Source organism: Pyrus communis, chromosome 4 (genome assembly GCF_041283825.1).
Source record: "Pyrus communis isolate YQ-2024b chromosome 4, ASM4128382v1, whole genome shotgun sequence".
Classification (NCBI taxonomy): domain Eukaryota; kingdom Viridiplantae; phylum Streptophyta; class Magnoliopsida; order Rosales; family Rosaceae; genus Pyrus; species Pyrus communis.
In genome coordinates, this window is record NC_142568.1 from 22,917,225 (window position 1) to 23,054,311 (window position 137,087).

Sequence of the window (137,087 nt, forward strand, 5' to 3'; positions counted from 1 at the left end):
AATTTCGAGTGTAAAATTAAATAATGTTTGATTTATTGGGATTATTTTTTGTGGTAAAAGAATGAGAAATTTTATGGTTCCCATGCATATTGGTTTATGAAAAATAGAAAATTTTCAGCATGTCAAGAGTACGATATGGTGCAACAAGTGTCATAATATAATTTTTTGAAAATTTTATTTTTTAAATTTCCAATCAATTATATAATTATATTAATATACTTTGTGTACCAAATCATATTTCCGACTAACTAAAAATCTCTCTCAAAAAAAAAAATTCGAATTCTTACACATTTGGGTAAAAAAGAGGGCATCTTCTAAGGGAAAAAAAAAATTATATTCTCCAAAAGCTAAACTCTAATTCTAGAAGATCATGTTGTTTTAAAACACAATATCAACACCCACAAAAATTGACTATTTTATATATTCACTGTGACATCCCACATCGTCCAGGGGAGTGATCCTTATGCCACTCCCCTGGGCGATGTGGGATGTTACAATACACCCCCCTTAGGGGCCCGACGTCCTCGTCGGCACACTATGGCTAGAGTTAGGTTCTGATACCAAATTATCACATCCCGGCCCGAGCTCCCACCATATTTCAGGCTTAACTCCACCGTAGCACGATATTATCCGCTTTGCGCCCCGACCACGCCCTCACGATTTTGTTTCTGAGAACTCACACGAGAAGCTCCCAGTGGGTCATCCATCATCGAAGTGCTCTCGCGCGCTACTCGCTTAACTTCAAAGTTCCCATAGAACCCGAAGCCAGTGAGCTCCCAAAAAGCCTCGTGCTAGGTAGGGATGAGAATATATATATATAAAGATCACTTCCCTGAATGATGTGGGATGTCACATTCGCAGACACCTTCTTTCCCTTTCAAATACGTAGGACCATATTTTTAGTCAAATTCACTAACAGGTATACCATACACACGAATTTTAACATACAAATATAGGTATTACCAATCACTTTACTCTTCTAATCATTACCATCAACCTCTTCTTTATTTACTATATTAAGGAGAAAATGAAGAGTTTAAAACTATTATAATAATTTAGAAGAATTTCAAACTTAAAATACATGTGTAGAAACTTAATATTATATCCACTAGGATATTAGACCACATTAAAATAAAAAAAAACTCATAATTAATTAGAGACAACATGGACGAATGCTACAATAAAACGGTGTTCTTATTAAAAATCATGTGTAAAATTGTTTAGCTTATTAAGAAATTTTTTATAACTATTACAGTTTTTGTGTTTGTTTTCATATTTTTTTTTACAATTTTCAAGAGAATGAAATTCAAAAAGAAAAACCTTAAAACTACTTTTTTATGACACACCCCGACCTAGATCAGAGCATGCTGGCCGTCACGTGGAAGTGACGTAGCCATGTGCACAGTGCGGAAGCTAATAAAATAGTAATGTAAATAGTACGAATAATAAAAAAACTAGCATACAAAAGGTAATAGAAACAAGTGCTAGCGTAAGTGTGACACAAGTTCAGAGCATAACGCCAAAAGCAGTCCAAATGAAAATGATGCGACAATAGTACACCCGAAGGTGGCCCTACGCTGGTGATCATCTGTCAGAAAAGCCGGGAAAGTCCTCTGGGAAACCACCAAACCTGCTAGTCAACTAGAACCTGGAGGGGCGCAAAACAAAAGCGTGAGTGGGCAAAAACAAAGCTTTTCGAAAACTATTTAATAAATACGTTCTAACCCCTCGCCGTAAAACCTGTATACTTCCCAGAAAATAGATACACATATATATATATACCAATCATGCTCAAGAGTATGCCATGCCAGAACCTCAAAATGAAATGCAAGTGCCCAGGTATAAATCATATCAATAACATATAAACTGGCAGCCGGAGTCACCTAACGTGACCTGTACGGCTGCATCTAGAGCTCAAATCTCAATCTCACTAACTGGACCTGCACACGAGTCGGAACCACCTATAGTGGTCTGTACGACAAGCCTGGGTGTAACATATAAACGCTCTAGTGCTACGATCACGTGAAGGCTGAGCGAGTAATCGCGAGTTACCTACGAGTCGGAACCACCTATAGTGGTATGTACGACAAGACTGTGCACCTAACTTGGATCCAAGCTGAGCGTGTGGTGCGGGAGGTGAACATCACGTGAAGGACTGTGCCCTACTCTGGGCAGGAGCACTAACACCGAGGGTGCAGGTTATGAGCTCTCTATGTTCATCTCAATCACTACTGAATGTAAACATGAATAACAATTACCTGGCACTTACCTGAGCGTCCGCAGCACCACATATGCATATATATATATATATATATATAAACGATTAACAATGCAACTAACGATGCATAACCAACGATAATATAATGCATGGCATAAGGCAAATACAATTCAAAACAATTTCTGAGAAAATATAAGTATATAGGTATATACGGAAAACCAAAAGCCCACTCACTGGTATGTGGAATGGTCGTAGCCCTCCCTGCCTCGAGTGACCACGCTCGTCCTCGGGATAAGTATCACCTATATGCGAAACCACTACAAAAACGTTAATTTTAAAGCACATAACCAACCTTTTGAAATAACTTCTCATACAATGCTCAAATGGGGTGTATAAATACACCAACGTGATCTACTCAACCTCAGGAACATCCCCATATTTTTAAAATAATTTTTCACCGCCGCACGCGCCCTCACGCGCCGGCCACGCGCAGGCATGTGCCTGGCACGCTGACGTCGTCAACTGACGCCGTAGGGAATATTCCGTCAGATTTAACAGATTCTGTCAATGGCGTCAGGATTGACGGAATATTCTGTCGTCTTCTCCAGCGCCGTCGCCGGCGCCGGAAAACGGGGAATTTTTCAAACTTTGATATCTTCTTCGTTTTTCACCCAAATTTCACAAAATTGGTACCAAAATGAAGCTTAGAACTAGAGGAACACAATCATACTACTTTCAAGGGCTAAAATTCATGAAATCTCACCTGTAAAATCAACCAAACTCCGACTAACTTCAAAACTAGTGATCCCGACGTCCAAAACCTTCAAACGAACCACCCCGAGCCTCCTAGGGACCTCACCAAGCTACCTACAAGCTTGAAATTTCCTAAAACGTGAGAAATCACGTGTGCATGAACAGTACCCGAAATCGGGGCATCGTGGATTCGACTTGAAAACGAAGGTCTTCTTACCTGAAAAAGGTATGGTTGGACTCCTACAAGCCTCACGAGCTCGAAAATGTGCTTGGATTCCACGATCTGTGAAGGTTTGATGGGTGTATAGGTGTGTCCGTACGTTTCAAAGGTAATGGGAAGGGAATGGGGACTCGGGACAGTGTGCAGGAAATAGGAGGAAAGGTTGTGGTGTGTGGGAAAATGTGTGTGGCCTACAACATGCCAACCAAACTAAAAAACAACCAACAAACGTAAAGAAATCGAACTAGGGACAATTTTGTCTTTTCACACGTACATTGTAGTATTTCTGGGACGGGCTGTCACATTTAAGTTTTCAAAATTCAGCTTGATTTTGAAGAAAACTGAAAAACAATTACTGAGTAAGTTTTAGTTTAAATAATTTATGAAATTTAGATGATTATCAAACAAATTCTTAATTAGTTTTTTTTTTTTTAAGTTTTACGTAATTTTATGCGTACAATCAAGCTAAGATAAATAGTAAGAAGACTCATTTAAAATAAAATTATTCAAGAACTTTCTGCCACCTCACACCTCACAGTTTAACTTTAATTTTTATTCCATGATCATAATTATGAAGAAAGAAAAATAATTATTATAACATAAAAAATTCTATTTTAAGAAAATTTCCTTAATTTCTCTTTTGCAGCAATGATGCTAATTCTGTCATTTTCCTTCTTCTAGTTATTGACACGTAAAACATGTCTCACAGTTCACAATTAAACCGCCCGCAGATTTGCTAGACTATTAACAGCCGTTAGATTCATTAATTTTAAGTTACAAAAATGGACGTATGCATGGGTAGGGGCAGTATTGTACCCATGGCTGGGGTCCACGTGAAATCTATATTAACCAAAAAACAAAAATGTCGAAATTGCATGATAGGTTTTGAGCCATGTTCCAAAATTTGGACATGTGTGATGTTTGCGGGTTAGGGCACATAAGTGGGGATCCTATGTTCTTGATCATTATCGAAATCTTAACAAGTGGATGATATTCTTTTTCATTTGTAAATTAGAGGTTTTAAGTTCGAATCTTGTAGATGATGAATTTAATATTAAATTAGGTTGCTTATTATGTGACTTAACCAAACTCTTTTTTCATCTTAGTGTAAAATATACCGTCTATTAAAAAAATATATCTTGAGAGTTAGCAGCCAAACCAAAGACGGTGTAATTAATGTAAACAATATTGTGCCTAAACCATTTGTGGAAGATGAAACTCAAATTGTTTCAGCCCGAAATATTTTAGATTAAGTGTAATATTGAATTCAGATGGCCTGTATAAATTTGAATCCAAAATCGTTTTATACAAAACTAGGATGGATTTTATGCCCAAAAATGATATCAAAACATTTATCAAAGTCTTTTTTTTTTCTTTTTTGGTTAAAAAACGGGGCTAAAAGCACTCCTAAATAAATCTACTCAATAATAAATTTAGACCAAGATATCTCAAGTCGATCATTACGAATAAACTAAGTGAGCAAGAAAGGAGGAGTATCAAAATAAAAATGACCTAAATCTAAATCAAGACTATATGTCGCTAAGTTGTCTGTTACACAATTCTTTTCTCTATAGACATTTATCAAAGTCTTGCAAATAGGCTTTATAGTGTGCCATAAAAAGTGCTTATTTCAACTGCCGAAGGTTGGTTAAGTTGGTAAGGATTGTTCTCTTTGCTAGATCAAGACTTAGGTTCGAGTCCTGCAGCCGGCACTCCGTCTTGGTGGACAATCTGTAAAAACAAGAAAAGGGACTACAACCCTCAGTAAGTCCTCAAAAGATTTGTGGTAGTGCCCTAGCTCTGGTATATAGTAGCCTCCCCTCCCTCTAAACTTTTAGCAAACAAAGAAAGTGCTTATTTCATGAAAATTGTCATGATCATTAAATTTTAATGTGAAGTATGTCACACACAAGTGTTTCTCTAGTAAGCATAATTCATGTGCATTCGAAAAAGAATACGAAAGTTATTTTCTGACTTCGAAGATTATGAGTACCCTTAAGGTTGATGCTTTAATTATATATATTTACAAATCCCACAATGTCGAAAACCACATTAATAGAGGCAGAAGACGATGAAACGAAAAAAGAAAAAAAAAAAGAAAAAGGAGGACGGCATGTCAAGTATTTTTGGAAGGAGGGGTTTTGGGAAATTGGGTTGGTAAGTTCCCTACAAAAAAAAAAGCAATCTTTTTCTTTAGGTATTTGATTTCGAATGCATATTGTTAAAACTATGGTAGTAACCATTGGCGGAAATACATCAACACGGTGGACTGTAGTCCACGGAGTTTGGGGAAAGAGACCAATATAGGACTGTAGCTCATGGAGTTTGGGGAAACAGACCAATATAGGACTGTAGCTCATAGAGTCTGGGGAAAGAGACCAATATAAGTAAGAATATGTTAAGGATAAGTAAATTGCACAAAAGTCCAATTCTTTCATAAGAATAATTAAATGGTTGACAGGTTTAAAATGTCATGAAATAACCCGTCCGACCTCCACAATTGTGTATCTCTCCTTGCACAAAATAGTTGCACTATGAATGGTAATGTGGTTTTTTAGATGCAATTTTGCATGATTTAATAGGAACAACGAATTAAGTTGTTTATATGATTAAGTTGGTATATATGATTTTATTTAAATTTAAATTTTCTTGATGACTATACTTACTCAGTAGAAAAAATTGATTATCTAAACTATTAATGAAACTCTTTTTGTTAACTAAAAGATGGTGAAAATACATTTTTGTCTTCTATCACAACAAAAAAAGTTAAGGACAGTAATGTAATTTCATAAAATAAAATTTTGTTATTTTCTTTTAAACATCACCTACATGTGATTTTACCATCTATAATTAAAAAAAAAGAAGAAGCAAACATCTCTCCCTCCCTCCTCATCCCACGTTCCTTCTCACTCTCTTCCTCCCTCCTTCAATTTTAAAAACAAAAGTGAGAAATTTCACACACTTTATGTGTGCCCGTATACGTTTTAAGGTAAGACCACCCACTAAAAAAATTATTGTTCCACCTTGCTAGTAAGACACTAGTTTATTTTTCTTTTGAGAAGTATTTCCACTTCCTCTTTAGTCGGCTTGGGTGATGTACCGAAAGTCTCTTTTTTTTAGTCATTATTTCTCTCAAACAATTTAGAATTGGAAAATATTTCCTTTTAAATTTGGAAAATCACCTAATATGCCAATTTGTCATTGTTTTGGTTGAAAGTGGAAATTTTTATCAATTCAGAAAATCACCAAATCTGTTGAACATAAAAAGAGTTTTTTACCACAGTGGTGGAAATGTGTTGTGCCCTTACATGACGGCGTAGGTTCGAACCCCGTCGATGGCTAATCTAACATTTAACTTACTAATGCTATCATTTCACTCAACAAAAAAAAAAAAAAAAGTTTAGATTGACACTATACGAGGGTTAAAGTAATATTTCTTACTATTTTATTACTTTCTATTATTTCATGTTTATTCAATTTATATATCCAATGGTAGTTGAAGAAAGAAAAACACTAACTTTACAATGACCATGATTGTAGAAGACTCGAGGATGAATGTAAATGTACACAAGTCAATCGTAACCATGGATCTACATTGTTGGAGCGAGGTGTTCTTCATGATAGTGCTATTAATCATAACTATTTTCGGTCGTTCATTTACAAAGAATGATCCGTTTTTTAGAGAAAGTGCTACTAATTAACCATAACTATAAGTCATTTTTATTGCGATGGATAAATACGACCGAAGATGGAGCACATGCGAGTGCTCTCCTTCCAAGCAAGTACACTTTTGGAGTGCTGGAACTTGCTTCATCATTTATAACAGAAATTGAAGTAGGTTTGGATCGTTCATGCAATTTTCTTTGTTGTTGTTCTAAAGTTCTAGTTTTGAGCAATTTTTCAATTATTATTATTTTTAGCTTTTTGTGTTTGTTATGAAGCCAGTCTATATCATGTTGGTATTACTAGAAAAGCGCTTTGCAAGATGTAAAATGACTATTCTAAAAAGGAAATTAGTCTAGTTTTTCAAACACATCTGTATTTATATTTATATTTTTGAGAGAGTGCTATTATGCTCATCCATTGTCTTATTTTTTTACTCACTTTATATGGATTTATTATGATTATTTTAGTTATAAGGTGGATGAAAAAATAGAGCAGGTGAGCGAGCATAACAATACTCTTTCGAAAAAAAATGAAAGGATGCAGACAAGCCTATTCTTTTTTTTGGAGAAAGACAAGCCGATTCTCCGTGTTGGTTAAAATGTATGAAAAGTCGAACAAACGTAGTCATATTTTCTTGGCCCAAATTAAGAGTTGGACAAATACGGATCCAGAAATCAGCAACTCCATCAATCAACTGGAGAACTTGCATGCTAAATCTCCAAGAAAAAAATAGTGAACTTGTATTTTTTAAAATTAAGATAATAAATTAGAAACGCCTTGGCATAATTTGGGTAATTTGAGGAAACCAATATTATTCAACACAGATATGGGTTCAACTTAGCAAAGAACTTGTAGTTTTAAGTAGTTAAAATCATTCTTCACCATCGCTTGTATAAGGACTCGAGTTCATGAGGTTTGAGGGGCAAAAGATGGTAGATAAGAAACGTTACAATGTACGTGATTTGCTTGAAAAGGCCTTGTAGTTTTAAGTAGTTGAAAGCATTCTTCACTATCGCTTGAATAAGGACTCTAGTTCCTAAGGTTTGAGGGTAAAGAAGGGTACGTAGATAAGAAATATGTAGCCGCTAAAGTTACAACGTCCGTGGTTTCCTTGAAAAAAGATATATACGTAATTTTCTGTGAAATTTGTATGAATAATTGTATATATTTTTGGTTTACATGTAATTAAACACTCAAATTAATGGCATAGTTTCAAAATCCAAGTGTTTATTGGTCATTAAAGCACTTTTTATGAAGTATTTTTCTATGAAACACTCGCGTAATAAATATCTCCACACGTTTTCAAGAAAAACATTTGAAACATAAAATGTGATTTTCGAAAGAAGCACTTTTAACTTTTCTTGCCCAACATTATTACAAACGTTTTTACTAATCTAAAAACACTTCTAATAATCTTAAAAAACTTAGAGTCGAAAAAAAAAAAAAAAACCCGCTTTCAGAAATAAGAATCAGTGAATCACGAGAGTTGCTTGCTTGCCATCTACTTATAGCATCAAACCACGTGATTGGGGAATATGCGTTGCGTAGTCTTGCTAAAACGCGTTATTGAGTTGAAAAAGTAAGGAACATTATTTACAAGCCACCATAGCTCCAACTAACCCAAAACTTCTAAAATAATGGCTCATCAACCACAGAAACCCCCTAATATTAGGAGCAAACCACATCTTCTATATATATACACACAAATTAACACCCAAAAAACAAATCTCTGAAAAGAGCTGAAATTCTTTGATTGATCAATGAAAACGAGTAGCAGTTCCAGTACCGTTGTTATTCATGCCCTGAACAACTTGACCGTCACCAGATTTGTGGAAGACACGACGACGTTTGAGAAATGCAGTAAGGAGTGTTTCGGAAAACTTGACGTGGACGGCAAGGGAGGGCTATCGAGGGAGAAGCTACGTGCAGGGTTTGGCAAACTTTTGCCGGGCATCGGGTACGTGTCGCAGCCGAAAGACGAAATCAACGTCCTGCATGATGCAATATTTGAGAGATTTGATGCGGATAAAAATGGTGTGATCGATGGTCAAGAGTTTCAGACTCTGTTGGCGGAGACGATGCTCGCGGTGGCGCGAGGGATTGGGGGTTCGCCGGTTCTGGTGGCGCTTGAACATGGCAGCCTCCTCATGAGGGCTGCTGAACATGAAAAGGCAAGAGTATGCAAATAGCTGGGATCAAATAATTTTCTTGATCTTTGTATTTTATGGTATTTTTGTATACATATAGCTACAAAGACAGTAAATGAATGATGAACCTGAAAATTTTGGAATACTTGTTTAATTTTCAGGTGTTATATATGGAGCATTTTGCTTTTTTACTTTGCGTTGTATGGATTTGTTAAGACTTTGCTTTTGTTTATATATTACTTTGTGTATATTCATGGTACAAAAATTGCCATCTTGTCCGCAATTTACAAGGTAAAATATATAACATTTTTTTAAGCGGATAAATTCACAAGTTGCATTGTGTAAGATGTAGGGAGATTGCAATATCTATCCGTAATGAGAAATAGAGAGATACAATATTGCACCCGTGATACAGAAGTTCTTTTCCTCTGGGGGAGACTAGTTTTGGCAAAACAATCTAGTTTACAGAATACTCATTTTTATTCGTTGTTTTTCACTACGAAATAGTCACAATATTTAGCAGAACTATAAGCTTTGTTTTAGGTCATTGTTTATAGAAGTATATACAAGGGGGCATATGGCACATGGATTATCTTAATTTCTCCTTTTCGTCTTTAGGTGTGGGCATCGTGCTACATAAACCGTCCACCTAAGACACATAAAAAGGATTTCTGCATTTAGGTTCATCAAATTGAACCTGTTATTGTCTTGGACGGACATGTGACGTAACATGATTTCTCACATCCAGAACTTTCTAGTTTCTCCTCGTTTCGATGATCAACTGGATTTAGTTAACTAAAATGTTATAGCTATACCAGATCTTGGAAAACAGGGGCCAAATCCATGCAACCCAAAAAGAAGAAGAAGAATGATCGTTGGATGGGAGATCGGGATTATGCTGGGAATGTGCCAAACAGCATGCAACCCAAGAGAGACTCATTGCCTTTAAAATCTGCTTCAGACACTGCAGCACCCTACTAGGTCAGGCGCCACACTAAACGCTAGGGCAGAGAAACTTGTTTCGTCCTCATTGGCCAAATATTAACATGCTCATCGGCATTCAAAACGATTAGTTGTTGAAATCATGACAAAATATGAAAATATCATGCTGATGTGTAATATACTCTCAACCCTTTTGTTTTATAATTCAAGATGTTGCTGTCCACAACTACTTGCCATGTTTCGTTGGTGTATCGCCATCTTGATCAATTTTGAAAAATAAACACAAATGAAATTAGTTATAAATTTTTCATCATGATTAAATCAAAGAGACGTCATGATGTGAATTGTCCGTTTAATATCTAAACTGTGTTTTATATACGTCTAATTATCCGTTTAATGTCTCCTTAGTTCTACTTTGTATTAGAAGTTTGTAGCTGATTCTATTTTTGTACATTTCCGCTCAATTCTTTTTGTTTATTATACAAAAAGTTGCAGTCTGCAATCTACTTGTCATGTTTTGATGGCATGTGTTCATCGTTATCAATTTTGAAAAAGATATAAACAGATAAAATTAGTTACAAACTTTTCATCATAAATATTAAACATAATTCAAGAGACACTATGATGTGAATAAAAAGGCATTAAACTACGGTTTATATGCAACTAATTATTTGTGCATATTCAGTGTTATCTAATTCAATTTTGAATTATAAGCTTGTAACTGGTTCTATTTACTTGTATTTCCGCTCAACTCTTTTGTTTTATAATAATACGAGAAGTTGCAGTCTACAGCTCACTTGCCATGTTTGGTTGTGTGTCGTCATCTTGGTATCAAATATGATGCATTTCCACTTGATAAGTGAAACTGAAGCTACCATACAAAAGTAGTTGGGGGACTCTCTCCTTTTCCCAAGGCCCCATCTTCTAAAATCTCCTTTCGAGATGGCAAAGAATTGAAAAACAACATTATTATATGTATAGGAAAAACAGAAAGACTACTTACCCTTGAAAGTAAAACTAAAATAAAACCAAAGTCACCTGCAACTGTGACCCAGCTGAAACCCTAGTGCAACACAGCTCATTCCCATGCCCATGAGAGAGAGAGAGAGAGAGAGAGGGAGAGAGTTTAAAAATCCATCAAAGGCGCAAATTAAGGATATAACATGAATGTAAGGCTTGGCTACCGGTGCTGATGATTGTGATGATGGGAACCTTGTGACTTTCATCATTCAAGATTCAAAGCCACAAGCACATTCTAAGCCAAAAGCCAAAACTCAAAAGCTAAAAGCCAAAAGCTCTTATTAAATACTCGACTAGCACGTAGCAAAGCCTCAAAATCCCAAGCTCCCCATCGGCACCAAACCAAAGACTAAGCCTTTTAAGCCTTCAAAGCCTCAAATCCAAACTACCCATCATCAACAAGCCAAGGACAAAGCCCTTAAGCCTCCCAACTCTCTCTCTCTCTCTCTCTTCCACAAAACCTCAAATATAAAACTTCCAATCAATACAAAACCAAAAGAATATATAATCAAACCTCCAAACACTCCATTCACACACCTCTCTCTCTCTCTCTCTCTCTCTCTCTCTCTCTCATCACATTAAAACTTCCCACAGAATTCTCCAAGTGCTTATGCTTGAGCAACAAGCACTGAAAATTGGAACACCATGATCCCAGCATGTTTCAGCCAGCCCAACACACCCACAAGCACCTCTCAAGTGCCCCAAAACCTCATAACCTGCATATACCAAACTCACCTTTGCAACTCTCCTATATATCTCACTCTCACCTGGTCCAAAACCCTCTTCTCTCACTCCCTCACCATCCATGCCTCTGACTCTTTCTCCCTCACTATCTCCCTCAACCCGTCAACCTTCTCGTTCTTTCGAACCAGACCCGGTTCCAAATCCATCTCTCTAACCCACAGCCACCACAAAAGAATCAAGCTTTACTGGGACTTCACCCGGGCTGACTTCACTCACAACTCCGCCGAGCCCGAGTCTTGCTTCTACATCGCCATTTCTTGCAATGCAAGGCTTGAATTTTTTCTGGGGGATCTTTCAGACGAGTTGACTGGGCGATCAGGGTTACTTCTGACTCACAAGCTCAGACAACCGGCTTTGCTGTCAAGGCGGGAACATGTGTTCGGGCGGAGGAATTACATATCCCGAGCTCAGTTCTTGGGGTCCAAACACGAAATCGGAATAGAGTGCAGTGAGGGAACACTTAGAGTAAAAGTAGATGGAGTAACAAGCCTGGTTGTCAAAAGGTTGGCTTGGAAATTCAGAGGCAATGAGAAGATTTTGATTGGCGGAGTAGAATTTGAATTTTATTGGGATGTCTTCAATTGGGTTAATAATCATGGTGGCAGTAATGGGAACGGTCATGGTGTATTTGTATTTCAAGTTGGCGATGGTGGAGTGTGGCCGGAAATGGTAGGTCCTGAGAAGAAGTTGATGAGGAAGAGCTTGTCAACGTCGGCTGCTTCAGCATCAATGTCATCGGTGTCTCCATCGCCATCATGCTCGAGCGTGCTGCAATGGGCAGATGAAAGTAGTGATGGGGGTAGGAGTTCATGTTCATCATCAACTAGGTCGTGTGGTAGTAATGGGGGATTTTCTCTGTTGTTGTATGCTTGGAAGAGGGATTGACACTTTTATCTATTAATTCCAATATGAGGACATGTTTGAAATTGGAAATAAGTCCTTAATATTGTACATTTATTGTGTTTTTCCTTTGCGAAATGACATCCGCACTCTTGTTCTCCTTCTGCACGCTTATATTTATTTTTGTCTCTTGAATCTCCTTTGATTCATTCAATTCACATGCCTGAAATAAACAAAGGTGTTCACGAGTATAAAATCAAAGGATGCGTTGAAATGAATTTCCTTTCCTTTTGTATATGTACGTATGCATTTTTTTTATCTGATACAAGCGATATTTTACTCTGAATAATCTAAATTGCGGGGAGGATAATTTGGACTGGAGTGGCTACACCCACATCCAGCATATTGCCTTCTTTATTTTACAAATTTTGTAAGTCTTTTTTAATGCCTTTAACAGAAAGGTCGGGACTTTCTGCACAAGAACATGAGGAGCTTACTGTCCCTACACAGTTCATGCCTAATGGCTATATTCTATATCATCATTGCAAACGTACACTTCTACCCCTTTGTAATAATCACAAGCACTAAAAAATATTGACATCTCATTTTTCTGCATAGAGAACAAATAGATTGGCAAAATGTAGCAACTTTTCTTGGTAAATATTGTGATCTAATTCATTTACTCTGCAGCTGTCTAAAGTAGTTACGGGCACAAAGTTGGGGGGAAATGTCCGCCATGTTGTTTTCACGGCACATTGTTTGGCCCGATGCTAACCAGCAGAAGGCGTCGGAAATGGAATAAAATAGCAACCAAATCACATGTCATCCAGTATATATTAGCATTAGAAAGGTCTATACAAAACTAGACAGAATTTCGGTTGATGTAAATAATACGCAACTGTAAACTTCTGCTTCTACAAAAGTCCACATACAGAACAAGATAGGGGCCGTTCGAGTGCATAAATAGGTACTATGTTTACATGGATCCCCCTACGTCATTCCATTGGGGGACAAGTCAAAGAAATACCAAAAACAATATGTACCAAGTAAAAGTAAGGTCTAATACTATCAAAAGACTAAGAATCTAATCATACTATTAAGTTTCGCCGAGATATAGGGCTTCAAACAATGTTGGTGTCTGCCAATTCAGAACTACAGAATCGAATGTCGACAACTGAAAGTTCAACAGTATCCGTGAACATAATGTTAGTCATTCCGTCTTGATCCTGATTAGCAACTCCTATTCATCTTAATTTAAACCTCGTTGGGAGTTCGAAGACTTACCGTGTTCAGTCATTGGATCTTCCATAGGTAGGCGTGAACAGCTGGCCAATTGCCTCAATTGCAGAGACATTCCAACTTTCAGCGTGCCTTACAATCTGTTAAACCAAAAGTGGAAATCACAAATTAATGACTGGCAAAACTACCACATGTTAAGGATCAATAATCCAGCATACGAAAGCGCTTTTTGTTCTCACTTTAAACTTATCGTCTAAGTCATAGACCGTACTTCCATCGATGCAAATGAGAGGCCTCCATGGAAGTTTTAGGTATGTCCTGCAGACCGATAAAAATAGTTAGGTTGAACCCACAGCTAGGAGTTACAAAGAATACAGCAGGATCAACACAATCAAAGAGAATCATTTCAGGAAACGGGGTGGTAACGTGGAACCGTGAGGACCAACTCTAATATTTCCCTTTCTACTTTTTTACACGCTATCAAAAGGCACAAAGAGCAAAATATGTTGAATGAAAGGCCAAGATATTTTCTATGCCTATATGCCCAATACATACTAATACGGTCAGAACTTATCACAGAAAATCGGTGTGAAAAATCGACAAGATCGTTTTAAGCACCTGAGCTTCCATGTTGCTAGCACAAAATTTGCTTCAGCATCGATACCCTGTACATGGTCATGTTTATAGTATCTAATCAGCTTGGTTTTTTAGCGTTTGCTTCAAATAAAGCAGTGTTACACAGCACATTATAGGTCAGCTAACATAGTTCGTGTGGTGGTGATATATCTTGAACTATAGTACTGAATCCAACTATGATACACTGCAAAATGATTACCTGCTCGATCTTTTCTAATCCAATTGACGGAGAGTCAAAGAAAGGAACAAGCAATTTCAAGTTGCGAGAATACAAGTCCTTACCTAAACAGCCAAAGACCATGAAAATTAGCGGAGTGAGAGACAAGCGGGGAAAATTTGAGCATGCGATCGAATTCAAAGTGTAAGATAAGCAGACATCTTTTTACATGTCTGCGTATTGCAGTATATCTAAAGTACAAGTGAAACAAAATGAATCGCCAGGATTTTCTTACCTCGAAATTTAATAGTTGGATCTTCAAAGACACAATCTTCAGTATAAATTGCAGAAGTGAAAATCCCTATTACCAAACACAAAGTAGAAGAGTGAAAACAATAACAACAATAACGACAACAACAAAGCTTGTCTCACTAAGTGGGGTTTGCTGTATGAATCCTAGAACGCTGTAGCGCTCGGTTAACAATCATTCATATCTACACCTAGACATACACAGGAAGGTCTCATTCAAACAGTGCAGTAGGCACCTGTTACAAAATACGCATTCTCGAAATCAGATTTGAGAATCGTTACAACATCATCAATGCCGGAAACTGAAAACTCTTCGCTTTCTTTGTCACTCACTCCATTCAATCTGCAACATGTTAACAATATTTAAAAACAGAAATCCAAAGAGCTGGCTTCACCAACAAATTTTTTCGGACAAATGATAGTGACCAATATTTAGGGTTGATAACTTCATATAGTATGCTCAAAACCACTAGTATACACAACACGTTATGGTAATCTAAAATTGTTAAAAAGGAACCACCTTTGACAAGTAGATGTAGAATTAGGGATAATTTAAAACATCATAGAATTAATCCAAATCATCAACTCTACACACAAAATCGAAAGCTCGAAAATTCGGAAAATATCATAAGATTGAATCTGAGAAGAGTAAAATGGGAAGAATACCTGGATGCTTTGTTGGAGAAGGAGAAGAGCCTGAGCAGCTCAGTGACTCCGCTCACAGCAATTTTCAAAACCTGCGGGGTTTCTCTCTTGTTGCTGTTGTTGTTTCTGTTGTTATCCGGTGCGGCGGAGGAGCACCGGATGCCGCGGATTCCCTGGAAAATGGACGGTCATAAATGGATCAGAAAGCAACCAACGGTCAGGAATTGAAGTCTCTGTGTGCTACCTTCGACTGCAGGAGCGGAGGAAGCCGTGGAGTTGCAGTTGTAGTGCAACCGTAACACACTACTCCCGCCATTGTTTTGGCGGGTTCAGATTTCACCAAGTCGGTTAATACAGTTGGGGAACTGCAAAGGTCGGGTCGGGTTATATTTGGGTTGGAGGAAATTGGACCGGTTAATGGCTGGTTGGGTTTTTAAGCTCCAATGTTTGCACAACACGTGTACATAAGACAACTGGCAGAGGAATGAGGATCCTTTCAGGATTCTCTTTGTGAGGATCTTGAAGATCCTCAAATCGTGTCCATTCATCGTATATCGTGTAACCAGAAATCATTTTAAATACTTTTATTTAAAATTAAACATGAACAGTAACTGACAAAAACTACGATGAACGGACATAAGGTTCCGCATCCTCACGTTCATCCTAGGCAACTAGTTTACGAAACTAACATGCGCTTCTCTTACTGCCTGCCATGGTGGACTGCAAAAAATGGAACACATACGCTTCTGCAATTTGGTAGTGATGCGGAGATAAAAGGAAGTTTTCAAGCAACGCAGCTTGTGCCTGCCGGAATACCCAGATTCTGTCTTATAAGAGTTAGGTATTAGTGTTGCCAAAGCGCCTCAGTATAGATCCTGCACTGTTCAGGACGAGGAATGACGAGCGGAGGGTTTATGACCGGCACAGGTAGCCCCCCGTACAGTTTCCTTGCTCAAACTGCATATGCAACTCTGCGAGAAGAAATTCTGCAATATATTATGCAGCGCTACAAACGCCAGCCTAAAAGACCGGGTCTGCTGCTCGATTCTGATGCTATTTTCAAGCCTGCTGATACTGCCGTCCGCATGGGTAAAATGCCTACTAGTGATGCAGGGCCATGTCTGTTAGGGGCATTTCAGCAGGTAAATCATCGCTTCTTGTTCGATGTTAAAAGTTTGACAATGTTGTATGTAGCAAATGAATGCTAATATAACCGAAAAGTTCATGTGATCCAAGGCTTGTACTTATTTACAGAAATCGTGCGATTGAAAATATATTTCATGCTTAACAAGTTTACATTCATCGCATGATTCGCAAATGAGACTGACCTTTCTATACTTGATAAGTTGATATAGAACATTGTAAAACATGTGTAATGAACAAAGCTAGCTCATGTCAAACTCGCCGGCTGACACCACATTTTGATTTGAGGAGGTTTTTTTTTCCTGTGCTAACGAACGAATGGCAGGCAGGCAATGTGTCAGACAAGACTCAGCTCATCAGTAGTATTAACAGCTTTTGTGTATTCCTCAGAAGCTTGGGCTGCAAGCTTCTTTCTCAATCCCACCAACTCTTCCCCGGCATCACATATATATGCAGAGGCTTGCCTGCCAGACAAAGTTGCTCCTTCCATGCTGTCGATATAGTCCTGTAAAAGGTACAGCCAATTAGAATTTGCATTTTCTTTCATCATTCTTCTACAGAAAAATCACTTTGCGCAAACCTACCTGTTTTGTGTATGAGCCAGCGAGGAAAAAATTCTTCACAGGTGTCTTCTGATCAGGTCTAAACGGATCTTTGCCAGGTCCCTCCCGATAAAGAGATTGCCCAATTTTGACAACTGATGACCAAGTGACTTCTAAACCTTGGGATGATGGGAATAAAGCCAAAACCTTGAATTGAAAATTTTGAGGTTCAGATTGATGTTTCCATTGACCGAAAATAAAAAAATAAAAAATAAAAAATAAATAATGTTTTCATTCGTTTCTTCTAACTGCAGTTTAACTTGCTTAACGTATGCAAAGTGTTCTTTATAAGCTAATTACCTGTTTCTTCACTCTTGCTATAATTTCTTCGTTTGGTAAAGGCATGTAAGGATCACCTGGTGTCAAAACGCATCTGCAAGATGAAGAAGCACCAGCGTTAAGTTCAAAATTATAAAAGTGCAAATAGGAAATGCAGTGACTTGATACCTAATCGGAATGTGTGTGTGTGTGTGTGTGTGTGTGTGTGTGTGTGGTGTGTTTTGATCCACTAGGATGGAAATTTCAAGCAATTAAAAAATCACCACATCTACTTGGTTCGGTTTGAACGTTTCAAATTCTACAGGAGGCCAAATAAAGAGGGTTTTAAAATCTAATGTATCTCTATTTGTAAAACCGAAAGATAAGAATAATAATGGGTATGTTTTCCTTACTGGAGGAGTGAACCTTGTCCCTCAATGTAGTAATCTTCTGGAGAAGTAAGCGCTAGGTCGGCAAAGCAAGAGAAATCTGCATCAGGAGTATATAGGAGATTATCTAATCCCAAAGCTTGCTTCAATTGCCTATCAAACAAAAATATCCCTGTCCATTAGCCTTGAAGAAGCAAATTTTTTTTTTTTTTTAAGATTCTGACAAGGTCCTTAACACAAAAGAGTTTTTCTTTTCACATCTAAGTACTTCAGTGTGTAAGGGAGAATCACCTTGACCGTTCTAGATCTTGTAACTCTGTGACCCAACCGTCGTATCTAAGTTGCACAGTAACAACAGGGACTCCAACTAGCTCATAAACATTATTGAAAAAATCCCATTCCCTCCACTGAGAAGGAAGCAGTCTCTTGATTCCAGGCACATCACACGCTGTTAACATACAAATATGAAAGAAAAACTTTTTCAACTGAAATTGGAAATAGTTTTTCGGAATAGGAAGGAACAAAGAAGCAAGAGTAAACCACAAACCTGCAACATAAGCATCGGCTGTCACAATTTTCTTGTTAGTAGCCTACAACCATAAAAAGAACACACTAGTTATTTACACTTAAAGAAGCACAAGTTCCACTACACACATCTAAGGTTAACACAATTAAAGGTTCCAGTTGTCAAAGAAATCAATCTTTATTAAATTTCATTCGTATTAAAAGAAGCAATATGATAAGTAAGTTACCCTAGACATTGAAAATCCGGTAACATATGTTTCGCCATCAGAAGATTTATCATATAGTATTTCTCTACACCCCCACCTGAGATGAAACCTGTAACAGCAGAAAATGACATTCCAACTGATAAGAGATCAACTGATATAGGAGAAACAGAAAAACAAACAACTGTTATCTCTTCGTTTCAATGTAAAGCTCTTCTAGCTTTCACAAAGATATACCTGCCCCCCTTGGCAATGATATAATCTCTGATGGGGCCACTTAAGTAAACATCTGGTGAACCCTTGAGCATGCGTAGAAGGGAAGCCTCGGTCTTAGTGGCAAACAATGTGAATATAGTGAGCATACAACGAGCGCTAATATTATCACAGTCAATAAACCCAAGTGCATATGCAACAGGATCCCACATCCGCTGGATACTCATTCGCGTGCCACCTTTGGACAAGAACCAATCAGAGAAGCTTATCTGCAAAAGCCAAGTTCAATTTTTAAAATACAAAAATTGTGTGAGAAAATAATAACTTGTAATAGACTTCCAAACATTTCCAGTTTCAACTGAAAACACAATGTGAATGGAGACCAAAATAAAAGATAAAAATAGCTTTCATTCTTACACTATCCAAATTCCGTACATCCTGCAATGCTCCATCTGGATTAACAAGAGCCTTTACAACCGGACTTAAGGCAAGAGCCACTGCATTTCTTGCTTTATCGTAAGTCTGAACAGTTATAAGGGAAATTCATTAACGGAAATCTAACTCAGCAAGAAGCTTCATTACAATTTGGTTCACTAGGATTAATAAACTCAATGATAACATGGAAAAAGTGTCTTTTTTTTTTTCTTTTACTGTTTTTCCTGACACAAGGTGCACAATGCTATATTCTCTATACTGGTTTCCAAAATAATGAGACGTGACAATGAAGATGATTTGCAGTAAAGTCAGTCATAGTGGCGATGGCAAAACGTGCCTTAATCTGATTTGTAGACAAAAATGCAAGAATCCCATGTATTGGTGCTCCAATTGGGAACCGAAAATCAAGTTCTGCGATGAAAATCAAGTAACAGATTATGTACATTGGATATAAGTGATTCAGGAATGAACTGTGAAATACAAGATCAGGCACCAAGACATACCACCAATGTTACCCCCTTTGTTTACAAAAGTGTGAGTATGATCCTTGACAAGAAGATTTTCATCTGCACCCACCTGTTTAAGTGGTGGTCCAAGAAAACTTATTAGCAATTATACATAATATTGCTCAAGTGTAACAGAAGTTCAACCAAGCAATAGTTGTTCACCTTTTTCATTAATCGGAAAAGATTACTGTAGCAACCAAAGAAAACATGGAGTCCCATTTCAATGTGGTTTCCTTTTTTATCAACAAAAGAGCCCACTTTTCCGCCAATGAAAGGCCTCGATTCATAAATATCCACCTGCAGAATTTACAAACAACAAATGTTAACAAGTTTCCCAGGAAAAGACAATCAGTCATCAAACAACCTTACAGAAAATTATGAAGTTAGCTTACTGAGAAGTTCAGTCAAAGTGTCCCAACTTTAAAAATTCAATTCATACATTGAAGCAATGTAGCTCTAAACTGAAGGAAACATACAATTCGGACAAAGTAAACAAACCTCATGGCCTTGATCCAAAAGCTCAACGGCGGTTGACATGCCCGCGAGTCCAGCTCCGATAATGGCCACCTTCAGCTTCGGACCGCGGTAGAACTCCGGTTCAGGTGGAAACAACCCTTTTGGAGCTGGAAGATTAAGCATTCATCTCAGTATACATTAAATAGTAGCTCAAACAGTAAATAATCCTTCACTTAATCACTAAACACCATATTCTGTCTAACTTTTCGTGGTAATGTTAAGTATTAACCTCAAATTGCAGCACAAAAATTAGTTCTTAAAATAAATTAATGGAATTTGGAACTTGAAAAGTTTGAACTTTGATCAAAAGCCAATAACTTTATCATGAATTCAATTGAATTAACAATCATCCCATCACAATAATTCTCCAACGGAAAGAAAACCCAGAAATTAAAATCAACTAAAAAGCTTTAAAACCATTGAAAACTGACAAATTGGAGCTTAAGAAAAACGAGAACTTTACCGTTTACCCTCATGTCAGAAACATTGGTGTCCAAAGAAGAGCGAACCCAGAAGGAGGACGACCTCTTTGTCCTGGCAGGAGTCACCAGACAGCGACCAGTTACTGGAGCTGCCGGTAAAAGAGCCCAAGAAGCCATGGATTCAAGCTTCTAAAAACCCACAACTTCAATTGAGCTCTCCTCTCTCTCCTCTCTCTCTCTCTCTCCCCTCTCTCTAAGCAGAGTACTGGTCTGTGTAAAGAAAGAGAGATTGAAAGAAATCAAACTAGCTAGCTCTGAAGCATATGAGAGAGAGAGAGAGAGATGGTATCAGGAGTGGAGGAGATGCTGAGGGTGAGAATTTGTCACGTAACTGAGTTTGGCGAACCCAACTTTCATGTGCAAATTCTGCTAAGTGGTAATGTAGAATTTCAAAAATAATATCAATTTCCACTCTCGCAATATCATGTGGGACCCACCATATGAGTTGTAGAACGAGAATAACTTATAAGACACGGGTAAACCATTACATTGATATTCTGTATCAATAATACAAAACTTGTTAGTTACTCTTCACTGTCCTTATGGATATTCATATCAATATAAAACGTGTTAGTTACTCTCCACTGTTCTTGTATCGTACATATTGTTATCTTTCAAAGCACTCTATTCTTTAAAAAAAAAAAAAAAAAAAACGCGCTATTAATTTTGTAATAATAAAAACAATTTTGTTTGTATTACAGAATAATATATACATATTTTTTCAACGAAATAAAATATGTATTTGGAGGTGGTATTTTGTGGTGGGTTTGAAGTTTATTGTATTGTCTGTTTAAATTTGGTGAGGCATCAGAAATTAAGCGAGCAAAAGTAACGTTAGAAGTGCGCTGCTTTCTGTGTAACCTAAATGCGCCACTAAGGCTTTTAGATAATATTGAAAGTGAAAGAATGTATCATGATTTATGAGTCAGCGTTTGACATAACAGACGTAAGTCGGGTTAATTAGCTTGAGTAAATTATTCATGTCTTTGTACAAGAGTTTAATTAATTTTCACGTAAAATAGAGTAGTAAGATTACTCAAATACATTATAAAATGTGATACTTTTTTAGAGACATCATTAAACTGCAATGTTGAAATGGTATACTTTAGATTATATTGAAAGAAAATAAGATATATTGGATAAGGGATTGAGATCCAATTTGGATCTCTGTGCCCCGTGCCCGCAAATCAAAAGGTCTAGATAACTCAATTTTAATCATACGACTTCTATTAGTCTACTAACTCAATTCACAAAAATTTAAAAACTTGAACAGCATGGATCTCTTTCTCTCTCTAAACGACCCAAATCTCTTGATTCGCGGACTCTAAACACATAAATGCAAAGTGAATCTAAAACGATGAATAAGAGTTGAGATAACACAGATGAATTGGTCAGCATAGTCAGTGTGCCCTTGCAGGTAGGCCATTATTGACAGTTTTTTCTGAGCAAGTATTTTTCTGTGCATCTATAATCTAAAAGCTACAACAAGAACGTAGCTTCTCGGTTTGGACAATGCAATTCCATCACTGAATTGTTTGGTTTTGCAAAAGTGTAGTTGCAAAGTTCATAGCTAAAAGGATCAAGGGAGCACTGAGTGATTATTTGCACCTTCACTTCATCTACAACAACCCCTGCAATATCCAATAAATAAAAAAACACAAAATATGTTAGCTAGTTGTTCGTCTTAATATACGAAAAAATAAAATTGCTTGGCGGTGGAACTCTTTTTTCAACTCTGTCGTAGTGTCACGTAAAGTTTTGTGAAAACAACATGAAGTTCATGTGAATAAGTTAAGAAAACAGTAGGGTTTTGTAGCATCGGGGCCAAAAAAAAGGGCTAGTAAACTAGTAGTGAGAGAGAAAATGAAGAGCACTCTATAACAAATGTATTTACTTGGGCATGCAACAAGGATATCTTACGAATTGTGCTTCTTGTCATCTTAGCCGTCAACAAGGTTGGGAGAGGGGAAACCGAACCTAGGATTTCAGTTACAGGAACAATGATCTTAATCACTTGAGTTACAAATCTCTTGCACATATTTAAATAATTTACGTTTAAGCTAATACAATGTATCCATTCACCAGATTAGGAACTAGATTGCATAGAGGATCTTTCCATTAAGATGAGCAAGAAGTTAATTACCTTACTAATTACTAGTATAAATTATCTTTCAGTCACAAGGAACAAATTAAAATTTGGTATTAAACGGTCCAATTTTTTTTAATGCAAGGATGATAATGGATTAGGCGAGTCGAACTACACACAAGACTTAGCCGTCAAACTACAATAGTAGCTTTACACTCTAAATCCGCACAAAGCGGTTAGAAAGAACCAAGACCCTAAGAATAGCCATCAACTACGAAGTGGGCTACTTCCTTCCTACACAGAGCGATTAGAAAAAGCTAACTTCCAATAGAACGACCCCCCTTCCCCTATCTTTGAAATTTATTAAATAATTAAGCACGAAGAGAAAGCCAATGTGATTATTAACAACTCCTTTCCCTTTACATTGTTTTATTACAATTTTCCAGTATTATTGTTGTGTCTGTCTGTCTCCCTAACGGCTGCAGCAACAACGTAGCTTCCCCGTTTGAACAATGCAATTCCCGTCCCTGAATTGTCTGCCCTTGCACGCTGCAAAACACTCGGCATCTCCAAATGTGTCTGAGCAGAGATCGTAGCAATAAGGATCAAGGGGCACTGAGTGATCATCCTTTGGCACCTTCACTTCATCTGCTATAACTTCTGCAATATTATACATTCAAACACAAAACCAATTTCATCTGTTGATTAATTATCTAGTTTATTGTTCGTTTTTATACAAGAAAAAAAAATCGCTTCATAAATGCAACTCTTTTCATAACTTTTTCGCATGATGTTTCAGAAAAACGATGTGAAATCCATGCGAAAATGTTGAGAAAATAATTAGGGTTTTGTAGCATCGTTCTGAAAATCTGGTAGAGAGAGAGTGAAAATGTACTTGAGGTTACTAAAGCAGCAGATATAGCCATGGAAGCAAGGAAAAATGTAAGGAACTTTTGGGATTTCATCTTTGGAATCTCTTGTCCTTGAGATACATTTCTAGATGCATGGTAGGATTGAAGAACATTGGTTTATATAGATGGAGTAAAGTGCACAAATGAGATTTCAAAGTTTTACCAACCATATTCTTCAGATGTCAACTTTTAATGAACATTCGTCTACTATGTTGACATTAAGTTTCATTAAAGTTAATATATTAATGTCAATATAGTAGACGAAGTTTACATGTAACATAGATGATTTTTCCACTAATCCCTTATTAGAAAGTAGATTATACTAAGTTTTCTTCTATTTTCTCTGGATATTATTTGATATTGGTATCTTTTGACTCAGAAAACACAAAATTTATGTCATATATCCGTGCTAACAATGATGCAGCTACCGTTAACTTGTTTGTTCCCTTTACTGGCATTGCCAGGAATATTTTTGTTCATCACCTTCAAGTGATAGTGATGGTTACCACCCTATTTATTACCTTTGAATAAGTTTATAAATTTTGATTTGTGTAATGGATAGACATAAATTTCAATATTTAAACTCATTTAATGGTAATAAATAGAGTGATAAACATTACCAGCACTTAAAGATGGTGAACAAAAATAAATCCGGCATTGCCACTGATCATAGCGCACGATTTCGACTTCCTTGTCCAAAATTATGAATTTGCTTATAAAGTTTGTGCTCTATGAGCTGTTTTCTAGTAGTTTACACACTCATCAGCTACGACTTTGAGATATTATGAGCAAAAATTCGTTGGCTTACGTGCCAATTACTTTTTTAATTTGTTTGTTAATTAGTCATAAGGAGCACGATTAGTACAATAAAGTTGGTGACATGGACAATGATGGACTTGAGTAAGAAATCTTGTTGTGGATGCTAACAAATCAGTCTTGTATCTGACAAGAAAATGCTTTCAAATCCATATCTTTCTTGTACACAATTTAATTCAATATCATACAACTAAGATGATGATATACTCGAATTTAATTAGTAGTAATTGAATGGATGATTAAGGAACTAGATGGATCATACTAATATTGCATTTGAAATCTACTCATACCATAAGATTAAAACGATTTAAATCTTAGTACAATGAAATATAAATTCGTAGCTGGATTTCGATTATTATGATTACTTTCTTATTTGTTTCAAAATTATGTCTTTATAAATACACAAATTGTAACTCAGTACGAACCAAAAGTCTTAACAAGAAATAACTTATTAGTTATGCAACCATCTTGACATTTGTCGTTTATCAAAGTTTTACGATTAGTTTTTTCTTCTTTTCTTTTTCTTTAATTAATTTGTTAATGAAAATAACTCGGAAAATTGAAAGTGATCCAGAAAATGGATGGATGTGGGCAAAGAAATGGTGATTTTATAATTTATTTGAAGAAATCAAGCTCAAACAGATTTACAGGGTGCTAAGCTTCATGTGGCCAATCCATAGGCCCTTGTTGATGTGGCATGTAGTTTATTTTTTCAGAACATGTGGTTATGTGGTGTTATTATTCTACTTAAATTATAACACTTGTATTTTTTTCTAATTAATATGCCTTAGAAAAGAACATATCATTTTCGTAGTCCACCCCTGTTATAACATGTGCATGATAACATTACGTGACGGTGTTCCTCTGCACACAAAGATTTCCAAAGTTTTCATCTACAACTTATATAGATGAGCAAGAAATTAGTAGGCTCACAAATCACTTCTGTAATTTAATCGTGTTCTGGATGATGGGATTCAGTAAGAATGCTTCCCCTTGTACGTACTAGAAGTTACTAAAACGGCAGATATAGCATGGCTGCCAAGAAAACAAAAGAAATTTTGGGATTTCATTTTCTAATTGCAGAAAGATTGGATGCAATGTGAAAATTGAATTTGTAATCTGGATTTGACTGCAAATTGATAGTCATAATATGTCAAATCGATAGTCATAATATTAGGACGCAAATCTCATCCTCAAAAGATATATAATCATCAAAAGATAAAAGATTTATAATTATCAATAGATAAATCATTTATAAGGTGGCTTCACGTTAATTTGTTCATATGATATTATCCAGAGTTACATATTTACCGTCTTCTAAGTTCACCGTAGATATAATTGATAGAATATAAGTAAAATTCTTAGTTCTTGGTTTACCAAGCTGTTTGTAGTACTTGTGGGAAGGAAAATAAGTTTTCTACTAAAAAAACGGGAGGAAAAGAAATCAATTAGCAGAAAGTATCCAGTTTTTGAGTTTCAATGACGATTTTTAACCTTTCCCCGACAAATTAGAATATCTTGCGACGATTTTCCTATATTTAATGACCATTTTATGGTTTCCAAGGCGTCAAAGACCTTTACCAACCAAATATTCGCCGACAACCGCTGCTAAAGATGTTTTAAGCAACGAAGAAATCCTCGCTAAAAGCCGAGACCTTTAGCCACAATAAAATTTTTGTCGCTAACCGTTACTAAATATATTTAAAGCGACGGATTAAAAACCCTCGCTAAAAGTCGGAGAAGAAAAAACGCCTTCGCCCCCGGTTGATTAAACAATGATTGTTTGCTTCAAAACGTAACTCTACTAACATCCTCTCATCACCCTCACTCTAGTTGTCTGTGTTAATAGAATTTACATGGAAATATTGTTCAAAATTACTCTCTACGCAATTCCTTTGGGTTTTTTTTTTTTTTTTTTAGCCTGCAGATCCCCAATGTTTGTAGCCTGCAAATTCACACAGCCAAAGCACCATTAAAAAGCACATCAGTAATCTTAAAACTCCAAAATCACGCATTTACTAAACATGATCACTATTTTCCCTTTTTCCTACAACCATAGACAGTCGAGGACGAATGCATTTGCTATTTTATGAGGTCCAGTACAATCCCTACTTCTTAGCTGTTCATCGAGGCCAACGTTCCACTTTCCTGTATTACTGTTCTAATTGCTTATCCGACCTTCTTGCATTCTTCTACTGGACCATAAAATTCCATTCATTTAGGCAGTAGCAGTAGGAATCGGATATATGAATTATTTTCGGAACCTCCAACTTTAATTTTCAAATTCAACTTCATTGAGTTGAATAACTAAACTAATCTAACAATACGGCTGATGTTTGAACCAAACTCAATGAGGAACTACACAATCGCAGTTCAGAAAAAAAAAATTAGTCAAAAATAGTTTTATAGAATGTGATTAAAGGGGATTACCTTAGATTTCTACGGGGATTTTTCCATGCGATTGAAACAGTTTTGAGGATCAAGCTTGTACGAATATAGCTGAACCTTGTGTTCTTTTATCTTTGACAATCTCGGGTCAATGTAAAAGCTCAACATACAGAGTCAGTCTTGCTCCGCTGCAATTCCAGATATGCATTCATGAATAAATTTAAACGTGCAGGGGCAACTTATGGACATCAATCGCATTTTAACATAACTTAGAGGTTCAAAAGGAAGCCAAATTACACCCCAGCAGAACCACCTTGGCAATCTGCACAAGTATCATATTTATTTTTCAAAACTATTTTGTACCTTAAACATACAGCGCAGTTCACAACTGGAGAGAAACTCAAGAACAAAGGATGATGAGAACATATCGGAAAATAAAAGCACAGGTGCACCCATGCTACAACACAAAAATTGAATTGCATTTTTTTTTTTTTTTCTCACACTGAATTGCATTTTATGTTCCGTCTTTGCACAAGTCAAATGAATGTAGGGCCACTATCTCAGGGAATGAATGAAGGATATACACGCACGCATATATATATATGTATATATATAGGGAAAGGAGGTCTTCTAATGTTTTACATTAATTTCGTTTTTAAGTTTCCAAGTTGTGAATATTCTTGTACAAGACTGGTTTTGTAATAAAGAAAAAAAATTCAAAATACAGGTTATAGAAATTAAAAGATAACTAACTCATGTTAGAATGTGTGAGTTTGAGAAGTAAACATACCTCAACATGTAATACAACCAGAAACCGTGAGTACGATGCCAGTAAAGAGTGAGTATCAAATCCATCACCGGTGATACTTTGAATCATGAAGTAATCCTATGACTGCTGATGAACATGCTACAACAGCTGCCCAATCTGTTAAGATTTAGTTACTTAATTATCTCATCTCAAAATAATGGTAAAGACGACCATCCAAGAAGACACATCATGCTTAAGCTTACTTCCCAAGAAGACACATCATGCTAAGCTTACTTCCCTCAATAGCGAACAATTACGGATAAAGTTTAAAATCCAATGATTATACAGTAAGTAACAGACATATACGACACTAGTCCAAACAGGTACATCTCACATACAGACTTTTGAAAGAACCAACATCTCATGTACGGACTTTCGAAAGAACCAACCAGAAGATATACTCTAAGTAGGTTAAGAACTTAACTATACTAATGATAAGTATCAGAAAGTCACCCGCAGATATAATCATCCATGAGTGCACCTCCTCCATAAAGGAAGCATGATAACGCTGTCGATCAACAACAAATTTTGAGTAAACATAAGCATGATAACGCTGTCATCAACAACAAATTTTGAGTAAACATGTGTGTGTGTGTGTGTGTGTGTGTATATATTCTTACGAAAAACATAGCCACAAAATCACATACACAAGTAGTTGCCCATCCAACTCTGTGGCGTTAAACAATCTTGTTAACGATATTAGAGCGACAACAAACCGCGAAAAAATCTTCAATACGAAACAAAAGAAAATACGGCATGCCTCAAATGTCCGAGGTTCCATGAACAACCAAAATGCACTCAACTCACAACTTATTTCTAATCCTTTCAACCTTAACGATCTCTACCGAGTGAAATTTTCCAACTTGATGTTAAAACCGGTATCGCTACTATAAGTAATTGAAAATACCAAATAATTACTTGTATTAAGTCACATTGTTAATAATAAAGTTTACTGAATACACATCCTAATTGAAACCCAATGGCTAAACCAACTGTAATCGAAAGAAGATGCCCATCGTCATGCATATAGTGCTATAAACCCAGAAAGATAGGAAATTCAACAACCCAGTACGCAGAACTGGATAAAGATTCAAACTTTTTACCAATTTATCATTTACCAATTTATCATTTCTCAGCAGCCAAACGTGTGTGTGTGTGTGTATAGAGAGAGAGAGAGAGAGGCCTTGATTATCCATGGGGCGAGAATCGTTGAGGGCGGGATCGTCCCAAGTAGGAGGAGAGAACTCGGCGTCCTGTGAATTTCTCAATTTTCTGCTCAGCTTTCCTCATCGCTCACGGTTTCTATTGTTCTGTTTGGCCTTCGAGAAGGTGGAAGGGAAAATTTGGGGAATTTTCTCGCCCGAAATTGTGAGTCCTAATATTGGACGGCGGATCAAGTGGGTTTTGTTTTCTCCTGTTGTGTGTGGCCGTAGGATGGGTCGAAGCGAAATTCCGCAGGAGGGTGGAATTTGTAAAATAAAGTTATCAATAAAAAAATAAACACGTTAATCAATATTTAAAAAATAATTTAATTATTAATAATCATGTTATATAATTTATTTAGTCTAAAAAGTTGTAATGTACGTAACTAATATTATACTGAAAAACAAGTGGAAAAAATTCCACTAAACCGTATATCAAGATACCAAACAGACGGGCCAACATCCCACAATTAACCACACCGGTATTGTTCTCAATTTGCAATTGTAACTTATCATATGCACAACACAACAAGTGTGAAGATTTTATCACATAAGATGTCGGTGTAATTAAAAGTGAAACCACGCAATATAAGTCTTCGTTAATTTTGTCAAATTTCCGATGTGAAACCTTAGTATTATGCAACGCCAAAATACAATAGAGATAAGATATGATCGCGTTCCTGCATAATTTTATTTAGTCATGTATTGTATTGAGATAGCATGAAAATTTCCTTCCTCTTAAGTTGCCAAGAAGAATACAGTGTATCCTTGTATTTCAATGAATATTGTAATGTAGGTAACTTATATTTTACTTTGGAAGGGATGCATGTATCCTTGTTTAGAAATAATATATTTGTAAAATTTGCACTTAAAAGAAGGAACAGGATCCTCTTCGGATCCGAACCATCTGGATCATGTGGACCAAATAATCTTAACCGTTCACGTAAATTGTGTAGCTGAGATCACTCTGTTCTTTAACTTTCTCAATCTTTCTCTCGCTCCTCAACATCGTTGCCTTCGTCTCCGACAACATCGATGAACCAAAACCACAGAGAAAGAAAGAAGATGAAGAAAATAGGAGGGGTTGGAGGTTGGAGAAATATACAGTCAGAATTGGGGTGGGAGCGGAGGTGGTGGTGAGTGATGGTAGGGACGTCCGTGGGATCCGAATATGATATGTTCCTTTAAAAGCCAGGAAGATCATAGCCGGATTCTTCAATCACATCCGTCCATCATACTTTGTGTGGTAAAAAATCATTGTAAATTTTTTTATTTAAAATTGAATATAAACATTACCTGACAAAAATTGATCGCACGATGTATGATGAACGAATATGATTAGAGGATCCTCAGAATTCTCATAAAAAGAATCCGACGATGATCCTCTCTCCTTTAAAAGAACATGTAAAATTTTGCTTCGACTGTATAGATAAACGTTCACGCAATTATACATTCAGTATGATTAAACACGTACAAATACGAAAATGAAGATGAATCCACATGCAGTCAGCCCTAAAACCACAGAAATTCCCCAGCAAGTCTTCCAAAGCTCATTGGAATGCAAGAAGTAGGTTCATAAATCTGCTGCTCAATCACATCAAAGTCAGAATTTTTTTTTTTCCAGAAATGATCTAAATTTGGTTAAACTCTACTGATCGTTTGTGTAAGAATGTGAAGGAAAGAGTCTCATATTGATGAAAGGAAAAATCTTGCAAAAGCTTATAAGTAGAGGTTTCAATGGTCCACATGTGAAAAAACCTATCAAATAGTTATGAATATTATGACATGACATAGACAGGCTGATGAAAAGCCTTTCAAGTGAGCTCAAGTGGGAGAAGAAGGGTGTTAGTATGCCAGATGGCATCATCTTGTGGTAATAGTTAGAGTTGAGTATTAATATAAATAGTACATTGTAAGAGAAAAAAAGGCAGTTAATGAAATTGTATTGTTGTTCTCATGTTCTGTTGTAAAGAGTTAGGATTAGAATAAGTTTAAAGTTCGATTTTTTTCTAAAAATTTGGTGCATATTCCTAACTCACGTAATTTAATGGAAAAATAGATTCTTTTCTTGTAGACCATGAGGAAGTGGACTCAAGAAAACTTTTCTTATTGTTCACTCAAGAAAACTCTTCTTATTGTTGACGATTTATATTACACAAAAAAGTTCAACAATCTTATGTTGGAATTTAACCCTTTTGACTTTACATGATCGCAACTTCAGAAGGAATAGGTATAAAAGATCAACTGAATGATTGATACAAGCACTTGTACAAAAAGCACTTCTACGAAATCAAAAGTTCATACCACAGAAAGACCCACTTACCCTTCATTGCATTTTTTTACAGCTTTGAGCTTTTTACTTTTTCCATCTCATGAATCTCCCACCACCTTATTCTACCCAAGTTAATGGGTTCTTTTTCTTTCTTTGCATGCGAAGATCTCATGTCACTTTTAACTGCAGTGCTTTGACAAATGGGTAAGGTCAGTTAATTAAAACAGTATGTCCGCCTTTTTAACCTAATTCAAATTGTATTTTTCATAAGTTATGTTATTTTTCGACTCACTTACCCACGCAACCATTTCTTACGTGTAACTTAATGATGGATCCATGATCCAAGATTATGCAAAACCATATTTTGATATGCTTTTTTGAAGTGGTCCCTAGCATTGGTTAGATATACAAGGTTCGATCTATTAATAAAATAGGACCAAGGAGGGGCTTACACATAGTGTTTAATTATAGGATAAAAATCATAAATATCACTTTTAATAATGTTAAGACCATGAAGATTCAGTATTATTGTTGATCTTGTCCAAAGAGTACTCCTATGCTGGTCCAATTATAAGAAAGATTTTTTAATGTGCCGGAAATATAACCCAGTATACTAAATATCATAATACCATGTTTTCTACACACTAAAAAATTTCTTCAATTATCAATGCACGATGTATATACTAGGAATTATTGTTATGTTTTAATCCAACAAAAACAAAAAACTAGGATTTTTATTTTGAACAAATGATATTATACAATAAGGGATGGAGGAGTGGGCTAAGCCTCACAATGAGTTAGCAATAATGTGGTTCAAATTCGCCTTTGGTGAAATCAAACTTAAGATCTCTCACTTACAAACTTACAATTAAAGAATAATACTACTAATCCATAATTCTAAATTGCAATGATTGAATCCGAGACGCAATAATTGAAAAGAAAAACCCTAACTATCAAAGTAATTCACGGACTTGTAATTTTATAGTTTGTTAAAGTATTATCGTATTGTTTGATAAAGTATTGTGGAAGGTAGGAATATTATTTGTCACATGGTTATGTAATTCAAAGTGGTGACCACATGGAGATGATAGTGTGTCCCTTCTTATTTGGGACTGCTACTCCTAGCTTTCTAGTGTACAACTAGACCTAGCTTTTCTTTTGGTACAAATAGACTTGATTCGAACTTGGCACGTGGACATGTATCGGAGTAGGGTTATCTCATCTTCTAATTTTCTTGTTTTTTTCTCTATAAAAAAAGTCAACATAAAATGTTAACATGACTTAATTGTAACCATTTAAAAAAAAAAAGTCAACATAAAATGAATATGATGAAGATTAGGAGATGAGAGAATCATACTCCTTCTTATACGAGTTTCCAAACGAGGCCTTAGTGTCTATTGTCATTACAATCTAGTTGTATTATTCTGCACTGATGAGAGGTCTTAGTTCAACTCACATAAATAGAAATTTCAATACGATATTATATTGGTCGATGACTATTGTGTGGTTTAGTCGAATCCTTACTCCAATATCGTTATACAAAAAAGAAAATGACTCTTATTAGTATATTTTCCAAATAGGATTAAAGAGGCAGACCAAAAGACTAATCCCAACAACAAAAATGGGTGATAATCTTGCATGGGTTGCTTTTCTCCAAAACTTTTATGGCTTGCTTGTCTCTTATCCCTTATCCCTCTTTTTTTTTTTCTTTTTTTTTTTTTTAAAGTACAATATCTTGTAAACCCCACATATCCATGCACCCTCCTCAATCAACTCCTACGGTCCTACCCCAAGGCCATGCTTATTTTGCCCTAATTAACAATTTCCCTTTCCACAGAGATTTTTTAATGTACCAGAATATAAGGCGGCACGTTATATGTTGTTATTATAAGTGGAGGAATTTTTTTTTTTCAAGTGCCCCTCCACTTATATAATGACATAAAATGTATGTGGTATGTGTCATTAATCTGGACACACTAGAAAATCTCTTCCCTGTCCATCCTTATAAAGTTAACCCCCAAAAAAAAAAAATCTTCACATAAAATTTTAAGAGGAATAAAGTATATCAAAGTTCAGCCAAGTTGACTAAAATAGTGTGTTTTTTATAAGTTAGTGCAAATTATCGCTTGAATAAGAAAAAAAAATTTGAAAACATAAAAAATCTGAATTGGGCTTGGTAAGGCCCAATAAGTACAGGAGCAACGAACAAGATAATCAAATAATTTGGGGTTGATTTAACAAAACCATGGACAAGTACACGTGAAGACCACGTCTTTATATATCCCCATAAAGTACGTATTGACAAATCTTCCTCATAATTTTAGCTGTCCATATTCCCCCACGAGCAGAGCCGAGCACGTGGTATGCACTTTCGCAACTCATATTTAAGCTTAGTAATAATACATAAAATTGTTAATGCATTTTAAAAATCTAATTATATACTTTAAATTTTTATATTTTAATAAAAAAATGTCAAATTTTAAGCATAAATTTTAAATTTGAAGGCTGATGTGGCATATTGATTTTTTTTTAAATTTTAATATCAACCCAATATGTTAAATTTTAATTATTAAATAATGTATATTTTTTTTCCCTTTATTTGTAGGAAGTATTTTTAGAACAAAAGATAATAAAAAAAATGATAAAAACATATTTATTAATCACAAAAAATAGTTTTGAAATTGCCGTCAAATAGCAACTACATTTGATGTCAATCCACATTATGTCACTTAAGAATTGATATAACGATTGAAAAATACCGAAGCTGTGTTTTTTCACACGTCATTTAGAGCTGCTCTCGTTGAATTCTTTTTCATCAAGGAAGCTATTGATTTGTTTTTTTATTTTTATTTTTTATTTTTAAATCTAGCGCGTGTAACTCACTAGTTGATATTTGCTTTGAGAAATGAGCCCTTCCTCTTTGGAATTATTTAATTCATAATGCTATTCATACCGTATTTTTGTACCACATTTTCATATCACCTTAGTTGACATCTAATGTGGACAGCCACATCATTTGAATTAATCAAACTTTTAAATTTAGTTTATTATTTAATAAACTAATAATTAAGAAAAATTAGTTTTTATTTTTTGTGAAAATTAAGAAAAACTAGTTAATTAAATGATAATTGTGGTATACGAGATGTCTTTGTCCTTCATTTCCTTGGTTTTTGCAAATTTTTCAAATAATATGATTGTCCACATCAGATAATACCTAAAGTGGTATAAAAATATAATATAAAAACATGAATATCATTACTCTTTAATTAAATATTATTTGCAAAGCAAGAGATTTAATTTTTAAGTGTTTCCTTGTGCCAGGTTGCCTAAAATACTTGTCCAACCACCCATTTTCAGAATCAAATCCCTCCCACAATACCAACTCATACAGATGTTGAGATCCTAAGCATTTTGGGAGAGAGAAAGGCTGAAGATTTTTAGAGAGATAAAGGATGTGGATTTCTAGAGAGAGAAAGAGATAATGGGTTATCAATTATTAATCAGTGACAAGTACAAAGGGTAGTCCTTAAAATAGTGTACTACTGACCGAGGTCAAGGGTTATTCTTGTACAGCGACTGCGCTGTCGACAAAATTTGCGGATGACTAAACGATTTTCAATCAAAATAAATAATCTTTTGAAGATCAACCCTTGCGACGGCAAAATTTGAGTGAACCTGTTTGTAATAGCTCCCTAGCGTTGCATCATAATTTGCGACGTCTGACACATGAATGTTGAGAACGTTTGTGGTATATGTGGCTTGGATGATGAGACTCAAACTCATATCTTTTTTACGTGTGAGTTTAGTCATGTGGTGTTCGAAAACGATGAAGGCGGAGGTTGGGCTATGGATGGAAAAACATTTCAGTGTCCCAAAAAAATGTTACACTAAGTGCACGATTGGAAACTTTATAAGTATTTAATCACTTATATTATGATTGTTAACTTATTAAATCGTGATTTTGATACACTAAAAAATCTCTTGTATGAATGGGTAGCGCAGGCTGTGCAGCAGGTGGGCAGCATTCCAGGTTTGTGCAAGGAAGGTTTTGATGGTAAGTCTACTATTTTGACAAAAAAGAAAATAAATACATTGCGATTTATGCGTCAAAGAACATAAATGACAAGGAAAAAAACCGTAAATTCATTTAATACGAACATATAAGTAAATGATTTTTAATCAAATTGATAATTAAACATGTATGTTTTAGATTGTTTTTAAAATGGTTAAATGTTTATCGACATTCAGAGATTCTTCTAATAACGTTTGACAAAACGACATTAAAACTGTCTATTGGTCACGTAATTGTTTCACAGAGAAGTGCATGTCGACAGGTTGAGGTGCTTTTCCAAAAAAAACTCTTGAAGTTTAATAGGAATTTCAACGTGTTTCTTAACAACCAATGTGAACCAATGTAGAAACACATATGAACAGAAATGCATCGAACAACAGGAGCCCAGAAGCATTATTTTTAAAAGCTCTGTGAATGCTTGTAATTATTGTTCCTTAAAAACCAATTAATATGAGACATAATCGTGCTTGCACTTCACAAGGCAGGTGAGTGGGGCCCTCTTCCTCCAAAGCTGTTGTTTTACTCTCTCATTCTTCTCCCCCTTTAAATAACATGCAAAAATTAGAGCGCAAAAGATAAAGCTTTATTTTTTTCTTTCTTTTATTTTGCCCTTTTTTTATGCCTTAATTTCCATGAAAGTGGAGGTTTTAAAATCCCACCTCTGAAAGCTCCTGCAACATGCATCACCAAACAAATTTGTAAATCTGTCTCTTCCCAAAAGCTCTCAGAAAAATTCCCAATTGGGTTTCAGTTTTTGGGGCTTCTGCTTCTCTCTCTATGTTTCATGTGAGCATGTCAGCTAAAGCAAACGTCTAGAGAGAGAAAGCGTGATGGAGTAGAGAGAGAGAGAGAGAGTGTATTCTTTCAAAAACCAACCTTTCCAGCATAACCCAGTTGCTATATAACCTTCTTTTTGCTTAACCTTCATTAGATTACACAAGCAGCTGTCAACATCTTTGAGGTATATATTTTTCTAACATTTCTCACTCTCTCTCCTCTCTGTGCATCAGCTTTACTGTTTTTTTTTCATATTCTCTGTAGTGGGTAATTTTTAATTTGTTTCTTTGAGGTAAAGGTTTAATTTTTATTTATAAATAGTGTTCCTTGTTTCTGCGGAGGTCTTCCTGTTTATAGTGAAACACGTTTGCTTTTTTGTCATCTGCTTCTCTCTCTCTGGGATTTTATTTTACAGCCCACGTTTTCAAAGCTGGTTCCTTTGAGTTTTAGATTGATGGGTTTTGTGCAGTAATGCATCAAGAGCCAGCAACCCAGGTCAAATCAAGGCTGGATAATCAGATTTTGAAGCATTTCTGAGTTGGGTTTTTGTCTCTGATCAATTTGAGGTAATTTCTCTGCTGCTTCTTGTTGTTCTGCTTATCTTCTTGCTGTTTTTTTTAATCATTTCTGAGTGGTTCTGTGGATTTTGTTTTGTTTTTTGTGTAAGGTCAGCAATTGTTTGTTTAAATTCCCCAAAGAAAGTTTGGAAAAGTGAATTGAGGTACTTGGTTTGAAAAATGAGAGATTTCCCATCTTGTTTTGGTGAAAATGGGGTTCAAGTTGCTGATTCTTCATCATCAAATAGTAGTAGGACTGCCCAGAATTTGGTTACTTGTGTGTATCAATGCCGGTTACGAGGCCGGTCGTGCTTGATTACTGTGACTTGGAGTAGGAATTTGATGGGTCAAGGCCTTAGTGTTGGGATAGATGATTCATCAAGTCAGTGTCTTTGTAAGGTTGATATTAAACCCTGGTTGTTCTCCAAGAGAAGAGGGTCCAAGAGTTTAGAAGCTTATTCGAGTAAAATCGATATATATTGGGACCTTTCATCTGCAAAATTTGGATCCGGCCCGGAACCTTTGGAGGGATATTATGTGGGAGTTGTGGTGGACAGGCAAATGCTTCTCCTTCTTGGAGACATGAGAAAAGAAGCTTTCAAAAAAACTAGTGTCACCCCTGTGCCTTCAAGTGCCGTTTGCGTTGCTAAGAGAGAGCATATTTTTGGTAAGAGGGGCTTCGCTACAAAGGCTCAGTTTTGCAATGATGGTCAAGTTCATGATCTTGTAATTGAGTGTGACACTGTCGGGGTCAATGATCCATGCCTCCTGGTGCGCGTTGACAGCAAGCCTGTGATGCAGGTGAAGAGACTTCGGTGGAAGTTCCGAGGGAACCATACCATCTTGGTTGATGGGCTTGCCGTTGAAGTTTTCTGGGATGTTCACAATTGGCTCTTTGGTACATCACCTGGAAATGCTGTTTTTATGTTCAAGACATGCCTCTCAGCTGAGAAGCTGTGGGCTAGTCAACCAGCCTCTGATCCAAGCTCGTTGCAGTGGTCATTTTCACAGAGATTCTCAGATAGTAAGTCACAAGGTCTAGGATTCTCGCTAATTTTGTATGCTTGGAAGAATGAATAGAGGAAGTCAGAAGAAGTTCTCCATTGATTGCTAACAGAAAACCTCTAGTGAGTGATGATTTTCTCAGCTATGTGATTGAATTACCGCAAAAAGATGATTATATATGATATGATCATTTGTTATATAATCATTTGTTTTTTCTCAACCTATTTTTCTCTTTTTGGTTTATCTTCATGAGTAGCTTGAGCAATCCAAATAGATCAGAGACAATTTTGTTTATACTGGTTGTATATCCTCCATACAGCGTTAATTTCATCCTAATTTTTTTTGCTTTTGCCTACTGAGAATTCTATGTCAAAATCATCAATGTGCAAATGTTGAAATTAATTCACTTTTACTCAGCAAATCGTTAAGCTTCTTATTTGACCATGTTTGCAGTAGCTGTAGTGATGTTCTTTTCCAAAGTTGGAATGCCAACGCCTAACGGACTAGGCCACATCCTATTCTTCTTGTTAAATGGCCATAAATCTAATTTCTTTTATATTACAGTTCTTTGAATTGGCCTAACTCCACTTGTATTAGGGACCATTCTTTGCTGCTGATTGTGTTGTGGGTGTTGTTGTATGAATACTTAGACAAGTATGAAGCGGTTCAGACCCAGAAATTTGTACATTTTATTTACATTCTTGCATTTAGATGTTGATCATCACTGTATAATAGCTAGACTAAGATAAAATGCAAGCGTGAAGTACTACGGTACTTGAATGATGTTTGTATAACTATGTAACTGATGCTATTGAGGCTTTTGAGTGAGATTAAGTAATTGATGGAGGTCTACTGCTTTTGCTTGTCAAGGTCCCAAATATAGCTTTCGGGTAGCTTATGCTAGGAAAGCATCTCTCTTAGAACGGTTCAAAGAGTCGAGATCTCACATTCTCTAGAAGGAAACAGAGAAGCAACAAGAATCTTTGGTTTGGAAAGTTGTACAGTTGCTAGCTATAAGGTGGATAGAACGATGTAGAAGGTAAAGATGTACATATTCGAAAGAACACGAAGAGATAGGAGCATGACCGAAGTACCCTGCCCAACTCCTTCCTGGATTATATTTGGGATGAAAACTGAAAAGTCTGATGTAAAGTAAAGTGCTAGGCATCAGTTTGTGGTTGATCAAATAAAAGGGACAACCCACAACTGGTCTATTTCTTGGAGCCTTGAAATGTTTTGTTCCACAGCCAGAGGTTGGCTACAAGCCTACAACAGTATTTCTCCGTAGATTCACCGGTCCAGCCAGCCTATGGAACACATTATGCTTCGTTGCATCGGAGCTCAAACATCAAATGTACAGTTTCCACTGAGTTTGTGAAATCTCCTCTCTCTTTTCCTTTGGTTTTTGGTGCATGAATTCTTCCTCATCTCCTTACATAGCATTCAAAGAGTGATTTGTTCATGTTGGAGAAGGCCCCTCGGCCCTTCACACTTGTTGAACCTTGTAGTTCATGTCATTAGTTGAATGTTGCAGCTGCGAATCTGTCATAGGCATGAACCCGGCCACAAATATTCGCGCAGGTCGCGCAGGTTGAACCTTAGCTGTGGTTTAGGGTTAGCGACGGAATTAAGCTATTTCCGGGATATATTTTCTGATCTTGGGCGTGTTCTTAGCACACTCGAACCAGGCCTGGTTCCGTTCCTTCAGACATTAGCTTGCGGAAAATTCGCAGTTGGTCAAGATATTCAAAACATATGATGAATGTATTTATTCCAAGTGGCCCTAATTGATCAAGGTTCTCCTTGAGAAAAATGTTGATCAAGGTTCGCATTGCCTGGAGAAAAATGTTGAGTTGAAGTATTTGCTGGTTAAAGTTTTAAATGAACGCAGGTGGCCCTAATTGATCAAGGTTCTCCTTGTGCTGATTTCCTTGTGGTTTTAACTGCATTAGGTGAAGGAGTTTAAATATTTGGTGTATGTACCTAACCTAAGTACAAAGAAATTAGGGTTTTGTTGGCAATGCGATGGTCCACTTAGAAAAAGTTGAATACTTGAATGTTTATGTCGACTTGTATTTTAACCTAAACTACACAGACGGAGATTTGGACTTTTGCAGGCACCGTTCATAGCCAATTTGTCTACGCCCAAGTTTGCAAGACTAGTAGTTTTATATATGGTCGCATCAACGTCTAATCTCTTTAGTTGGGTTAGTGTTGCTACTTAAAAACGCTTCCAGATAATTAAAATGTTTGGTTAGCGTTTGATAGAGATAACTATAAATGTTTCTGACTTATAGATTGTATTAGTGAGATTCTCGTTGTGCATCTTGATCAAGTGAATAATTTCTTTGTAAGAGCATGCCAAAACTGGTCTCAGGGCTGGTTCAATTTGGACCCGAATTTTTTTCTCTAAATTCTAAAAACACTTTTGAGTTGCCATTTAATACTACGGTCTAGTGGTATTCCTCTTCATTTGTAAGGAAGAGGTCTTAGATTCGATTCTTACCAAAGACGAATTTGAACCACGTTATTGCTAGCTTGTGAGACTAAGCCTACCCCTTTCTCCTTAGTGTAGATAATATCGTTTGTTATAAATAAAATTAAAAAAAAAAAAAACACCTTTGAGTTCTTTTCCATAAAACTCCTAAACCTTAAACCCTAATAAAAGCACAAAAGCACTTCCTAGCTGAAATACTTCATGTAAAAGCAAACCCGAAAGCAAACCTTAAAGATTGGTTCGACTTGGGGTTGCTCGCCCAAGCACAAAAGCACTTCCGAGCTGAAATACTTCATGTAAAAGCAAACCCGAAAGCAAACCTCAAAGATTGGTTCGACTTGGGGTTGCTCGTCCTAGCCCTAAAAACCGAGTGATGAGCATGAACCTGATTTGAATCAAAGATTTTCTCACATAACATATTTACATGAAACTCAATCAGAGTATAAAATATTCCGAAACACTGTAAAATATTACAAACTCATAAACCTTAATTACCAAGAAAATAGTAAAAAAAAAAATATCCGAAATAATAAGAAAACAAAAGAGGGAAAGGGACATGATTGTCTTGCCAAACTGCCAGAGCATTCTCCAGCAGGATTAAGAAAGCAACAGCTTTTCGACTGTTTGCCACCGAATTTCCGCACCCACTCAATTATTGATAATGTCCAAAATATAACTGAAAAGAAAATTAAAAAAAATATATAATTTCAAAAAAAACGCATGTGCATTCATAGTCCACCGGCGCGTTGTCTACCTTGCCGACAAATTCGCGTGAGTGTGATGTCCCTTACACTGCCATGCGTGTGTATTTGCTTAACTTGGATTTTTTTATTAAATAACTTGACTTGATTTCAGCGGATTATTACAAAATTCAATCACTCCCGTCTGATCAGATTTATTAGCAATAATGGTAGTTTTTGTTACAAATAATAACGTCAGATGATTAAATTGTTAATTGTTGAAGAGAAGAAGATTGGTGTGGTCGAATATGCACTAGGAGTCTAGGATGCAAATGTATATTGTATTTCGACATTGCGGTAAAGCTTAATAATGGGCTAGCCTTATTAACTCGATTCAAATTTGTTTTTGGCGAGAATCGAACATAAAATCTCTCATTTACAATTGAAGAGGAACACCATTATATCACAGTATTATGTGATAATAATGTTAATTTTAAATACACGCCGATATGCCAACATCTGTCGTCAGGTTTACAAGTTTTATAATGAGAGATGTAGACATATAAGCACATGTTTTCAATTATAGAACACTATTTTTACCTTGTAACAACGAGAGGTTCCCAAGTCTTAAGCTTTGGGAGAGATGTTAGGAACATTGTCGGTATCAGCATGCGCGAGTGAATAACAGCAGTTAATATATATATATATATTATGCAATGAATCAACGGTTAATAGTCGTTGATGTCGTGCTTATCTAAATTTCTAGAAAGCAGTAATACTTTATGACAATTAAAAGCGTTTCCAACAACATATGACAAAAATTCAATAACAGATTGTGAACACAAGGACCTTCTACATATACGAATCCCAGACAAGCTATAAATTCTTTACAACACCACATGCGTGATAAATAACATAACAATAAGAGGTTCCATACCAAAGTCTTGAACTTTTCAGAATTTCAGGTCAAAAAGTAGAGTTTAATTGTTAGTGAAGGTTGGCCGTGATTAACGTCTAATGGGGTCCCGAGTTACCCATCAATCATGTGATCATGTGACATGCTCCTCCTCTCATCCCACATATTGTGATACTCTTCGGATCTTACACTTCATAACCTATGAACCGAACAATTCAGACCTTTCAATTTAAATTCAACGATCCCTATCAGCTTATCCCAACCTTACAAACAATTTACCACCAACGCCCATTATCTCTCTTGAACCTGCGAATTGTTGAGTCCCTGAACTCCGTAGTGTGAGATCTGGATCAGTTTCCATCCCACCTTAGATTCTTATAAAAAAAAAAAAAGGTTCATGCAATGATGTACAGCACAAGAAGGCATACTTTATTAAATCCTTATTTTTTTTTTGTATGTATTTGCTCTTATAAAATTACACCAAATAATATGTATGGAATCAATCATGGACCGACCCTATAAATCAATAATATTTTTTTGGATAAACGACGTAATAGTACTTAAAACTTTGTTTTATACATTAAAAACATATATCCATAACAAATCTTACGTTCGTATGATATGTTATAATAGATCAAACTCATTACAAGTATATATTGCTCCGTTCAACCATATTAACTTCGAGCAAATCTCTGATGTAGTTGCCATAAGTGCAACAACTCATAAAAATAAGGTCAAATTAATTGAGTCGGGTGGGATTACCAAAATATTATTGAGTGTTTTGTGAGAGCCGTTATATAATACACTTGATTTGACTGCCTGATACTATCAAGTGAGAACGATGTTTTGTGAGAGCAAGACACGTGATCATGCTAAATTACATAAGTGATATCGGCTGTTAAAATGGAGGTTATATTTCAATTAAAAGCTCATTTAAAAGTGTTTTTAAAATAATTTAAAACACTTTAAATAATTTTAGAACTTAAAAAATGTTAAACAAAAACATTTTCAATCATTTTAAAAGCATTCACAAACGAACGTTCCACTCGATGAAAGCATTAGTTTATTCTATAGATTATTGCTACAGAATATTAAACAAAGCAAAACATGGCCGCAAAGTTTGGTAGCTTTATCCATATACAAAATCAATAAAAATCAAAAGTGGAAAAAGGAAAAAAAAGGGGAAAGGAGGCAACTAAGCATGGGCCCGGTCGTGAGCTGGCGCGCGTTGATAGACTAGTCAGGATTATTCATTTCCTGCGGCGTCCAGGTGTCAGATAGCTGTAATATGCTTCCAGGGAAATTACGTAATAGCCCCTGACATTCCAACGGTCACTTGCACAACCTAAAACTTAACACCACGTCCAACACAAATTTAATCATTAAATTACCATCAGAAAACTTAATTCAATATGTAAATTTATTTATAAATTTATCATTTTAGTCTATAGGAGGATGACGATACCAAAACACTTACTTTTGCCCCCAACAACAACGCTCTTGATAAAATCCCAAGTTACCTTGCGCGATCATGTCAAACAAGCCGTTTGCTTTTTCAAGAACCTACTGCACTCCATTGGATGTGGGATTATGGATGGATTCTATTTGTATTGTTAATCTCATCTTATACTTGATGATAACTATACGAGAAGTTAAAAGAAATTCATATAAAATTTAAGTTAGATACAAATTTACTGATAAATTTTAGTTTTATTTCGTACTCGATAGTAAACAAATATGGATTGAAATAAAGTTTCTCCAATCAAAATCATGACCGGAGGCGAAAGTCGTCATTACGGCAAAATAGGAAACTTACTGCTTGGAGGGTAATTTCATAATTCAGAAATAAAACAAAGAGAGAAAGAAGAAGAAGAAGAAGCAGCAGCAGAAGAAGCAGCTGCGGAAAAAAAGCAGTTTTTTTTATTTTCCATCGTTCTGGTGTTGAAGAAAGCAGAATCAGAAGCTGGTAACTGAGTCATGGGCGATTCGAGCGACTCGGTCTCCATTGACATTGATATGATACCTTTAGGAGGGAAGGTAAGCAAAGCAAAAAGCAAGGAATCAAACACAAAACCCACCAAGAAAGCAATAATATTTTTCCATTTCTGCATTTCTCTCTCTAATTTTAATGTTTTTGTTGATGGGTTTTGATTTTTATCCTCTTTTGTTTGGTGTATTTTATGGGTTCGCAGGAATGTGTGGTGAAAACAAGCAAAGGGCCGGTCTCTGTGCTTGTTTGTGGGGATCAAGGAAAGCCTGCTTTGATAACATATCCTGATGTTGCTCTCAATTGTATGCTTTCTGTTCTTGTTCCTTTCGATTTTCGGCCAATGGGGCTGTTCTTGTTCTTATTGTTAATGATAAGTTCTGTATTGTTTTGAGGGTGGTTGTAGAGTGGTTCTTGCATTGGAATTGAAGATATGCTAGGATTGATGTTTTGTTTGATTTATTTTGATTTTGGAGCTTAATGAATATCCTTCAGGGTAGTTGAAATGGCGATTTTATAGTTATTTTGAGCCAATGTAATGAAAAAGGTTGCATTTTTTGATGTCCGGGTGTAATTTGCTTAGGGGGTTTTAGTGTCTTCTTCTTCTGGATTAGTTGAAATGGCCATATTATCTTTATTTTGATCCAAATGAATGAAAAAGGTTGAATTTTTCGATGTCCTGGTGTTATTTGTTTTGGGGGTATTTAGTGTGTTCTTGTTCTGGATAGTTGAAATGGCTGTTTATCCCTATGTTGATCCAAACGTATGGAGAAGGTTGAGTCTTTGGATGTCCAGGTGCTATTTGGTTTGTAGGTTTTTTAGTGTGTAATTGCCGTTTAGTCCCGGTTGATTATTTAATCCTCGAAAGAGAAGAAAGAAAACCGGTTGATTCAAAAGGAATGTGTTCTTTCTTCTGCTCAATCCAAACTCTGAAAAAAAAAAAAAAAATTAATTTGTAGGCCTTGTATGCTTCACAGTTTGCTTTTCATTGTTATTATTGATCCCAAATGTGTCTTAAGTTAATGTGGTTTCTAAGTGGTCTCCTCTTTGAATAGACATGTCCTGTTTCCAAGGCCTCCTCTTTTGCTCGGATGCTGCGTCATTGCTGCTTCATAACTTTTGCATTTACCACATCGATGCACCTGGCCATGAGGTCAGTTATATGCACCCATATATTCCGCTTTAAATATGTTGTATATATTGAATTGAGTAAAAAAAATGTTGACATTTTGGTGATTTTAATTCAGTTTTCTACCTCATTTGTTTAAGAGTGTCTGCAGTTGGGAGCTGATGTGATTTCTTCAGATGCCCCCTTGCTTAGTGTGGATGACCTTGCAGACCAGGTGGTCGAAGTGCTCGATTTCTTTGGGTAAGTTATTGATAACCTATTTTACTGTTTCGTATTTTGTTGGTTCCAGCCAATCAAACTTCCTTTGCTTTAATATCCCATACTGATTACGATTGGCTACATATGCATTTGTCATTTCGCTTCTTTAGCATAACCTGACAATAATTACCATTGGAGAGATACAATCTTGTAATTTGAGATGCGTCTTCCGCCAGACATTGCTATATGTGTATTTATAATTTTATTCTGACTGATAATATATATATATGTATTTCACTCGCAGTTCTCCATAGGTCTCTTTCGCTCATTTTTTTAATCTATTTTGAACTTAAAAATCAGGTTGAAAGAAGTGCTGTGCTTGGGTGTAACAGCTGGTGCTTATATCCTTACACTCTTTGCAGTAAGTTACCGATATTCTCATCTCCTTCGCTCCTTTGGTATAATGTGACATTCTGAATTAGTTATTGACTTTTGTGATTCCAATTGGCAGATGAAGTATCAAGAACGGGTGCTTGGGTTAATTCTTGTGTCTCCTATCTGCAAAGTACCTTCATGGACTGAATGGATTTACAACAAGGTTATAATTTCCGTTACGAAGTTGATATTGTTTATGTACTTTTGCTGGTAAGGGTTTTCCATGTAAAAATAGATTGACCCATCGACCATGCTGCTTAAGATTTCATGAACTCTAAATTTGCAGGTATTGTTGAACTTGCTATACTTTTATGGCATGTGTGATATAGTAAAGGAATGCCTTCTGCAGCGTTACTTCAGTAAGGAGCTTAGGTCTGGCATACACGGTGGAGAGTCAGATGTTATAGAAGCTTGCCAAAGGGTAAGGAAATTTCAACAATTTGTTGCTTGCTCGGTAAAGAGCGCTTGTTATGTGATGTCAACAAAGTGCTCATTGTCCAATGTACATGACTGAATCAATATTGATTCTTTTCTTGATGTGTGAATACAGTTATTGGATGAAAGACAAAGTTCGAATGTCTTGCGGTTCCTTCAAGCAACTAATGAGTAAGATCATCTCACTACTCGAAACATGTGTTCTGTCACAAACTTATATATATTCTAAATTTTCTCCAAATGCGAGATGAAAGCTGTAAAGATCATTTGACGTCTTGTGGCATGTTTTCTTTATGCATCCGAAGACTTAATTGAAAGTGTTTTTGCAGGAGGCACGACCTTACCCAGGGCTTGAAGAATTTGCAGTGTAAGACTCTTATTTTTGTGGGTGAAAGAAGTCCATTCCATGCTGAATCCGTCTATATGAATGCCAAAATGAACCGAAGAAGTTGTGCTCTTGTTGAAGTAGGTTCCGTGCGGTTAACACATTTCACTTATCTTCCCTCCATCAGTATACTTACAATAGGAATACTTACTGTCTGCTGCCCTTGACAGGTTCAGGCATGTGGCTCGCTGGTAACAGAAGAGCACCCATACGCAATGATAACTCCGATTGAACTCTTCCTCAGGGGTTTTGGGTACTACAGACAATTACATTTTACTTCCTCATCAAGTAACGATTCGAATCCCACCAGCCCCTCAAAAATCAATTCATTCATAGCGCCCGAACTTCTTTCTCCTGAGAGTCTGGGAATCAAGCTCAAACCGATCAAAACACGGGTAGCCATTGAAGTTTGATGCGCGTGTGGAGTGCAGTTCCATTGAATGCATGTATATGGCAGTATAATTTCCTTTGGATAGTAGCAAATTCTTTGAATGTAGGTTTGTCTATATGGCAGAAAAATTAGATGGTTGGGGGTATTAGGAGAATTCTTTGAATTGTATGCGCCATTCATTTGTATACATTTTCATCTTTTGAATTGTATTTTAATTTTCCTCGACCCTTGCAATTCTGGGAGTCTTGTTGACTTTGGGTCGTCTTTTTTTAATTGTATTTTAATTTTGTAAGAAGCTGACAACATATCCTGCAATGGAAATTTAGAAAAGACAATTCTTTTGCAATTTTATGGATAACTTGAAATTATTTGTTGGCAAATTGTCGAAAGTTTTATGCTTTGCAGGAGATGCTATTGTGATTATCAACAGGTTAACGAAATTTGCATGGTGCTTCAAAGTATTTTATACTATAGAGTCTTGATTTTTGTACCGTTGAACAATAAATTACGATTAAAAACTTATGAATATAGAATACCTTGAATACACTAGAAAATCCCGTCATATACTACAAATATTATACAAATTTTGTTTTCAGACACAAGCAAAAAATACTCAAATTTATATTTTTCAGAAAAAGGATGTGATCATTACATCTGAAAGTTAATTACAAAGTAGTGGGATGCATAAAAGAATTAACAAGAACGTGAATAAAAGGCTTCTTCACCACCAAGTAACAATTAATCATTAAACCTCTCTTAATTTCTCCTTCCTCTCTAATCTACCTAATTAAAACGTGTCTAAATCCTCTTAATTCTTGATTAATTCAATAATTCCCCAAAGTTAATCAAGTCTGGAACAACATAAATACATCTGTATTCACTTGAAATTATTTGTTGGCAAATTGTCGAAAGTTTTATGCTTTGCAGGAGATGCTATTGTGATTATCAACAGGTTAACGAAATTTGCATGGTGCTTCAAAGTATTTTATACTATAGAGTCTTGATTTTTGTACCGTTGAACAATAAATTACGATTAAAAACTTATGAATATAGAATACCTTGAATACACTAGAAAATCCCGTCATATACTACAAATATTATACAAATTTTGTTTTCAGACACAAGCAAAAAATACTCAAATTTATATTTTTCAGAAAAAGGATGTGATCATTACATCTGAAAGTTAATTACAAAGTAGTGGGATGCATAAAAGAATTAACAAGAACGTGAATAAAAGGCTTCTTCACCACCAAGTAACAATTAATCATTAAACCTCTCTTAATTTCTCCTTCCTCTCTAATCTACCTAATTAAAACGTGTCTAAATCCTCTTAATTCTTGATTAATTCAATAATTCCCCAAAGTTAATCAAGTCTGGAACAACATAAATACATCTGTATTCACTGTTCATCATCACGACCGTCAATCTTGCATGTTCTTCGTTTCTTCGCAGCAGATTCACCACCTTCTCTTCTTCGTTTCGAGCCTTTCTTCCTCGAACTTAGCACGTCACCGTCGTCATCAGGAACAAATCCGAGCAAGCTTCTTGGACTGCCGCCATGTTTCTTCTCGTCACTCTCGACTTTGCTAAGTTTTGATGTAGCAGCACCAAGCTGATGAGGATTATTTTGGTTCAGAGATTTTGTCAACGCACTGTAAAGCTGTGCATTATCGTTTTCTTGGACGCCATTGACACTATTGTTGCATTCTTCCGACAACAAGAAGCTGTAGTCCCTCGCCTCCCTCATCTTCCGAACCTTTTCCTGCAACTCTCCCGGAGAAAGCCCGAGGTTTTTGACATACGAGCGGAGAGACTCTCTCTTCATGCGGCATTCGAACCTACGTTTGCTTCTTGGTCTTGTGGGCACGCGCAGGACTTTGGTGACTAGGCCATCCCGGTGATGGTGAGTCCCACGCTCACGTTCACGGCGATCATTGTAGTCCCGGCAATGGCGATCAGTCGGATGATCACGGTGGTCATGATAGTCCCGATGACGGTGATGAGTCTCATGGTGACGGTAATGATCACTGCGAGTCCAACTGTCACACTCACCATCACGGTTGTGGTGAGCTTCACGATCACGGTGACGGTGAGTCTCTTGGTCACGATCGAAGTCACGGTGGTGGCCGGAGAAGAAAACAATTTCGATGGTTTTCATGGTGGGAATGTGGTGAGTTGATGGAATTTCGATCGGCTTAGGGCAAGCTAGTAGGGTTTTGGCTTGTAGGGTTTGGTTTCTAATAAGCGACTTACCCCTATTGTCGTTCTTATAAAGGAAAGAAAACATCATATTCCTATTCGACTTAGGAATTCGAAAACAAATATGTTTCCTAATTTGGCTTGGATTATTATGATTTTTCCTACCCAAATAAGGAAAATTTTCAGATTAGTAACTCAGTTTAATAATAAAAGGTGAAACAACAACAATCATAAGGATTCAATGTAAAAGTACCGGCTGTTGACTACCTGACACCCTTTTCATCTTTCTTTATTCGGGCTTGAGATCGGCAATATAAGATAAACTTACACAAACAACAACAATCATAAGGATTCGACGTAAGATAGAAGTAATAAAAGGTGAAAAAAAAAATAAAAATGAAAAAGGGGTATTTATTGTGGGCCGTGGTCGCATTCTAATTGGGCTTTGTTTTGGGATCCTATATTCTTATTTTGTATAAGGGCGTTTTACGACATATCGTTTCACTGAACCGAGACCTCACCTTGGGTCAAGGGCGGTCCCCACACACAGAGGGACAAAAAGGGAAAAATAAAAAAAACGAAAAACCCCTCTTTCCCGCCTTGCCGCCCCCCTCCCCGGCTCCTCCCCCCTCTATTATTTTCACTCTCTCTCTCTCTCTCTCTCTCTCTCTCTCTCTCTCAAGTTCTAGAGAGAGACGCGGTGGAGCTTTATCTCCGGCCATGGACACTCCTCTGAAGAACAATCAGACCACCCCCACCACACCTCTTCCTGCTAAATACGAGGTTATTTTTCTTCAATTTTTTTTAAAATTATTTTTTCTGGGTCAAATGGGTTCTGCTGGGTTTAGTTTTTTCATATTCTTCAATTTATTTGCTAACTTTAGGTTGTAATTTGGGTTTTGAGTTTTAAAATCTGGGTTCTATTCAATTTTAATTTTTTGTGACTTCCAACTGTTCATTTCCACTTTTGCACAAATGGGTTTGTTGCAATTTTTCACTAACTTTGATGGTTTCTGCAAAACCCTTTCGAATTTTCTCAATCTTTCGAGTTCATTGCCGTTTCAACACCGTAGATTGAGAAGTGAGAATTGATTCCTGTTTGATGATTTCTGCAGGATTCCCCTGTGTTCAACTACATTAGCAATCTTTCCCCAATTGAGCCGGTGAAGTCCGCAGGAAATGATCATCACACCTTCAACTCCCTAGCTTTTGCATCTCTTCCTTCTATTTTTGCTTCGCCGCAGAATCTCTCCATCCCCGAAACCAGATTTGTACTTAGAAGGTATGGTTTTAATCATATCTTATCTTACTGCTTTGCTAGTTTTACTAGTTTTATTTGTGTAAGTGTTTGATGTTTTGTTCATGTTGTCAGGCACCACTTCTCTGATTCACCAAGACCCAATTCCTTCCAGGGTGGAAACCCAAATAGTAAAAGTGATGGAGTTCCGGTTTCAGTTGAGCAATCATATTTAGGTGCTGACCAACCCGAATGCTTTGCATCCGGAAGTTCTTCAGATGTAGAGGTTGCTAGTGCAGTTCCAACTGAGAGTATGGAACTACCAGTTGAGTTTCTAAATAACTTGAAGTATAGTTCTGGTAGCCCACATAGCAATGATGTGCATCATTCCAAGGGAAGGCACTCGTTTTTTGAGAGGGAAACACATTTGCGCAGAATTCACAGAATTGAGCAGAAGAAAGGCGATTTGGTGAGGTTGATTTCTGATGATCAGTTAAAATTTGATTCAAAAATCATTAAAGAGAACTGTGCAGCACACGATCCTACACCAGTAGATCCTGGAGACATCTCTTTTATGTCAAACATCCTACGAGACAATGATATTGAAGTCAAGGAATTTTCTGGTATTATCGATTCTAGTGAACAATGCAGATCGGGGAAGGTCAGTAATCAACCAGAAGGTATTGGGAGAACTAAGGAAACAGATGAAACTCCGGCGATACTTTCTAGAACTTTACTGGATAAGTTAAATGTTAATGATCCAAGTGGTATTGTGGATGAAAAGTCGCCCAAGTGTATACATTCTAGCTGCAAGGTAATATACTGGTTTGGCCAATATTTTTTGTAGTACTCAGCTTCCTACTTTTTCGATTTTATAGTAATGCAACAATTTTGTCTGACCATGTTCAGCCTAGTTCTCAGTCATACGCAATACGCAGACGTTGTTTGGATTTTGAAAGGCCAGCAACGCACAAAAGGAAATCAATAGATGCTAGTGGCGGTTCGTCAGCCTCACTACAGTCCAGTTGTGAAGTCGCCTCTGTTGAAAAGCAGTTGGTTCAAACTATAAAAGGTTGTGATTATTCATCTTCTCGGTTACCTGGTATTGGTTTGCACTTGAATGCTCTTGCAACTACTATTGAAAGTAATTTAAGTACGGTTGTCAAGCACGAGGTTCACGCTTCTGAGATTCAAGGGATTAATTTGCCAAATTCCAAGATATCTAGTACTTCTTTGACTCCCAGTGAGGTTTCTTGTGATGAATCATGTAAAAATAAAGCTCAGGTTGCAGTAACTTCCCCCCAAATATGTGCACCAGTTGGTCAAGAACCTGACCATAGTAGTCCTGAGAAGAAAAGGCATGCGCCGAAAATTCTGATGACTGTTTGTATTATTTAGATCCACTCCCTTGAATTCGATTGTTTTAACATTTAATACCTTGCAGGCTTAAGTTGCAGCCTGTTGGAGAAAGCTTGGCTTGCAAGCGCTGTAATTGTAAGAGATCAAAATGCTTGAAACTGTGAGTTTTGTGCATACTTTATCTCGCAAATTATGAGTTTATGTGTGCATTATATCTACTAATTAGAAGTTTAAAATTTTATACTCGATTACAATTTACAACTTTCGCTTTTTTGCCTTGTACTCTATGGGTTCATTCGATTCCACTTTTTTCTTAGTTTGACATCCTAAGTTCTCTGACACAGTTATTGCGATTGTTTTGCTGCTGGTCTCTACTGTATTGAGCCTTGTTCATGTCAAGAATGCTTCAACAAGCCTATGTATGAGAACATTGTTTTAGAGAATCGCAAACTGATTGAATCCCGCAACCCACTTGCATTTGCTCCCAAAGTGATTGCAAGAGCCGTTGCTATTCCACAGTATGCGGTTAGAATTCGTAACTGAGATAATCCATTGCATTTGCATTGTCCTATAAATCATAACCATTTAGACCCACAACTTTCCCTATGCAGGAGGAAACTAACTCGACTCCGTCTTCAGCTAGGCATAAAAGGGGATGCAATTGTAGAAAATCAGGTTGCTTGAAAAAGTACTGTGAATGCTTTCAGGTACCGGAATTTGGCCTCTTTTGCATGAATGTAACGCTCTTGTAAATCTATTAAAGTTTCTGGTATGTATCTACCAACTCATATGGTTCCTTTGATTTTCTTACCAAGGGCGGTGCTGGATGCGGCATCCTCTGCAGATGTGTAGGGTGTAAAAACACTTTTGGTCGGAAAGATGGTGAGCAAATAGTCATACGGAATTTAACAAATCATTTTATGTTTCCTACAGGATCCACAATTTGGGTACTTATAATTTATTCTTCTTCTTTATACAACAGAAGCTGAACAAGGTGAAGTTGGAGGAGATGAATCAGTAGATCCGAGAAAGGATGCAGTGAATGTCAATTTACCGACAGTGAGGGATCAAGATCTCCTAATGGCACCTTCGGGGATTTGCAGGTTTTTGATCCACTGATTCGTTGGACCGTATGTAACTTCTTTGAGATACGTTGTAAAATGTTTGGAAGTTATTTTGTTTTGCAGACCTCCTCCAGGCCAACTGACATCTTCTTCTAACGGGAGACCGAAAATATTTTCTCTGCATTCTGTTCTGTCATCTTCTCAGCATGAAAAGCATCTTCAGGCAATTCCAGAAGACGTAACTCCTGAGACGTTGGCTAGCAGTTGCTCACAACCTAGCGGTTTGAAGTCAACCTCTCCAAACTCAAAGAGGGTATCGCCTCCTTACAGCAGCAGCGAGTTTGGATCAGCTTGGAGGGGCGGCAGGAAGTTAGTTCTGAGATCCATTCCACCATTCCCAACTCTGGAATCACCACGAAAGCGGTGACATACAGAAGATTCAGTCAAGCACTCCAGTTCAACGCATTCTTTGCTGCATTGTTGTGATACAACAACCATGTGGCTTTTTTGCATTCTTTATGTTGTTACCCTTAAAACGATCTCAAGTTCGTATTACGTTTCCTTCTCTTATATGTAATTCCGTGTTTCTCCTCAAATTTTAGGCTCAACAATTGCAATTTACCTCTTTTTTTTCGGGAAAATTCTCCAATGGCGAAATGTAAATTATTCGTCTTTGCAGGAAGATGTAAATAAAAACATATAATTACATTCTTTTTACGTGTTTTGGTGATGGATCCCACTAATTAAAGAGAAAAAATTAAATGGGATCTCAAATTTGTGTCATTCTCATTGGAGTGGAATTTTCATTTACATTTGCCGAAAATATAAAACGGGATGTAAATATGATTTTTCATCTCAAATTTATATATTTCCATTGGAAATGCCCTTAATTATCAAAGATAACTGATTTCAATAATTTTGGAGAGGGGGTTATGTTAATTAAATGCCTTCCAAAATTTTAATTGACTAATGGATGATCAAATTAACTTCATCTGTATAAGTTTATCTTATGATGCCGATCTCAAGCCCAGATAAAGGAGGAGAGGAAGGGCGTCAGGTAGTCGACATCAGACAATATACATGTATAAGAATTCAAGATTTGAAGAGGGAGTTTCCTCTTTCTAGTTGGATTACGTTTCCTTTTCCTAATTGGGTTAATTTGATTTTATTATCATCCTTCTACGACCAGCAGCTTATGGCTTCTTCTACAAAATGAAAATCGCAGAGAACCAACATCATGGCGTCAAATAAAAAAAGAAAACTCGAAAATCAGACGGACAGTAAGGAAACAAATGAAGAACGCCAATTAGAAGATGATATCATCGGCGAAATCCTCCGTCTCCTTCCCACTAAATCTTCCGTCCTCATGAGCTTTGTTTCCAAGCAATGGCAAAGTGTATGGTTTGCCCTCCCCGCAATACATTTAGATTTCGACGAGGAGGGTGAGCCGCTTCATGATAACAATGACGATGACAATCACGTAGTTCGTCAACATGCAAAGTTCATCAACATGTTCAGTTGGTTTGTGGGTTTTCGCAAGAAAGACAAGCAGCAGCAGCAGCTCGTGGAAAAATTCAGGATTCGAATGGTTAGGTATTCATTACTTGAGGACGAAGCTACTGTCGTAGACAAGTGGTTGAGGTTCGGTCTGGAGAGAAACATCAAAGAGTTAGATATTAGTCTCCTTGGAGGAGGAGGGAAAGCAGGTTACACCTTACCTCAAACCCTTTTTACTTCAAAATCTTTAACCACCCTAAAACTAGAGCATGTGACTGTAAATATTGACCGCCATAGCTTACCTGTATCGCTTCCATCTTTAAAAACTGTAACCCTTAAAACTGTCCGCTTCAACGGATATTCATCTTTCAGAGGCTTGCTATCATCTTCGGACGGAGACCTTTCCCCTTGCATTGAGAATTTGTCGATCGTTTCATGTTCTGATGTTGGTACCGACATGTTCTGGAATATTTCGATAAATAGTTCCACTCTTAAATCTTTGGAAGTTATCGATTGCGATTGCAGGACTGTTTCTGCTAGTGCAGGAAACCTTGAATCGATAACCATTGTTTCAGACTATGCAGATTTTAAGTTGCTGAACCTGTATGGATGCTCCAAAGTGAACTACATGGACATCCGCGCTCGACACCTAGGAACTTTTAATGTAGCTGAGTTCAGCCAAAGCGTGAAGGAAGCCACTCTCGACGTTCCAAACCGATGTACTTGTTTGTATGACTGCAAGCTGCATGATCAGAGGTACATACTTTCACGCATTAGTGCCAAGGTAGCTTGACCAGTGCCGAAAAGGAAGCAAGAGATTTCCGGTTGAGGGACACTGATCGATCGAGTTTTCAATTGCAATCATTAAATTTTGGAAGGAAGGTCGACATAATACTATTAAACAGAGTAAGCAATAGTACATGGAGAAATTTTGGAACGATAAAAGTGGACGGTGATAAGGAATTAGGATTGAAATGGACTTCTTTTTCTTCAATTTTTCTTCGTTTTTGATTGCACGAGTCTTGTTGTTTAATTTTAGGGAAAACTAGTGAAAATGATTCGAAAACTTTGAGTTTTAACGAAAAAGGCAAAATAAGAGGTAAAGTGAATAGTACCATGATTGACTTTTTAGTGTAAAAATGTGGTTTTTTGTTAAAGTAAACAGTACCGGGAGCTTTTCGTTAAAGTTCCCTAATTTTATTCTATCTCAAATGCCTAATTTTTGCCCTAATTTTTATGGTAAACATAAACTTAAGGGCATTATAACTCTCATGACCTAATTTCTCACGTACGCTTGTGTCTACAACGCTCGAGACCTGATCAAACCCTAGAAAACCACACCACACCAAACCTCAAGCTTCAACCATGTCATGCATCCCACCGGAGCTACTCTTCGACATCTTTTTACAGCTCCATACCACAGATTTGATCCGGTGCATGTGCGTTTCCAAAGCTTGGTATGCTAATTACGTCTCTAGTTTGTGGTCTGGTTTAGATTGCTTGTGGAAGGGTCAAGAGGATTTAAAAAAAAAAATCTGTTTTCTGAAGCATTTTAAGGAGAAACAAAAGTCAGATACTTTTTTGGAAAGCAAGTAAATTTTTAGTCAAAATTTTAATGCAGCATTTTTAGCAGAAGTGCTTATGAGGATTGCTTGAGTTATAAGCGATTGTGAACATGAATTATAAGCGATTGCGGTTATGCCAGTTTGACATGGCAGAGTATTCGCCCTCTTGGCCTGTGCACCCTAGTTCGAATCGCTTTTTTCATTGATTAGATTAGTTTAGAACATCACCGAGGATCTGAACTGGAAACTGGGCAGAAAAATTGTATGATGTCAAGAACATCAATGTGTACTCCTAATCCTTGAATTAAGATAAAAAGCAAAGGGAAAATGAAATTAAATCCGAAAAGAAGAAAGGGTGTTACTCATACATTCCTAGTTAGCCACTGTGGCCATCCTAAAGAATACATCTCGTCCTCTTATTAAGGATTTGAAAAAAAAGACACAGGGAAGTCGAAACACGAACAAAAAATCATTTAACGTAACTAAGATATGAAATTCTTGTAATCCACAGCCATTCGGCACCAAGTCGCCACTCACCTGTTTTGCTATACGAAGATTCTTCGAAGACTAAGGAGTTATGATGAAACTTTCAAGCTTTTCAAGGCTGTCGAAAGCAGGGAAAGTTTTTCAGGTGCTCTCTGCTTGTAGTCTTTCTCCAAGGCCGTTGCTGCCAGTGATTGTAGCTCTAAGCTCTCTTTGTCTTCCTTGTTCCTTCCTTTTGCAAGCTGTCCGATGGCAGAAGTGCACTGGAAGGCAGGAGTTAAGACTTTCTTTCAGTAATTCAAGTTGATCACAAGAGCAAGAAAAGAGGGATGAAAACAATCTGAATAATCAAATTAAATATACGGTGTCTAAAACTTGAACAATCAAATTAAATAGATGACCCTCGGCCACAGCAGGATCAGCAACGGTCTAAACTATCGCTCCAATATATATATAAGTATCTCTGAATCAATGCACCTCAAGAGGGAGAGAGAACTCACCAAGTTAATACCAAAAAGTGCTCTGGTATTCTTGCCCCCAGTCAAGTCTATAACGGATGCATAGTATTTTTTTGCTGTCTGAAGGTTTTCTAGTCCACCAAGCGTGTATAGCACCTGTTGCCACAAAAAGCAAACTATCAGACATTTACTCACTTTTAATGCAGGTGTTTAGTGCTGTTAAAAATGTAATCATAATTATATGTTGAACATGCACAACTTCATTTCTTTATTCCCAGAGTACTCGCATTTTGTTGTTTGACTCCTTTCCACATAGTAGGGCAACAAAATATCAAGGATATAAATTACAAGTTAGATACTAGGTGTTCATATTTGGAGTTGGCTGGACATTATGCACGATCTTAAATCAAGTATGTAACTTTTCCATTTGAATAACTAAATTTTTTTTGGGGGGGGGGGGGGGAAGAAGATTTCAGGTTACTTTTTAGTTTTTACACCGTTCAACAAGAGGGTACACGGAACTTTTCTTTAATCGCAAAAAATTCTTTGGCCATAAAACCAGCAAATAAGAATGTCTATAAAGCCAACAGGATTTACTTGCAGTAATGAAAAAACCACTTACATCAGCATAAGCCAAGTGGTGAAGAGGAACAGTAGGTTGTGATAATATCAGCTCCTCATAGCAGAACGCAGCTTGCTTGTACCTAGTTTACATAGAAACATAATTTATCAATCAGCAACAAGGCATAGGCAATTTGGAGACATAAAGTTTCAACAAGTCTGTTGGAAACATACATTTGCAAGGAAACGTAGATTTCAGCCAGCTCTCTCCACGCATCATGATCGGCCATAAATCTGTCAAAACGGGAAAATACAACTTAGCAACATCTTTTTGCTGACATAAAATCTTTTTCTTTCAAGGAATTTAATATATGCCTTACATTTCCAGATATTTATTAAGCCACTCAATGGCCCCTGAAATGTTTCCTTGCGCCTTTGCCATAGCTACTCTTCTCTTATGTATCACCTGCATATGAAAAATAATTGAAAGTTACATAAGCATTTTCCTTTATCTTTTCTCAGAAAAGAACATACAATTTTTCTCATATAACAAAAAGATAAAGCAATGGGATCAATCTTAAAAAATATGGATTGATCCTTCTGTTAAGAGTTTTTATATGAATTACTTGATCGAGTGGATTTTCCTCCAGAAAGCTTGAGTAAGCCTTCTCTGCCTCTGCCCAAGATCCCTTTGCCTCTAGCAACATAGCCTCTAGCCTGCCTGTGTTTTATGCAAAACAAATAGCTAAGCCTCTAGCCTGCTTGTATGGGATCTAAAAATCAGACTTCCATACAATATTCAAATTAGTTATTTCAACTTACCAACTCTTTTACTCTCAGGAAATGCCTTACGTAAAAGCTTAATGCAGTCCTGCAAAAGTTCAAGGCAGGCAGACATGAGATAGCATTATTAACCCTTCCACCATTAACACAAAATAGCACATCCGCCTTACACAAATCTTACGATTCTCAATTCCAGGGTAGGCTATACCAAACTCAATATCTGCATTCAACAACCCACCCTCTCCCTCTCTCTCTCTCTCTCTCTCTCTCTCTCTCTCTCTCTCTCTCTCTCTCTCTCTCTCTCTCTCTCTCTCTCTCTCTCTCTCTCTCTCTCTCTCTCTCTCTCTCTCTCTCTCTCTCTCTCCCCTCCTCTTCCTAAGTGGGGAAGCCTAAAGTTGCAAGTTCAAAAATAATAGCTAAGCAATTTCAAAAGTGTAAGCCAAAAACATATCACACCTTAGCAACATCAAGAGACTGGCAGTCCATAGCTGCAATTGCAACTTGCTCATATAAAGTCCATTCTACACCAAAAAATGCAAACTACTTGTTAGTCAGAACTCAAAATCTACCCCAACAAAATAAGAACTCTAAATCGAAGGAAGCATGTTGCATGATACACATGGCGAAGTTAAACCAACAGAATATATCAAACTCGAACAATCAAATCCATTTCTTGACCACAGAAATTCAAATTAAGCTTCTACCACAAAATTAACTGCAAAGTAATTACAAAGTACAAACCCAATTGAATTTACGCAAATTCAAACACACAAATTGCACAGAGTCCATAACCAATTCCAATCCATGCCCAATTCAAATCAAGCAATGACGATCACAAAAACACAAATTAACCACAACCCAATTGAACAAACACAAAACCCAGATGGAATCACCAACAAACCGAAGCTCGAAAACTCACCTTCCGAGCCAAGACTGGATCTTTTCTTGAGGTCGTTCAAGATCGACAGGCCGTACTTCAGGACCTTCTCTGAGCGGCGGACCTTGAGCTTTCTGACTAAACAGAGGTACTCCCAGGCCCCTCCTCCTCCATTGTCGACCTGGTTCTCGAGCCTGTTCAATTGGGTTTCTTCCGTTTTGCTCACCATCTTCGCCAGTCCAACGAGCGAAGCTCCTCTCTCTCTCTCTCTCTCTCTCTCTAGGTGTTTCTCTCTCTAGCCTGCTTCACGATCGATCTGTTTCTATTGGAGGGGGGAGAGAGAGAGAACACCCTCCCACAATTGCACTTGTCTTCTCTCTCCAACTATCGGCCGACTCTCACTGGCTCAGGGTCACAATCGTAAACTCCAAAAAGCTTCAATTTCATATTCACCCCCTAAACTTTTAGGATATTTCAATTTTTTTCTTAATTACTTTTGTCCAATTCGCTGCGTTTGCCAGAAAAAAAGAAGGTCTGAGGATCTAAGTGTAACAAAAACTAAGGTTTGAGGGGTACATTTGCAATAAGAAAAACTAAAGATATCAAAACGGTTAGGGTAGAGACAATACGGTGCGTTTCGCGGGAAAAAGCGGTATCCCCGAAATCAAAATGTGGCTTAAGCCCGCACCATCGTGCTTCTCTATGCTAAAACCCTACTGCTCTGCAACTCCTCCACCACCACCACCGCCAACCACCACCTTCAAACCCCTAATGGCAACAAAAACCACGGAGGAATCCGACGTTGGCATCTTCTGCTACATCTCTCAGCTCCCCGGATTTCGCGGCGTTTTAAAGCAAAGGTCTGGATTTTAAATTTCTACTGTGAAATATGAGCATTCTGTTCTGTTTGGGATTTTCAAGTTATTTATTTTCGTTACGGTGTGTTTGGATGCCTAGAAAATGTTGGAAAAATTGATAAAGGTAAGATTTTTCTGTAAAGTTAGGAACTTGAAAATTAATAACCACAGAATGTGAATTCAGCATCTTTTTTGTTATTTTCCTCAACTGGATTCGTACATTTGCATATAAATCATTGTTTTTTGAGAGAAATTATTTGTCGATATTTTAAAGTTCGTTCGTTTTCTTGGTAAATCGTATAGGTATTCGGATTTTATGGTAAACGAAGTAGATAAGGTGGGAAATGTTGTTCATTTAACCAACTTGGATGCGCCGGTAGAGGTAAATAAGTTCATATTTTTGTTCTTATGATTTAAATGGAAGTACCTATTTGTATATACAATTTAGTATTTATGGGAAGTGTAATTCTTTGGCCGTATTCAGGCAGTTAAGGAAAGTGGAACAACGACAAGTGATGGTGCAAGTAAAGATTATACTACTGAAATTGAATCGTTTAGAGCTCTTGCTGATCCTAATGATGCCGAGCGCTTGGAAACTTTTATCAACCAAATTAATTCCAGTAGTGATGATGGTGTTATGCCTATTGTTCTTTCCCCAGATTATGATAAATCTCATCGAACGGTTAGTTTTTCGGTCTTATCTGATTATTTTAATTTAGATAGTGTTTTGCATAGCAACGTGGATATGAAACTTGTGCAATCAAAGAGGTCAGGGTGGAACGGAGTATTTGATTTCCGCTAATGTGAAAAAGAAGTACAAATAATCTTCCAAACTTAATCTGCGTAACCCTCCTTTGCCACCATATTTCAAAATGAGTAGATGAAACCCAGTTCTCTCTTTCGGTTTCATTCGTGGCTTGCACTATCTGTCTTCCAGGCAGTGCATAATTTTTTTAAGCAGCACTTCAAGTTTCTTGTCACCGACACAGTTGATGGACCAGATGCTTCATCAAAATGCATCCGGGTGAGAATAAATTCAGGAGGACAGAACAGCAGAGGCAGAAATTCCAGAAAAAGAAAAGAAAGAGGTGATAAACCTTTCGATAGCAGGGGTTCAGAGGATTGGTCGGAGCACGTTGGCAAGTTCCTTAGGTAAAGGGTTTTTTTGTGTGGTTCTTCTCTTTTAAAGATTTAATCTCTTAACTTATTATGGTAGAAAGGTACCTGCATAATCTAGATATCTCTATTGAGATTTGGTGTAATTGGCACAGCAGAGCTGTCTGATTTATTCATATCTAAACCTTCTAACTTATCAATTAATCTACATCGTTCTCCTTTATTCCTTTGAAACTGTTCTGCCTGAAGTGCCCTCCTTAACAATGACTGATGAGAGCGATTTGCTAGCAGTGAATTATGCATTTACTAATCCGGCTGTTAACTTGCTTTCATCTTCCCAAGTTAGCTTGTATGCAAATAATAACCTGATGTGTTTTTCTCATTGGGCTCGCAAAGGTTTATATGCTCTGTTTATTAAAGCTCTGTGTCAGCTTATCTGAAAGGTTCTTCTAATGCGAATGTACAGGTTTCATCTTTACAAGGAGAACAAGGATACACAGGAAGCCTTAGGAGTTATAGGAAAAATGCTTGGTGTCCAGGTATGGGTTCCAGCTGAGAACTAGTTGACTTGAACACCATTTGACATATGAGTCATGACTACTGTTTTCACAATGTTTGGGAAGTGAACATCTCCACTGCCTGATCTATTTACATGCTAATTAGTGGGCTTTTGTTGCTCCTTTTTCGAAAATGATACAAGGGTTTTGATAAGGAACTCATTATAGAGTCAGTCGTTGCTATCTGCTTCCTTCCTGCATGCATGGACACAGTTAACACATTCAATATTAAGCGTGTATTTTATTAATCTATTGTTGTCTTTGATTTTGTTAAGGTCCATTTGCAGCACCTTTGTCCCTACTGATGTTATTAAATTAAAGTTTTCTGTGGTCTTCATTGAATATTTAGCAATTACCTGTATGGTACTTTAGTGGTGATGAAATATAGTTGTTCTTAGTTAGTTCTCTACTTAATTTTCACCACATGACAGAGAGCAAAACTTGGATTATTGGTTTCCATGTAAACAGTTGAGATTGGTCAGATTTGTAGAAATTTATGGTTCTTTTTTGTCATCTTTGACTTAATGTATAGATATCATATTACTTATCTTTCATTTGATAGATTAATATGTTTTTATCCATAGCCAAGGTCCTTTGGGTTTGCGGGTACAAAGGATAAGCGTGCTGTCACAACTCAGAGGGTAATTGATACTCACTAGACTTTTTGCTTATTCTGACCAATATTCTATAAGTTGAATTTCCTTTAGTTATTAGGCTCATAGTAACTCCCTTCCAAAGTATGTCTACTTCCATGAATCCTCAAGTGCCAGTTTTTCTAGTCGGAGCATAGTGGTCACCCAAAGGGTTATTGAACTTCATTTTCTTTTGTGTTTCCAGGTAACCGTTTTTAAGAAGCTTGCAAGTAAATTGGCTGCTCTTAATGATAGGTTGATCGGTATCAAAGTAGGTGACTTCTGGTAAGACTGATGAATTGTGAATGATAGGATTCCCGGTCAATTGGGTTTTAATGCATACTAATGTGATAGTTCCATTATCCAGTTATGTGACAGAAGGACTTGTCCTTGGCCAACTCTTGGGAAATCGGTTTACTATTACATTGAGGTAAGCATGTTCCCTGTAATCATTTATGTGCACTTGAATGAAACATCTCTCATGGCTACTTCTATTATTCGCCATCTGATTTGCTCGTTGTGTGCACTCACATTACTTCTCAGAGGAGTTGTTGCAGATTCTGAAGATACCATCAAAGCCTCCGCAAGTGCCTTGGGAAAGCAGGGATTTATTAACTACTTTGGTTTACAAGTACTCTCTCTCTCTCTCTCTCTGAGTATATCTTGTCCTGGTTTAGACTCCTTACTTGCATAAAATGTTATTGATATGTAGGTGTTTTGTTCGTTATTGTTTGGACAAGTGGATGTTTTCTCTTTTGTATCTAAAGCTATGTGACATTTTTTGCCCCAAGTATATTCTACTTTTAGAATATTTGAAAACACCTTTTCAAGTCGTTGCGCATGCTGTATGTTTCTCATAAGTTGTCTTAAATAAAAAATGTTTTTTAGACCATCTATATGTTAGCGGTGAGAATTTTATATTCTTGAGGCATGTAGATTACATTTTGTTGTGGTTAGTAAGATATTTATAGCATGCATGGTAATGAATTCAGCGATTTGGAAGCGGTTCTGTGCCAACTCACCATATTGGAGCTTCACTACTCAGAGGAGAGTGGAAATCTACTGTAAGCATGTTCCTTGATCCAAGAGAAGGGGATATCCTTTTTGTGTTTGTAGGTGTTGTGAGGATACTTTTCTTTTCATTTCTATACTTAACTACTTCTTGCTAAACTGTTTAGTACATGCTGCTATATTGTTCTGTTGGTATTTGTTTTCTTTAACTGGATCTTCGATTACAAAGGAATGTGATTACAGAGGCACGAGAATACTATAAGGAAACTAATGACATTGAAGGGACCCTGAGGAAATTACCTCGACATCTGGTCTCTGAAAGAGCTATAGTAAGTCACCAAGTCACCAACTACGACTGCTTTGTTGGAACATGCTAGTTTTTTCTTGATTCTGTAAACTATCCTGAAATATTAAGTTCTACATCTAAATCCTTTTGTTTATTAGAGTAATCCTTCCCTGTCTAGCATTGTGCATCCTTTACGTGATTTTCATGCATCTGGCATGGCGATCATAATATTTGTATGATATTACTAAATTGGATTACTTCATCTTGCGGTTCATGGATGATCATTACTTTTTCCTCTTCTTTGTTCTCATACAGTTGCAGTGTCTGAAGAAATGCCCCGGAAACTACTTGCAGGCCTTGAAAGCTATTCCTAGAACTTTGAGGATGATGTAAGAGATTTTCCAGCAGAATTAGTTCTGTCTTCTAACTTCATAAACGGAGTCAATCTTCAGTTAATGTTTATGCTTTTTCTGTGTTCAAATCAATCAATACAAGCTTAATTTAGGTACAGTTGAACATATATGCTGTATATATAATATAGTATATACAGGGAAATATTTGTATTATATCATGTGATGGTTTTACCACTTTCTGGTGCATACTTATCACCCTTATTTCAGGTATGTGCATAGTTACCAAAGCTATTTGTGGAACCATGCTGCAAGTATGAGAGTGAAGAAATATGGTAGGCCCCCAGTTATTTATTGGAGCAAAACCAATTCATTTATTCTTGTCGTGGACTGATTGCGTCACCATCATTATTGTTACAGTTGTCAAAGCTTTATTGCAACCATCTTTGTATCATATACTTTTGTAAAACCCAATTTTATTCCACAATGTGGCAGGAACTGACCGAGTTGTGTTGGGAGACTTGGTATTTTGTAAAGGAAATGAAACTGAAAAGGTGACCGAAGTTGTTACTTCTGAGTGCATAGATGAAAACAGTGATGATATGCTTGATCCTAATGATTTAGGTGATATAGCTGAAACAAATCTTCCTGAGGAAAAGCTTAATCTTGTGAAGGTTAGTTGCGTCCTCGTTGTTGAAAATATTTTTCCTGTGCCGTCCTAAATAGTATGCTATAATTACAGCTACTTTAGTAACTTAATCTATGAATGCAACCCATCTGGCAGGCTGTAACTGCAGAAGATATCCAGAGTGGAAATTATACAATTGAGGATGTTGTCCTTCCTATGCCCGGGTAAGGGAAAATTGACTATTTTCCCTGATTGTATACTTCCCAGGCCGTCTCAGATTGCGGAAGTTATTTAATACTTTGTTGTTTTGCAGTTCAAGGGTCATTTTTCCAGAAAATGATATCGCTGATGTCTTTCATGATTTGGCAAAGAAGGTTTCTATTCTCAGCAACAATGTCCATCTTCCCCTGCTGTTTGTTTGATTTTGTAATTTTATTGACTTCTAAGTTCTAATCCGTCTTATTTTCCTCCTGAATTAATTTTATATGTGTTAATCAGGATGCAATCAGCTTGACAGAGACCGTACATAATGTCAAGTATGTACCTATTTTCCCCCGTCATCTCGCCCCTTAACTCTCTCACGGGTTTCTATTCTAATTAAATGCATACATCTTGTTGCTCTTTTTAGTGAATTCTCAATAACAAGTGTGACAGGAAATTATAGGCGGGTCTTCCAAAAACCAATGGACTTTGAATGGTATACCGCTACTCTCGTTTTTTCATGTTTAGTAAGTTAATTGATATACTTCAGCTACCAAATGACAGTGTTCTGTAATTGTTTGATTTTCATTGTTACAGGGAAATACTAAAATATGTTGATGGTAATGTACCTTTGGTGGATACCGACTTGGACAAAATTTCCAAAGCGAAACCTGCTAAGGTAGACAAAGAGGATCCATCCAGTGTAAATGGAGATGGAAGTTTGCATGACAGCGCAAAACAGTCAGAGTACATTGACAACGATATTGGGGACAAGGGAGAAAAGGTGCCGGAAGTTGGATCGCTCGGCGACACTAATCCTCAGGAAACTCAGATGGCTCTCAAGTTGAGCTTTACTCTCCCAGCTTCCTGTTATGCAACAATGGCAATCCGAGAGCTTCTGAAGACATCGACATCTGTATGTACCTCCCTTAAAAGTTTTCTTATTCTGTCCCTTGTTCCCAATGCTATAGATCGCAGCATTTCTTACCAAGAGAGATTTATAGGCCCTACCAATTCAACATATGTTTTCGTAAACCTGACTATGGTCAATTTCCATTCCGGTTAGCTCAATCAGTTAAACAAAATTTTGTTCTTGCAGGTTGCGTTTCACAAAACGCTAAACTAGCATGAGGCCGTGTTACTTGCGGTGAACTATGGCATCCGAGAAGACACAATTCCTACCGGCGGGGAACTAAGTCGAAAAAGGACGTCAATCTGGCATGGGAGCAAACAAAGATGGCACTCTTTCGTACACCAAGTTCTCGCCTTTCGGAACAAATCGAGTGTTAATTTTCCGACTAGTTTTGTTGATTGACACAGAAATACAATTGTATTTTACCTTCGAATAATATTCCATGACATGGGTCGTTTTCAGATATGTTATAAAAGTCAGTTTGCTTTTATTTGTTTGCAATAAACAAAAATACCCTTTGAGAGACTTGCATTAAATATGCATGCAAGGTGATGATAGGTTTTGAGACGCAGACGCCTTGACGTCCTTGTTTTCATGTAATTTCTCTCATCAGAGAGCCGTTTTAAATGCGATGAGCTTGCTAGAAGAATTTGGTGCCAAACTCGTCATTCATGCGAGTCAAACATAAGAACAATAAATTAGTGTAAAACTTATCAGAGAGTCATTTTGAATACGATGAGCTTGCTACAAGAATTTGGTGTCAAACTTGTTATTCACGGGAGTCAAACGTAAGAACAATAATTAGTATAAAACTCCACCATTAACGGAAGTAAAATGTAAGACCTCTTACTTCTAATTACTCAAATGAAATATTAATATAAAAAAAATAAAATAACATGCGGTGAAGGTGGATCGAACACCTGACCTTCAGATCTTCAGTCTGACGCTCTCCCAACTGAGCTATCCCCGCTGATGTTCTTCGTGTAACAAGTATTGATATTAATTATAAGCTGCCTTCCAGCTTCTACCACAAACTCCATCACAGTATCAATAAGAACAAAACACCACATCCTTGGAGTTCTTTATGTATTATTGTTACCAATTCTTAGTGAGTGAGATGCCTTTACTAACTCGAGTAGGATAGGTGTGCTTAATATGACGTCATATATCAATTGTAACAATGAAATAGAATTACAGTACATTTAGTACTCACCTAATTTAAGTTTCATCATCAATCATCGCTGCTTGGTTACAAGTATGAGCAAAAGCTCGACCACACCACATGACTAGTCATTCATGTTGGAAAAAAAAATATGGCAAAGGTGGATGACACTGTATGATACATCACTTTCACTTGAACTCATAACAAGTTGGTGAATAATGTACTTAACCATAAAGTAATATTCTCTTTGTTTAAATTGCCAACCTCAAATTAAAACCCACAAATATTTCAAATTGTTTAGAATGATATTATATCGATTAAAATTCTATAATACTCTAGAGTACAAAATACTAAGAATAACCATAGAAAATTACGATATATATATTATTATTATTCTCTTTAAAGATCTACTAATAAATGCATGTGGTTTCATATTCAAGTGATTTTTTGTAAGAAAAATCTTTTAACGAATACCTAAACATTAGTCGTTTTAGACTAATGAAAGTTAAGAAAGAATTGAAAACTAGACGGTTTAAATTGACAATGATTAAGAAATTAAAAAAGATCTAAAAATTAGACGGTTTAGATGACGGAGATTCTGACTGATGAGGTGCATGTTGAGTAGTAGTTGTGATCCATTGTACCATTGGGAAGAGTCCCACCTTCCTTAAATTAAAATTGGTCCCAGTGTCTGCATGTTTTCACGTGTCCTGCCATCTCCTTGCGGTTAATTACACCTTCATGAGCATCAGCTACTGCATAGGATTCTGAAGGCCACCCAAATACTACCAAAACGGAAATTAAATTTTTTAAAGATTTTGTATCATTTTCCTCAAATACAATACCTGCCAACACCATTCTCACCTCACCCCTCGTGGATCACACTCCCCAATCCTATCACTACTTGTATGGTTAATTTTGACTCTTTTGGGTTATTAGGGGTGAGATTTAGGTCATGTAATTGGAAAGAGTTTGTAACTCGCTATGTCAACTGATTAAGCCATTGTGCTTATTTCATTAGGCAAATGTTTTGGTTAGAAAATGTGATTATGAGACAGAGACTTAGATTAAAAGAAGTAGAAGATGACTTAAGAAGACTTGAAAAGAAACTCTAAGAAAAGATATGAAGTATTTAGAGCTAACTGAAGGCTTCGTGCAAAATCGAACACATTGGCGTTCTAAAATTCATACAGCTGACCCCACTTAGTGGATAGGCTTTGTTGTTATTGTTATTGTTGTATTAAAGTAGAGAAATGTGGAGTAACAGTCACATATGAATACTTAAAGCAAGAACTCACGTAAAGGATACCTTAACAGTTACAAGGTGAAATTTGAGTAGTATGGTATTAAATTTACATAGAACTAATGGGTTACGTGCTAGTTTCTAACCAATTTTAAGTTTTGTTAACACCAATTTAGATGGTATAGGATTGAAAGTAAATATTTATCATGTTAAGCATCGGTTGAATGGTGCAGAAAACAATGTCATAGTGCACAACAATTCAATGAGGTTAAACCTGCCACTTGGGAATTCTTAGACACTTTGCCTGTCCGAAAACAACCACTATTAGTCTTACAATTATAAAAGTTACTTGACGCAAACTCAACTTACCGTAGCCTCATACTAGAAAGCAGTTTCGTCCTTGCGCCCTTGGTACTTGAATGCTATAGAAGACTTGATTTTCGCTCTTTCTCTTCGTCTTCTCTAAATGACATAATTCTAAACGCGGTTGTTAATCACTATTACATGTAATCATATAAACAAATTCAAATTTAAGTTGTTTCAGTTTTCCATCTAAGACACTAGCTAGAATGATTGACATTTACGATAGACACAATAATATGATTTAAAATACAATGTCAATCAACTTTTTATGTTATCACTTACTATTACATGTAATCATTGAAACAATTTCAAATTCACCCATAATAATTGTGTCAATGTAGTGAATATACCAAGTCACATTTTAATGTACTAAATAATTTTCTCCCAGTTTGAGGGTGACTTCACCTTCTTCCAAAACGGTGTGGTGGGCTATCTTTTCTCTTCTATGATAGGAAGCATAGGACAAAATAAGTCCTTGATGAGAGAGAGAGAGAGAGAGAGAGAGAGAGAGAGAGAGAGAGAAGATTTTGGGGTTTTGTAGTCTTAGTTTCTAACATTTTGCTATTTTACAGTGAGCAAACAAAAGGAATGGTAAAGAGGAACACACACACACTCTCACACACAAACATGTTTGATGGAGTCCCAGCTGAGCAGTTGCACCAACTCATAGCATCCTCAAGAACCTCCCTGCCTCTTCCTCTCCCCCTCCCTCTCTCCTCCTTCCCTCCTCCACCACCAAACAATAACATCAATACCTTCCATGTCCCTGCTGGTGCTCCTTTTGATCCCTACAACAATAACAACGACCCTTCTCATCTTCATCATCAACTCCTGCAAATTGAACCCCATCTGCTTCATCAGAATCATCAGCTTCTGCAACTGCACCGCCAATCCACCGCCACCCCCGAAAATCTCGAGGAGAAAGAAGAACACTCTAGTACTGTTTCAATCTCCATAAACAATAATTTGGAGATTGAAAGAGATAGATCTTCATCAGTACCGGCATCATCAGATGTACCGATCAGTAGTGATCCTTGGAGTAATGATGAATTGCTTGCACTTCTCAGGATCAGATCTACCATGGAGAATTGGTTCCCTGAGTTCACTTGGGAACATGTCTCAAGGTAAGCTTACATGTAATTCGTTCATTTACTTATCTATTATTATGATTATCTTAATTATTAGTTTATTGATGAACTAGCAAGCTAGGTTTACATTTAGGAAATTCATCTAAACAACGGAGATGAGGATTCGAATATGATCTCAGAAAGGGAGCACACACAGCTCTAGCCAACTTGGTTAAGCTTATTTGTACGATTATACCGATGAAATTTGATTATAATTAAGGGAGGATTGATGCTTTATCAATACTAATGGAATTTTAGTCACTGTTTACTCAGGTGTATGTGAGAGAGAGAGAGAGAGTGAGAAAGGAACGTCTTGTACATATATATTCACTAAAAACATAAAGATCCCCTCGTACACAATATATATTTTATAAAGTTAAGTTAGATATATACTAGCTAGCTAGGAGTAAATAATGGAGCGAATAAATGCTGTTGATTATTGATGCTGCTGGTTTGATATATATTTATGGGGGGAAGCAGGAAGCTAGCAGAGCTTGGTTTCAAAAGGAGTGCGGAGAAATGCAAAGAGAAATTTGAAGAAGAAAGCAGATACTTCAACAACATTTACTTCACCAAAAACTACAGGTTTCTCAGTGACCTCGAACAAATCTGTCAAGGCGGTGGTGATGCTCATCAGCGAAGCCCTGATGATTATGATCACCGAAACCCTGACGATCATCAGGAAGCTCCTGGGGATAAAAATAATAAGAAGGAAATGGTCGAAAAGCCGAGTGACGAGGGAGATCATCCAGACTCAACAAGAAATGAAACATTGGTTGAGGATAATATCGGTGTGATCAGCAATGAGTCACTCAACCTCGAGGAGCACAATGAGAAAGAGGTAGTAGTGGAAACTAGACCAACGAACAATAATAATAAGAGAAAAAGGCAAAGGAGATTTGAAATGCTCAAGGGTTTCTGTGAGGACATTGTGAACAGGATGATGGCTCAGCAGGAAGAGATGCACAACAAGCTTCTTGAAGAAATGGTGACGAGAAACGAAGAGAAGATTGCGAGGGAAGAAGCTTGGAAGAAGCAAGAGACGGATAGGATGAACAAGGAGCTCGAGCTTATGGCGCGTGAACAAGCAGTTGCTGGTGATCGACAAGCTACGATCATTAAGTTCTTGAAGAAGTTCACATCGTCGTCAAGTAATTCTAGTACTTCTACTTCGTCTTCCCCGATTCAAGTACAAAACCCTACTCTTCCTACGTGCCGCGATGTTAGTGGCCGTAAAGAACTTGATCGTCATCAAGAAAAGGAAAATAACCCAACCACGCCTAGTTCTTTAACTGAAAGTACTCTTGCACCCCAAAGCCCAACTTCAAGTACTCTTGCTCCGACTCCGCTACCTGTTCCGACGGTGACAATTTCTTTGAGTACGACTACTACTACTACTGTTGCCCTAGCTCCTCCTGAAAACCCTAGTTCTGAGGATGTCATCATAAATGCTCAAAACCCTAGTTCCATTAGTCATGACAAACATGACCTCGGAAAGAGATGGCCGAGAGATGAAGTGCTGGCTCTGATAAACTTGAGGTGCAGCCTCTTCAACAATGGTGGTAGCGGCGGCGATCAGGACAAGGACGGAGGAGTGGTGATGAAAGCTCCTCTTTGGGAGCGAATCTCACAAGGGATGTTCGAGATCGGTTACAAGAGGAGTTCCAAGAGGTGCAAAGAGAAATGGGAGAACATTAACAAGTACTTTAGAAAAACAAAAGATGTTAACAAGAAGAGGTCACTTGACTCTAGGACTTGTCCTTATTTTCATCAGTTAAGCACTTTGTACAATCAAGGAATGCTCGTGTCGCCATCCGATCAAGCACCGGAAAACCGCCCTGCTTCGCCGGAAAACCATTCTCTGGGTGATGGTGATTCAACGAAACATGATGAAGGTGAGAAAAACAACAATATGGTAAAGCAAGCACCAACACCAACACCAGCTTTTGATTTCGAATTCTGAATAATTTAATTTGCATATTTGTGGTGCATGTCAAATTTTCTATGATAATATGTGATACCTTTTTTTCTTCTTGTCTTGGCAAACATGTGGTATCTAGATAGTACTCCCGGCAGTCGACATGAATTTTATTAATTTCCGATATATATTTATTTTTATTTCATGACGGATATATGTATGTTTTATGCTTGTTTTGTAGTGAGCACCGACAGATATTTTTTTTGGTTCAAATCAGGAGCCATATTTTAAATGAGGTCTGCTGTCATTTTGTATTTGCCACATTCGTCGATAGCTGCTATTCCAATTTACTTAATCAAAAAGTTTAAAGATCTAAAATATTCATTATAATTTGGGAATAATTGGATATTACTCTAAAATAATAGTCAGTTGTTAGGTTTAATTAGAGAAATTTTAATTATCAATTTAAGTCCTTTTATTTTTATTCCAACTAAGAAAAGTTCTTTTAAAAATAAAAAAAATAACGAGAGCTTTTATAATGTTTTTACATATAACTTACAACTAATTAAGGAACTCAAACATTTAACCTGCGTTTTATATTGTTTTTGAACATTAAGTCTACACTTCAGTGAATTTACAAAAATTCTATTATGCTCTAGTATACGATACACCGAAACATACTAGATTCACCTACACAAGTGCCTGCCATAATATATAAATTAGGCTAATTAGCAAATGAAACAAGGTGGCATTATTTTCTTTCATTTGGGGCTTGGGGCTTGGGTTTTGGTTTTGAACTACAAAAATACTCAATCGACAATACAACTGCATGTCTGCATGACATAATTTTTCTGCTTGGGAATGGGACCTATCGGAATGCTCCAGAGAGAGGGGCCCGTACTGCCAGTGGTCACTGGTCTGTGAGCAAAAGACTTAAAACGTTGTCGTTTGGTGTCTTGTTATTGATAAAATGTCTCTCTCCGAGTCGGAGAGGGTCCCATCGTCACCTTGGTGAGGATTCGCAGACAAATGATCCTCTGCCGCACATCAATATCACACGTGATGGGTTTGTCCGCACCCTATCCTAGCCTCACCCCCTAGGGCAAGAAACAGTAACCTGCTGACATGGTCAGGGGGCCACCTCATCCAACGGCTGACAATCTCAGATGCTAATTAAGCCTTCAGATTCAATTCTTTAAAGAATCAAAATCAAAAGTCAACAAAATCAACTCTGTTCCCACTCCTCCTCCACGTTTGACTTTGTACAGTTTTAAGCATAGGGTAACTACAAACATGTTGAAGGAGGTTTGACCCAAACCAAAATTGTTACCTACCATTTTCATCGGACTTTTATAACACGGAAACGGTGTATTTGTATCATAAAAGTTATATATTTGAATAACGCAAGTTAGATTACGTATTAGTCTTCTTAAAATAAGTCTTATAAAATGTAACTACACGTCATGCATAAGTTAGGTTGTGCATTTAGTCTTTTTAAAGTAAGTCTTACAAAATGTAACTACGCATCTTCTGCGCTTTGATGGTTTTAGCTCTATGTAGTAGACTGTAAAAGTTAGAATTCATTAAAGGGAATAATTTTCACACACATTTTTTCTTTATGCACATTTATGTTTTTTTCTGTATTTATATTTCCGTTCAAATAAAACAGAAGAGAATGAAAAAGAATGTACATAAATTATTTTTCTTCGTCAAATAAAAAAAAAAAAAAAAAAGAGTCTCTGTGGGGTTGGGCATTTTTACAACAATTGTATATCACAAATCCATGGAGTATGGATCGAGCTCTAAGCCTTTGCCAGCACGAGATCAGTCGAAATGCTGAAGTCCAAAATCATCTTGTTAAACCAAAACCATCTTGTTAAAGGCATCTAGTCCTTTTGCATGGGAATGGGCCTAAAACATCGTTGCAGCCACATTGCATGATACAAGCATTGTTTTGTTCTCTTGTTTTCTTCAGAGGAAGGGATTTGAATTCCAAAACTTTTTTAAAATCGAAAAGAAACATTATTATACCGAGTTTAATGTTGCACATATGGCATTTAGATTATTCAATGACTACAAGAAATTTGAACTGTCCCTGAAGAAAGTTGAGGTTTTAATACTAGATCAAATACCAGAAACAATGTGAGTATGAGATTTCGATCTCAAAACTAATTAGCAAAGTGAGGAAGGGAGAGCGACTTGTGATCAAACACCTTATAAGCCATTTTTTCTTTAATAACTTTCTGATATGGGACACTTCTTTGCATCCTCAGACTGACTGTAGTCTCTATACCAAAAACAATATGTCATGGCCTCGCTTTCTGTTGACACAACTTCTTTATACCAAGTGATGTGGTCCTTTGTGTTACTTCTAGATGAATATGGCATTCCAATCACCCTGTCGTCACTGCTTCAATGTCCTAATTCATTAATTATATATTATATATCAATTAACAGTAGTTTGTAAATTCATTTTCTCCGCCAGTACTGCTGCCACCCAACATGGATGCACGTCAACGTAAATTGCTAAATGGTCAACTGCACAGCAGAGGCTCATATACATGGTAGCTCGTTTTCGGTATGACTGCCTAATTAGGATAACTTTCATATCGAATAATACTAACATAAGGTTGAGCGAGACTAAAATCTATCGAGTCTCATACTTTCGTGAAGACTGCTTTATAGATGATGTGGCATATATGCAAGTTTTTCCCCGCATACAGGGCAACTTCCAACTCGACAACAAAACCCTCGTCGTGGCTACCCGAAAGGTCCTCAAAATTTGGAGGTTTCATGCAGTAAAAATGGTGCCAGTTGCACATCACGAGTCACAAAATAAAGTTAAGAGGGGTTGATCTGTGTACATTGTTCATGAGAAAAGGCATTGCTTCCTTCACGAGCTACCATTGCAGGATATATAAAAAGAGGTTACGTTACATGAGAAAAGGCATTGCTTCCTCCCTCTTTTTTAATTTGGTGGGGAAGTATGGATGAATACTGCTATTTATGCATCCTATATACCTGCAAAAACCGTGACCATTTTAATTGTGCCAAAAAATGAATTTGTAGCAACAAGAATTACAACTTTTTGGGGCGTTTTTGTTTTTTGTGAACCTATATTTTTGGGTTTTAGCTCTAAAGATAAACAGTAAGGCATGAAATGAACAACCTAACGCGTCAGCTTTTTATTAAAATCTTTAAATGCAAAACGAAAGAATGCAGGCAGATAACCAGTGTAGGAGTAACTATTATTAAAAATTGTATGAGGATGTGCCAACCGGCAACCATCAAGAACCAAAGCATTTGATGTATGATAAGTGCGGGTGATAGACGAGAGTTGGCTAGGGTTTTTCGTGACTGTTGCACTCAAGCTCGATTTTTGTAGCTCACATATTTACTCACAAGAAATGAAATTCGAAGGAATGAGTATAATTTTTATTTATGTGTTTACTACTAACCAAATGAATGAAAATGAGTGGGTCTCATATGTTTTTGGTTTGTCATATCTTAAAAATGAAGGTAGCCTCAATGTTTAGAATGTTGATATATGTGAAAATATTGATATGCAAATATCAATGGATATATTGATATCAATATCGGTTGATCAACTCATTTGAATTTAGCTGAAACTAGAGAAAATTTTCTCAAAAAAATTCGAAATCTGCAATAGATTCCGGCAAAAATTCTCTAGTGAATCAGTAAATATCGTCGATATTCACTTATTTTCCTATATCTTGCCGATATAGGGTGAATTTTGCATTTCACCCCCTTTCCATATCAATCCTTGATTTTTCGGATATCTCAACAGGAATATCGACAATTTCGTAGATATTTTAAACCCTGAGTATCCTGTTAACAATGAGAGAGTTGTTTATCTCATAGTCATTCATTCTCATCCCTCATTTGTTCTAATACTCATACAATGTAAGTAAATGTGCCCATTCAGTAGCTCAAAATAATACCTCTCAAATTTTTTTTTATAACACAAAATTGCACAAATTACAACAAAAATCCTTTTTTTTTTTTTTTTGAACAAGCAATATTATCTACATTAAGGGGGTGGGAGAGGCTAGCAATAATGTGGTTCAAACTTGCCCTTGGTAAGAATCAAACTTAAAACCTCTCATTTACAGGTGAAGAAGAATATCATTAGACCGTGCATATCAAACCGTAACCAACCATAACCAATCCTTTCTCGCCAAGCTTTATAAAGCTTTAATAGAGAATAGAGAGTAAGGGGGACATTCGCTTCATTAGAAAATCGACCCATACTCTCTTTCTTCTCTTGCAAAGCCCTGAGAAAGTAACTGGTGTTAGATTAGTACGGTTCTCCTGCTGCTGATTTGGCCCCACGCTGATTTGGGAGCTCCTTCTTTAATCTAGGATTCAAAATAATAAAACAAAAAAAAAACCAAGCGGCTAGCACCTTGTATAGGTTGTGCGGAGCTTGAAGAAGTGAGCTCCTTTCAGAGAAAGCAATTGCTAGCTAGCTAGTATTTTTCAGCTGACTGTTACATTAGTTGTGGCGCGCCTTTCCTCGTTCTCTCATTTCGGAAACCTGGAAATGACAGCACCAGGAAAGTGAACCATACGCAAAAAATATCATGATGATGTCTTAATGTAGCAAATCCGTCTGCAATCATACATCAGCTTGTCATCACATATGTCGAAATCAGCTACTGAAAGAGAAGTTGATGCATATGTAATTGTGTATAGATGAACATGAGTCAAAAGAACTCAAGGTCGGTCAAATCCGACGATGTTGGGTCTCCAAATTTACCGGAATTATTATACAAGTCAATTCATGAACGTGCTCGCCGCACATCGACCGGAGGTTGGACATTTTGAGGGGTATTTAATCATTTGGGGATTAGGAGGCGCTGAATGCCATGATTCGTGATTGGTTGGTGCGGATCGAATGGGCGACGAGAGATGGTTTGGGCCCCACGCTGCTTCACTTGGTCGGCCTTCTTGCACCGTACATATATGCCACGTCAGCACATGAACAAAGTTATTGAAGGAAACCTAACGAAATGACTACATTTATTTCGACGTTCTAAGATAGAGACTACATTTATTAATTTTCATTATTAGGGACCAAATTGAAGAGTTTTAGCTAAAAAACTTCACTTTATCTTTTAGCATAATTTTTTCGAATAAAAAGGAAAATGATTGACATGAAACGAGTTTACAGTCGTTGTTACATTTTTGTTTAGTAATGGAATGTTATGTATAATTTTTTCTTTTTTACATTATGGATCGAAATGTCATATGACAATGCATTCATTTCATACAAGTTGCTCTTTTGAAAATATTGTCTGATTATGTTATGGTATGATGTTTGCATGAAAGAAATTTGCAAATTTTCCAACAGAAAGGAATTTGCAATAAGTGGGTTCACATGAAAGTTTGCTCGTGATTGCCATAACTACGCCTAAAAATAAGTTGAATTGTTTATCGAGTATGGATAATTGGTAATGGTTATGGATAAGTTGATTTGCTAAGTGATAATTTAATAAGAAATTTCTACTCTTTTCCAATACAAACAATATTTGATGACGGGTAATGCTAAAGAGACTAAATTTGTAGATAAAATTTTGTAAACTAAATAATATGGAAGTTGATGATTGGATATGACATAAGTATTGATAAATGTGCTCGTTTCTATTGGTGACACATTATTGAGTTTGTAAATTTTGTGTACAAATTTATTCTCCCTAATACTATTCTTTAAGGGCTCGATATTGGTATTCGGAACTCGATAGTAATAGTGAATGTTCTTTACTAACTTAATTACAAACTTATTGTAAAACCTTTATATTTGACTATCTTCTTGACATGTAAGATGATATTTCTTATCAGTGACGCATCATTTGATTACAAATTTTGTCTACCTAGTATTATCCTAATGATTAACATTTCTGTATGCGTTGAATTGTGATTCCCTTATTAATGTTTTAGTCAAAATGCTGCTCTAACAATCTTGCCTTGAAACAGTTTAAATCTTTTCTTAGCATGTTGCTAGCCAAAGTCGTAGCTTGCAATCTGCTAAACGATCTTACTGCCCGGTAATATAGGCACGTGTGAGTGATAAAACATGTCTTATTCGAAGTAATGAGTTGAACATTATTCTTTGAATATTAGTAAAATTTATTTTTAACAAGACGATATTGTATACTACTCTAACATATGAGAAAGACGGATTGGGATCCTCGTTAGATGCTTTTTTGGGGATCCCGGCGATCCCATGATCGTGGCATTTTATCGTTCATCGTGCGGTCAGAAATCATTTGAAATTTAAAATTAAATATAACTAGTACCTAACAAAATCTGACTGCATAATATACAATTAACGGTTACGATCACGAGATATTCAGAAAAATGATCCGACGATGATCCTTTTCCGAGAACGACTATCCCAACTCACATCTCAACAGGTCAAAATAACAATCTCGACTAATTAACTCGATTCACATCCGCAACATTTATTTATAATTTCTTAATAATCCAAGAAAAAAAAGTAGAATAAAGTCTCCAAACTCCAAAGTCTAAAATATTTAATAAAGCTGTGTGACAAAATGAGGGGCCCATGTTCATCCTCCCAGCTGGACCTGGATCCTCACTGAGGTAAACTCTCGGGATCCTGCTGAGCGAGAAACACGGACCGTTGAATTTCGATCAAACGGCTACAAACAAGGGGGTCCCTCTTAAATTTATAATAATTGTAGCCGTTGGATCGAAATTCAACGGCCCGTATTTATCGCTCAGCAGGATCCCGAGGTTTTGCCTCGGAGAGGATCCAGTTCCCTCCCAGCTTCCGAGCCTCCCCTCTCATCACAAGCCCTCCTATCTGGTTTCTGTATGGAAGCCTTCTCCTCCCCACCCCCTTTGTTTGTTAGTGTCTCCTCCTCCTCCTAGTGCCACATAGAGGATAAAATTTTTAATATGTCTGGAGCACAGCTTGTAACACTAGTTATCATAATACAAGTGATTAGATATTTTGAAGAAAAACTTTAATCATTTGAGTATAATTTAAACCGAATCGTGCCGACACACTGAAAAATTTATCTGTGTAAAGTTGCTTTCTATCACTTCTCTCGTTTTCACACACCAAACAAATTACAGTGAAAAAATTACTATTAATTTTCTTGTTTAACACTTAATCTAATTTTTTTTTTCAAGAGAACAACTTGTACAAAATGAATACATTATTATTGTGATATTTGTTTGTCAATGACACACAATGTTATGTAGAATAAAAGTTATAGTAAATAAATATATACTCATGTCAGAAGAGATTCTCTCAAAGTATGATTTTTCAAGAGAACAACTTGTACAAAATGAATGCATTATTACTGTGATATTTTTTTGTCAATGACACACAATGTTATGTAGAATAAACGTTATAGTTAATAAATGTATACTCGTGTCAGAAGATATTCTTTTGAAGTAGGACTCTATATAGACTCTTTGACACCTTATAATTTAACGCTAATTTTTATGCTAACATTATAAAATATTACTAGAAAAACATGAGTGGTTAGACAGCAATTTAGCAATGCAATGCAATCAATCTCTCTCTCTCTCTCTCTCTCTCTCTCTCTCTCTCTCTCTCTCTCTCAAGAAGTTGACAGTTTGTCTGTCGAGAAGTTGGAGAGTAAAAACCCAAATGGGCGGATGGGGGAAAGAACTACTGCAACTTCCTCTGCAGCTTCTACTTCTTCTTCTTCTTCTTCTTCCTTTTCTGCTCCCTGCTCCACTGGTCCTGTGACGACGTCGTTTTCATCTCTTACTCCCCTGCCGCCACCCGAAATGTCTCCTCCCTCACCTGCATTGTGATCTCTTCGATCCAACTCTCTCACTCTACTTTCAGGTCCTCCAAATCTCTCCCTTTCTCTCTCTTTCTCCTCTTCTCTATCTCTAGCTAAATTCTCTGACTTTTCTTTTTCTTTGACATCAAAGTGCAAATTTTGACTTGGGTTTTTAGTTTTGAGTTGCATTTTCCATTTTCTGTGAAGCAATTTGCTTAATTTTTATCACTTTTACTCGGTTTTTTTCCTTTCTCTGAACTTAGTTTTTACTGTGTATATTACATTGTTTGGTTGCTGAGAAAATGTGAGAAAGCTAGAGAAATTATATTATGCTATTCATGGTTTTTCTTACTGTTGGGATCTGGTTTTGAGCATTAATTCACCATTTGGCTGAGCTAATTTGATAATTTGGACACAAAGTTCAAATTTTTTCTTCTTTTTGGTAAAATGTTTATGTAATTTCAGCTGCTTTTTACCGCATTTGATTTTCAACATTAAAGAACCGGGCATTCATCTAAAAAGAAAGCAGAATTCGGGTTGTCGACTTGAATTTTGTACTGAAAGTAGTTGAAAGGGTAACTATTGCTGACCACATTTTGCTTTCAAGGGCTTATCAATTTTCTTGAGTGAAAAATAAGGTATTGTTTTTCTATTGCGTTTACTTTGTTTGTTTCTCAAGAAAAATAGAACTGCAATTTTCCGAGCTATGCAAATCTTGACAAACTTCACATATGGTGGAGCTTTCCCTTGCTGCCGAAATGCTACGTTTGATTCGTGTGAAAGTACATTCCAAGAATAAAAAGGAATTGGTTTCGCTATTGTGAATGTATATGAGATTAAAACCATTTTGTTCTTCATTCGGTGAAAAGTTTTTAGTCTAAAACATGGAGCAATATGAAGTTCTTGAGCAAATTGGGAAGGGGGCTTTTGGTTCCGCGCTTCTTGTCAGGCATAAGCATGAAAAGAAGAAGTAAGACTGGATTTTACTTTTCCTTTTTCTTTACCTCTATCCATTTTTACTTTCATGGGAACATGAGCTGGTCCACTGTCACTTATTGTATGGTGATGCGAATTTTGGGGCAGAGTTAATTTTGCTTCTTTGATATATTAAGGTACGTGTTGAAAAAGATTCGCCTTGCCCGCCAGACTGAGAGATCACGGAGATCTGCACACCAGGAGGTTAGTATTCTTTGTTAATATTTTGTCTCAAGGAACTAAACTAAACACATTACTTGTGTGTGCAGCTAATCTTCCATTTCTTTTCGGGCTTCAATTGATAATCTTCCATATACAATAAATCTCATTCATTTTCTAGACGACTTTATGGAAAGAAAAAAATGGAGTTTGCTGCAGGCTTTATTATGTATATTGGATACCTCCAGATTGACAACTTTCCTCGTTTGTGTAGATGGAGCTCATTTCCAAATTCAAAAATCCATTTATTGTGGAGTACAAAGATTCTTGGGTGGAAAAGGTACATTTGACCACAACTGTATCTAGTGTATTTGTGCTCGGTGGTGCACTTTTCCTTTTCTTCTGTATGCGAAATATTGCTGCATTTGTTTATTAATTCCCGGTTGGATACATTGGAGTTATGGTAGCCTAGCTAGTTGATATGGCCTAAACTTGGTTCATACCCCTTGTTTTCAGGGTTGCTATGTGTGCATTATTATAGGTTATTGTGCAGGCGGAGACATGTAAGTTTTGTATCATGCTAAAATTCTTATATTTATATATGTGTAATGTGTATATTCATTTGCTTTGACTTGAAGGCTTGCATATCATTTGCCAGTCACTCATTCTGTGTTTCTGTGTGATTCAGGGCAGAAGCTATAAAAAAGGCCAATGGTCTACTCTTCCCTGAAGAGGTTTGAAGTTACTTCAATTCTTGTTTTTCTCTTTGTTTTCTCCTCCTGCAAAATTGTTCTTTTTTTTCTTCTTAAAAACACATTCCTGTCACATAGTCACTTTTATGCATTACGTAACGATAAGTTCGCCTCCTATCATCTAATATGGAAATCAACTTTTTTCAGAAGCTCTGTAAGTGGCTTGTCCAGCTTCTGATGGCGCTCGACTACTTGCACAGGAATCATATTCTTCATCGCGATGTCAAGGTTACTGACATTTTTCATCCTGTGCACTCTGGAAAGATGGGTGTTGCTATCTTCTTTCAAATTCCCTGAAGCTAATTTGTACTAATAGTGGTCCATGGTTGTTACAGTGTTCTAATATATTCTTGACAAAGGATCAAGACATACGCCTTGGTAAGTGATCCTATTATCTTTTACAGTTCTCCATAAGCGGAGTGTAATTTTTCTGAACAATTGATAAACGTTGGAGCAGGTGACTTTGGACTTGCCAAAAAGTTGACTTCAGATGATCTTGCCTCTTCTGTAAGTAACTGTGGTCCTTTTCTGAAGTTCATATTCACAGCATCTTGAAGCTATCTATATTAAGAATCATTATCTCTTGATTAAGGTTGTCGGAACTCCTAGCTATATGTGTCCTGAGCTTCTTGCTGATATACCTTATGGTTCAAAATCAGATATTTGGTCCTTAGGTAAGCACTGAATATGTGTGAATTTTTTGTCATCGATTATTGTTCTTCTTTGGCTGCAATATGTATTGTACTGAACATATCTGATCCAGGATGCTGCATCTATGAAATGGCTTCTCATAGGGCCGCCTTTAAAGCGTTTGTAAGTTTTGTATTTCTCATATTTCAGATATCTAGAGATGCATTGCTTTACCTCCTTTGTGTGTGTTTCCTTAATCAGTTTCCTTTTAAAGAAAATGTTTTATATTCCTCTGCATTTATAAATTGTTTCCTTTTTCTCTCGCAAGCTATTTTTTGCCTTACGTATTTCTTTTCTGTTTCTTAAACAGGATATACAAGCACTGATTAACAAAATTAACAGGTCCATAGTGGCTCCCCTTCCCACAAAGTACACTGGTGCATTGTGAGTCCTTATCTGGTTTTTCGTTTGGCTTTGGTGGCTATTCAATGTCCATTGCACGTTTAGCTGCCTTCCTTACTGCATAAGATCATTACAAATTTGTGCAACATTTTGAATTGTGCAAGGATAAGATCAAGTGACAAAACTAACGGATGCTTTAATAGCCCGAATTTCTTTTACCTCGTGTTTCTAGGCGGATGTGTTTAAGTTGCCTCTCATAAGTGAATATTACTCATCTAATCACTTTCCGTATTTCTATTTTCAGCCGAACACTTATTAAAAGCATGCTTCGGAAAAACCCAGAACTCAGGCCTAGTGTACGTATACTTCTCCTCTGCTGCAGTGTGGTTTATTTGATTGAAAATCATTTTGTAATTTCCGCTTATGAATTCGAAAGCATTGTAGAACATTTTGAATACATATTATCAATTCAGTGTTGCCTGGTATGACTGGTTTCATACAATCTATATAAAAAGCATATCTTTCGGGTTAGTCCGATTCCTGCAGAATCAGATTTCCTCGGAATTGTGACAATTCACATCTTTTGAAATTTTCATCTCATTTGAAGTGTTTCTATTGTGACAGGCTGCCGAGCTGCTTGCTCACCCAGTCCTTCAGCCTCATGTTCACAAGGTTCATCTCAAACTCAGTAACCCCAGACATGGAACTTTAGCGGTCAACTGGCCTGACACCGGTTACTTGAAGAAAACAAAATTTTCAGAGCCAGAAGATGTTCCTTTCTCCACTCCCCATTACCAGGAGAAGCGGCATACATACAGCAATGATAGGACTTTAAATCCTAGCATATCTGGAGGTGAGCAAGATTCCTTAAGCTCTACCCAAGAAATGCATGGCAGGCCAAATTATCTGAATCGAGAATTGGCAGGAGATTCTGTTGGTGGCACTGGCACCTATAGAAAAGCAGCCATACGCAAGCAACCAGTTGCTTCCAAAACTTCAAATATCGTCAACAGTCGAGTTACTCAAGGAAAAGCTACTGCCACTCCCAAGAGATTTATGGAGCCAAAGAATCGTGCATCGGTAAGATATTTCTCTCTCTCTCGCTCTCTCTCAAACAAAAAGTACAAGTTTATCTCAAACAAACTTTAGCTGCATAAAAGCACTAGCTATACTTTGGCAAAATATTTTAGTTTCTAGACGGCTAGTTTTTTGCTAGTCTAATAGTTTGAGTTTATAAAATTCATCTTTCCAGCTTCCTGTTTCACGCACTCCGCTGAAGACAGTGAGTACAACTCGCAGAGCATCATTGCCATTAGCAAGAGCTGCAACTCAACAGTCCCCTTTCTGGCCCAATGTTGGTGTTCTTCACTGTATTAAATCTCCCGATGTTTCTGTCAATTCCCCTCGAATTGACAGGATAGCTGAATTTCCATTAGCCTCATATGAAGAACAATTATACGAAGAACAGTTTCTGCGTATCCATAGAACCTCATCACCCTCTGTGCAAGGCTCGTCTGGTTCCCCACACTACGGTGACCGTTCAATGATGAAAGACAAATGCACAGTTCAGACAAACGACAGAGCCTCTCGCAAACTTAGTTTCACCGGTGCATGGCAGGGAATAGAACCTGGCATGTTCAAAGCTGCACCAGACAATCAAAGTGATGGCTTTTCGGATCAAAATGCAACTGCTGGAGCATCGAGCCAGACCTCATCAAACACACGCCGCCGGCAGTTTGACACTTCATCATTCCAGCAAAGGGCTGAAGCTTTAGAAGGGCTACTCGAATTCAGTGCAAGATTGCTTCAGAACGAACGATATGATGAGCTTGGGGTGTTGCTGAAGCCTTTTGGGCCAGGGAAGGTCTCTCCTAGGGAAACTGCTATTTGGTTGACTAAGAGCATCAAGCAAAATACTGTCAACCAGGATGATCAATTCCAATGAGCGTTAGCAACATGTATTATATTTCCAACTCGAATGATTTTTGTAGTTACGAGTTTCCGATTATCATTCTTCTCAAGAGGAATTAGGCTCCTAGGTAGATCCTTATTTTGCAGGTTATGATCTCAGAAGAGGAATTGGTTATCACCATGAATTCAACTTAGTTTGCAAATTGTAATGGATTAATCATTAATATTCTCTCTCTCTCTCTCTCTCTCTCTCTCTCTCTCTCTCAAGAAATGGTTCGAAATTTTTCAAATGATGGTATTTGATACAATTATTGTCCTCAAATGACACTGAACTTCATGAACAAGTACAATTAGTTATTAGTATCTTTCATAAGAAAGTTCTTTTGAGTAGTGCAAATGCATGCTACGAAAATTCTAGAGTACATCAATGTGCGCTGAAGAATCCATCATATTTTAACGGGTGAACTTGAGCCACTTAAAACGTTTACATTTTGATATACATTGATGTGTAGGACTCTGCATGCTCTATATCAGTCTGGAAGAGCTCTTCAGCATCCCCTTCTGTTAGTACAAATTCACATGAGGCTGCAAATCAAATATTCAACAAATTAGACAAATACGAAAAATGCAGAAATCGACAATAAAAACCTGCAGAGCTCAGGCCATTAGGATAAAGTCTTACCTCATATGCAGCAAGAGATTCTTGATAGTAAGAATGGACAGTACTCGAGCTAACGGAAGCATGCTTGTTGTCCTCGGACAATCTTCTTGATCTGTAGAGCTTAACAAACCAGGGATCATGGCTTTTCTGACCGTTGGGTTTGAACTGCGTAGATGAACGTTTCAGCACTTGATCCTCCATCGCAACTAGTGTTGCATCGACTTCCGTTTGCTTGCTTCTATTCTGCAAGCTTCCTTCAGGCCTCTGCTTTGGTTCACTCTGTGACCTAGCTTTCGCCTTGGAAGATTTCGTGTTGGTCATGTAATTTGGCTTGAATGCGAAGTCCTCATAGTCTGTGTCATCTTGGGGTTGATGAGCGAAAGAGTGTCTTCTTGGTTTTGGTTTGGATGCAGCAGGATAATTCCGGGGACTATTTACTGTTGCAAAAGAGGATTCCTCGTAGTGATGCCGGTTTGAGATGGAATGACGATCAGAATAGACTGTTGAATAGCCATGCTCAAACCTCCCTACAGCTTGTGAATGATTAAGGTGTCCACTCGTGCTTTTCGCAACTCGTTGAACATCATTCGTGTTCAAAACTATTGACTTCTGCATAAACAAGACCACATTGTAAGCATGGTACATTTTTTGAACCACGATCACTTCATGTTTGGTTGTTATCAGAAAATGCTTTCTTGAGGAGCTCAGATTTCGAAACCCGAGTGTTTGTATCAGGCTGAATTGGGTTTCTGATGCAATATTCACTCGGGTTTCGTAAGCTAAGATAAATCAAAACAAAAACTAGTGAATAGGAAACATTTCGGATTGAATGAGGAGACTTACCCTATGAACTCCACTGTACTGAGGGTGGCCTCTTCGAATGATCAGCTGCTTTTTATTAGCTATCTGTGCTTCTTCCACCATCTGAATTCGCTTAAACCGCGCTCTAACCTGGATCGCCATCAATGCCTGCATCTGCATTATCGTAGCAGTTGTTTGTTTCCTCACAATGTGACCTCTTATGAGTGCTTGCAACTTCACCAAACCCTTCAAGGCATGTAAAGCCTTCCTTGCCTGAAAACAACATAAGCAATATGACTACCAAGATAAATAGATTTCGAGTTAAGAATCTTATGTTGGAAAATATTAGTAGTTTAGGTTTGTTTTGTTGTTTGGTTTTCTTGTGGGTTTAGGCTTTCGAGTCAATAATATTTTCCATAGTTTGTTCGTATGTTTGTTAGCGTACTCTCTGATGTTCAACTTCTTATAACATGTTTACTAATATGTTATTGCATGCGGAAGAATTGAATTCACGAGGAGTCAAAATTGGAACTCCCATTCAAGATGTCTAGAATCGGATTATGAATGATACTGAAAATAATCGTTGAAGGATTCGTGAACATGTCATAGAGTTTTGGATGGAAATTTGTACCAGATGCGAACGGAAGGCAGCTTGAATCCTTGTGGCAGCGGCATTTTCGACATCTCTTGGTGCCACGGCATGATTCTTCCGAACTTTCAGTGACAACTTAGAGATGTCAATTGAATCAACAGATCTTGTAACCCTGTGGGAAGCCTCTTTGCCTGCCAACTTTCCAAAGCTCCACCTTCTCTTCACTTTCGGCGTCCCTGGCCAGTTCACCGACGGCCTGGCAGAAGTGGTAGATGAAGACTCATTCGAAACCTTAGTTTTCGGAGCATCGTTAATCTTTTTTTCTTGCTTTCCAACCAAGAAATTTATGATCCATCTGCTTGCCTTCCCCATCTTCAACTGTCACTAAACGTTTATAACACCACAGGAAAAATGTAGTGTTACACTTTATACGTAGGAGTATTTATGTACATATACATATACATATACATACATATATATATATATGTATGTATGTATGTATGTATGTATGATGATCTTACTTGTGTAAATAAAATATGATTAAGATTAGTTGACTGTGTGGATGGTTGGTATATTAAAAACAACCGTCAACAGTCAGCATGGCTTTTTCTCAAAGTGCTTTTCCGGAATGGTCATCTTTTTGCTGAATATTTAATCACTTTGGCCAGCAGAGGCTTCTCTGAGAAAGCCATTTGCCACCCTCATATGGATAGGCAAAGATTCTTAATTTCCTCCCTTGTTAAAGTAATAAAAATGTCAACTGCTTAGAATTTGGTTTTTTTGGAGGAGGCTGCATCAAGTCAAGGCATCAATGGACTTATTAATCCCTTATTTCCTCTAACCAATCACATTTTTATAAACTTCAAAATTTGGAACTCAAGAAAATGATAACTACACGGCTTTTCTCTCCCTCACATCTATGTTTAATCGTGTCTGTTGTTTTCATTTGATTTATTCAATCCAACAACTAAAAATAAACAAGATAGGAGGGACATGTATGTAAGAGGAAAAAAATGGTGTGTGATACCATTTCACTTCAATATTTCACGGGTCCTTTATTAGTTCATGATTTTTCAGATCTTCTAAGGGCCCGTTCTGAGATTTGTTTGACAACCAAAAACACTTATAACTCGTTTGACAGTTTAAAAGTCAGAAGTATCTTAGGGTTATAGAAGCACTTTCTAAAGAAGCACATATCAAATACTTCTTCAAGGAGCACTTCCAAGTTCTTCTGCAAGAAACACCATGATTTAAAAAAAAAAAAAAAAACGAGCATAAGTGCTTATGGGGACAAGTGCTTCTTACAAAAGCAATCTCAACGAGTCCTAAATCCCATCAGGCTGTCATCGCCATCAGGGCCGTCGTTGATTGCTGGCCGAACCGGCCATTGCAGCATTGCTAACATAACACCTTACACAATCTTAAAAGACTTGGAACTTGCACAGAAAGTTTCTAATGCGTTCAATATAGATCATGAAACCATGCAAATATGTAAAACTCAACAATTTAGGTCAAAATACTAGACTTATCCGACATTGAATTTCCGAAAGCATTCAAACAGATTATTGCTAATAACCAAAACCGAAGCACTAGAACTAATTCCGCAATACTATTTCATCGCTTCCTCACCAACACGCTGACTTCGTGAATTCAAATACTAGCTCTCTTCCGACTTCAGTAAGTGCTGGTTGTCTGATAACAAACGATCTCCTACCTCGCAAGCATAACGCCATCTGCATAAGAAACATGAAATCATATCAAACGCGATAAAAGAAGGAAAACTGGCAAAACTAAGCAAGCAGAGGCACGGAGCCTAGTGAATGCCGCATGGCTTTTCTTTCTACAGGCTAAGTCTCAAGCTTATTTAAAAAATGCAGATTGTTTTGGTGCACGTGAGAGGTAAACTATTTCAAAGCTAGATTCGCAACTTATCAATCAAATCTCCGAAAAGAAGTTATCATCCAAGAAGTGAGAGGAAAAAAATTTAGCAGGGAAGTAAACCATTAGGAGCCAAAAGTAAAAAAAAATCAACCTCCAGTTATCTGAGCTTCTCCTTCGCACTGCTCTTTCTTGCAGCTTCCTTAACCTTCTCAATATAACCTTCAATTGGAGGAGTCAGAGTTGCCATGAACCGGTTTACTGGGAACGGGGTAAGATCTGGAACCAATGCTGCTGCTTTCAAATGTTCAGGCAATGCCTCAATCGCCTCCTTCTTCAACCGCAACAGTGTGGACTCTGCTGCCTGCCTTGCACGGTGACGCCTCATCAAGACCCTGCTATACTCCTTTGCAAGCTTTCTACCGTCTTCAACAGTCAGGTTATATTTTGGTATCTTCTCCACATCAACCAAACCTAGTGATATCAAATCCAAACCAGGTGTTCCAATAATTGTTGGTTTTTCTGGGATTCCCAATTTTCCCTTATCTTTCTTCAGCATCTCAATCTCACGCTGTCGCTCTTTGCTAATCAGTCCCATCTTCTCTCGCTTTATTTCACGTTTTCTTTGTACTGGTGGTAACCACCTAACCGGCGTCGGGGCATTTAAGCACGAATCATATAACTTTTCCGCTGGACTTATGTGACCTCCTCCACCTTTAGCAGCAGGAGCTGCAGAACCCCTTTTCACAGTTATCTTTGACCGCTTCAGTGGTCCCGCAGCTTTTGTCTTTGATTTACCCTTTGCCGTCCCACTTACAGAGCATCTCTGAAGGAAGTTATGGCCTGAAGAAGACTCAATGAAAGACGTCACAGGTTTAATCTTTAAGATTCGTATCATTTTCTGAAACCCACTAAGCTCCTCAGCAGGATACAGTGGAAGTCTTGCTTCTACAATTAACTTAAATTGCCTGTCACTATGGTAAACAAAGAAACAGATGCAGATTATCAAAGGGCGAAAGAACATTATTCACACATTTCACCTCATCCAACCGCCCAAATGAAAAATCAGCAGTACACACAAACAAGAAGTACCATCATTACTCAACTCAACTAAGTTCAATTCCCAAATCGAAAGAAGAAACTAAGCTTTCACTTGAACATTATTTTGCCCCGAATACAACACTAGTATACTCCAACTCATAAGATACAGAAAGATCTTACTTCGGATTCAAACTTTCAATGGATAGCCCCATAACGTAACATTCCAAAAATTTGCGTTTGTTACAAAACACAAAGCAATTAGTTTTACAAGTTTTACAAAACCCATTTCTTGTTTCTAAAGACTAAAATTTGACAGTATTGTGCTCAAACTTTACAACTTCAACAGCCAAATACAAATATTCGGGATCAAATTTAAGCAGAACTCGAACTAGGGAAACATCTACAAGCTGAAATTCCTCCAAAACTTAAAAAAAAAAAAAAAAACTATCCAAAGATTCACACTTTGTTTTTTTGCTTCTAATTCCCAATTTTTAAAACCTAATTAATAATCACAGGCTAAAATTGCATCTTCAAAAGGGAGAACAACAACAAAAAACCCCAATCTTTCTTTGTAAAAAGCATACAGAATTACACATTCAATAAACCCAGAAAAAGTTAAAACAGCAACCCAGAAATTCAATGAAACTAAAACAATCTGTAACTAAAATTACAGGAAATAAATCTTCAAAAAAACCAAAAAAATTGATCTTTTCCACCATCAGAACAAAACCTTTGATCCATTCAAACTACATATTAAAATCAAATATACGAAGAAAAGGGGGGAGAGAGAGAGAGAGAGAGGACGTACCTGGTTGCTCGATTGAATCAGCCGTGTTGCGCCGGACTGAGGAGTGAGAGGAGGAGAGAGAAGAAAAGGGTTCGAAGGTTTAAGCGAATGATGAGAAATGATAAACGGGTGTTGGGCTTACGGGTTAGAGTATGGGTGGGTTCAATTCGGCTTGGCCTGCTTAGGTAGGATGATCTTCTCCAAATAGGCCTCACATATGGGCCCAAAAGTAGGTGGAGCACAAAACTAGAAAACTAAGCTTTTGTTTCTCAAGGTTTAATCCGTTAATTAATAGGTATATTTGCAAGTACTTCTAAAATTGCTAAAAGCGGTTTTTACCAACTTAAAACACTTAGTATTACGATTTAGTGATATTTTTCTTCACTTGTAAGTGACATGTTTTAAGTACGATTCTTGTAAAGAGCGAATTTGAATCATATTATTAATATTCCATTGTGAGACTCAGTCCATCCTGAATAATATTGTTTGTTTAAAAAAAAATTACTTAAGAATACGTTTGGAAATAAAGCTTAAAAAGATCTTGTTCGTCTTAAAAAAAAAAATGTAATTAAACGACTTTTAACAAAAAAAAAAAAAAAAAAAACTCTTATAAACAAAAATGCTTCCAAACGAAACACATTAATTTGATCCAAATTGGAAATTAGTTGCCACAAGTTGAAGAGATCTTGCATATAACTGGATAATATTACTTTATATTTACATGTCTTGTCCCATTAGAATTACCACTACTTAGCTTTCAATTCGCCTATGATCATCAAATAAATGTGAATAAATATGAATGGATATATATATATATATATATATATATATTAGTATCTCAAAAATTACCACTGCTTAGCTTTCAATTCGCCTATGACCAGTTACATCTCTAATAAAACGATTTTTCATATCAATATCTTTCGTTAAGATATAAAAAATAGATATAAATGGATATATATCAGTTACAAATAAGAATCTCTCCGCTTATTCAGAACAGTTGTCCGTTAATCAATTAGCATAAGCATGCTTAGTGAATTAAAAAAAACATGAACTTTAATAATGAGCAATTTAATTATGTGGTTTGGTCTATAATTTATGAGTGCTTGACTTTATTTCATCAACTTTCCTCTTCTCACAGGAAACAAGTACCTGTATATTCTTCGACAAAATAATATTTTTACATCTGATGTAGGATCATGCGAGTTCAAATCTTCTACGCTCAAAATTTTTTGTGACCTTTCTGTACTCTATTAAGTAAGATTTAAATGAATGATCAGATGTCAACAAATGAGATAAGTTGTAGAGAGACCACAGAGAATTTTTGGTGCAGAAGATTTAGGATTTAGGCCAGGCATCATTAAACTATTTTTTAACTAACTATATATTATGGTTTTAAGAACTCAAAGGATATTAATAATTAACGTGGCTATTAGCTCTTCACCCACGCCAAATAAAAATAAATAGTTATTCAAATGTGGTACATAGTTCATAGTTGAAAGAGAGACAATAAACTTGTAGTTTAAGTGATTAAAAGTATATATTTTGTACTATAAATTTTGAGTTTGAATTCTTTTTACTTAAAAGAGAGATGAAGATTTTCAAGACGATTTTTTATTGGGGCAAATGAGATATGACAACAGGGATGTTGGAAAATTACTTATTCACAACGATGTCGTTTTGAGTCTCCTCGCTTCACCGTCCAGTTCCGCTTGTTAATTTAACTTTCGATTTCATCGTCTTTCATTGTTTTCCTCTAACTATACCTATAGCCTTAAAAAAGCACTTCCAACTGTTTTTTCAATATCAATTAGATTTTTACTAAAAATTTCACCGTGCTTCTAATAAATCCTTTTAACAAAAGCCCTTGCCAAATGGAACGCATTAAGTTGGTCTAAATTAATTAATTGGAAATTAATGAACTAGCAAACTAGCTATCGCCTGTTGGAAAGAGATTAATAACCAGATTTATCGTTTTCTATATTCATACATCACCAACTACCCAAAAGAACCTCTCTAGTTGATAAGAACAAGTGTCAATTCAATTAATTAGCATAATCCCATGCTTATTGAATTCAGAAACGTAAACTTTACTAGTGATGTGGTTTGGTTTATAATATAATATGTAAAACATCCGCCGAATAATTCAAATCAAAGCAATTGGAAGTTGGACTCGGGCCTATAATTTATGAGAGTTTGACTTACAATTTCGTCATCCATTTGTTGTTCTCTTCTATATTCTTAGGATTAAGCCAACCATGTTAGACAAAATAATATATCTCCAAGTGACGCGAGGATCATGCATGACTGCATGTAACTTAACTTCATTAAACTATATTTTTCGAAAAGATTTAATATTGACAATGGTTCTGTAAAAACTCAATGATATGAATTTAGCTATTTCATGTTCAACCACCCCAAATATTAATTTAATTCGAGGATATTAACTTGACCTAACATCTCACGACGCAAGCTGATTGTATTCGTATTACACCATGTCATGCTCTTTAACTTAGTCAAATAAAAAGGGAATTGTTATTGGCATTCCAAAAATCTCATTCTACACTCCAAATTTTCTATATTAGGAAAGAAAAATACACTTGTGTGGAGTGTAAAATAAGATTTTTAGTGTGCCAATAACACTTCTCAATAAAAATAGTATCGCACAAATGGTTTTAGGCACAATTATATTTGTGTCTTGTTTCTATATTTCACATTAAAAAAAAAAGAAAAAAAAAAGAAGAAGAAGAAGAATATGCACATTTTCAACCTTTGTGCGTGCAAAATTTTTCAAGCATGAGAAAACTAATACAACAACAGCAAAGCTTTATTTCAGATATGAGCTTTATGAATCAGAAAACTCCACTGCGATAGATTTTTTTAAAGTTTTTTTTTTCTCCATAAGTATACATCTTAACCCCGATAAGTGGCCATGTGGAAAAGTGCGAACCACAATTCGCTAAAAATACACTTGTGATGAGTGTAAAATGAGATTTTTGGAGTGTCAATAACACTTCCCAATAAAAATAGTATCGCACAAATGGTTTTAGGCACAATTATATTTGTGTCTTGTTTCTATATTTTTGTCACATCCCCGTCCAGGCCTCCACCACATCCTGGGCTCGACTCCACCGTAAAAAGAGGTTTTGTTTCATTTTTCAGTAGGTCACCCATCATGGGATTGCCCTCGCGCGCTACTCGCTTAATTTTGGAGTTCCGATGGAACCCCGAAGCCAGTGAGCTCCCAAAAGGCCTCGTGTTAGGTAGAGATAAGAATATACATATAAGGCTTACATGATCCACTCCCCAGTGCGATGTGGGATGTTACAATTTCACATTAAAAAAAAGAATATGCACATTTTCAACTTTTGTGCTTGCAAAATTTTTCAAGCATGAGAAAACTAATAAAACAACAACAAAGCTTTATTTCATATAATAGCTTTATGAATCTGAAAACACCACTGTGATAGATTTTTTTAAAGTTTTTTTTTTCTCCATAAGTATACATCTTAACCCCGATAAGTGGCCATGGGGAAAAGTGCGAACCATATCTCACTAAAGAAAAAATCGAAGGTCCTGGATTCGATACTTTGTAAGTTGTGGATCAATGAAATTCTTAACTAACCTTCTCTGAATCTAAAAATGATAAATAATCGTGATTCGCCACCAGTTATTCGCCTTTCAAAAAAGTAAAAAAAGAAAGAAAAGAAAAGTATACATAATACATCTTTATCCATATGTTGACATCTTCCTTTTGTTTTGGCTTAAACCCTTGGAAAATGCCTTCCTCGGTTTCTTTATTCTATGGTTTGTGGCCATTATTTAATTAAGAGACGGCTTGATGATAATGAAGGGGAAATGTTGACTTTGGGGGAGCTCAAAACAACTTATTTCCACGTGTCACTCCTCTAGAATTACAACTGCCCCTTTTGAATTTTTCAGACCTTGTTGAATTTAGTACAAGTCTTTTGGAACCCTACAAAAGGAAAAAAACAAACTTTAATCAAGTTTAGTTAATATAACTTTTAGCAAAATATGATTGTGTTGTCCAGGGATACATCTGCCACCAAACTACAATCCTGAGTTATAAATATAATATAATTTTGCGGTACAACTATTAACGGATTCTAAATTTGATTGGCATCAAAGTGAATCAAAATCTCATAATTATTAAAAATTTATATAACTTGTTGTGATACAACTACATATCAACGTTTTGAATTTGATTGGCACCCATTTAGATTAACATCTTTAATTACATAAAATTATTGTAATTTATTAATTTTATGATACAACTAAAAATTGAGAGGCCTTGAATTCAATTGGCACCCGTTCGAATTAACGTCTCATAATTACCGTACTCTACGGTTTTTTATTGTCATCAAATGGTAGGATTTGAAAGGTGATTATATCCATAAACAGATTAAAACCTGAATGATTCTTTGTTCCGGTAGTATCTAGTATGTGTTGACTTTGGCAAACCCTAGGTAGACCAAAAGAAAAATCCGATTTTATTGAAAATAACTTTAACGTGGGCAATTGGCAACCACACCCCACTCTTCACGTTTTTTTTTTTTTTTTTTTTTTTTGAATTTTAATATTATGGAACCTTCTTCCAGTCGACAAACTAGGCCGCCATCGGAAACTTCTCTTTCACTTTGACAACTTCTCAATTTTTCAGTCTTAATCAATTATTAATTAAGCTCATAAGCCTGTTGATTTAATACATAAATAATCCTTTTAATTTTCTTTGTTTGGGTTCTAAGAAATCTTCGAAACCCTTCAAACTTTATCTATATAGAGAGAACCTAGCATCATTAGAAACACCAAGCCCCTTCACATCTTCACATAAACCTCCCTCCCTCCCTCCCTCCCTCTCCCGCCATCTCTCTCTCTCTCTCTCTCTCGCTCTCTCTCTCTCTCTATTTGAAAAACTGAAACAAATGGCTTTCTCTAAGTCCATAGCCTTTTTAGCTGTGCTTCTGGTAGCGCTGCCCATCGCTGCTTTCGCGGACTGGCCGTATAACTTAGCTCCTACTATTGCCGGTAAGCACTTCATTTTATCTCCGAAACAGAATTTTTTTCAAACTTTGTCTGTGCCTCACTATAGGCTCGACAAACAAAGAGAAGAAGTTTATGAACGACAGATATAGTCTCTTTATATATAAGAGAAATTAGGTTCTCATCCTTCCTTTTACTACTCCATTGATTAAAATCCTATTCATTTTCAATTTTTGATCAAAGTCCTTGGGTATTAATAACATCATTAATTATTTCAATAATAAAATATGTTTTTATTTCTAAATATATTCATTTAATGTTAAAAATGTTACAATTAGTATATTTGCACTTATGACTAAATTTTTTATCATATATTTTTAGTTTTAGTTTGTACCCGTTTTTAATTGTAATTATTTTTTAATTTGTACCAATTTTCTTTTCAGTTTTAATTTGTACCCATATATTAATTTCTTTTTGTGCCCATATTTTTTAAAGTTTATTTGTATTTGTACCCATATATATATATATATATATTTTTTTTTTTTATTTGCACTTTTTATTTTTGCTAAATGTACCCATGCTAATTATATGTACCCATTCATGTAAAACTTTTTAATCTTAAAATGTACTCATTCTTAAATATACCAATTTGTTATATGTAAAATGTACAATTTTTTTTATATAAAATCTATTCAATTTTTTCTAATCCATTTTTAAATTTATATGGGTACATTCTTTTTTCATGGATTTTAAAATGTATCCATGTCAAGTTTAATCAAAGAAATTTAGTAATGTTATTAAGCCTAGTATCTCTTTCTTTTTTCTTTTTTTTCTTTTTTTTTTTGTGATTTTGAAGAATGTACCCATGTTTTGATACAATTAATTTTTTGGTTAATTTTGATGACTGTACCCATGTTTATATACACACACAATAGTATATTTTTATTTTAATCCCACAAGTTATGGTTTTTTTTATTTAAAATCTCATTTATATAAACAACTAAAATTTCTAATTTTTAATTTAAAAAAATATAGTAACGTACATAGAAATAAATTATCACATTAATTTTAAGGACCTTGATCAAAAATTAAAAATCAACAAGGTTTCAATCAAAGAATATTCATAACTAAGAACTGCATCTAAAGTCTCCCTTATATATTTATATGTTGGTTTCTTTCTTCTTACGCATCTTCTTCTTGTTACAGCTCAAATATGTGATCAAGTTGAGTGTGGAAAGGGAACATGCAAGTTTGATATAAACGAACCATTAGGTTTCACTTGCGAGTGCGACCCTAACTGGAAGCGAACGCGTGATGGTGACGATGATATGAAGTTTCTCCCCTGTGTCATCCCCAACTGTAAGTTCTAATTCTCTCCCTTTCGAATAAAACTTGAGGAGCGAGATTCCGTTTTGCAGGATGTCACTTAGGATCGATTCTAATTTTTCGTCTTTCGCAGGCACACTGAACTACAACTGCCAGCCCGCTCCACCTCCAGTTCCTCAGAAAGAAGCCCCTCGCAATTTGTCAGCCTTTGATCGTAATTACCACTAAGCCAGCTCAATTATCTCATCCATTAATTCACATAATTAAATTAATCACTTGGTTATTGTTACTAATAACTCAAAATTTTGGGGTTTAAACAGCTTGTTACTGGGCTTACTGCGGAGAAGGTAACTGCGTAAGGAACAGTACATACCATTACACCCCCATATGTGAATGCAAATCCGGCGCCTCTAATCTTCTCAATGTCACATTATTCCCCTGCTACAATCAATGTATGAACTCTAACTAATTACTTGTTTTAATTCTGGTTTAAAACATAATTAACAAACTTTCGAGAAGCTGGAACAAGTGACAGGAACTCTATTTTTTTTGTAATCTTTCAGGCACGCTTCAGAGTGACTGTGCGAGCCTCGGAATTAAGGTTGCAAACGCAAGTTCCTCCCCTACTGGCTCTGTGAATAACAGTAGTCAAGGTGAGACTGAAATTTGTTTGTTCTTTTTGGGTTATCAAATTTTGAACTTAATCTTAAGGCAAACTAATTAAAAGCTCGTTCGATAACCATGTCATTTTTAGATTAATTTTTTAATTAATTTGCTTGACAATAAAGATCAAGACTTGGTCAAGGGGCTTGAGGTTTCAAAAGTTTACATCTCTTCGTAATTAACTATGAAAATAAAGCGTAAAATCTACAACTCAGTCATGTTGAGCACACAAATAACACAATATGTTGACCTTTTTGTTTTTTCCTTTTTTCCTCTCGTTTTCCAGCTACGTCGTTTTTGCCCGGAAAGTTCCAGTTGATGGCCGTAGCGATGGTGTCTGTGGGTCTGATTCTGAGGAAGTAGGGTGCAAGAAACCGCCACGGCCGAGATTGTGCATTACATTTGTTCTTGTTTGATCATACTATAGTTTCACTCACTTCACATTCATTTTTTTGTTGTAACATTACTTTGATGTTTCCCCAGTTCATCAGTTTGTATAAAGTCAGTTTGTGTAAATAAATCGACGCAAGGTCATAGCCCGATGACTGTTATATATTGCACTTATATACAGATTTTTATGAACCATCCATATGTTGACATCTTCCTTTTGTTTTGGCCTAAACCTTTGGAAAATGCCTTCCTCGGTTTCTTTTTTTTTTTTTAGTCCTAAAAAGTAAATTTCATTAATCCGAAATAAGGTTACAGGCTAACACCGAGAAAGGCAAAATAACTCAACATTGGAGGGAAACAGATAAATAAAATCCCATCCCAATTAAATAAACAAAAACGAAAACCTAAATCCCTAATCATCGACCGTAGAAAACAACGTTCGCCGCTGTCACCGCCACAAAAGTCTTGCCAATAGCTACCTAAGCAGCAACACTAGAGAAAACAACCAAGTGGTGAAATCGACCAAAATAACACCGCACAAAAGTACCAAACCTGCAACCAAATGCACATCAAGAGATAGTCACCAGATTCAAATCTCATTTACTAATTCCTGCAAATATATACAAACACAGTAACATATGGATAGAAGGTGAGGCTAAGGATATGTAAAATACCCTTAGTTTGGTCATAGCTGCAGAACACTTGGCCTCGAGGGAATTTCGGTGTGCTGGTTGGGTAAGGGAAAGTGAGGGAGGAAAATAAAGCTGACAACCATATCCGAATTATGGAGTCCACAAATCAGAACAAAAGATGGGGTGGGGATGGATTACGAGGAAGGGAGGTAGAGGAAAAAAGTGAGGGGAGGTGGAGTTTGGAGGTGGATTGTATACCCTCCCATTTCCATGCTCTCCTCATGCCCTCTTATTTGTGTGATCACGGTTAAGCCACGTCAATATTTTATATTCCTATTATTTTTTATTTTATTATTTCTATAAAAAATTAATATAAAATATTAACGTGACTTAACCGTAACCACACATAATAGAAGGATATGAAAAAAATATGGAAATGGGAGTGCAGACAATCCACCTCTTAGAATTTTGGGTTTGGAAAGTAGAAGTCAGAGGAGAGAGGAAAGGGCGGAGAGAAGGGACGTGAAGCGCAAAATTTGGTTAAGTAAGAGACGGTTTAATAAGGGACATGTTGACTTTGTTGGGGGCCTAAACTTCTTCCACATCTCACTCTTCTAGAATTACAACATCCCCTTTTGAATTTTGCACACCTTGTTGAATTTAGAACATGTCTTTCTGTGCAAAAGGCAAGAAAGAAACTTTAATCAAGTTTAGTTATGTAATTTATAGTAAAATACGATTAGGATTAGGTCATCTTTAATCATACTTATTGTTCTGTACAACAATACATTTGCCCACTACACTATAATACTAAACAGCAAATATAATATGATTTTGTGGTACAAGTATTAACGGGTTTTGAATTTAATTGGCACCAAAGTCAACCAACATCTCATAATTATTGAAAATTCATATAACTTGTTGGGTTTATGATACAACTAAAGATCACTAAGTCTTTGTTTTGTCTAATCTTTAATAATTTGATTAATTTTAGATAATAGTAAATAGAAATAGCGTTTGTAAGGAGTCTATTGAAACTAAGACATATAAGCATGCCTTCTATCCACACAAGAATAAATGAAGTTATCTTAAAATACCTGCTAGTGGAGGAAGACCACCTAAAGATAAGAGACATAGGGCTAAGGAGAGCCAAAAGAGGATATAATCCTGCATAATTTTGAATGTTATCAATTCTGTTACGTAGATCAAATGATATAATGCGAACAAAAGTTTTTAAATTCATGCAATTTGATTAACACCCGGTTAGATCAACATCTCATAATTACATATAATTCTTGTGACTTGTTGATTTTATGATACAACTCAAAGTTAACAGGTCTTGTATTCGATTATCATCCGTCCGCCAGCCTCTCATAATTACCAAACTCTATGGTTTTTTTGTTGTCATCAAATAGTAGAATTTGAAAGGTGATTATCTCCATAAACTTGGAGATCAAAACCTGAATGATTCTTTGTTCAAGTTGTATCTAGTACGTGTTGACTTTGGCAAATCCCAGGTGGACCCAAAGAAAAAAAATCCCATTTTATTGAAGATTACTTTAACGTGAGCAATTGGCAATTATAACCCCTCTTCACGTTTTTTTTTTGAAATTATGGAACCTTCTTCCAGTCGACAGACCAGGCCGCCATCGGAAGCTTCTCTTCCACTTTGATACCTTCACAAATTTTCAGTCTTAATCTCATATTAATTATGCTCATAAGCGTGTTGATTTAGTACATAATTAATTCTTTTATTTTCTTTGTTTGGGTGCTAAGAAATCTTCAAACCCCTTCAAACTTTATATACATATGTAGCCTACCATCATCAGAAACAACATCCCCTTCACATCTTCACATAAACCTCCCTCTCTCTCTCTCTCTCTCTCTCTCTCTCTCTCTCTCTCTCTCTCTCAAAAAAAAAAAAACTGATACAAATGGCTTTCTCTAACTCCATGGCCTTTTTAGCTGTGCTTCTGATAGCGCTGCCCATCACTGCTTTCGCCTGGGACTTGCCGAATAACAATACTATTGGCGGTAAGCACTTCATTTTCCTTCCGAAACATTTTTTTTTTAAACTTTGTCTGTAACTCACATAAGCTCGACGAACAAAGTGAAGATGTTTAGTTGGTTTCCTTCTTCTTACACATCTTCTTGTTGCAGCTCAAATATGTGACCAAATTGAGTGTGGAAAGGGAACATGCAAAGCCGATTTAACCAAACCATTAGGTTACACCTGCCAGTGCGACGCTAACTGGAAGCGAACGCGTGACGGTGATGATGATATGGAGTTTCTCCCCTGTGTCATCCCCAACTGTAAGCTCTAATCCTCTCCCTCTCAAATAAAATCTTCAGAAGCGAGATTACGTTTTGCAGGATATCACTCATGATCGATCGATTCTAATTTTCGTGTTTTTGCAGGCTCATTGAACTACAACTGCCAGCCAGCTCCACCTCCAGTTACTCAGAATGATGTTCCTAACAATATATCCGTCTTTGATCGTAATTACCACTAAACCAGCTCGATCATCTCATCCGTTAATCCACAATTAAATTAATCACTCGCTTCTTTTTACTAATAACACGTATTTTCGGGTGTTAAACAGCTTGTTACTATGCTTACTGCGGAGAAGGTACATGCGTAAGGAACAGCACATACCATTACACACCCTTCTGTGAATGCAAATCCAGCGCCACTAATCTTCTCGACGTCGCGGCTTTTCCCTGCTACTATGAATGTAAGAACACTAAATAAACTTGTTTTAATCCTGGTTTAGAACATACTTAACTAATTTCAAGAAGCTGGAGAAAGTACTGGGAGCTCTAATCTTTTCGTAATCTTTCAGGCGCGCTTCAGGCTGACTGCGCGAGCCTCGGAATTAAGGTTGCAAACTCAAATTCCTCCACTGACAATAGTGAAGGTGAGATTGTTTGTTCTTCGTTTTGGGTTACCGAATTTTAAACTTAATGTGAAGGCAAACTAATTAAAAGCTCGTACGATAACCATGTTGTTTTTAGATTAATTTTCTAATTAACTTGCTTAACAAGAAGGATTAAGACTTTGTCAAGGGGCTTCAGGTTTCAAAAGTTTACATCTCTACGCAATTGACTTTGAAAAAATAGCATAAAATCTACAACTCAGCCATGCTGAGCACACAAATGACACAATATGTTGACCTTTCTTTCTTTTTTTTTTCTTTTTTTTTTTGGCTCCTCTCGTTTTCCAGCTACGTCGTTTTTGCCCGGAAAGTTCCAGTTGATGGCCGTAGTGATGCTGTCTGTGGGTTTGATTCTGAGGAAGTAGGGTGCAAGAAACCGCCACAGTCGAGATTCTGCATCACATTTGTTCTTGTTTGATCATACTTTAGTTTCAATCACTTCAGATTCATTTTTTCGTTGTAACATTGCTTTGATGTTTCCCCAGTTCATCAGTTTGTATAAAGTCAGTTTGCTTAAATAAAACGACACACGGTCATAGCCCGATGACTCTCATATACTGAATTTGTATACAGATTTTTACGAGTACAGTAATTTTATGAACCATCTATCATTGACAGAGCAGATTTTCGACAAGTATTGTATGGCTTTCTAAGCTACACAGACACAGACACAGACACTAACATACACCGGGTAGATATAGATTTCTTGACATCATAAGCAAATCAACTTTCCACTACAAAGGAAAAGATTTTACAAGTCGATAAAATCCACCCTCGTGAAACAATTAGAACTGATGCAATCAGCATAAGAAATGAAGACAAAGAAGTCATACACGAATCAAGAATTTCATTAGAACACTTCCAAAACAATGGAAAAGCTTTTACACGTTGATCAAACCTGCCATCACCAGACAATTAGAAGAACAGATGCCATCAACATAAACAGAACACAACCAATAACATGTTCAAGTTATAAATACGCCACTCAGGTTGCAACCGAAATCATATTGCAGGTTCTGTATGGTTTAGGCTTCAAGTTAACTGGTAACACATGGTAATCCAAGCATTGAGTAGAGGAGTACCATTGAGCGTTTACTCCATAACTTTTTAAGATGCCATTGCAAAGAGAGAGCCATTAACCACTAATATAAGTGGTTCACCGATCGATACTCAGTTCATTTTCGAGTAACATTGATCACAAAAAGCTACCAAGTTTAAATATCAGTTCAAAAGAAACGTTGTTGAAATTTTACCTATTCTGGAAGACGAACTGAAACGCGGGAATCACTTGACCCTCGAAAGCCTCAAGAAAAGTGTGGGTTACATTTGATGGAGTCAGTTCTCAGTATACTCTCCTAAAATTATACAGAAACGGGACTGCCAATAACTCAAAATATAATAGCAGAAGTGTGTGCTAAGAATCTAAGACAATAACGAGGTCCATTCGGGTGACTGAAAATCGCAGAAGCACGAAGGTAATTCATTTCACATTATTTCACAATTCACAATTCCATCATTCTTTAGTATCATTAGTATACCACTGGTCGAAACCGCAATGCTCAACAGACAATAAGACTATCGAATGCAGAATTTTCGACAAATTTCCCATATCACCAATCTAAAATTACACCAAAGCAGCTCAATTTCACCAGTAAATACTGAACAACAAGAAGCAAGTACCAAAACCCCCCAAAAATATGGAAAAAAACAGAGTACTGAAGGAGATTCCAAATACTCACCACCACCGGAGAACCCGAAAAAGCCAATCACTTGGTCTTCACATCCACTCCATCCGTGCCGGCTATGATCACCGCCGTCGCCATGTCCAAGAACAACCCATGTTCCACAACCCCTTCAAATTTCAAAATCTCCTTTCCTGCCGCCGGCCCGTCTTTAATCGGAGTCTGGAAGTACAAATCCACAATGTAATTGAAGTTATCAGTCACATAAGGCTTCCCGTCGCCGTCGGTCCTCAATTTCGCCTCCACCCCTTCTTCCTTAAACAGCTCCTGAAGCCTCACCAAGTTGTACTTCCAGCAGAACTGCACCACCTCCACCGGCATTGCCAGCCCGCTTCCGCCGAGCCCAGTCACCAGCTTCGTCTCATCCGCCACCACCACAAACTTCTCCGACGCCGCCTCCACCATCTTCTCCCTCAGCAAAGCTCCGCCGCGCCCTTTGACCAAATCGAGATTTGGGTCGACCTCATCGGCGCCGTCGATCGCCAAATCGATCTTCGGGTGGTCGTCGAGCACCGAAAGGGGAATACCCAACTGGCGAGCTTGGTCCTCCGTGCGCTTGGAAGTCGGGACTCCGACGATGTCCTTCAATTCGCCGGATTTGAGAAGCTCCCCGAGCTTGGAGACCACGAAGGCGGCAGTGGAGCCGGTTCCGAGGCCCAGGACCATACCTGATTTGACGTACTCGACGGCCTTGTCGGCGGCTAGCTTCTTGAGGTCGTCTTGAGTGAGGGCGGGGACCGTGCGGGCTTTGACGGACATGGGTCTGTAGGAAGAAGGCGAGCGCATGTTAGGGGATTTGGGGGTGCGCAGGAAAAGGTGGGTGGCGGTGGAGGCATTGTGTGGGGAGAGGAGGGATAGGGAGGAGGAAGCCATTGAAGAAGCGGTGAGTGCAGGAGAGGAAGATAGAAGAAGGAGAATTGGAGAGGAAATTAGAGGTGGGTTTTGGTCGCTCTGTTTTTTGTTTGTTCGTTTCCTCTGCTTTCTTGTGAGCTCTGTTTTTTTGTATTTTCAAAGGTTTATGCTTTGGATATACAAAATGTGACCTTTTTGGGGGTGGGTGGTTGGTGGTGGTGGCTTGCTATTTGGTTTGGTTGAGATAAGAGGTTGTTGGTGAGGATTAAGGGTTTTTCTTTAGCAGTCCGTCTTTTAAATAATTTTTATTTTTAGAGACAATTTTTATTATTTATTTCTAACCATTTAGTAGTATTGGACTATTAAAGAAAAATTGGAGGAGCCAACTTAGTATTACAGTCTAGTAGTATTCATATTCACTTTTAAGTGAAAGGTTGTAAGTTTGATTCTCGCTAAAAGGCGAATTTGAACCACATTATTGCTAGTCAATTGTGATGTTAAGCTCACCTCTCTTCTTTAGTGTATATAATTTCGTTTGTTTAAAAAAAAAAATGGAGGATTACACATATTTTACCTTTGATTAGAGTTTCAATATAATTTAAGTTTGTACTTTAAAGTCAGTTAATAATATTTATTCTTATTGTACTTTTTCTTTTAAAGGAAAAAAAAGAATATTTTCTCTCTAAAGTTTGAATATTCAAGTTCCTTGTTCTCCTTTGATTTATTTGATTTGAATGATATAAATGAACAAGAGTACGTAAAAAAAAGTGGGTGTGAAAATGGCTTCCTGTGAATGTAAGTCCATGGGGTTGAGTTTTACACCTTTGAAATTTAGGTGATTTGAAAAGGAGGTAAATTAGTTAATCATATATTTTCTTAACAAATAATTGTGTCATTAGAATAGAAAGAAATATCACAAATGGCCCTTAACCACAGTGGTGGAGAAGAGTATTGGTTTTGCACCACGACGTGAGTTCAAACTCTGTCGGCTCTCTAATCTAACATATCTATCGTTTGACAAAAAAATAAGAATAAAAAGAATTATATGTTTTACAAGAAGAAGAATAGAGGGCAGATATGTTGAAATTTAATTCATTGGAACAAAAATTAGATTCAATGGATTTGGGGGTGCTAAATTTCAATTTGTGTATATTATATTTATCTTGTTGGAGTGATTGTTTTGTTACCATCTGTGATTCAAATCTATAAGAATTGAGTGCTGACCACCTGCTCCCACAACTAGATCAGTACTCACCAACCAGATAGCAAGAACACAAGAACCTTATTTATTTATTTACTTATTTTTGTTGAATAAAGTAATTGTTAATTTGCATCAAATTTGTGTAAGTATAGTATAGAACCCTATTTACAAAGTATATGGGAAAACCAAAGTCAACTACAATATTTGCATGGCTACATGTTTCATCTCAACATAAACCGTTTTGGAAGAGAAAGAAAACATCTAATCTGAGAAATTCTTTAGTTCGAACGTCTTAGTATGATAACCTGACACAAGACAGTAGGATTTGTACCAGACTAAGAAGGTGGGATTGGAAGAAGGGGGTTGGAAGGGATCAAAATAGATAGAGTAGTTGTAGGTCATCTCCAACCGAATGAGGGCTAAATGGCTCACTTTAATCCTATGATCTTGCAAGAAATTATATTTTAATGAACAATATCAGACCATATTTTATTTCATCTCTAATCGAGGGGGCCAAAAGTTCATAGACCAAACATAATTTATTATTTTAATTAAATTAATATGGTTACTTAAATTAAACTACCATATTAAAATAAGGGTTTCGGACATATTTTGAGTACAATTTGTCGCCAAATGAATAAGCTTCCAGATTTCCTATCTTTATGTCATCTTAATAATTTTTCAGATAGGATTTCGAGTGACACGTGTCGCTAACGTGAGTAACTCTTCATATTTATTATATTTATGTAATCTCAATAATTTTTCGGATAGGATTTTGAGTGACATGTGTCGCTAAAGTGAGTAGCTCTCCAGATTTCTTATCTTTATGTAATCTTAATAATTTTTTGAATAGGATTTTGAGTGTCACGTGTCGAGATGTAATTGGTTGTGCAAATTTTAGATATGATTCTTATCTACGTGGCACTTCTTATCTTCAGCTTCCAATGTTGATAAATTGGCTGGATATTGGGGTAGAATTCACACACCTCCAAACACCTTGACTTGTTTGAGAACTACCCTTGACACTATCTTCTAATACCCATCTATAAGCCTTGCAAAGATCTTCATCTTCTTTTTGGGTCCATACCCTTCCTTTCATTGCAGATGTGACCATTTGAAAATTATTGAAAAAAATTAAAGGAAAGATTATTGGAAGAGGTAAGGGAATAGAATGTGAAAAATTAAAATAAAATAAGGTAAGATAGTATGGAATGGACCGAATGGTGAAAAGTATGTGAGAAATGGTGTATGAATGGCTTAGGTATTTATAGGAAAACAATTAATTTAAAAAAAAAAAAATCAAATTCCAACAGTAACATGACGTCAGCTAGCCATTGCTAGCTGGCTTCATGCTGACGTCAGGTAACCGTTGGCATTCAAATGGGCTAAGTTGGAAGGCTAGCAAAATGTCAAGCTTGACATTCTGGCATTAGAGGGTTGGCAAAATGGTAAGGTTGGCAAAATGTTAGGCTTGACATTCTGGCGCTGGAAGGCTGGGCTTTAGGGCTAGTGGGCTAGCTGCTTTTGGCCAGCTCTTTGGTCCGTTCTCCCATTTTTGGCTGAGTAGGCACCACGAGCCCTTTGGGCTAGCCCTTGGTTAGGGACGATTTTTGTGTCAAAACGGGCTATTTTTAGCCCTATGGCCCTTTGGCCATGTTGGTTGGAGATGGCCTTATATATCGATAGATGAACAATTATGTGGTGTGGTCGTTTGGGTTTAAGAATTTTTCCACTCTAAGACACACCTACTTGCCACTTAATGATATGATCGAGTGATATTTCTTTCAACTTGTAAATAAAGATATTTAATTTCAACAGTCATAAATGAAGAGTATAATACGAACATATAAAAAAAACATGATTTAACTCTAAATCTACCTATTAAAAAATAAAATATTTTATTTTATTGAAAAGAGAAAAGTAAACATATAGTAAGAAAAAAAACTTACATAAAATAATTTTATCATCGGTCGCGTGACATTCCTTGTTCAATAATACACTTGTTATATGTAAGTTTTTAATTTATCGTCGGTCGTGTGACATTCCTTGTTATAGAGTTTTTGGGTGAATTTTGAGTTAAATAATTTTTTAAAATTATTTTAGCCGTTGGATTTAAATTTGGGTTGTTAGATTTTTTTTTTTTCTTACCGTTAAATTTGATTATATTCGATTTCAGCCGTTGGATTCAATAATATATAAATATAAAATTTAAAAAAATTGAATCTAGGCCGTTGGATCAACCAACAACTTGTTGATCGCGATCGTTGAATCAAACTAGCCGTTAGGGTGCATGGGGAACGTGGCCGACAGGCCCATGTGGGTAGGGCCCTCACTGTTTGAGAGGTCACGCGTCTGGGTAGTGGGTTGGGGGGGGGGGGGGTTTGGCGCACAAATGTCGGGTTTCACTCAATTTGATGGGGCTTACACCGAATCCTGAGCTAATTTTTTGGCGGAATTTGGCCTGAGTTTGACATTTGGCTTTTAGTCCAAAGATTTAGATTGGGTTTTTTTTTGGGGGGGGGGGAATAAATGGGGAAATTTGGCAAATAGCCTAGGGTTGGGTTTGGTTTAAGACCATCTCCAACCCTTGGGCTAAAACTTAAAATTTTTAGCCCAAAAAATTTAGGTTTTAGCCAAGAAACAGTTTTTCTCTTCCAACTCTTCAGGTCTAAATTTTTTAGCCAGAGATTATTAAAGAATAAATTTAGGCTAATTTTTTCCTTTTAAGATAATTTTTTTTTAAAATTATGTACACTATGATAATTTAATTTTATGAACATTTGAACCTAAAAATATTTAAATTCTGATAAATATTAAAAAATCACTAAATTTGGTTGAATTTTGAGTTAAATACTTTTTAAAATTATTTTAGCCGTTGGATTTAAATTTGGGCCGTTAGATTTTATTATATTCGATCTCAGACGTTGGATTCAATAAATTCTAGAAGACATGCCTATGTGGGTGGGGTCTCGCTGGTAGTGCCCACACCATTTTCTGGACTAAATCTAAAGGGAATTTGGCTTTTGTTTGGTTTTGAGCTTTTAACCTACACATTTAGAATAAATTGAGTTGAGTTTGGAGGGAGATTAAAATCTAAAAAAAATAACATTTAGTCCATGGTTGAGTTTGGTCAAAGTAGTAAACCTGCATCTCTTCGGCTTCGGATTCAACTGACCCAATATATATAGCTTTCGTACCCCAAACTCCCATCTCTCTCTCTATATCTCTCGTTCCTGTCGTCCAAATTTCAACTCAAACTCTCAATATCGTCAACCATGTCTGCCGAATCAGCTAGTGCAATCCAAAGAAGCCAAGTAAGTAAAACATCCACTTCCCAATTTCCCTTTTCTTCTTCTGGGTTCGTCGCTAAAAGTAAAAACAACATCCGAAAATTGGTGGGAAAAAGTTTGAATCTGGCATCTGGGTTTCTCCTAAAGATCAAAACCCAGTTTTTGAATTACCCAATTTCTTTCCCGGCCCAGAGAATTCCAAATTCTGATCCTGCAGTACGACACTGCTTTAAGGCTTCTAATTTTGTTTTTGGGGCAGGTTGATCTATTGGACTTCATAGATTGGTCTGGTGTTGAATGCCTCAACCAAAGCACTTCTCACTCTGTTGCCAACGCTCTCAAGCAGGTAAATTTTATAATTGTTCACTCTGTTTTACTTGTTTTTAATCTTTTTTACCTGGAGAATTATTTGTTTTGTTATTGTTTCTTGGATGTAATTTGATGGGGTTTTGTTAAATGATTGTTACGATTTACGATTAATACTGTGTGGTTTCAGTTTTTGTGTTTTAATGATATAGTTCGATTAGTACTTGAACATGTTTTGGACTGGATGTAACGGGGAGTTTTACTTACTCACTCTTGTGGATTAACGATTAGGGTTATAGAGAAGATGATGGTTTGAATCTGGAGAGCGATGCGGATGAGCAGCTTTTGATTTATATACCTTTTCTTCAAGTCGTAAAACTACACTCTATCACCTTCAAAGGGCCTGAAGACGAAGGTAGCATTCAGTGTTTCTTAATACAGTTCAGCTGCATGTGACCTTGAATGTTTCTTAATAAAATTCAGCTGCATGTGACCGTGCTTGCTAAATTAATCTTGTTAGTGCTATGCTTGAATACACTGATATGCTTTGATCTGAATGCATAGGCGACTGTTCTTGAAGGTCTTATATGTTTACACTATTGATGTTGCGTTTCTTTGATTTTCTTGGCACTTGCTTCTATCTTTCGTCTTAAAATCTTATAACAGCGGAGCCGTCCCAACATATTTTATTTAGGGTTCACAGTAACAATGTATTTGATCTCTTGTCATAGTCACTCTTTTACGGTTTATAAGGACAATGAAAGTTTTGATTATACATAAATAGATGTTTTTGTAACCATGGAGATTAAGAAGCTACCGATCTCAACCAAAATGCAAAGGGATCATGTTTTTTCTTGTTTGGTGATTGTAACCCAAAAATTGGTGTAAGGTCATTGTATTTTAAAAAAAAAAAAATATCAGCCTAAACAGCAACTACTAACTGAGTGAACACGAAAGTTGATAATGGAGCATTTTTTGGGCTGCATATCATAATTGTTATCGCACAAAGTTTTCTTCTTTACTGGAAAACCATTGAAAAGGTGAATGTTTTCTCAATGTTGGCATTGTTCAAGGTTATATTACAGGAACGGGAATATGAGTTTTTAACAGTAACTTCCCCTGAGAAAGATGGTTTTCCAGCCGTCTTGGCTTTTATACCACTTTGCTTCGTCTATGTTTTTTCATTTTTCTTTTCTCTTTACTTGACCTCTTAATTAACCAAATTGTAGTTTTCATATATAGGTTTTATCCTGAAATTTTTTCTTTGGAACGATTTATGAAATGATGTTTGATACTGTTCTAACCTTAAGAATGATATTTAGGTCCTAAGACTGTGAAACTTTTTTCAAACAAGGAGCACATGGGATTCAGGTATTATTCTGCGACAAGTACCTTCATCGATCGTGGATAAATGCATTCAGTTTAATTGATAAATGCATTTCTTATTGATTATGGCAGCAACGTCAATGACTACCCAGCAAGTGACACCATTGATTTATCCCCTGATAATTTGAAGGTTAGGATTCTGTAACTATGACATCTACGATGTGATTCTTTTGCTTGGTGAAGCCAATTCAGCGATGCATATTTGGAAGAGTTCTGTGTTATATTTGATGTTATTTTTATACGTTACAGGGAAACCCAATGGTTTTGAAGTATGTCAAGTTTCAAAATGTTCGCAGGTATCTTTACTCAAACCTATTTTCTGTTCATATACTAGTTTATTTGCTCATCTGATTCAATTGAAAGTCATTATATTTGTTTCAGCTTGACTGTTTTTATCGAGGACAATCAATCTGGTTCAGAAAGCACAAAAGTTCAAAAGATTGTTCTTTGCGGAACGACGTAAGTTTCTATTATTCCTCAATCACATTACATTGGTCTACATTATGTTGATTTGTACATCTGACATGTGACCGAATTTCCATTTTGATAACAGTATCGACGTATATTACATGCTGTACGTATCTGATGACTTATTCATCGTGTTATGTAGGGTGGAAACGACAGACATGAAGGGCTTGAAGAAAATTGAGGACGGACACTGAAGAAAGAGAGACAAGTAGTAGAAGAATGAACAAATTGGATCAACCAAATTTAAAAACCATAGTGATCATCTAGCAACCCTATTTGGTTTATGTTGCATATTATATTTAAGGATTATTATCTACTTTCTGTTGGGATTTTTCACCGTACTTGTTACACTATCTCAAGGTCAACGCATACCACAAGTCTTTTTAGGGACTTACTCTCTCTTCAGTTTTTCACATTGATGTGTCACGTGAGATATTTTATCTCCCTTGGCTTTGCTGCGCAATTTGACTAGAAACTTTGCACTTCTCTCTCAAAGTATATTTATGAAAGAAAAAAATTATGAACAGATGGTAAAATTAATAAAAAGAAATGCACCAGCCGGGAATCGAACCCGGGTCTGTACCGTGGCAGGGTACTATTCTACCACTAGACCACTGGTGCGAGTATGTCGGATTCAGCGATCCCTTAGATATTGAATGCAGAATAGAGGAACTGAAAAAGAAACTAAACTGGATTTGTCCTCAATTGCAAAATGACCCATTGGCAATTATTTTATTAATTTTGTTTAACACTGCCTATAATAATCAAATGATAAAAAATGAGAGTCATTCCTTGTGCAAATTCAATAAAATGGCAAACCGTACAACATCGTTTTTATCGTGATTGGGTAAGTATTTTTCATTGCCTGATTTCCAGGTGTGTAAAATATACTTAGGAAGATTTGTAACCACAAAAGAAACATGAAATATCGAGCAAGTTAAACTCACTAGCATGGAAACAATGAGCTCCAGGTGCTATGTAACAGATTTTACATCGATCGAAGTTGAAGAGAATGGAAATGTTACGAGGACTCACCCGGGATAGGTACAACATCATTTCCTTGGTGGAGAATCCATGCTAGTGCTAGTTGAGCAGGAGAGCACGCGTGTTTTTTACTGAGGATTTCTACTCGATCGTACGTGTTCTTGTTCTTGTCTAAGTTTTCTCCTATGAACTGGGCCTGTGAGGTCTTGCAAAACGAAGAAAAACAAGGTTTCAATAGGAATCTTGTGGATGCAACGCTTTTAATGATTACGCGAGCTCTGTTAACCCCGAGTGTTATTCCACAGGACCAACATTTACTTTTACAATGGACTGAGGAGACGAAATTACCACATAACTATTTGCAGAAACACTTTCAACTACACCTTTGCCACCGAAAAATCCACGACCAAGTGGACTATATGGAACTATTCCAATGCGAAGCTCCCCGCATGCGATAACATTGAGAAAAATATTTCATAAACACTACGAGATCATCTTCAAAAGCATTCCCTTTTTTACTTACGGAAACGGAGTTATGGAAACAATTCATGGTAACAGTTTTGCATAACTCAGAGTTTCAGATTGGATTTTGAACGTACCTGCAAAGTGGAACAATATCTTCCTCAATATCACGAGTCCAGAGGGACCACTCGATTTGTAGAGCTGTGATCGGATGAACTGTGTGCCCTCCTTACTGTGTCCGGGCTGGCTTCAGATAACCCGATAAACTTTACTTTTCCTTCTTCCACTAGTTTCTTCATCTCATGCATCTAAGCTCCACGAAAAACATAGGTATCTAAGCAATTTTTATACAAGTTTGGTGCTTAGTGGATTGAGGAAGAGAATGACGTTCAGTTTCCTCAATAGGCACCGAAGTGTCCACCCGGTGGTAATAGTACAGATCAATGTAGTCCACATCAAGACTTTTCAAGCTCCCCTCGCAGGATGAGCGGACATACTCAGGAGTTCCCTTCGCTGAAATAATAGGAGGATCCGCCTGTCCAACAATACCAAACTTTGTAGCTACTTGAACTTTCTCCCTTGGCAACTGCTTCAAGGCCTAAATTAAGCAAACGTTGTAGTTAGAATTACAGAATATACAGCATGTACGGTAGCTGCATATTTCTGCTCCTTCATCCAAAACATACTACGAAACACCGAGACATACACAATTAGCAAATTGTCTGCTACTTCACAATTTATATCTATCATGCATGCATCAAGGCTGTATACGTTAGACCCCCAACTCTCGCAAAACAGGGAGCCTTGTTGGCTTGGGGTCCCTTTTTAAGCATGCAGGCAGTAAATTCTAAGTTAAGTAACTTCATAAACTCGCGAGTGGAAATATATACCTTCCCAAGAAGAATTTCATTCGCATGAGGTCCGTACACATCGGCTGTTTCAAAGAAAGTGATTCCTTTATTGACATGTTTTATTATCGCGATACCATCAAAATCGGCGACAGGGGAGTTGTAGATCCCACTCAGGCCCATGCATCCAAACCCCAGTTTTGAAACCTGATTAGCAAAGGGTTGTTTGATAACCATTTCGTTTTTAATTTTTAGTTTTCAGTTGTGCAACAAATCAGGATCAAATTAGCAGAAATATATTCAAAAAATTGAGCATCCTTCCAACCACAGAAAGTAAGCATCTAAATCAAACTCTGCAACAAAGGTTAACCTCGAAATTCTGATGAAAGGGAGCCTAGAAAGCATTGAAAGTGGCAAAATGTTTAGGCCTAGTATGGAGTCAAGGATTGGATTGAACTAGATAACTTAGTAGACTGACTGGATTGATCACGAGGGAAACTTATCCCTTCTAATTCCCACGAACATTATAGGATTAGTAGGGATAGGTTTTCTTCATGACTAATCTATCTTCCTCAAACGAGTTATCCAATCCAATCCACTCATTGACCACAAACGAGCCTTCTTTTACAAAAAAAAACTGGAGATCAGTAAACTTTGAGCATACTGTGATGAGTTATATACTACACAACCAAACATAATATTCACTAAACTATCAATCATTATATACCTCAAATCCACAGTTTCCAAGTTGAACTCTTGGAATCTGTATTGCCATCTCCTTAGCCATACTATTCCCCTCCTCTGGAAATAATGGTTTTGTTTTGTTTTTTTTACCTTCAGAAAAACCCAAATCAGAGAATATTTATATATAGAGTATTTGAAATTAACAGAAGATTTTGCGCAAAACCAAGTTTAATGATGTTCTATGATTTATAAAGCCGACCCCACTTAATAGAAAAAGACTTTATTGTTGTTGTATTTGAAATCACAAACCGCTGAGCATTATTAGCCTAAATAATAATAAGAAATTGAATCAAAGATAGGATGCCATCACTAAGTGATTTTCACTTGCAGAAAAGTCCAGGAAAATATATAAATATTGTTGGGATTTGATCCCAACAGTTGAGTCAACTATACTAACACTCCCTCCAACCTCAAGCATCTAACTTTCATTAATTTGATCAAAAAGTGTTGGTCCGTTTGTACAATAACAGAAAAATTGCTACTTTGTGATCGAAAGGTCAGAGAGTTGAGTTGCGGAAATAGCTTCCTTGCAAAGCAAAGATAAGGTGGGATACAATAGACGTCCCTAACCCTCGCAAAATAGGAAACCTTGTGGTTCGGGGTTTATTTGCAGCAAAGATTAATTATGCAAACTGGGCAGCTGAAGAATGATTTTTGTAACATGAACAATAAAGAAAAGGCGGATTGAAAAATTTGGTGTTGCAAAATCTAATATGTGATGTTAGATATATTTTATTTCAAGTCCTTGGCTGGCTGCCCAATTTGTTTTCTGTAAAAAAACAAAACAAAACAAAACAAAAAAGATGGTAAAATAAAAAATAAGAAATGCACCAGCCGGGAATCGAACCCGGGTCTGTACCGTGGCAGGGTACTATTCTACCACTAGACCACTGGTGCCCACCTGTTGGTTTCAGCTCCCGCCAGAGTATTGTATGTACAAAAAGTGGAGTAAGAGGGGCTGAAGAAGAAATTAAACCGAATGTTGTCCTCAATTGCAAAAAGACACGCTGGATATTATTATCAAGTAGTCAGATAAGACAAACGACTCCGGGGTCGAATTGAAAATATTCAAAAATACATAATGTCTTTTCTACCCTTATACAAGACGTAAAAGGCAAGGGCATTTTTGACTATCTAATTTTTTTTATTTTATTTTTGAAGTACAAGCATGAGTTACGACCATGTTGAAACATAAAATACAAAACCTTAGCACGAGGAACAGGCGCCCATGTTTCTTTCGATCTTGCTTTATCGTTGTTTCTTGTGATTATTATATTCATGCAGTGTATTTTCTAATTAAAAGAAGACAAATTTTATTTTTGATACTCACGTTTGAGTTATGGATTAAATACTTTAGGTTATCTTATGCACTTTCTTTGAGTGTTTTTTCTTTTTACTTTTCGACTTGGGTTATCGATTAAACTTGATAGTTGTGATTGTATGTGTAAATTTAGGGTAGTGCTATTCACACATTAATTTTTACTTTTCACACACTCTTTTCAATTTTCGACTATCAGATTGAATGAATAGAAGAAGATTAATGACAAAAAATTAACAAATGTGTGTGAGAAATAAAAATAGGTGTGTGAATAACACTTTCTTAAATTTGTAGCACTTAATTACATGGACGTTTCCAATTTCAAGCCTCCAAGTGGAGTTGGGAGGCCATGGATAGAGCATTAGAGCTTTTGCCTTAGGTACTATAGGTACGAGTTTTCTTTAGAGATCAGACGTCCTTCCTTCGTTAAAGATTTAGTCTATTAACAAGTTGTCGGTATAGTATATTATATACAGTGTTCTAAAAATGGGCCTAGACGGCAGTCTAGGCGCTTGGCGACGGAGCCCCAATTCGATTTGGGCTAAATCATTCAGGTAAGGCTGGAAGGATTTAGGTGGCTGCCTAGGCGTCTTTAGGTGCTCAAGGCGGCCTAGGCGGCGGTCGATGCAACTGATTCTCACTGCAAATCTCCCCTCGCATCCGCACGATCCACCACCCACAACCCAAATCTTTAAACCTGTGCTCTCGCACCCAACATCAATCGATGAACCCAAGTAAATTGAGAATATACAGGGATGAACAATACACATAATCCATTTGTTGGGTTTTACTGTAGAGAGAGAAGAGGATCTGTTGAAGAGAAGAGAGAGAGAAAGAAGAGAGAGAGAAATTGAAAAAGGGAGGAAGAGAAAGGCATAAATGCTTAAAGCCTAGAGCCACTAAACAAATGATGGTTGATTGGGACTAGCATTAGAGAAAGGATGTGGAAAATGAAAGGTCTATTGGTTTAATTGAAAAAAGGGCTTTTCTTTCAAGTTCGTCCATTTTGTGGCCCACTATTTTGTTCAAAGAAAAAACAAACTAGGGCCACTATTCTTTGCACAAAATTGAAAACAAAAAGTCCTAAAATTATACACATATACTCATATTTTATAATATATATTGTAAATTTATGTAAATCCGCTTAGGCGGTAACCCGCCGCCCAACTAGCGTCTATTATTTTTTAGAACGTTGATTATATCTATCAATAAGGTTAGTATATAACATGTCAATAGTAGAATGCATTATTTTGTTATCAATACAAAATCCGTTATTTAACAAAGAACAAAAGTTTTGTGTTGAATTACTATTATAGGTACCGTGAATACAAGAAATGAAGCAGACACATTGGCGTTGAAGCCAAAACATCATAGTCTTATTAATACACACATACAAGAGAATCGAATGCATAAACAAACATTCAAGTTGGTATTTTTGCAGGTGTATTTGCAAACTTCCATGAGCAGCTAAGGAAAACGTCACTAATTCTTTCCCCTGCCGCTGTGTTGACAGGTACCGCATCAGAAATCTCTTTCACATCTTCTTCAGCGAGTGTCACTCTGAATGATCCGATATTACTATCGAGATTTTTTATCTTTGTTGTTCCTAAAAGAACACAATAAGATGTAAGTATGCTTAGTTTTTAAGTTTATTCAAAACAAAAAAAGAAACCTGCAATTGTTTTTTTTTTTTATCCCAAAAACCCCTTTCGTTTGTTTCTACATTCCTATCCAGAAAGAATGAATTGAGTTCGTGCAATTTGCCATTCTTCCAATTCAACGACTAGGCGTATGCTCAGAACGAGCAAACTGGAGGAAAGCTGGGATTGTGAAAAATGGTCGGTTTAATTAGTAAGTTAATACCAACGTACCAGGGATTGGTACCACACCATCACCTTGGCTAAGAATCCAAGCTAGGGCAACTTGTGCAGGGCTGCATCTGTGCTTTTCGGACAACTTTTGTACGTTGCCAAAAATGACCTTGTTTTTCTCCAAGTTGTCTCCTGTGAAACGAGGATGGTAACCTGACGCCTGATAACAAATTGATTAGCCATCAAATAACCATGTTTAGTCGCATAATTTATCAAATCACAACTCCCTTACCAGAAAACTTGTAGGTAGACTTTCGACAACTCCCCTGCCACCGAAAAATCCACGACCAAGCGGGCTGTATGGCACTATCCCAATTCCAAGTTCCCTACAGTTCCAACAAACGCGACAAAATGTTAGCACATTGATCGTTAATTTTTGTGATAACACTTTTTATGGCTCTTTTATCAAAGGATTATGATGCGGGAACAATCAACCAGAAAAAATGTAGTTACCTGCAAAGCGGGACAATTTCTTCCTCAATTTCGCGAGTCCAAAGCGACCACTCTATTTGTATAGCTGTGATGGGATGAACTGCATGAGCCCTCCTTATTGTGTCCGGGCTAGCTTCCGATAATCCAATGTACTTTATTTTTCCCTCTTCAACCAACTTCTTTAGCTCCTCCATCTGCCCTTACAAAAATAGTAAGCAAGCGAGTAACGAAAAAAATGGAAAAGAGGCTTCACATTGCACTTCAAAAGTCGGGGGAAAATTTGTAACACTTACAGTGTCCTCTATGGGGACTGTTGTATCAATCCGGTGTTGATAGTAAAGATCAATGTAGTCCACGCCGAGGCGCTTCAGGCTAGCCTCACAGCAGGAGCGGACATATTCAGGAGTGCCATTTACAAGCACCTGATTTGGTTGAATTTTTACGATACCAAACTTCGTAGCCAACTGAACTTTGTCTCGTGGCAACTGCTTCAATGCCTGGAGTTAAACCGATTGAAGACAACGTAAATGATCGACCAACAATAAAAGAATACGAATCCAGATTATGCAAGGAGCCATCGCTCGCCGCACAAGGCAAATCAAACTTGGAATTATGGAAAAGACTAATTAGGGATTAAGGAGCAGAGTTTACCTTTCCAACCAAAACTTCATTAATATGAGGTCCATAAACATCTGATGTATCGAAGAATGTAATTCCCTTATCGTATGCATGCTTGATGATCGATATGCCAAGCTCTTCGGGGACTGGATCATCGTATAATCCGGTAAGCCCCATACACCCAAATCCCAACTTGGAAACCTGCACAACAATTGAATTCACAATTTCCATTTTGCAACAAATCAATGCGAATTAATGCTACTTTTTATTCGGGGGGAAACAAAAAACATAACCGATTCGCAGAAACGATAAGCTAGAGTAAAAAAATGTGAAATCGTTTCACCTCGAGTCCCTGAGTTCCGAGTTGCACTCTTGGAATTTGAACTTTCTGCTCCTCCGCCATTCTTCTTTTTCTTCTTCTTCTTCTTCTTCTGTGATCTTGCTGCACTCTTGGAACTCTTTATTTCACCTGTTTGGTGAAGTGAGAGCGAATTTAAAGGCGTTTTACGCACTAAACTTCATGTCATCATGGCTTACATCAGTATCTCTTTGAGATCACTGCGTGTGTCATTAGTGAACAATGATCAAGGAACTAAACTAATACTAACTATTGAGTATTATATCAAATGTTAATTGGAAGTTTGTTAGTGTCCTAACTTATACTAATATTATACTAAAACCATATCCCTAATTGCGTGAAACAATAAAATAATCTCTCTTATTGCATATAATTTCACACTCATGTGGCTGCTGCGTGGAGTCCAAATCTTCCTTTCCAAATTTCCCAAGCCACGGAGTTTTGGGTGTAAAAAATTTGAACTCTGCTGTGTATAAGTCTAGTATAATATAATGTGAAATGGAATTTAAGGTTAAATTTTCATAACAGTTTCCGGGGTAAGTAGTCCCCGGATCTTTGTTTTGTTAATGAGCGTTATAATTTCGAAATGGAAATTACACTTAGAAATGCTCTTACAATGTTGTTGAAATTACATTACAAATTACTACTTAAAGTTTTGGAAAAATGAACATTTATAAGGTTCACTAGCATTAAGTGACGATATGGACAAATATTAAAGCATGTTTTCACTCTCGTGTCATCTATGGAGCTTTGAATCTCCAAATCGATACATTTTAACTAAGCAAAGTTACAATTTAACTTGGATAAAAGATGTGGTTTTGAATTAGAGTTCAAAAGATTGCGATTGGTGAAAACCAACTTCAACATTCGTCCAACTCATTATTTAATGCTAATAACGTCATCACTTAGTGCTGGCAAAGTCCCTACTTAACACCGGCAATCTAACAAATGTCTAAATTTCAAGATATTAAGTACTTGTTTGAAATGTTTTAAAATGTTGAGATTAATTTGGAATCACCCGAAAATTTTGAGATTTGATCCGTACTAACCCTTATATTTCCTAAACACAGAGAATTAAGAATTAGAATAGTTTCAATATCAAGTAAATAAACAGCGGAATAAGACACGAGTCCAAGTTTGTGAAGAAAACTAAGCCCAAGCCCAAAACATTAAAATAGTCCCTAAGAGCAAGTTCAGCCTTCCCAAATAGGCTAGCACAAAGTCCTCCAAAACAGCCTAGCCCCCCAAAAACCCACTTCCACCTAGCTTCTAGGTCGGCCCAGAATGGATTGAGGAAGTAATCGGCCTATCTAAGATCATGCTGAGTTTTTTTTTTTTGGCGGCTGGAGCGTGGCCACGCGTTCATGCATGTAAAAAAAAAAAAAAGTCAGAATCTTACCGTGGGCCACGTGTCCACTTTTGAGCCGTTGGATTTCAACCTTTCTGAAATCCAACGGTGCAGATTAATTAACTTAATAAAAAAATTATAAAAATTATTTTAAAATATAGAAAAAAAAAATTAAACAAATTTTTTTAATTATTTTTATATAAATACCTAACCATCAATCATAAAATTGTACTTTCGGAAAATGACATGTGGCATGAAAGATTGATTAAAAAATTTACCCAAAATTAAAAAGAATTTTTTTATTATTTTATAAAAAAATTAGTAATATTTTAATATGAATTGACTGAACTCTTGCCCGGCTTATTTTTCAAGAGTGGAGATGCACTTGGCTAAATACTGTTCATTGCAGTCAATTACTATTCATTTGATGGATTAAATGGACTTTGTGCCAACTCATTTTTTAGGAGTGGAATTGCTCTGGTCAGATTTCAAAAACCCTGCAAACTGAACCCAGAAGGGTACACACACAGAGTAGGGATTTTTTGGAACTCCATCATCGACAATGTCGTTGTCGAAGAGCTCGAAGATGCTGCAATTTGTAAACTACCGCATGCGGGTCACGATCGAGGACGGCCGCAAGCTCGTCGGAATGTTCATGGCCTTTGACCACCACATGAACCTTGTCCTCGGCGACTGCGAGGAGTTCCGCAATCTCCCCCTCTCAAAGGCAACAAGAAGGAAGACCGGGACGCCCGCCTCCTCAGGAAGAGTCCCCGCGCCAAGGCAGCCAGCGCCGCTGCGTTGGCCGGTCCCTATATAGGCAGCGCGGCTGGGGTCTTTTAGGATTTCCTAAAACAGCCTGTTTGAGGACGACGACAGATACAATTAGTCATTACATTCTATATATTTTGTGCCATCAAAACATAAGAGTGCGTTATTGAACTTCTTTAGTTGTGATATTTCTAGTTGTTTGTTCGTTTTGGCTCATTTTCCCCTTTGTATCCGAAAAAGAATAAAGATGACATCAATTTGCATATCGACATATTCTGCATTGTAGCAAACAGTTGTTCTACTTTTGCCCTTCATATCTGTTTAGTTCCTGAAGGATGAAGCACAAAATAGTTTTACATGTTTACGTTTGCTTCCATACAGTACATCTTAATTTGTAACTTTGCTACTGCTAGGGCTGCTGTTTGAGCAGTGGTGAATCCATGCTTCTTGGCCCAATTTTATATTTGGGTAAACTTTGTTCTTGTCAATACTTTTGCCTTTTGATCGTGGATATGATTTCTGTGATCAAATTAAACACGAACAGTGACGGAGCCAGCATGGGATTATTAGATGTCTGTGACCCCAACCACTTCAAAAATCGCATGTATATTAATTTGTTTGTATATTGTATTTGACCTCTATAAACAACTAAGGCAAACTAAATTGAAACCTCCTCCTCCTACTTCTATTTTCTTCTATCATTTTTGTCTTCCTTTTCTCTTTTCTTGTACGGAATACTTTAGTTGAAAAATCTTGACAATCATGCATCCACCTTGACAAGCCTCCACAAATGTCGACATATGTCGGCATACGTTGATAGGAGTTGGAAGGTGCCTAATAGGTGCTTGACAAAATGGCCCAATAAAATTGTGATGGGATGAACGGCAGGAGCTCTTCTTATGGTGTCTGAACTTGCTTCTGTTAATCGGACGTGCATAATCTTCCACCAACTTCTTGAGCTCCCCCATCTACGTCGACCATATGAAACAGTAACGAAAAAGGTGAAATTGAAGTAATTACTACTTGGATTAAAAAAGAAAATTACTGCTTACAGTTTCCTCTATGGATCTTTAGACCATCTCCAATAATGGCTTATAACCTAAAATTTCCCTTCCCCCCCCCCCCCCCCAAAACCCACTCTAACCCATGTGCTAACCAAAACCTAAAACCCAAAACTTAAAAGAAGGCCAAATACCGGCCCGTTTTTAGGCCAAAAGTCATTATAGGCCCTACCTATTGTGAGTGAAACACGGGATGTGAAGCCCAGTTCCCTTTCCCCGACTCGCCCACGCATTGCACGCGCGAGCATTTCAGCCCAATCGACAACCCCACGTGGGGGTGTTCCCTCTGCAATCATTCCAAAAAGCAGCCCAATGGCTACTTTTTATATCCAACGGTCACGTTTAACTGGGCCGTTGGTTAATCCAACGGTCCAGGTTCAATTTTTTTTTTTTAGTTTTATATTTATGTATTTATTGAATCCAACGGCTTAGATAAAATATAATTAAATATAACGGTAAAAAAAAGATCTAACGTTCCAAATTTAAATCCAACGGCTAGAATAATTTTAAAAAATTATTTAACTTAAAATTCAACCGAAAACTCTATAAATACCTATGTATTTGTTCAAACATCCACACAAAACTCACTTTTCTCCTACAATTCTTCAAATTTTTCTTTATACCATTTATTCTCATTTCCAGAATTTTCAAGATGGCAAAAAAGCATGTTAGAGGTCGTAATTGGACCTTTGATGAAGATATTGCTTTATGTTTGGCATGGATTTCGATTAGCGAAGATGGTGCCATCGGCACCAATCAAAATAGAAAGGTTTTATGGGGTAAAATCGTTGATAAGTTCCATGAAAACTCCAACGCCAGTCGAAGGGAAGTTGGTGGTGTTTATGATCGGTGGAAGATTATCAACAAAGCGTGCACTTTGTGGAAAGGAAGCTTGGAGAGAGCCATGGTTGACATGCCCAGTGGAAGGGGCGCCTAAGAAATTGTGAGTTTATTTGTTGATATTTTAGTTGTCATGTACATAATAGTATTTTGCAACTAATTGTTTTTATGTATTTGTTGCATAGGGTGACAAAGCAATGACAATTTACAAGACAAGAACTACACCAAAAAATCAAGCTTTTAAGTTGCATCATGCTTGCAACATCCTCAAGGATTGTCCGAGGTGGGGAACCGATGCGAACCAACAATGTGGAAGATTATTTCATAATGAAGCCCCACCCCCACCCCCAAATGATGTCAATGAAGGTGTGAATTTTGCCGACAATGAAGGTGTCGAACAAATGACCCCAACTTCTTCTTTTGCAAGGCCACCGGGTAGAGATAAGCAAAAGGAAGCAAAGAGAAAAGGGAAGTCCCAAGATCCGACATGTGCACAATTTGCTAGCGAAATGGCAATAATGAACAAAAATCAGTGTCGTCGGCAAGAAGAATCGGCCCAAATGCTTTTGGCCATGAAGGAAGAAGGGGATAGGGAGCAAGAAAGGTACAAAACTAATTTGATAATGGAGGACCTCGACAAATACACTCCAGAGAGGAAGAGTTACTTACGTGGTAAGCAAAAGGAAATTTTACGAAGAAATGCCACAAGAAGTATATTTCAAGATGATGATTCATCTCAAGACTATCACCCAAGTCCATCACCAAGTCAAGATGGTGGATATCATTATTAAGTTTATGTAGTCTACGAATTTTCAATTGTATTAAGTTTATATGGTTCATTAGTTGTCTTTTTTATTTTTTAAGTTTATGTGGTTTATTAAATGTCGTTGATATTAAGTTTATGTGGTTTATCTTGATTTTCATGTATTGATTTAGTGATTTTTCAAAATTTATTGGAATTTAAATATTTTTAGGTTAAAATGTTTATAAAATTAATTTAGGATAGTCTACATAATTTTTTTTTTTAAAAAAGTTAATTTAAAAAAAAAATAGCCTTAATTCATTATTTGATAATCTGGGGCTAAAATTTTAGACCAGAATGGTTGGAGTAGAAAAGCTGTTTCTGGGCTAAAACCTAAATTTTCTGGGCTAAATATTTTTAGGTTTTAGGTTACCATTGGAGATGGTCTTAGGAGAAAACTTACATGCCACTGACAAGTTATGAGCACCGTAGGATTCCGATTGCACGCAAGTTTTTCTCTTTGTCGTAAACACTTGCACTTTAGGATAAAGTCTTCATTATGCTATCTAACTAGTAGAAAACGGCCACATAAGTTCGGGTAGTACCAAACTATAGGGCGTCACACGCTTTTGTGCAAGAGATATCGAGACACCTCTACACAAGTTTTTCTCGCACTTTAAAGATGTACTTGATAATCATTTGATATCATAGCAAATGATAAGTCCACAGATTTATTTTATTTTACCTTTGCCAGCAATATTTGGTTCCTGTAGGGACCATAAACATCTGCAGTGTCGAAGAATATGATCCAGCTTTTGATAGTTAATTTGATGATTGATATGCCAACACCTTCAGGGACAGGGGAATTGTAGTTTCCAGTAAGTCCTAGACATAAAATAAAAAAACCCAACTTTGACACGTGTAGATTGCCAAAATATATCTTTTGCAAGCATCTTCAATGAGGGTTTAAGAGAATATTTGAGTCCTTAAAAGAATATTGTCTACAGTGAGAAGTTCTTATAGTATAGTTCTTAAATGTACGAACTAAAATATTAAAAAAAAAATCATTGTTCATTTAGATGGAGTATTGTGGCCATTGATAAAAACTCAAAAAGCTGTCTCTACCATTGGAAGAGAAAAACCAAAGAAAAACTAAAAATAGAAGATGATGTGCAACATTCCCAAAAAGAGGGAAAAAAAAAAAACCAAAAAAAGGAGGCATTCCCACGTGAGTGGGTTGTTTCCCATTAAACATCAACAATGGACACACTCTTTGAGTCTCTGTATACATTCCTCGCATTTGAGGATTTTTTTGAGGTATTGGGCGAATTCTTATATATTGGGATACTTTGAGGATTTTTATTCCAATTTATTAGAAGCCTTTTGTCCTTATATTTAGAGACTATACGGTTGTAAATTGAATTCACCTCAAGTCCCTGATCAAGTAAAATTGAATTTACCAAAATATGTCACTCATGAGTTCCAAGTTTTCACCCTTGGTATCTAAACACTGGAGTTATACACTTCTTTCTTGTACTTTGCAGTTGCACGTCCAATTTCACACTTCTTTCTCTTTCTATAGATTTATTTTTCGCTTTGGTTTCCATGGTTCCACAATCATATATACACAAAAAGAAGTGAATCGAGGGGTCAGGGCAATGATCACACCGTTACATGGTGTAATTACTAATTTAAGTGTTTAAATATAAGTGACATGATTGATTAATTTTTCATGATAAATAAATCGATGTGTCATTTTGCATGAATGAATTGGTAATAACAAGTAGTAGCCTGACAACCACACTGAAAAGCTTCTTGTAAAAGGTTATTACCAGACTCATACATTTGATATTCATCTATATATAGACTAATGATGTTGGTTTCAATACGAGACTTATACATTTATAGGTAGTTACTCATGCGCACATTAGATATTATTTTCCTGCAAGCTATTTATGTGAAATTGTCAAGTTCTATTCGTACAAGGCACTTTAGTTAAAAGCCAAAGCTAAGTGGAAAGCATGAATAACTTTTTCGAGTAATGTTATAAGAATTTGATTCTTGGAGCCATTTAACAGCTACCATATAATTTTTTAATTTGGTAGATCAACCGCGCAACACAATTCTATGAAAATGACATTTATGACTTCTTCTTTTTTCAATTATACGTACCATTGAGTGATTTGAAAAATCAATAGTTATAAATTGAAAATAGAAGTTTATTGTATTTTGAACAGTTAAATTTTGCATCAAACTCGCATCAAAAGTGAAATGTAACATTGTAATCAGACCCGATAACGACGTAGCACAAGTAAACTGCGGAATAACCTTTTGACTTGTAATTGACTTCCGATTTCCCTCATGAAGTTAATTACTCTTTAGAAAATTTAGAACGCAAACAAGCTTTTTAGCCAATTTTTCTACAGAGTCTATCTTATTCACGTTCCATCCAAACTGTCGTTAAAATAGAGGCATGTGGAAAAAAAATTAAAAAAAAAAAAGAATTTAAAAACCAACTATAACTTCGTATGTGAAAGTTTATTTTATGATGTTGATCTCAACTAGTCTGGATAAAAGAGTAGGGAGAGAGCGCTAGATAATCGACAACCGGCACTCTATTTTCACGACAAATTCCCTATGATATCCTACCTTAGTTAGTAAGAGAAAGCTTTGTTGTTGTAATAACCAACTATATTCAAAAGAGAGCTGCACGTGCTCAACTTAATGGAGGAGAAAGAGAGCAATATATAAGACAAGTATTTTACTCCCGGAAATAGTATTCACCAATTAACTCAATGTAAAGAAAATAAAAACAAAAGAGCTAACCAAGATAACCACGGCGGTGTGGGGTCACAGCGGCGTGCCGGAGACTAGTGGTACCAAGAAATGGACCACCAAATTTTAATCCTTATTCAGTCTTTGCAATACTCTTGATGAACAACCTGCAGAAAATTATAAATGTATATGTTTTTGGAGAGTTGCAGAGTGGTTTTAATTACATGGTGGTGCACAAGGAAATTGGTAACTATGCGTTCTTACTAAATTACTTGCTAATCAAATTTATGATAGATCGATCTTGACCATAAAAAACAACTAAGGAGAGAAGGAAACAAAAACCCTACAACCAACGCAAAGTCCAAATTGTTGAAGCATGTCTCGCGTCGGAAATCTAAAGAAGTTTAATTCTTGTAAAACGCTACAACTATATATTAGTGTCGTGTTCCACTGGATTGTCATTAAAACTTTAATTAACAAGGTTGTTAACATCACACCGAACGAAAGGTAAACAAATCAATCAACACACAGGCCATGACACCATATGTAGACTAGTAGCACATCACCAGCTAGATCTTCATAGCCATATAAAAGGGACAAAAGGAAAAAACAGTTCAGAATACAACCTACCTGCTAATTAGAGAGAGAGAGAGAGAGAGAGGGAGATGGTCAGGTTTCTGGTGCCAGCTACTTAATTTCCTTTTTGTGTGACCTTATGCAGCCCCGATGAGCCATGCAAAAATAATGGTCCCCCATTTGCTCTGTGGCTTTATACTTTTTTTGGGTTCATGCTTGATGCTTACCTTACAGAACGGGCAGGCGGAGAGAGAGAGAGAGATGCCCAGAGAGACAATGTGAAAAGTTCTTCAACTAAAGTTAACAAAAGAACTTCATAGAAATATAGAAACTCTCACACAAAGGGGCCGATCTGCATGTGGTGGCGTGGGGGCGTGACAATATTCAAGTTCAATTTTTCTTTTGGGGCCACATGCATCCTTCATCTTTTCCCTTGTTTTACTTTTCATCTACTAGCTAATCTAACCCTAGTGCCTAATTTTCTCACTTTCCACCCTCTAATTAACCACTCTCTAATTAAGATACGTTTAACAAGCGATTTTATCTACACTAAGGAGGTGGGGGAGTAGGCTAGGCCTCATACTGAGCTAGCCATAATAATGTGGTCCAAATTCACCTTTAACGATAATCAAACCAAAGATCTCTCACTTACAAGTAAAGAGGAATACCATTAGACCGTAATACTAAGTGGCTATTAAGATGCGTTTTGTATAATCAATTGAGTTTTTTTTTTTGGTCAAACGATAAATTTGTTAGATTAGATGTTAGATTAGGAAGCCGACGAAGTTCGAACCCATGTCATGGTGAAAGGACTGCATTCCTCTCTACTACTGTGGTAAAGGGTCACTTGCGTATAATCAATTGAGTTAAATGTTCACAAAAAATATGGTAATCTCAACAAATATGATAATCTACAAGCCAAATGAAGCTATAATTAATACTTGCGTTTTTTCTTTATCGTAAAACTATTTTGCTTCTGTTTATGTTTTATTGCTATGTATAGGAGGATTTTGAATGTATCCTAACATGTATGGTGGAATGAAATTTGAATTTCTTTAGTACAAGACAGATCATATCGGAGCATATAATTTTCTTAACTTTTTGACAAATTTCGATAGGCTAATCTACTCAAATTTACGAGATTAGGAGTTTAAATTTAAATTATTAAAGCAACAAACACTCTACTCTGATCAAATGACCTAATTCACGTCATCCCAACGCATTTCTTTCTCAAACATTAATATACATACATGTCTTTTTTTTTTTTTTTTTTTTTTTTTTGTCAAATCAAAAAGTATTTCTTTCGAAAATTAAGTTATAAAACATCCATCCACATGAGACAAAAAAAGATGGAGTGGAAGGTGCAAAACTTTGGTTGGAAGAAACAAAAATTGAATAGACCTCTATATCCTATTCACATGAGACAAGAGGGACAGAGTGGAAGATGCAAATAACGTAATTGCCTGGAAGATCTGGCTCTATTTATATCCTCTTATCTCTTCTTATCTCCGAAACCTCCAAGATGAAAGAAGAACAGAAAGAAGGAGAAGAAGAATGACCTAGCTAAGGTGCTTACTATCTTGTCGTGCACCTCCAATAGTTGAAGCTGCCAGCATGATCTAAGCTTTCTTTGTACATAGGAAAGGCTAGATCATGTGGTCGCTTCACCTGTTGAATGAAGCACGAGAAAACCCTAGATTCACAGCCATCGACCTCCTCAAGAACCCATTAGGGTTTTTTTATTTTTTTTATTTTCGGAGAAAACCCTAGAAAAGGTCTGTTTACAGATATGAATATATTATTAATTTCGCAATTAGTTATCAGAATTTAATTACTAGATCTATGTCCTTTTTTACTCATCTGGGTATCTCACAATTTACTCTTTTTTTTAACCATTTAATTTTGATTTTGTGAACAATTCTTGTATGATGTTTTGGACGTTGTGCATGTTGTTGATAAAGTGTGAAAACCTAGCTTCCAGCTACAACTTGTGGAGAATCTCGTTAGCAAATGAGAGATGTTGGGGTTGGAGTGACAGAATTTCTCCTCTCTGTGTCAAGCAGTTTGGTGCTTTTGAGATCCATCCTCGTTCACTGGGAAAAGTGTAATGTATTTTTTTTTCCCCTTTCTAAATTCCTTCAACTCATGTACAGTTAATTGTATGTCCTCTAATTCATGTTTCTGTATGCTTTCCTTTGTACTCATCTGTTCATATCAAAAGATTCCTTTGAAATCTATAAATTTTAGTATTTTTATTATCTTAAGGAGATTCGGTCCTCTCCAATATATTTGTCTTAATGAGATTCAGTTCTGATCTATTCATATAGTGCATACTGAATGTGTTTTTTTTTTGTTTGTAACAAACAAATATTATTAATCTATTTTTTTAAGGTAAAGATATTATAATCTAAATAAATTTATTCAAACTACAAGAAGATGTATTCAAATTTGGATACAAAGAGAAAAATACATTGTTCTAGTCAAATGTGTGGTTCCTTTCAAATTAATATGATCAAGAATCTTATGTATGCAAAATTAACTATTTTTCTCAAGAATATGCCCTATGTATGTAATATGATACTGAACTCTTTCTATCACTCAATGTCAATCAATCAAGCTATTGTTAACTCGCGAGATTAATTAATTCGCCTGGTTTATATAAACATAGTAATTAAGTAACATGACAACAGTAATGTACGTAGTTGCAGATTTGATAGATATGGTCCTATGGACAAGGGCCCTTAACAGCCCTAAATATATTAAGCTTCATGATATGAAACATAATTTCAGATCTGAAAGAGGACAAGAGAACCCATATTTTTCTTTTGGTTTTGGTCTTCATTGAGAGGGAGAGATAGATATATAGGTAGATAAATAGATGCATTAATTTATCTACCATGGAGAAATAAATATGTAAGACTTCTGCGGTGCCCCAAAACATGTGGTTATGCCTATTGTTCTATCCCATAAATCATGTGTAACCGAAATTGGGCAAACATCTCTTCATTTGATGAGGATTTCCTAATTTTTAATACACTATTTGTGGACCAAACTTTTACATCCTCAAGGTCGAGAAATAAACAGTATGCTACATGAAAGAGCAACACCTCTCTCTCTCTCTCTCTCTCTCTCAGTGAAGACAGCTGCTATGCAAGGCAAGAGGCAAGTATGATGTGTGACGTATATAGTATTTTCAATAGTTATCAATCTCATTACGCTATGAAATTGAATGTAAAACATGCATCTTATAAGTACCTAACTTCTTCATCAATATAACATTTTTTCTTTCGAGCATCTTATACATAGCATAGATAAGGTGTTATTGTGTCATCATGTGCTCATAAAAAAATGTCGTACAGCGTAAAAATTATAAGTATTTTATACTATCGACATGACACGCCACGCTACTACAATAGTGTATTTATACATGCGCCGAAGGTGGAATTTACAAAATGTTAGCAACTGTGCATGAACCCAAGTTTGATTGATGGACCTTTAACTTTTAATTTGGTTGTTAGTTGTGTGCTCACTCAACACTTCATTTTTGTTTGCAAGCCCCATATGGCTACACTCCATATAAGCTTTATGGAGAATGAGTGCACCGTCACGTCACCCATTTGTTGCTTACAAACCTTTGCAGGCTTGCCTCAACAAGAAAAACTGGTTGGCGTGGGTTGCTTGCCAGAGTTTGTTACATGCTATAATTAGGCATGACCATGAGCTGGGGAGATTCTCTATGAGGATATCCACCATCACAATTATATAGCACTCATCAAACGTTAAAGTGATGCTCTTACTTTGAAAGTCACTCACCCATAAACGAGTATAGTGATACTCTTACTTTGAAAGTCACTCACCCATAAACGAGTATAGTTTTGTTGCTTAAGCTCAAAAGATGTGCATGAGATAAGAGGTTTTGGTGTAAATGGTTAGATGACTCAATAAGATTTAATATATGTTGAGCAATGCCAACTTTTAAATTTTATATATCAAAGTTGATGATAAAAGATATATTAGTTATGAATAAAATTAATCTCTTTTAATTCTTACAAAAATGATCGGATTGGAAGAATATTACCCAAAATGAAATAAAACAGACACCCTAAGAGCAACTCCAGCGTTGGAGCCCTCCCCCTGGCAATGCACTATTCAATCCACCTAATGAACAGTAACTGTCCTTAATGAACAGTAAATAGCCCTGGCAATAGAATTTGCATCTCCACCGTTACACTTCAATAGCCCTGGCAATAGGCAATAAAATATTAGTATTTTTTTATTTATAAAATAATACAAAATAATTTTAATTGTAATATCGGATAAGATTTTTAATCGTTCTCGTTGCGCCACGTGTCATTATCCGAAGTATTATTAAATAATACAAAATAATTTTATTTGTAATTTCGGATAAGATTTTTAATCGTTGTCGTTACGCCACTTGTCATAAAATCCGAAAAGACAATTATTGGGGATGGATTTCCGATAAATTTTTTAATCGTACTCGTTATGCCACGTGTCATTATCTGAAAATACAATTATTGGTGATGGATTTCTAATAAGTTTATTAACCAATCACGTCGCGCCACGTGTCATAATCTGTTCACAATCTTTGAGGATAGATTTCCATCAGATTTTTAACGAATGATGGCATGCCACGTTTCATAATCTGTTCACAATCTTTGAGGATAGATTTCCATCAGATTTGTAACGAATGACGTCATGCCACGTGGCATTATGTACAACCTAATCCTTTCTGAATCCTCTATATAATCCACCATCCATCCTCACAAATCTCACACCAATTTTCTCAAGATTTCTATCATTATTCATAGTTTCTGCTTCCTTATTCACAAAAATTTGTATCATTATTCATAGTTTCTGTTTCTTTCTTACAATGTATTCTTCTTCTTCCTCAAGGATGATGTGGGAATTCAATCAGGAAGAGGAAGAATTGTTTAATGAATCAGAAGCAATGTTCAATCACCAGGGGGCAAGAAATGAGAGGGAAGAGGATGAGGAGCGTCAAATGAGAGATGACGAAGTAAGAATGGGCAGAGCCTCACATTCCTGTCGAGTCGTCCAAGGTATGGCTCAGATTTGCAGGCCCAACCGTTCTGGAAACCTTGATAGAAGCAGGCAACGACGAGGTATGGAACTCTTGGATGATTATTTTGTTCCTAATAGTGCATTCCCTGATACGTACTTTAAACGTCGTTTTAGAATGGAACGACATTTGTTCAACAAAATCATGATTGCTGTTTGCAACCATGATTCTTACTTCGTGCAAAAGAAAGATGCTTTTGGTGCTATGGGTTTACTGCCTGAGCAAAAAATTACTGCTGCCTTGCGGATGCTTGCATATGGAGCATCTGCAGACCAAGTGGATGAGATAACGAGGATGGGGAAATCAACCATTCTTGAGTCCCTGATGAGGTTTTGCGGAGCAATCGAATCTATCTACACCGCTGAGTACATTCGCAAACCTACAAACATGGACTTGGAACGGCTGTTGAAGAAGGCGGAGATGCGTGGCTTTCCTGGGATGATTGGAAGCATTGATTGTATGCATTGGACGTGGAAAAACTGTCCAAGTGCATGGCAAGGCGCTTACGGGGACAGAAAATGAGCAAAAAGTATCATTCTGGAGACGGTGGCATCTTTTGATACATGGATTTGGCACGCCTTTTTCGGGGTCCCGGAAGCTCAAAATGACATCAACGTCCTTGCCCAATCCCCAGTGTTCAACGATGTCCTGCAAGGAAAGGCACCAAAAGTGACGTATGAGGTCAACAGACGTATGTACGACGGGCCATACTACCTAGCTGACGACATTTACCCGCGATGGTCAACATTTGTCAAAACAGTGCCACGTCCGCGGAGTGCAAAGGAAAAACACTTTGCAAGCTGTCAAGAGGGGTGCAGGAAGGATGTGGAGCGTTGTTTCGGTATCCTCCAAGCTCGCTGGGCGATTGTTAGGGGTGCTGCCAGATTGTTTAATGTAGAGTCGCTTCGATCCATCATGATGACGTGCATCATTCTTCACAACATGATTGTGGAAGATGAGTACGATTATGAAGCCATTGATGAATATGAGCCAGACACGATGAACAATTCAAGAACACGAATATATTGTGCTCATGACGCCACTGATGCGAGATTTATACGCACACAAATTAAACCCTCTTTTTGTCAAATTGTAGTAAGTATGTAAGTATGGATCGTTCTAGACCGGGGATTAGGAGGGATTGCAAATCACTTGGAAACTGACTCAAAAACGTAAAATAAAGTTTAAAACACTAAACTAAACTTAAGGAATGCGAAGCTAAACGCTTAAAACACTAAAACAAACCAAAAGACTCAAACATCACCCAAAACACTCAAAACTGCCTTAAAAACACTTTCTGGGCAGTTTTGAGCACTTTGGTGAATTTGAACGAAATTGGGAAATAAATTTAATCAAAACTCTTAAAAACACAAACTAAGATACTTTCTAACTAAATTGGACAATAAAGTAAAGGGGGATTTAGATTTTTACGAAATTAAACTAAATGTACAGATTGTAAATTAAAGCAAAATGTAAATGTGAATGTGTGATAGAATTGAATGGAATGAAGGCTAGCTAAGGGGTTCATCTCCATACATGTTATACTTGCATAATAAACGATTTCCAATTGCATTTCAATAAACCATTAATTCTCAACACCCCAAGTTAACCGTGATGCACTAATTAACCTTCAAATCTTCCTAACGTTATTGAATTGGATGATTGCATACGACAACCCAAAACATTCCCCACAAGTCCCCTACATGATTGCATAATAGAGATACAAGCAAGAATCATTACGCTCTATGAAAATTATAAGTGTTGACGAGGCATTCGTTACTATGGAATACGCATGAAACTTATGCCAATAATCCGTTTAACGCGATTGTTTATAAGCAACCTCCACTACTTGTGAATATAAGTTCGTAACTATTAGGTGAAACTCACTTATATTCTAGCGTCATATTCATGCATGAAAATTAAGCGTGCACTCTCAATAAACATACATAAATAAGTTATCAATCAAACAGTTAAACAAATTGAATCCACAACTTATGAAACGTAATTAGAAGTAATCAACTCAAAATGCAAGCATAAACATATATTTCGAATCCCCCCCTAGCCAAGGGGGGGGGGTTTAGTTCCTCATGGTACAAAACAAAGAGAATTGAAATTAAACATTGAATTCAAAGGAAAAGAAACACCTAAACATTCCAACAACTCAAACTTGAATTGTATGAACGTTTAGGCCCGCTTCTCTTCCTCTTTGTTGCTGCACAAGGTCTAAGATGAGTTTTGGGGATTATGGATGATGTAGAATGATAGGTTTTGTGTATGAATGGATGGGGAATGGTTGGAGTAGCTGCAATGGAGGAGAAAAGTGTTTTGGTGGCTGCTGCAAGGGTGTGGAGAGGTTTTGACGAATTTTTGGAATATGGAAGAGTGAATGAATGAATTTTTGAATGAATGAATCCTTTGTGGCTGCAATGGGTGCTTATTTATAGGTGAAAAGGAGGGAACATGACAGCTAGGAGGTTGGTGGAAATCTGGAAATGCAAAGGGGAATGCATGTGGCTGCAAGGTGTGAATGATTATGGGTGCATGTGGCTGATTTATTTGAAGGGAATGCATGTGCAAAACAGCTAGGTTGAATTAATTAAAGGGATTGCATGTGGCTTGGCTGGAATGAATGGAATGCAATCTGAAATGGGATGGGAAAACATGTGAGGGAATGATTAAGGTGAATGAATAATGAAATGGGAAAGCATGTGCAAAAGGGGAATGCATGTGGCTGCAAGGTTTAGGTGATGGGTGCATGTTAAGTGATAAGTGATAAGTGGTGATGATAAGTGTATGATATGTGATTATGATAAGTGATAAGTGGTGATGATAAGTGTATGATATGTGATTATGGTAAGTGATAAGTGGTGATGATAAGTAATGGGAAAACATGTGGATTAGGTTGGAAAGGTGTGTGAGGTGTGGCTGAGATTAGGGTGAAAAGAAATGTGGTTTTAAGTAGTTAGAATAGGAAACAAAGCCCTTCCTTGCATGGCAAGGAAGGGAGACACAAGGAAACACACGACATTGTCCTAAGGTTGCAAGGAATGTTGTTTTTGTGTTCTAAAATGCGTAGGAGTCTTCAATGATGCTCAAACATGAGGTCTTTTAGGATTTAACTTTCCTACTTCAAGTCTTCAATTTCGTCCATCCTCTTGGCTCCAAGCATATGATATCCATTCCAATCTCTAATTTGCTCCAAAAGGCTCCAAAAGGCATCATTTTGCATACTTTGCCCTTAGAACCTGAAAACACACAAAAGAAGCATAAAGGACTAAAATAACTAAAGAAACATAACGTAAATGCACGAGAACAAGCCATTTAAGTTGCATGAATATGCTCCTATCAAATACCCCCACACTTATCTTTTGCTAGTCCTCGAGCAAAACAAAACAACAAAAGAACACGAAACTAGACAAAACGAACAAAACACAACCTACACCTTCCAACAATCGTCTCACGGATTTCCAATGCACATGACATGTTAAAAATCATTATTCCCACAGATTTTAGCCATCTTTACACTTAAGTACATTCTTAATCATAGTCACCACATATTAGTTCACAATTAAGCATTTAAAACACATTTCGAATGTAGTAACATGCCTTAGAGAATTTCCTCAATTCCTTACTAGAATGCACTCTATTTTCACATAGATTTTCTGACTACACACCCTACACTAGTTATATGTGAGAGATTAATGTAAACATGAAAGACTAGTATCTCACATATGTTATAACAAAGAAAGCATTTTCTGGATTTACGATAATGACATGAATATGATCTCATGAATGGAATGCTACTACTTAGAATGAGAACCAGTGATTCCATAAGCTCATATCAATTCCAAACTCCACATTATTGAACACATAACGATCAAGATAGAAGTCAAAGGGGTGTAACGGGGCTAGGGTATTGGCTAACAATGAAAGGTGAAGGATAAACAAACATTCTTAAAGCAATAGTGAGCAAAGTATTGAATTAGGCACTTAGAATTCCCTTTTGAATGAAAACTCAACTTTTGAACAAAAAGGGAGAACAAGCTCTTTTTTCTTTCTTTCTTTCTTTCTTTTCTGTTTTTCTTTTTTTTTCATATGTTTTTCACAATTTTTTTCTTTTCTTTTGCCTCTCAAAACATACATAAACACTTAAGAACAAAACATTCTCTCCCCCACACTCATTTTCTTTCATAATGTACTCAAAAGGAACTCATTTAAGTCATGCTCACTATCATTTAAGAACAAGGGTGTGGACTGTCCTACACTAGGCTAGGTAAGGGGTGATGTGGTTAGCAAAGAAAATAGGCTAAACGAGGCTCAACGGGGTTAAAACTAATATATACGAAATATAGGAAGTAAGGCTGTTTGGCTATGGTGGCAACTACACAACTTCATCTTGATATATGTTATGCAATTCAATGTCATGCTTTGAATGAAACGGATATAAGTTCTAGCATTTAGTTCTATCATGATACAATTGCATTCTAAGTAGCAATCAAGCAAGGAATAATGAGATCATGCAACAACTTTAGAAAACAAAGAATCACAGATTATAACTCTCCAAAGAAGGTAATGGCTCGAGTCTCACAGGGTTGTAGCGTTTGTTTGAGTTCCTTCCTTCAAGCATGTTACAAAAACGAATTTTTCTTTTATGATTGCATGTGAAGTCATACATTATAACCATAACCAAGCATATACCAAGAGTAAATCAAACTTTTCTCTATGTTTATAACTCTTTTTAACAGTCATGTAATTACAAACCAAATCCTTATCATTGTGTTGGAAGGTACCCTAATACACAAACACACAAAAACTACTCAAAACACTCTTTTTAGGTTTTTCAAAACATGTGTTTCAAATTTTTATGTGATTTTCGGAGTTATAAAAACAAAACATACTAAAACACTCTAAAACAACTTAAAAACACCTTAAAACAGTAAGGAACAACATTTGAAGTTATGGGTGATAAAATCCCACGAATTTGCATCAAATATACTTAGTTACCCCCCCACACTTAAATCAAACATTGTCCTCAATGTTTTAAGCATAGATTCACACAAAACATAAGTAAACACACAAACAGCATTTATACATACTAAACATGGCAGAATGTAACTAACAAAGAGAAGAGTTTAGGGACGCAAATCTGGAATTGGAGTGTAAATTCCATCTTCTCCTTGGTTGAATGCATGGGTTGATCTTGGTGATTCCACAGGCTCATTCTTGAACTGGTTTCCTCCCCTCGTTGATTTTCCTTTGTGCTACTCTTGAACTGGGCAGCAGGATTCTTTTGGTCTCCCCTGAAGGTCTGAGCTTACCCCTTTTATCTGTTTCTTTGTTCAATCTTTGCAGGAGTGGTCCCTTCTCTGGAAGTGTATCAACCGTTGAAGATGACTACTCGAGAGCAACGCTAGGTAAGCAATCAGGAATAAATTCCAGGCAGTCGGATCCAGATCGGAAGACTGACTCCAAGTGCCGGCTGATTGCTTCTTTCACTTTGCTATGCGAGTAAGAACAAGGATAAAGAAAATGACAGGGAAAAAACATGATATGAGATACTTTTGCTTTTGACTTTGATGATATGAGATACCTTTGCTTTTGAAGAAGCGGTGAATGAATCAGCACATGCTTCAATCTACCGTTTCCTCCTGGGTCATCTATACTCCAGGCATCTGGTATCATCTTTGGGGAAGAAGAAAAAATTGAGTATTTCGAAAGGCTTTGCTGGGAGTGCGCCCTCAGAGGTGAGGAAGAGTTGGGCATTTTCTTCAGGTCTGCCTTGCCATAAAAGATGAAGGTCGACATATATAGAGATAATATCAAGTGATGGTACTATTCTTTTACCCTTGTCGACAAACGTTTTGATCCCGCAAATCCGGCTTTTGGAAATAGTGGCGCCTCTTCGATTTCTGAACGACGCCCCTTCGATTTCTGAACGACAAAAGTAGTCACGGGTGCGGCTCTGTCACCACACGTTTTCTGAAAAGCAGAGAAAGTGTCGCCGAACTTTGCCCTTGTCGGCAAAAGTGTGTAGTTGCGATGATGATCTCCACGTGTTTTCGACTTTATCAGATATCTTTTGACAAAGTTGAACGCGTTTTCTGAAAAGCCGCGAACGCGTCGCCGAACTTCACGCAGGAAAATCTGGATTTTTGAATTGGTGGTCGTGTCGCCTTGGCTTTTTATAGCGGTATCGATCACCCCAACATGCATACTCTGAGGATTTCCCATTCTTGAAAATCGTCTCCGGCCCTTTGAAAATTTACTCCATCCAACCCTTCTCTTTGAACACTTTTGAAAAATGACTAACTCATCGAACCTTTGCTTAGATTTGAGTCTCAGCAGCGATCCGGTTGCGCCCCGTCAAGGTAATGTATGGCGCCCTTCTTTTTTATCTTCTAACGGTCATCTTACAGGTGAAGACTCCATGATGACGGATGCAACAA

The 137,087-nt window shown here is 36.7% G+C and overlaps 19 protein-coding genes, 3 long non-coding RNA genes, 3 other non-coding genes and 1 pseudogene across 41 annotated transcripts; 12 read left to right on the top strand and 14 right to left on the bottom strand.

The window, feature by feature from the left end:
* Nucleotides 1–8,473: 8,473 nt before the first annotated feature.
* On the top strand, nucleotides 8,474–9,196 carry LOC137722196 (uncharacterized). Its single transcript, XM_068461159.2, has one exon. The coding sequence runs from the start codon at nucleotides 8,618–8,620 to the stop codon at nucleotides 9,044–9,046; it is 429 nt and encodes a 142-aa protein (XP_068317260.2). The 5' UTR covers nucleotides 8,474–8,617; the 3' UTR covers nucleotides 9,047–9,196.
* A 1,996-nt stretch (nucleotides 9,197–11,192) lies between these two features.
* Nucleotides 11,193–12,764, top strand: LOC137722197 (uncharacterized). Its single transcript, XM_068461161.2, has one exon. The coding sequence runs from the start codon at nucleotides 11,612–11,614 to the stop codon at nucleotides 12,593–12,595; it is 984 nt and encodes a 327-aa protein (XP_068317262.2). The 5' UTR covers nucleotides 11,193–11,611; the 3' UTR covers nucleotides 12,596–12,764.
* Nucleotides 12,765–13,344: 580 nt separating this feature from the next.
* Nucleotides 13,345–16,513, bottom strand: LOC137721666 (adenine phosphoribosyltransferase-like protein, putative (DUF2358)). Its single transcript, XM_068460687.2, has 9 exons — nucleotides 15,781–16,513; nucleotides 15,558–15,709; nucleotides 15,128–15,234; nucleotides 14,878–14,943; nucleotides 14,625–14,707; nucleotides 14,408–14,454; nucleotides 14,029–14,107; nucleotides 13,835–13,929; nucleotides 13,345–13,724 (listed from the first exon to the last, which is right to left on the bottom strand). Exons 1-8 carry the CDS (start codon nucleotides 15,850–15,852, stop codon nucleotides 13,840–13,842), a joined length of 696 nt encoding a protein of 231 aa, XP_068316788.2. The 5' UTR covers nucleotides 15,853–16,513; the 3' UTR covers nucleotides 13,345–13,724; nucleotides 13,835–13,839.
* A 212-nt stretch (nucleotides 16,514–16,725) lies between these two features.
* ZDS (zeta-carotene desaturase) lies at nucleotides 16,726–21,224 on the bottom strand. Its single transcript, XM_068461262.2, has 14 exons — nucleotides 20,790–21,224; nucleotides 20,309–20,433; nucleotides 19,973–20,107; nucleotides 19,808–19,880; nucleotides 19,642–19,715; nucleotides 19,287–19,391; nucleotides 18,894–19,138; nucleotides 18,681–18,768; nucleotides 18,476–18,518; nucleotides 18,220–18,376; nucleotides 17,953–18,081; nucleotides 17,582–17,654; nucleotides 17,264–17,428; nucleotides 16,726–17,184 (listed from the first exon to the last, which is right to left on the bottom strand). The coding sequence occupies exons 1-14, from the start codon at nucleotides 20,923–20,925 to the stop codon at nucleotides 17,017–17,019; spliced, it is 1,716 nt and encodes a 571-aa protein (XP_068317363.2). The 5' UTR covers nucleotides 20,926–21,224; the 3' UTR covers nucleotides 16,726–17,016.
* Nucleotides 21,225–23,003: 1,779 nt separating this feature from the next.
* On the bottom strand, nucleotides 23,004–23,881 carry LOC148697651 (uncharacterized). The gene is made up of 2 exons (XR_015961269.1): nucleotides 23,790–23,881; nucleotides 23,004–23,554 (listed from the first exon to the last, which is right to left on the bottom strand). It is a non-coding gene; the product is annotated as an uncharacterized LOC148697651 (long non-coding RNA).
* Nucleotides 23,882–26,293: 2,412 nt separating this feature from the next.
* On the bottom strand, nucleotides 26,294–29,174 carry LOC137723683 (uncharacterized). Of its 7 annotated transcripts, none has more exons than XR_015961870.1 (5): nucleotides 29,001–29,174; nucleotides 28,242–28,325; nucleotides 27,800–27,934; nucleotides 27,052–27,197; nucleotides 26,294–26,566 (listed from the first exon to the last, which is right to left on the bottom strand). It is a non-coding gene; the product is annotated as an uncharacterized LOC137723683 (long non-coding RNA). The 7 variants fall into 7 exon arrangements; XR_015961872.1 differs by having other exon boundaries at nucleotides 28,271–28,325; nucleotides 28,936–29,174; XR_015961869.1 differs by having other exon boundaries at nucleotides 28,936–29,174.
* Nucleotides 29,175–35,926: 6,752 nt separating this feature from the next.
* Nucleotides 35,927–38,690, top strand: LOC137722677 (uncharacterized). 7 transcript variants are annotated; one of them, XM_088693071.1, is made up of 4 exons: nucleotides 36,181–36,324; nucleotides 36,610–36,706; nucleotides 36,813–37,824; nucleotides 38,573–38,690. In XM_088693071.1, exon 3 carries the CDS (start codon nucleotides 36,878–36,880, stop codon nucleotides 37,775–37,777), a length of 900 nt encoding a protein of 299 aa, XP_088549197.1. In that variant the 5' UTR covers nucleotides 36,181–36,324; nucleotides 36,610–36,706; nucleotides 36,813–36,877; the 3' UTR covers nucleotides 37,778–37,824; nucleotides 38,573–38,690. The 7 variants fall into 7 exon arrangements, 5 of the variants coding, with proteins under 5 accessions (XP_088549197.1, XP_088549199.1, XP_068317839.2 ...); XM_088693073.1 differs by lacking the exon at nucleotides 38,573–38,690 and adding an exon at nucleotides 38,300–38,423; XR_015961874.1 differs by lacking the exon at nucleotides 38,573–38,690 and having other exon boundaries at nucleotides 35,927–36,324; nucleotides 36,556–36,706; nucleotides 36,808–38,046.
* Nucleotides 38,691–43,590: 4,900 nt separating this feature from the next.
* On the top strand, nucleotides 43,591–47,101 carry LOC137723085 (protein NDL2). The gene is made up of 10 exons (XM_068462240.2): nucleotides 43,591–43,832; nucleotides 43,988–44,087; nucleotides 44,838–44,935; nucleotides 45,063–45,151; nucleotides 45,470–45,530; nucleotides 45,621–45,707; nucleotides 45,831–45,965; nucleotides 46,095–46,150; nucleotides 46,309–46,444; nucleotides 46,535–47,101. Exons 1-10 carry the CDS (start codon nucleotides 43,773–43,775, stop codon nucleotides 46,775–46,777), a joined length of 1,065 nt encoding a protein of 354 aa, XP_068318341.2. The 5' UTR covers nucleotides 43,591–43,772; the 3' UTR covers nucleotides 46,778–47,101.
* A 2,481-nt stretch (nucleotides 47,102–49,582) lies between these two features.
* On the top strand, nucleotides 49,583–53,331 carry LOC137723803 (protein tesmin/TSO1-like CXC 2). Of its 2 annotated transcripts, none has more exons than XM_088693074.1 (10): nucleotides 49,583–49,737; nucleotides 50,070–50,236; nucleotides 50,327–51,005; nucleotides 51,113–51,549; nucleotides 51,636–51,710; nucleotides 51,895–52,075; nucleotides 52,162–52,257; nucleotides 52,366–52,432; nucleotides 52,533–52,653; nucleotides 52,738–53,331. In XM_088693074.1, exons 1-10 carry the CDS (start codon nucleotides 49,675–49,677, stop codon nucleotides 53,039–53,041), a joined length of 2,190 nt encoding a protein of 729 aa, XP_088549200.1. In that variant the 5' UTR covers nucleotides 49,583–49,674; the 3' UTR covers nucleotides 53,042–53,331. The 2 variants fall into 2 exon arrangements, with proteins under 2 accessions (XP_088549200.1, XP_068319096.2); XM_068462995.2 differs by having other exon boundaries at nucleotides 49,584–49,737; nucleotides 51,101–51,549.
* Nucleotides 53,332–53,851: 520 nt separating this feature from the next.
* On the top strand, nucleotides 53,852–54,904 carry LOC137722199 (putative FBD-associated F-box protein At5g22720). Its single transcript, XM_068461163.2, has one exon. The coding sequence runs from the start codon at nucleotides 53,852–53,854 to the stop codon at nucleotides 54,902–54,904; it is 1,053 nt and encodes a 350-aa protein (XP_068317264.2).
* Nucleotides 54,905–55,986: 1,082 nt separating this feature from the next.
* LOC137722813 (uncharacterized) lies at nucleotides 55,987–59,238 on the bottom strand. Its single transcript, XM_068461908.2, has 9 exons — nucleotides 58,881–59,238; nucleotides 58,418–58,482; nucleotides 58,001–58,049; nucleotides 57,805–57,899; nucleotides 57,559–57,644; nucleotides 57,413–57,472; nucleotides 57,240–57,321; nucleotides 56,660–56,773; nucleotides 55,987–56,422 (listed from the first exon to the last, which is right to left on the bottom strand). The coding sequence occupies exons 1-9, from the start codon at nucleotides 59,065–59,067 to the stop codon at nucleotides 56,252–56,254; spliced, it is 909 nt and encodes a 302-aa protein (XP_068318009.2). The 5' UTR covers nucleotides 59,068–59,238; the 3' UTR covers nucleotides 55,987–56,251.
* Nucleotides 59,239–59,442: 204 nt separating this feature from the next.
* LOC137722983 (Pseudouridine synthase family protein) lies at nucleotides 59,443–65,879 on the top strand. Its single transcript, XM_068462125.2, has 20 exons — nucleotides 59,443–59,698; nucleotides 59,999–60,077; nucleotides 60,180–60,377; nucleotides 60,633–60,847; nucleotides 61,278–61,350; nucleotides 61,953–62,009; nucleotides 62,206–62,285; nucleotides 62,368–62,430; nucleotides 62,544–62,631; nucleotides 62,993–63,095; nucleotides 63,237–63,340; nucleotides 63,613–63,686; nucleotides 63,918–63,982; nucleotides 64,143–64,321; nucleotides 64,432–64,499; nucleotides 64,589–64,649; nucleotides 64,774–64,811; nucleotides 64,904–64,972; nucleotides 65,074–65,392; nucleotides 65,576–65,879. The coding sequence occupies exons 1-20, from the start codon at nucleotides 59,508–59,510 to the stop codon at nucleotides 65,600–65,602; spliced, it is 2,151 nt and encodes a 716-aa protein (XP_068318226.2). The 5' UTR covers nucleotides 59,443–59,507; the 3' UTR covers nucleotides 65,603–65,879.
* Nucleotides 65,880–66,286: 407 nt separating this feature from the next.
* Nucleotides 66,287–66,359, bottom strand: TRNAF-GAA (transfer RNA phenylalanine (anticodon GAA)). Its single transcript has one exon. It is a non-coding gene; the product is annotated as a tRNA-Phe (tRNA).
* A 2,243-nt stretch (nucleotides 66,360–68,602) lies between these two features.
* Nucleotides 68,603–71,494, top strand: LOC137722753 (trihelix transcription factor GTL2-like). The gene is made up of 2 exons (XM_068461835.2): nucleotides 68,603–69,281; nucleotides 69,765–71,494. Exons 1-2 carry the CDS (start codon nucleotides 68,746–68,748, stop codon nucleotides 71,245–71,247), a joined length of 2,019 nt encoding a protein of 672 aa, XP_068317936.2. The 5' UTR covers nucleotides 68,603–68,745; the 3' UTR covers nucleotides 71,248–71,494.
* Nucleotides 71,495–78,740: 7,246 nt separating this feature from the next.
* On the top strand, nucleotides 78,741–84,077 carry LOC137722948 (serine/threonine-protein kinase Nek3). 4 transcript variants are annotated; one of them, XM_088693078.1, is made up of 16 exons: nucleotides 78,741–79,075; nucleotides 79,883–79,983; nucleotides 80,126–80,192; nucleotides 80,422–80,487; nucleotides 80,664–80,710; nucleotides 80,836–80,881; nucleotides 81,047–81,127; nucleotides 81,235–81,277; nucleotides 81,357–81,406; nucleotides 81,492–81,573; nucleotides 81,663–81,712; nucleotides 81,900–81,973; nucleotides 82,236–82,287; nucleotides 82,556–82,784; nucleotides 82,857–83,011; nucleotides 83,184–84,077. In XM_088693078.1, exons 2-16 carry the CDS (start codon nucleotides 79,898–79,900, stop codon nucleotides 83,874–83,876), a joined length of 1,821 nt encoding a protein of 606 aa, XP_088549204.1. In that variant the 5' UTR covers nucleotides 78,741–79,075; nucleotides 79,883–79,897; the 3' UTR covers nucleotides 83,877–84,077. The 4 variants fall into 4 exon arrangements, with proteins under 4 accessions (XP_088549204.1, XP_068318183.2, XP_088549202.1 ...); XM_068462082.2 differs by having other exon boundaries at nucleotides 78,745–79,983; XM_088693076.1 differs by having other exon boundaries at nucleotides 78,745–79,075; nucleotides 82,556–83,011.
* Nucleotides 84,078–84,267: 190 nt separating this feature from the next.
* Nucleotides 84,268–86,268, bottom strand: LOC137722200 (protein IQ-DOMAIN 19-like). The gene is made up of 4 exons (XM_088692027.1): nucleotides 85,936–86,268; nucleotides 85,347–85,577; nucleotides 84,525–85,112; nucleotides 84,268–84,427 (listed from the first exon to the last, which is right to left on the bottom strand). The coding sequence occupies exons 1-4, from the start codon at nucleotides 86,266–86,268 to the stop codon at nucleotides 84,407–84,409; spliced, it is 1,173 nt and encodes a 390-aa protein (XP_088548153.1). The 3' UTR covers nucleotides 84,268–84,406.
* Nucleotides 86,269–87,333: 1,065 nt separating this feature from the next.
* On the bottom strand, nucleotides 87,334–89,744 carry LOC137723145 (copper ion binding protein). Its single transcript, XM_068462316.2, has 3 exons — nucleotides 89,624–89,744; nucleotides 87,929–88,748; nucleotides 87,334–87,629 (listed from the first exon to the last, which is right to left on the bottom strand). The coding sequence occupies exon 2, from the start codon at nucleotides 88,670–88,672 to the stop codon at nucleotides 87,935–87,937; it is 738 nt and encodes a 245-aa protein (XP_068318417.1). The 5' UTR covers nucleotides 88,673–88,748; nucleotides 89,624–89,744; the 3' UTR covers nucleotides 87,334–87,629; nucleotides 87,929–87,934.
* A 4,750-nt stretch (nucleotides 89,745–94,494) lies between these two features.
* On the top strand, nucleotides 94,495–101,100 carry LOC137723120 (uncharacterized). Its single transcript, XM_088693080.1, has 7 exons — nucleotides 94,495–94,513; nucleotides 99,531–99,645; nucleotides 99,772–99,924; nucleotides 100,030–100,110; nucleotides 100,215–100,346; nucleotides 100,455–100,529; nucleotides 100,836–101,100. Exons 2-7 carry the CDS (start codon nucleotides 99,546–99,548, stop codon nucleotides 100,910–100,912), a joined length of 618 nt encoding a protein of 205 aa, XP_088549206.1. The 5' UTR covers nucleotides 94,495–94,513; nucleotides 99,531–99,545; the 3' UTR covers nucleotides 100,913–101,100.
* LOC137723698 (uncharacterized) lies at nucleotides 94,503–97,174 on the top strand. Its single transcript, XM_068462890.2, has 6 exons — nucleotides 94,503–94,645; nucleotides 95,807–95,959; nucleotides 96,060–96,140; nucleotides 96,247–96,378; nucleotides 96,490–96,579; nucleotides 96,876–97,174. Exons 1-6 carry the CDS (start codon nucleotides 94,543–94,545, stop codon nucleotides 96,950–96,952), a joined length of 636 nt encoding a protein of 211 aa, XP_068318991.1. The 5' UTR covers nucleotides 94,503–94,542; the 3' UTR covers nucleotides 96,953–97,174.
* A 277-nt stretch (nucleotides 101,101–101,377) lies between the features above and the next one.
* LOC148697652 (uncharacterized) lies at nucleotides 101,378–101,903 on the bottom strand. The gene is made up of 2 exons (XR_015961875.1): nucleotides 101,801–101,903; nucleotides 101,378–101,445 (listed from the first exon to the last, which is right to left on the bottom strand). It is a non-coding gene; the product is annotated as an uncharacterized LOC148697652 (long non-coding RNA).
* A 93-nt stretch (nucleotides 101,904–101,996) lies between these two features.
* Nucleotides 101,997–103,419, bottom strand: LOC137723121 (putative ribose-5-phosphate isomerase 3, chloroplastic). The gene has a single exon (XM_068462289.2). The coding sequence runs from the start codon at nucleotides 103,160–103,162 to the stop codon at nucleotides 102,314–102,316; it is 849 nt and encodes a 282-aa protein (XP_068318390.2). The 5' UTR covers nucleotides 103,163–103,419; the 3' UTR covers nucleotides 101,997–102,313.
* Nucleotides 103,420–107,469: 4,050 nt separating this feature from the next.
* On the top strand, nucleotides 107,470–110,182 carry LOC137722699 (PITH domain-containing protein At3g04780). Its single transcript, XM_068461764.2, has 8 exons — nucleotides 107,470–107,656; nucleotides 107,892–107,978; nucleotides 108,230–108,353; nucleotides 109,261–109,309; nucleotides 109,397–109,454; nucleotides 109,574–109,620; nucleotides 109,706–109,783; nucleotides 109,935–110,182. Exons 1-8 carry the CDS (start codon nucleotides 107,618–107,620, stop codon nucleotides 109,984–109,986), a joined length of 534 nt encoding a protein of 177 aa, XP_068317865.1. The 5' UTR covers nucleotides 107,470–107,617; the 3' UTR covers nucleotides 109,987–110,182.
* Nucleotides 107,590–112,873, bottom strand: LOC137722201 (putative aldo-keto reductase 1; annotated as a pseudogene).
* On the bottom strand, nucleotides 110,343–110,413 carry TRNAG-GCC (transfer RNA glycine (anticodon GCC)). The gene has a single exon. It is a non-coding gene; the product is annotated as a tRNA-Gly (tRNA).
* A 783-nt stretch (nucleotides 112,874–113,656) lies between the features above and the next one.
* On the bottom strand, nucleotides 113,657–113,727 carry TRNAG-GCC (transfer RNA glycine (anticodon GCC)). The gene has a single exon. It is a non-coding gene; the product is annotated as a tRNA-Gly (tRNA).
* A 1,695-nt stretch (nucleotides 113,728–115,422) lies between these two features.
* LOC137723562 (perakine reductase-like) lies at nucleotides 115,423–117,536 on the bottom strand. Its single transcript, XM_068462761.2, has 7 exons — nucleotides 117,413–117,536; nucleotides 117,103–117,270; nucleotides 116,745–116,948; nucleotides 116,473–116,645; nucleotides 116,252–116,345; nucleotides 116,020–116,179; nucleotides 115,423–115,754 (listed from the first exon to the last, which is right to left on the bottom strand). Exons 1-7 carry the CDS (start codon nucleotides 117,470–117,472, stop codon nucleotides 115,570–115,572), a joined length of 1,044 nt encoding a protein of 347 aa, XP_068318862.2. The 5' UTR covers nucleotides 117,473–117,536; the 3' UTR covers nucleotides 115,423–115,569.
* Nucleotides 117,537–137,087: the final 19,551 nt, after the last annotated feature.

Coding starts and splice junctions, on each gene's coding strand:
- LOC137722196 (XM_068461159.2), top strand. CDS start 8,618: ATGAAAACGAGTAGCAGTTCCAGTACCGTTGTTATTCATGCCCTGAAC.
- LOC137722197 (XM_068461161.2), top strand. CDS start 11,612: ATGATCCCAGCATGTTTCAGCCAGCCCAACACACCCACAAGCACCTCT.
- LOC137721666 (XM_068460687.2), bottom strand. CDS start 15,852: ATGGCGGGAGTAGTGTGTTACGGTTGCACTACAACTGCAACTCCACGG. Junction 15,710..15,780: donor CTCCGCTCCTGCAGTCGAAG/GTAGCACACAGA, acceptor TCCATTTTCCAG/GGAATCCGCGGCATCCGGTG. Junction 14,455..14,624: donor GATTAGAAAAGATCGAGCAG/GTAATCATTTTG, acceptor GACCATGTACAG/GGTATCGATGCTGAAGCAAA.
- ZDS (XM_068461262.2), bottom strand. CDS start 20,925: ATGGCTTCTTGGGCTCTTTTACCGGCAGCTCCAGTAACTGGTCGCTGT. Junction 18,082..18,219: donor CAAGATCTAGAACGGTCAAG/GTGATTCTCCCT, acceptor TTTGTTTGATAG/GCAATTGAAGCAAGCTTTGG. Junction 17,185..17,263: donor CTGGCTCATACACAAAACAG/GTAGGTTTGCGC, acceptor TACCTTTTACAG/GACTATATCGACAGCATGGA.
- LOC137722677 (XM_088693071.1), top strand. CDS start 36,878: ATGAGAGATTTCCCATCTTGTTTTGGTGAAAATGGGGTTCAAGTTGCT.
- LOC137723085 (XM_068462240.2), top strand. CDS start 43,773: ATGGGCGATTCGAGCGACTCGGTCTCCATTGACATTGATATGATACCT. Junction 43,833..43,987: donor TGATACCTTTAGGAGGGAAG/GTAAGCAAAGCA, acceptor ATGGGTTCGCAG/GAATGTGTGGTGAAAACAAG. Junction 44,936..45,062: donor TCGATGCACCTGGCCATGAG/GTCAGTTATATG, acceptor GAGTGTCTGCAG/TTGGGAGCTGATGTGATTTC.
- LOC137723803 (XM_068462995.2), top strand. CDS start 49,675: ATGGACACTCCTCTGAAGAACAATCAGACCACCCCCACCACACCTCTT. Junction 51,550..51,635: donor AGTAGTCCTGAGAAGAAAAG/GCATGCGCCGAA, acceptor AATACCTTGCAG/GCTTAAGTTGCAGCCTGTTG. Junction 52,654..52,737: donor GCACCTTCGGGGATTTGCAG/GTTTTTGATCCA, acceptor TTTGTTTTGCAG/ACCTCCTCCAGGCCAACTGA.
- LOC137722199 (XM_068461163.2), top strand. CDS start 53,852: ATGGCGTCAAATAAAAAAAGAAAACTCGAAAATCAGACGGACAGTAAG.
- LOC137722813 (XM_068461908.2), bottom strand. CDS start 59,067: ATGGTGAGCAAAACGGAAGAAACCCAATTGAACAGGCTCGAGAACCAG. Junction 58,483..58,880: donor ATCCAGTCTTGGCTCGGAAG/GTGAGTTTTCGA, acceptor TTTTTGGTGTAG/AATGGACTTTATATGAGCAA. Junction 57,322..57,412: donor ATCTACGTTTCCTTGCAAAT/GTATGTTTCCAA, acceptor TATGTAAACTAG/GTACAAGCAAGCTGCGTTCT.
- LOC137722983 (XM_068462125.2), top strand. CDS start 59,508: ATGTGGCTTAAGCCCGCACCATCGTGCTTCTCTATGCTAAAACCCTAC. Junction 60,078..60,179: donor ACTTGGATGCGCCGGTAGAG/GTAAATAAGTTC, acceptor GGCCGTATTCAG/GCAGTTAAGGAAAGTGGAAC. Junction 64,322..64,431: donor AAAAGCTTAATCTTGTGAAG/GTTAGTTGCGTC, acceptor CCCATCTGGCAG/GCTGTAACTGCAGAAGATAT.
- LOC137722753 (XM_068461835.2), top strand. CDS start 68,746: ATGGTAAAGAGGAACACACACACACTCTCACACACAAACATGTTTGAT. Junction 69,282..69,764: donor ACTTGGGAACATGTCTCAAG/GTAAGCTTACAT, acceptor GGGGGGAAGCAG/GAAGCTAGCAGAGCTTGGTT.
- LOC137722948 (XM_088693076.1), top strand. CDS start 79,898: ATGGAGCAATATGAAGTTCTTGAGCAAATTGGGAAGGGGGCTTTTGGT. Junction 81,128..81,234: donor TTCTTCATCGCGATGTCAAG/GTTACTGACATT, acceptor TGGTTGTTACAG/TGTTCTAATATATTCTTGAC. Junction 81,574..81,662: donor ATCAGATATTTGGTCCTTAG/GTAAGCACTGAA, acceptor TATCTGATCCAG/GATGCTGCATCTATGAAATG.
- LOC137722200 (XM_088692027.1), bottom strand. CDS start 86,268: ATGGGGAAGGCAAGCAGATGGATCATAAATTTCTTGGTTGGAAAGCAA. Junction 85,578..85,935: donor CTGCCTTCCGTTCGCATCTG/GTACAAATTTCC, acceptor TGTTGTTTTCAG/GCAAGGAAGGCTTTACATGC. Junction 85,113..85,346: donor AGTACAGTGGAGTTCATAGG/GTAAGTCTCCTC, acceptor TTGTTTATGCAG/AAGTCAATAGTTTTGAACAC.
- LOC137723145 (XM_068462316.2), bottom strand. CDS start 88,672: ATGATACGAATCTTAAAGATTAAACCTGTGACGTCTTTCATTGAGTCT.
- LOC137723698 (XM_068462890.2), top strand. CDS start 94,543: ATGGCTTTCTCTAAGTCCATAGCCTTTTTAGCTGTGCTTCTGGTAGCG. Junction 96,141..96,246: donor CAATTTGTCAGCCTTTGATC/GTAATTACCACT, acceptor GGGTTTAAACAG/CTTGTTACTGGGCTTACTGC. Junction 96,580..96,875: donor TGTGAATAACAGTAGTCAAG/GTGAGACTGAAA, acceptor CTCGTTTTCCAG/CTACGTCGTTTTTGCCCGGA.
- LOC137723120 (XM_088693080.1), top strand. CDS start 99,546: ATGGCTTTCTCTAACTCCATGGCCTTTTTAGCTGTGCTTCTGATAGCG. Junction 100,111..100,214: donor CAATATATCCGTCTTTGATC/GTAATTACCACT, acceptor GGTGTTAAACAG/CTTGTTACTATGCTTACTGC. Junction 100,347..100,454: donor TTTTCCCTGCTACTATGAAT/GTAAGAACACTA, acceptor GTAATCTTTCAG/GCGCGCTTCAGGCTGACTGC.
- LOC137723121 (XM_068462289.2), bottom strand. CDS start 103,162: ATGGCTTCCTCCTCCCTATCCCTCCTCTCCCCACACAATGCCTCCACC.
- LOC137722699 (XM_068461764.2), top strand. CDS start 107,618: ATGTCTGCCGAATCAGCTAGTGCAATCCAAAGAAGCCAA. Junction 107,657..107,891: donor GTGCAATCCAAAGAAGCCAA/GTAAGTAAAACA, acceptor TTTTTGGGGCAG/GTTGATCTATTGGACTTCAT. Junction 107,979..108,229: donor TTGCCAACGCTCTCAAGCAG/GTAAATTTTATA, acceptor ATTAACGATTAG/GGTTATAGAGAAGATGATGG.
- LOC137723562 (XM_068462761.2), bottom strand. CDS start 117,472: ATGGCGGAGGAGCAGAAAGTTCAAATTCCAAGAGTGCAACTCGGAACT. Junction 117,271..117,412: donor TCGGAACTCAGGGACTCGAG/GTGAAACGATTT, acceptor ATTGTTGTGCAG/GTTTCCAAGTTGGGATTTGG. Junction 116,646..116,744: donor CAGTCCCCATAGAGGACACT/GTAAGTGTTACA, acceptor TTGTAAGGGCAG/ATGGAGGAGCTAAAGAAGTT.